We start from the raw sequence: 144179 nt of genomic DNA, 5'->3' as shown, positions 1-144179 counted from the left end.
TTTGTTAGTGAGATGGAGGTAAAGAGCGACTTATGGGACAGCTGTGATGTCACTAATAAAGAAAATACACTGATACTCTGCCACTGCTGCTGTGGATAACACAATGTGTGAGAATAGAAATAGCTGAACCCTCGCTTCCTCCTCATCCTTCCATTCGCATGCACACATCGTCCAGAACCCCCCACCGGGGTCACGGTAGTATTTATCCATTTAGAGAATCGGACCGCTTCCCTCACATCAGTGGATCCTTGCCTCCACTCTGGGATCTTATTTAGAAAGTTTATTCATTTCTTGTAAGTGATCTCCTGTGCGCTCTGCGCCACTGCGCTCTCTGCGGTCTGCGCGCTCTGCTGAATTATGTTGAATTTCATTTAAAACAATAATAAACAGACAAATAAATTTACATGACAATTGTTTACAGTGCGGGAGTTACACTCCAACAGAACGCATCACACTCGCGCTGTGGGTTTTTCGCGGTGTCATTGCCGCCGGTCTACGGGGAGTATGATGGAAGTTGCATGTGCGCCGGACATCAGCTCCTGTGGAAACACACGAGCAAAGCGATGATGGAAGCGACGCTGATGGGATCGGTCCCAGAATTTCCTTGTGGTTAACTCTTTAGATTTGGAAGGGTCGAACATCAAAGCAGCAAACACAAAAACCTGAAGGGAACAACCTAAACTTAACTACTGAAATTAATGGAACCAAAAGACATGTTCCTATCCTGACTCCTCTTCCAGAAACAGGAGAAAAAATGGGTTCAACTCAAATGATACCCACCCCCCGAACCTGGCTGGGACATCCTCAACAGATCTTAAGACACGTTACAAGTGTAAGGGGTCAATTCTTAATACAGTTTTCGAGTTTTGGCAGTGTTATTTTTCCCGTTTTGCTGATATTTTAATTCATCCGACAGGACAGTGATTCCTATAGGCTGCGGGGATTTGGCGACGTCTATTAAGTGACACCGTAGCGCTCCCTCTCGCCCTCTCTCTCTCTCCACTGCCGGTCCTGTGTGTGTGAGTAAGTGCAGCGTGGCCGCAGCAGGTGCGGACACAAATTGTTTGTTGCGGTGAGTTTGCTGAAAGTAACTTTAATGTCAACGGAGATCACTCAGAAAACGTTCCGCAAATATTAACCTTTATTCCGTCCCTAGAGCCAGCGTACAGCTGTGTGCGTGAGGGTGAGACTGTATCAGCGTCGGCATAAATGCGCGCTGTAATCTTCAGTCATAAGAGTAATACTTGTAAGTAATGCGCCGGAACAATTAACAGAGTCTTCACTATTGTGTGCGTGACATTAAGTTAAGTTGTCTTTTCCTGTTTTAGTAATTGCTCTCAAGACAATAAGGACGGCGTGGGTCCCTGCTTTATTTTAAATGAATTAAAGGTATGACATAATGATGTGTTTTATGTTTGTCAATGTTTTCAAACATTTTGATAAACTGGTTTAAATTGTGTGAACTAACTACAACAAGTTTGTTTTATAGGGCTGCCTTATTTGACCTTGTTTAAATTTAGTTTCTTTCTGATTTATTGTTTTGATTATTGTGCTTTTTGTTTTATTTTATTTTGTTCTATGTCTGGCGTTGTTGGCAGGATCTCACATCTAAAGGGGCAGAGACGTATTTTACTTAATGTTCTATAATTGTGTTTAACTATTTATTGATGGGTGTCCTCTCATAGTTTGAGTGTTGTGTATTCAGTGTTAAAGCCAGAACAGCAGTGTTTTAGTCTGAGTTCATTCCACGTGCCATTTTGTCAGGCCTCGGTGCAGCTTTACTTCATCATGGAGGAAGAGATGCAACAGCTTAGGGAAACCGTGTTACAGCTTAAGGCAGACAACGAACAACTTCGCCAGGCGCGTGCTGCATCTCCGTTGGACCCCGGTGGGGCTGTTTTCTTTCCCTCTGCTGCAGCGAGTCAGGCACCGACTGCAAACATAGCCGCCGCTGTCACAGAGCGACTGGTTGTGGTTCCTAGAGACCGTAAGTGTCCCATGTTCAATGGCAGGGCAGGCTTAAGAATAACTGAGTGGATAGAGGAGATACAGGCATGTGTGCGTTCTCGCCATCTTCTTGATGCTGACCAGGCCCTTTTTATGTTTGATCATTTAGAGGGAGAGGCAAAGGAGGAAATTAATTTTCGCCCTAGTGCGGAGCGGCGAGACCCAGTACAGGTGCTTGCTATATTAAAGGAGCTATATGGCTGCGCTCAGTCGTATGTCACGTTACAACAAGCTTTCTTTTCTCGACGCCAACTCGAAGGAGAGACGTTGCAGGAGTTTTCCTTAGCTCTCATGGCCTCAATGGCACGGGTTAAGCAGTGTGCACCTGATGGGATGCCTAATTCTGATATCCTCCTCAGGGATCAGTTTGTGGAGCATGTTTTTGATAGCTCCCTTCGCCGTGAACTCAAGCAACTGGTCAGACGTCAGCCTACTGGCACCTTGTTGGAGCTTCGTGGTGAGGCAATTAGGTGGGAGAGGGAAGGTCTTCCAGGAGGGGATAGGGGGCGTAGCTCCTCCTTGCCATCAGCTTATGGTCTTCAATATGGAGTGCAGGGTCGCTTTCAAACCGCCCCTCCTGTTACTTCACCAGGGCCAGGGTTTAGTGAGTTGATGAACCTTATGAAGTGTCAACAGGAGCAGCTTAACCAACTCACCCAGGCAGTAGCCTCTCTACAGGCCCCCCGCTCCCAAGGTCAGATTTTTAGTAGTGGTCCTTTAATCTGTAGAAGGTGCCAGCAGCCTGGACACTTTGATTGGGATTGTGAGGGTGAGCGGGCTCCATTTCGACGCCTTGCTAATTCAGCAGCTGGGTCGAACCCACGCCCCACCGCACCGTCCCATTTCGCTAGGCGATCGGAAAACTGAAACCCACTGAGCTGCGGAGTCACAGCACAGTTGGGGAGCCCACAGACTCACAGGAAAGTGTAGGTGCTGACTTAATTTCTGCATGTCCAAATATTAATGTGTTGATTGGAGGAGTCACTGCTTTATGCTTGGTGGACACTGGTTCCATGGTGTCCACCGTTACTGAAAGCTTCTTTCTGGAGCAGTTTGCATCTTGGGGCCACGAGCGCCTTCAGTCTTGTCACTGGCTACAGCTCCGAGCTGTTTAGCAATTCCATATATAGGCTACTTGGAGCTTGATGTGGAATATGTGGCAAGGTCATGCCCCGTTGTGGGATTCTTGTTGTCAAAAACCCCTCTGGTTTTGCGTCTTCTGTCCCTGGTATCTTGGGAATGAACGTGATACGCAAATGCTATCGAGAGCTTTTCGGCGCATTCGGGCCTTCTCTTTTTGATTCACTTTCAGTGTCACAGGCACCTGGTCCCGTTATTGCGGCCTTGCAGCAGTGCCATCAGTCTGCCGCCCAGACCCCAGGGGGCCACATTGGCATTGTGAGAGTCCGAGGCAAACAAGCGGTGCGTATACCTGGAGGAGTGATGAAACTAGTTGCTGGTACCTGTCCAGAACAGTTCACTAGACAAAGTGCTCTGTTTGAGCAACCTGAGTCAGGTTTACCAGCCGGGTTGCTAGTGTCACCCTGCCTTATTCAGGTTGTCCGGGGTACAGTGTATGTCCCAGTTGTCAACGTTGGGACAACTGAAATTCTACTTTACCCACGGACTAGTTTGGGCGTCTTAAACGCTGCCCAGGTTGTCAGCCTGCCTCCAGGGGTAACTGAGGAGAGGTCAACCTTAGTAACTGTCTCTTCCCATACAGTTGCCCCCTCAGTGTCAGATAGGTTAGAGTCATTAGATCTGTCTGAATTGTCTGAGCATGAGCAAGCCAATGTAAACTCCCTAATAGGCAAATATCAATCTGTCTTTTCAACCCATGAAGGTGATTTGGGCTGCACCAACCTTCTCTCCCATGACATACCTCTGCTCGATGAGGTTCCTGTTCGTCAGAGGTACCGGCGTATCCCTCCCTCAGAATACGAAGAAGTGAAGGCTCACATTAATCAACTGTTGGAGTCTCAGGTCATTAGGGAGAGCTGTAGTCCATATGCATCACCCATAGTATTAGTCAGGAAAAAGGATGGGAACCTGCGCTTATGCGTGGACTATCGCCTCCTTAACAGTAAGACCAGAAAGGATGCATTCCCTCTGCCTCGCATCGAGGAGAGCTTGGATGCACTATCTGGGGCTTGCTGGTTTTCCACCATCGATCTGGCCAGCGGTTATAATCAGGTCCCTATGACGGAACAAGACCGACCCAAAACTGCATTTTGTACACCATTTGGCCTTTTCGAGTTTAATCGCATGCCTTTTGGTTTGTGTAATGCCCCAAGCACCTTCCAGCGTCTGATGCAGAGAATGTTTGGTAAAGAGCAAGGTCAGTCCTTGTTACTGTATCTGGATGACATTATTGTCTTCTCATCCTCTGTGGAACAACATTTGCAGAGGCTGGAAATAGTGCTTGATCGGCTCCAAAAGGAAGGTCTTAAAGCGAAACTCGAAAAGTGTGTATTCTTTAGACGGGAGGTCGGTTACTTGGGGCATGTTATCACAAGCCAGGGAGTGTCCACCGATCCCAAGAAAATCAAGGCTGTGTCTAAGTGGCAGCGCCCCCGCCACATATCAGAACTACGCTCATTTTTGGGTTTCGCTAGCTATTACCGTCGCTTCGTAGAGGGCTTTGCAAAATTGGCCGGCCCTCTGCATAAACTTGTGGCCGAGCTGGCAGGTACCAAATCCAAGAAGGGGCCAGGCCTAACTTTAGGTGCTGCGTGGACACCTCAGTGTGAGGCGAGCTTTGAGGCCTTAAAGGCAAAGTTGGTCTCGTCCCCAGTGTTAGTATAGGCCGACTTCACAAAGCCTTTCATTTTAGAAATTGATGCCAGCTATAGTGGTCTTGGGGCTGTACTCTCACAGGAGACTGACAATTGCGTGAAACCCGTAGCCTATGCTAGCAGAGGCCTTCGACCCCCTGAGCGCAACATGACAAACTATAGTTCCATGAAGTTGGAATTCTTGGCACTCAAGTGGGCTATGACGGAGAAGTTCCGGGAGTATCTGTTGGGGCATACGTGCATTGTCTATACCAACAACAACCCGTTGAGCTACCTCCAGTCAGCAAAATTGGGGGCCACAGAGCAACGATGGGCCGCTCAATTGGCCGACTTTGACTTTACCATTAAGTATCGTTCAGGTCGCAGCAACAGAAACGCTGATGCGCTTTCACGGCAGTATGTTTCTGGCACCAATTTAGTTGATCATGTCTTGCCTGGCACTACGGTCCCCCTAGCCTTTCAGCAAGTGCTACTAACAGATCCGGGGTTGTCCGCCACTCAGTCCCTAGTCTCAGTTCTCCCATCACACTCTGCACCTGATCTCCGCTCCTTACAGGAAGATGATCCATTTCTAAAAAGCGTGTTTGTGTTTTGGCGACGTAAAGCGCCGCCCACCTCGGCTGAACGGCAACATTTGCCCAAGCCAGTCATGGCAATTCTGCGCCAATGGGACCGCTTGGTGGAGAAAGACAGGGTTCTGCTCCGCCGAGTCTTCCGCTCAGACGGGGGAGAGGAGGCTCTCCAGTTAATATTACCTGCAGTTCTCAAGCAGGAGACCTTGAACCAGCTTCACCAAGAGCACGGCCACCAGGGCATCGAGCGAACTACAGAATTGGTCAGACAACGCTGTTATTGGCCAGGAATGTCTTCGGACATTAAGAATTGGGTTCAAGAGTGTGAGCGCTGCCAAGTCGCTAAGGACTCAGGGCATGTGCCACATAGTTTTATGGGCCACCTGCTTGCCTCCCGACCCAATGAGATCGTGGCCATCGATTTCACACTATTGGAACCTTCCCGGAACGGTTTAGAAAATGTCTTAGTAATGACAGACGTGTTTAGTAAATTTACTGTCGCCATCCCTACACGGGATCAACGAGCCTCCACTGTGGCTCAGGTCTTAGTTCAGGAGTGGTTTTATAAGTTTGTGGCAAGACAAGGAAAGGCAGAGACGCAGGTACTGTTTACTGTGGTTTATTCAGAACTCCACATGTTCCCCATACGGGAAGTGTATATATAGCTAAAGCCTCTAACATTACCCATCAACCCACTGGGTGAGAGGACACACCCCTGAGTGCACGCCACACAGCCCCCCCCCCGAACACCCAGAGGGAGAAAAAAAAATGAGACAAAAGTCAGTACCTCTCAGGGGTTTTAACGAGGCGACCATAACGGCTACGCCGACCCCCGTCCGCAAACGCAGGGGTGGAACAGGCAGAAGGGACATCATTTACAACAGGCACAGGGATCTTAGAAGGGGGGCGACCACGACGGGGAACCCGGGCCGGTAGCACCTCTTCGCCGGCCAACAGATGAGCTGGCTTAAGCCTGTCTAACGAAACGCGCTCCCTTCGCCCGCCCATGTCCAGAATGAAACTTTTAGAACCCGCCTCTAACACTCTAAACGGGCCGTCATACGGGGGCTGGAGGGGAAACCGGTGAGCATCGTGACGCACGAAAACAAACCGAGTGGTCGCGAGATCCGTTGGCACGAAAGACCGAGGAGAAAAATGATGCACGGGCACCGGTGCACAAGCGGCCTGTGACGCAGGACGCGCAACAGGAAATGGAAAGGGGGCCGAGCTCTGAGGCAGAAACTCCCCTGGGACGCGGAGCGGCTGACCGAGCACCAACTCCGCAGGCGAGGCATCCAGTTCAGCCTTAGGAGCCGAGCGCAACCCGAGCATCACCCACGGCAACCGATCCAACCAGTTCGCGTCTGAGAGCGCAGCCCGCAATGACGCCTTAAGCGACCGGTGAAAACGTTCACACAAGCCGTTAGCCTGGGGGTGGTAGGCAGTGGTACGGTGAACCTGTGTGCCCAGAGACTTTGCTAGCGCCGACCAGAGATCCGAAATGAACTGCGGGCCTCTGTCAGAGGTGATATCAGACGGTGCACCAAAACGTGAGACCCAAGCTGAAAGAAAAGCGCGTGCCACGTCCGCAGATGTCGTGGAAGACAGAGGAACCGCCTCTGGCCACCTAGTGGTCCGATCTACCATGGTAAGGAGATGTGTAAAACCCTGGGAAGGGGGAAGAGGCCCCACCAGGTCGATATGCACATGATCAAAACGCTTGGCCGGAATCAAAAACGGCTCGAGGGGCGCCCTAGTGTGCTGGTGAACTTTTGCGCGCTGACACGCCACACATGTGGCCGCCCACTCTTTGACCTCTTTGCGAAGGCCAGGCCACACAAACTTCGAAGACACCAACTTCACCGACGCCCGGACACCCGGATGAGAAAGAGAGTGCACCATATCAAAGACCCGACGGCGCCAAGCAACCGGCACCACCGGGCGGGGGCGGCCCGTGGAGACGTCGCAAAGGAGGGCAGGCCCACCATTTTGCACCACTGCCTCCTCCAGCTCCAGACCGGTACTCGCAGCTCTTAGTGCAGCGATACCCGGGTCCCCAGGTTGATCGGCAGCCAGTGCTGAAAAATCAACCCCAAGATGCACAGGGCACACCAGCACCCGCGACAGGCAGTCTGCCACCGGGTTCGCTTTACCCGCCACATGTTGGATGTCCGTTGTGAATTCGGAAATCGCCGCTAGATGGCGCTGCTGGCGAGCAGACCATGGCTCTGTCACCTTCGCCATAGCAAACGTCAATGGTTTGTGGTCAACATAGGCTGTGAAAGGGCGGCCTTCCAGCAGGAAACGGAAATGACGCGTAGCCAGGTACAACGCTAACAGTTCCCGGTCAAACACGCTGTATTTTCGCTCACTGTCTCGCAAACCGCGGCTAAAAAATGCAAGGGGCTGCCACGCACCCGCAACACGCTGTTCAACAACTGCACCGACAGCCACATCCGAAGAATCGGTCGTGAGGGCGATGGGCGCCCGAGACGCGGGGTGCGCCAGAAGCGCCGCGTTAGCCAGGGCAGCCTTAGCCCCCTCAAAAGCCTGGATCCTCACAGGGGTCCAGTCAACCTGGTCCTTGGCTTTCTTAAGCTTCAAAGCACCATACAATGGTTGCAGGAGTTGGGCCGCACGAGGCAAGAAACGATTGTAAAAGTTTACCATGCCCAAAAACTCCTGTAGCGACCTGACCGAGACCGGACGGGGAAAATCCGCAACTGCATGCACCTTCGAGGGCAAAGGAACCGCACCCTGCGACGAAATGCGATGGCCCAAAAAGTCTATGACAGACAGCCCAAACTGGCACTTGGCTGTGTTGACAATGAGACCATGTCCATCAAGGCGCTGGAAAACCTGCCTAAGGTGCGACAAATGCTCATCAACCGACGGGCTGGCCACCAAGATGTCGTCCAAATAGACGAAAACAAACGCAAGGTCACGTAACACCGAGTCCATCAAGCGCTGAAACGTCTGCGCTGTGCCTTTAAGGCCGAACGGCATTCGCAGGAACTCGAAAAGCCCAAACGGTGTAATGACTGCAGTCTTGGGCACGTCCTCTGCCCGCACAGGCACCTGATGATAACCTCGCACCAAATCGATTTTAGAAAAAATTGTCATGCCCGCCAAACGAATCGAAAAATCCTGAACATGCGGAATGGGATAACGGTCATGGGCCGTAATGTTATTTAAACGGCGGAAGTCACCGCACGGCCGCCAAGACCCGTCCGCCTTGGGCACCATGTGGAGCGGCGAAGCCCACGGGCTGTTGGACCGCCTAACGATCCCCAAACGCTCCATGGTAGCAAACTCCTCCTTCGCGGTGGCTAACTTCACGGTGTCGAGTCGACGCGAACGTGCGAAAACGGGCGTACCCGCAGTGGGAATGAAATGTTCCACGCCGTGTTTAGTAACCGCGGCAGAAAATGCGGGCGTTGTCAGCGAAGGAAATTCCGCCAGTAAGCGCTGGAAGACATCCTTTGACGCCGCGAAATTAGCGTGTGTTAACGGCCCGGGTCCCCCTGTCTGACACGGAAAAGACGAAAAAGACACAGCATCAATGAGCCTGCGATTAGCTACATCCACTAACAACCCATTAGTGCACAGAAAATCTGCTCCGATAATAGGAACCGTAATGGAAGCTACCACAAAGTCACACAGAAATTTGCGTCCATTGAAACACACAGTCACAGACTTTGTACCAAACGTCTCTATAGCCGAACCGTTAGCCGCTGTCAGACGCGGACCACTGCCACAGGCCGAGAGGTCCGTAGCTGCAGGAGGGAGAAGGCTCTTCTGCGAGCCGGAGTCCACCAGGAACTGATTACCTGATATGGAGTCATGAACGAACAGCAGCTCCTCTTGCTCGCCAGCGCCCACGGCTGCTACCGAGCGCCGGCTCTTCCGTTTCCCGGTGCCTCGAACGCGCACGGAGGAACGCAGCGGCGCGCCTTGCTGCCGAAGCGCTGATGGAAGAAACACAGCTGGCCGCGCTGTCTGCGGGTGGAAACTGCAGCCGTCAATGCCGGAACCTCGTCCTCCAACGTCGGCTGCAAGGACTCCACGGCCACACTCTGCACGGAGACGTTCCTTGAAGTCAGCAGGATCCGGTCCGCCTGCTCAGCCAATCCACGGAAGTCGCCGGCCGCCAAACAAGAAGAGTTGGCGAGGGCTGCGCGCACCTGCAGCGGGAGCTGATGCAGAAAGATGTGCGGGAAAAGGAAACCATCATCCTCGGAGCCCAGCAACGACAGCATCTCGTCCATAAGGTCCACTGCCGAACCATCGCCCAAACTCGGAAGCGACAGTAGCTTGTCCGCTCTCTCCGCGGCTGACAAGCTGTAGCGCCGGAGGAGAAGCTGCTTGAGGGTGGCGTACTTTCCGCGCAGCGGCGGGGCTCGCAGGAGCTGCATCACGCGCCGGGTGGATTGCTGGTCCAAAGCCGCGACCACCAAAAAATACCTGGAGTCGTCTGCCGTTACTCCTCGCAGATGGAAAAGAGCCTCGACGTGCAGAAACCACGGCGCGGGGTCGTTCTGCCAAAACTCCGGCAGTTTAACGTGCTCCGCGGAGCTGGTCGGTCGCGGAAGCTGCGGCGCCATGGTCGTTGTGGAGACACGGTCCACGGGCGCCGGGGAAGAAAATACGTCTTCCCCCGATGAGGAAGGGACACTATCCTCCATGTCCACTTCCATGTCCACTTCCATGTCGAACATGTCCAAAAAACAGGGTCACCAATGTGGCAAGACAAGGAAAGGCAGAGACGCAGGTACTGTTTACTGGTTTATTCAGAACTCCACATGTTCCCCATACGGGAAGTATATATAGCTAAAGCCTCTAACATTACCCATCAACCCACTGGGTGAGAGGACACACCCCTGAGTGCACGCCACAAGTTCGGTGTTCCAGGCCGCCTCCACTCGGACCAAGGAAGGAACTTTGAGAGTTCTTTGATTCACCAGCTCTGCTCTTTGTACGGGGTCACCAAATCCCGTACTACCCCATACCACCCTGCGGGTAACGGCCAATGCGAGCGGTTTAATAGAACTCTTCATAACCTCCTTCGTACCCTACCAGTTTCACGAAAACGGGACTGGGCCTCCTGTCTGTCCCAGGTGCTGTTTTGTTATAACACCACACCTCATCAGGGCACTGGTGAGTCGCCGTTCCTTCTAATGTTTGGGCAGGAACCTTGGCTTCCTGTGGACTTCCTTCTGGGTCGAGTTCAAGACCCAGTTCCTGGCGGGGTGCAGGACTGGGTGGTCGAACACCAAGCTCGACTCAGAGTTGCTTTCGAGGGTGCTCGTGAACGGTTGTTGGCTGCTACTAGTAAAAGAAAATCGCGGCATGATCAGCGGGTCCGAGACCTACCTTTCACAGTAGGCCAATTAGTGTACCTGAGGGACCACAGCGTTAGAGGGCGACATAAAATCCAAGACCTTTGGAATGCCCAGGTCCATCAGGTTGTGAAGGCTCCCTGCGGTGATGGAGCAGTGTACACGGTTACCCCTGTAAATGACCCGCAGAAGGTCAAACGCGTACATCGGGACATGGTCAAGGCCGTGGTCCCGCATGAGGTTGCAAATTCCCCATCTAACATGCCCTCTCCGCCGTCCTTGGCCGTACGGGATGATGAGTCCTCTAATGCCGGAGACTTGTGGGTTTTGGTTCAGGAAACCCTTTGTCCACAGTCTGCGGTGGTTCCATGTACCAGGCCTTTGGAAAGCCCTCCTGTCCTGATCCCATTGGAGAACAGGCCCAGTATCTCAATACCTGTTGCTTGTTTGCCTTCTTCCTTACCAGCTCCCCTAGGGTTCCTACCCGAGCAGCTAGATCACGGTCAGTTGGCCCTGCGCCGATCTGCTCGGTCCACGGCAGGGCACCACTCAAATGTCCACCATCTTCCTTGCCCTGTTGAGCTACAACCTCAGGAAAACAATACACCCCTAGGCCCGATGTCCAATGCCCAGTTGGCCATTTTTAGGCCTTGGTGTTAATTTGATTTTTCTGGCCATCGTCGGGCCGACGATGCAAAAGGGGGGGGGATAAATGTGGCCAGATGCGGGTGCCCTCCCTGCCACTTGGGGCGCTGTGCCTGCATGCGCCCTCCCCGTCAATCTATACTCCACGCTACGCCTTCACGGCACGTGGAGGGAACAGGTGCAGGGGGACGCCCATATTTTATAGTTACATTTAACTCAGCTCTATTGAGTTTGTATGTGTTATTTTGTTGTTTGTTTGTTTAAACGTGTTTTAAACCTTGACTTGTTTTAATAATATTTTTGTTGTGGTCAGGTGCTGTGGCCCGGAGGCGGCGACCCAATTCCTGGTGGAGGGAGTTTTCTTCACAACTTGTTTTGTTTGGTGTGCCGTGTCACAGGTGGTTTGTTTTATTAGCCCCTTCCCCCTTTTGTTTGGTTCTCGCCGCTGCGGTAAGTCACAGCCCTGTCCAGTTAGTTACTCATTTTTAACTCGAGTGTTAGGTTTGTTTTGTGTTTAGATTATGTGTATTTGTGTTTATTAAAGTTGGTTTATTATTGATTTAAACACGTCTCTTGCCCCGAGCTTTTCGGCGCATTCGGGCCTTCTCTTTTTGATTCACTTTCAGTGTCACAGGCACCTGGTCCCGTTATTGCGGCCTTGCAGCAGTGCCATCAGTCTGCCGCCCAGACCCCAGGGGGCCACATTGGCATTGTGAGAGTCCGAGGCAAACAAGCGGTGCGTATACCTGGAGGAGTGATGAAACTAGTTGCTGGTACCTGTCCAGAACAGTTCACTAGACAAAGTGCTCTGTTTGAGCAACCTGAGTCAGGTTTACCAGCCGGGTTGTTAGTGTCACCCTGCCTTATTCAGGTTGTCCGGGGTACAGTGTATGTCCCAGTTGTCAACGTTGGGACAACTGAAATTCTACTTTACCCACGGACTAGTTTGGGCGTCTTAAACGCTGCCCAGGTTGTCAGCCTGCCTCCAGGGGTAACTGAGGAGAGGTCAACCTTAGTAACTGTCTCTTCCCATACAGTTGCCCCCTCAGTGTCAGATCGGTTAGAGTCATTAGATCTGTCTGAATTGTCTGAGCATGAGCAAGCCAATGTAAACTCCCTAATAGGCAAATATCAATCTGTCTTTTCAACCCATGAAGGTGATTTGGGCTGCACCAACCTTCTCTCCCATGACATACCTCTGCTCGATGAGGTTCCTGTTCGTCAGAGGTACCGGCGTATCCCTCCCTCAGAATACGAAGAAGTGAAGGCTCACATTAATAAACTGTTGGAGTCTCAGGTCATTAGGGAGAGCTGTAGTCCATATGCATCACCCATAGTATTAGTCAGGAAAAAGGATGGGAACCTGCGCTTATGCGTGGACTATCGCCTCCTTAACAGTAAGACCAGAAAGGATGCATTCCCTCTGCCTCGCATCGAGGAGAGCTTGGATGCACTATCTGGGGCTTGCTGGTTTTCCACCATCGATCTGGCCAGCGGTTATAATCAGGTCCCTATGACGGAACAAGACCGACCCAAAACTGCATTTTGTACACCATTTGGCCTTTTCGAGTTTAATCGCATGCCTTTTGGTTTGTGTAATGCCCCAAGCACCTTCCAGCGTCTGATGCAGAGAATGTTTGGTAAAGAGCAAGGTCAGTCCTTGTTACTGTATCTGGATGACATTATTGTCTTCTCATCCTCTGTGGAACAACATTTGCAGAGGCTGGAAATAGTGCTTGATCGGCTCCAAAAGGAAGGTCTTAAAGCGAAACTCGAAAAGTGTGTATTCTTTAGACGGGAGGTCGGTTACTTGGGGCATGTTATCACAAGCCAGGGAGTGTCCACCGATCCCAAGAAAATCGAGGCTGTGTCTAAGTGGCAGCGCCCCCGCCACATATCAGAACTACGCTCATTTTTGGGTTTCGCTAGCTATTACCGTCGCTTCGTAGAGGGCTTTGCAAAATTGGCCGGCCCTCTGCATAAACTTTTGGCCGAGCTGGCAGGTACCAAATCCAAGAAGGGGCCAGGCCTAACTTTAGGTGCTGCGTGGACACCTCAGTGTGAGGCGAGCTTTGAGGCCTTAAAGGCAAAGTTGGTCTCGTCCCCAGTGTTAGTATATGCCGACTTCAGAAAGCCTTTCATTTTAGAAATTGATGCCAGCTATAGTGGTCTTGGGGCTGTACTCTCACAGGAGACTGACAATTGCGTGAAACCCATGGCCTATGCTAGCAGAGGCCTTCGACCCCCTGAGCGCAACATGACAAACTATAGTTCCATGAAGTTGGAATTCTTGGCACTCAAGTGGGCTATGACGGAGAAGTTCCGGGAGTATCTGTTGGGGCATACGTGCATTGTCTATACCGACAACAACCCGTTGAGCTACCTCCAGTCAGCAAAATTGGGGGCCACAGAGCAACGATGGGCCGCTCAATTGGCCGACTTTGACTTTACCATTAAGTATCGTTCAGGTCGCAGCAACAGAAACGCTGATGCGCTTTCACGGCAGTATGTTTCTGGCACCAATTTAGTTGATCATGTCTTGCCTGGCACTACGGTCCCCCTAGCCTTTCAGCAAGTGCTACTAACAGATCCGGGGTTGTCCGCCACTCAGTCCCTAGTCTCAGTTCTCCCATCACACTCTGCACCTGATCTCCGCTCCTTACAGGAAGATGATCCATTTCTAAAAAGCGTGTTTGTGTTTTGGCGACGTAAAGCGCCGCCCACCTCGGCTGAACGGCAACATTTGCCCAAGCCAGTCATGGCAATTCTGCGCCAATGGGACCGCTTGGTGGAGAAAGACGGGGTTCTGCTCCGCCGAGTCTTCCGCTCAGACGGGGGAGAGGAGGCTCTCCAGTTAATATTACCTGCAGTTCTCAAGCAGGAGACCTTGAACCAGCTTCACCAAGAGCACGGCCACCAGGGCATCGAGCGAACTACAGAATTGGTCAGACAACGCTGTTATTGGCCAGGAATGTCTTCGGACATTAAGAATTGGGTTCAAGAGTGTGAGCGCTGCCAAGTCGCTAAGGACTCAGGGCATGTGCCACATAGTTTTATGGGCCACCTGCTTGCCTCCCGACCCAATGAGATTGTGGCCATCGATTTCACACTATTGGAACCTTCCCGGAACGGTTTAGAAAATGTCTTAGTAATGACAGACGTGTTTAGTAAATTTACTGTCGCCATCCCTACACGGGATCAACGAGCCTCCACTGTGGCTCAGGTCTTAGTTCAGGAGTGGTTTTATAAGTTCGGTGTTCCAGGCCGCCTCCACTCGGACCAAGGAAGGAACTTTGAGAGTTCTTTGATTCACCAGCTCTGCTCTTTGTACGGGGTCACCAAATCCCGTACTACCCCATACCACCCTGCGGGTAACGGCCAATGCGAGCGGTTTAATAGAACTCTTCATAACCTCCTTCGTACCCTACCAGTTTCACGAAAACGGGACTGGGCCTCCTGTCTGTCCCAGGTGCTGTTTTGTTATAACACCACACCTCATCAGGGCACTGGTGAGTCGCCGTTCCTTCTAATGTTTGGGCAGGAACCTCGGCTTCCTGTGGACTTCCTTCTGGGTCGAGTTCAAGACCCAGTACCTGGCGGGGTGCAGGACTGGGTGGTCGAACACCAAGCTCGACTCAGAGTTGCTTTCGAGGGTGCTCGTGAACGGTTGTTGGCTGCTACTAGTAAAAGAAAATCGCGGCATGATCAGCGGGTCCGAGACCTACCTTTCACAGTAGGCCAATTAGTGTACCTGAGGGACCACAGCGTTAGAGGGCGACATAAAATCCAAGACCTTTGGAATGCCCAGGTCCATCAGGTTGTGAAGGCTCCCTGCGGTGATGGAGCAGTGTACACGGTTACCCCTGTAAATGACCCGCAGAAGGTCAAACGCGTACATCGGGACATGGTCAAGGCCGTGGTCCCGCATGAGGTTGCAAATTCCCCATCTAACATGCCCTCTCCGCCGTCCTTGGCCGTACGGGATGATGAGTCCTCTAATGCCGGAGACTTGTGGGTTTTGGTTCAGGAAACCCTTTGTCCTCAGTCTGCGGTGGTTCCATGTACCAGGCCTTTGGAAAGCCCTCCTGTCCTGATCCCATTGGAGAACAGGCCCAGTATCTCAATACCTGTTGCTTGTTTGCCTTCTTCCTTACCAGCTCCCCTAGGGTTCCTACCCGAGCAGCTAGATCACGGTCAGTTGGCCCTGCGCCGATCTGCTCGGTCCACGGCAGGGCACCACTCAAATGTCCACCATCTTCCTTGCCCTGTTGAGCTACAACCTCAGGAAAACAATACACCCCTAGGCCCGATGTCCAATGCCCAGTTGGCCATTTTTAGGCCTTGGTGTTAATTTGATTTTTCTGGCCATCGTCGGGCCGACGATGCAAAAGGGGGGGGGATAAATGTGGCCAGATGCGGGTGCCCTCCCTGCCACTTGGGGCGCTGTGCCTGCATGCGCCCTCCCCGTCAAGGGGGGCGCTGTCGGCACCTATTTAAGGCAGCAGCCCACTCTTACTTGCGGTATCCCTGGTGCTGTTGTTTCGTTCCGGGACCTTGGTCGGACAGCAGGATAGCGTGGCTGTGGGTGCCTCTTGACTTAGACACCTTGTCGCATGGCCGGACTGGCTTACAGCGCGGAGTCGCTCCACCAGGGAAGACGAGTGCGGTAGCGCGCCAGCGGGGTGAGTAACGTTTTCTGCCGCCCTTGATTCTACCATGCCATAGCTGACACTGATTCCACCTTACAGCTAATGCTACAGGACTCGGCGGCGGCTAAAAACACTCCCTCCCTCCGGGTTACGGAGACACTGCCTTGGCCTGACACGGCAGGTGAGGTCCTGCCCCCCTCATCGCCGTCCAGCAGCCCCGTGTACACAGATCTGGAACCTGCTGTTCTGGCACCCCTGGAGTTTGGGGTCCACTTACTGAAACTCCGGTTTTATATTGTTGATTTTAATATCACAAGAACTATTAGATGAACTGACCAGCTCCGTGTCCTTATTAACCAACACCCTTGATCTATACTCCACGCTACGCCTTCACGGCACGTGGAGGGAACAGGTGCAGGGGGACGCCCATATTTTATAGTTACATTTAACTCAGCTCTATTGTGTTTGTATGTGTTATTTTGTTGTTTGTTTGTTTAAACGTGTTTTAAACCTTGACTTGTTTTAATAATATTTTTGTTGTGGTCAGGTGCTGTGGCCCGGAGGCGGCGACCCAATTCCTGGTGGAGGGAGTTTTCTTCACAACTTGTTTTGTTTGGTGTGCCGTGTCACAGGTGGTTTGTTTTATTAGCCCCTTCCCCCTTTTGTTTGGTTCTCGCCGCTGCGGTAAGTCACAGCCCTGTCCAGTTAGTTACTCATTTTTAACTCGAGTGTTAGGTTTGTTTTGTGTTTAGATTATGTGTATTTGTGTTTATTAAAGTTGGTTTATTATTGATTTAAACACGTCTCTTGCCCCGAGTGATTTAAACGAACCTGTGCTGTTGCACACATTATCAATAGTTATATTCCTGAGGTGAAACTCCTCAGGTGGCGTTGTGGGCAACCTTTCATTTACCGCTTTGCTACATATGGCAATGTGCAATATGGTTGACTGGTACGTATTAAATAAATTGTATATTTCTGAAATCACAGCCTCTTCTGCTGATGTTTTAATGTTCCTGACAGGACGGTGATTCTTATAGGCTGCAGGGAGTCGGCGAAGTCTATTTAGGGACCCCGTAACTCTTCCCTTCTCCCCCTCTCTCTCTCCCCCCACTGCCGGTCCTGTGTGTGTGAGGAAGTGTAGCGTGGGCCGAGCAGGGATGGATTTATAAAAGAGTGCGTAGGATTCTTACTAAAAGTGTGCTTACGCCAAAAAAAGCAGGAAATGGCGTAAGCCAAAGCTAATTCCGATTTATAAAACCGTGCGCACGCAAAACCTGAACTCCAAATCCGCTCTCCACACGCCCAATTTCTACTATGAATGGTCAATGCAAAGCACGTCACGAATATTACATTATGAAGCTGACCAATGGTTTTCCACCGCGAGTCCTGACGGAGGCACGGCATCAAGCGATGTGAAGAGGAAGTAAAACTTTCAGACACTGACATCGAGGTGTTTGTTAGTGAGATGGAGGTAAAGAGCTACTTATGGGACAGCTGTGATGTCACTAATAAAGAAAATACACTGATACTCTGCTGCTGCTGCTGTGGATAACACAATGTGTGAGAATAGAAATCGCTGAACCCTCGCTTCCTCCTCATCCTTCCATTCGCATGCACACATCGTCCAGAACCCCCCACCGGGGTCACGGTAGTATTTATCCATTTAGAGAATCGGACCGCTTCCCTCACATCAGTGGATCCTTGCCTCCACTCTGGGATCTTATTTGGAAAGTTTATTCATTTCTTGTAAGTGATCTCCTGTGCGCTCTGCCCGCTCTCTGTGCGCTCTGCGCCACTGCGCTCTCTGCGGTCTGCGCGCTCTGCGCGCTCTGCTGAATTATGTTGAATTTCATTTAAAACAATAATAAACAGACAAATAAATTTACATGAAAATTGTTTACAGTGCGGGAGTTACACTCCAACAGAACACATCACACTCGCGCTGTGGGTTTTACGCGGTGTCATTGCCGCCGGTCTACGGGGAGTATGACGGAAGTTGCATGTGCGCAGGACATCAGCTCCTGTGGAAACACACGAGCAAAGCGATGACGGAAGCGACGCTGATGGGATCGGTCCCAGAATTTCCTTGTGGTTAACTCTTTAGATTTGGAAGGGTCGAACATCAAAGCAGCAAACACAAAAACCTGAAGGGAACAACCTAAACTTAACTACAGAAATTAATGGAACCAAAAGACATGTTCCTATCCTGACTCCTCTTCCAGAAACAGGAGAAAAAATGGGTTCAACTCAAATGATACCCACCCCCCGAACCTGGCTGGGACGTCCTCAACAGATCTTAAGACACGTTACAAGTGTAAGGGGTCAATTCTTAATACAGTTTTCGAGTTTTGGCAGTGTTATTTTTCCCGTTTTGCCGATATTTTAATTCATCCGACAGGACAGTGATTCCTATAGGCTGCAGGGATTTGGCGACGTCTATTAAGGGACACCGTAGCGCTCCCTCTCGCCCTCTCTCTCTCTCCACTGCCGGTCCTGTGTGTGTGAGTAAGTGCAGCGTGGCCGCAGCAGGTGCGGACACAAATTGTTTGTTGCGGTGAGTTTGCTGAAAGTAACTTTAATGTCAACGGAGATCACTCAGAAAACGTTCCGCAAATATTAACCTTTATTCCGTCCCTAGAGCCAGCGTACAGCTGTGTGCGTGAGGGTGAGACTGTATCAGCGTCGGCATAAATGCGCGCTGTAATCTTCAGTCATAAGAGTAATACTTGTAAGTAATGCGCCGGAACAATTAACAGAGTCTTCACTATTGTGTGCGTGACATTAAGTTAAGTTGTCTTTTCCTGTTTTAGTAATTGCTCTCAAGACAATAAGGACGGCGTGGATCCCTGCTTTATTTTAAATGAATTAAAGGTATGACATAATGATGTGTTTTATGATTGTCAATGTTTTCAAACATTTTGATAAACTGGTTTAAATTGTGTGAACTAACTACAACAAGTTTGTTTTATAGGGCTGCCTTATTTGACCTTATTTGAATTTAGTTTCTTTCTGATTTATTGGTTTGATTATTGTGCTTTTTGTTTTATTTTATTTTGTTCTATGGGAATGTGCGATATGGTTGACTGGTACGTATTAAATAAATTGTATATTTCTGAAATCACAGCCTCTTCTGCTGATGTTTTAATGTTCCTGACAGGACGGTGATTCTTATAGGCTGCAGGGAGTCGGCGAAGTCTATTTAGGGACCCCCTAACTCTTCCCTTCTCCCCCTCTCTCTCTCCCCCCACTGCCGGTCCTGTGTGTGTGAGGAAGTGTTGCGTGGGCCGAGCAGGGATGGATTTATAAAAGAGTGCGTAGGATTCTTACTAAAAGTGTGCTTATGCCCAAAAGCAGGAAATGGCGTAAGCCAAAGCTAATTCCGATTTATAAAACCGTGCGCACGCAAAACCTGAACTCCAAATCCGCTCTCCACATGCTCAATTTCTACTATAAATGGTCAATGCATAGCACGTCACGAATATTAAATTATGAAGCTGACCAATGGTTTTCCACCGCGAGTCCTGACGGAGGCACGGCATCAAGCGATGTGAAGAGGAAGTAAAACTTTCAGACACTGACATCGAGGTGTTTGTTAGTGAGATGGAGGTGAAGAGCGACTTATGGGACAGCTGTGATGTCACTAATAAAGGAAATACACTGATACTCTGCCGCTGCTGCTGTGGATAACACAATGTGTGAGAATAGAAATCGCTGAACCCTCGCTTCCTCCTCATCCTTCCATTCGCATGCACACATCGTCCAGAACCCCCCACCGGGGTCACGGTAGTATTTATCCATTTAGAGAATCGGACCGCTTCCCTCACATCAGTGGATCCTTTCCTCCACTCTGGGATCTTATTTGGAAAGTTTATTCATTTCTTGTAAGTGATCTCCTGTGCGCTCTGCCCGATCTCTGTGCGCTCTGCGCCACTGCGCTCTCTGCGGTCTGCGCGCTCTGCTGAATTATGTTGAATTTCATTTAAAACAATAATAAACAGACAAATAAATTTACATGAAAATTGTTTACAGTGCGGGAGTTACACTCCAACAGAACGCATCACACTCGCGCTGTGGGTTTTACGCGGTGTCATTGCCGCCGGTCTACGGGGAGTATGACGGAAGTTGCATGTGCGCAAGACATCAGCTCCTGTGGAAACACACGAGCAAAGCGATGACGGAAGCGACGCTGATGGGATCGGTCCCAGAATTTCCTTGTGGTTAACTCTTTAGATTTGGAAGGGTCGAACATCAAAGCAGCAAACACAAAAACCTGAAGGGAACAACCTAAACTTAACTACAGAAATTAATGGAACCAAAAGACATGTTCCTATCCTGACTCCTCTTCCAGAAACAGGAGAAAAAATGGGTTCAACTCAAATGATACCCACCCCCCGAACCTGGCTGGGACGTCCTCAACAGATCTTAAGACACGTTACAAGTGTAAGGGGTCAATTCTTAATACAGTTTTCGAGTTTTGGCAGTGTTATTTTTCCCGTTTTGCCGATATTTTAATTCATCCGACAGGACAGTGATTCCTATAGGCTGCAGGGATTTGGCGACGTCTATTAAGGGACACCGTAGCGCTCCCTCTCGCCCTCTCTCTCTCTCCACTGCCGGTCCTGTGTGTGTGAGTAAGTGCAGCGTGGCCGCAGCAGGTGCGGACACAAATTGTTTGTTGCGGTGAGTTTGCTGAAAGTAACTTTAATGTCAACGGAGATCACTCAGAAAACGTTCCGCAAATATTAACCTTTATTCCGTCCCTAGAGCCAGCGTACAGCTGTGTGCGTGAGGGTGAGACTGTATCAGCGTCGGCATAAATGCGCGCTGTAATCTTCAGTCATAAGAGTAATACTTGTAAGTAATGCGCCGGAACAATTAACAGAGTCTTCACTATTGTGTGCGTGACATTAAGTTAAGTTGTCTTTTCCTGTTTTAGTAATTGCTCTCAAGACAATAAGGACGGCGTGGATCCCTGCTTTATTTTAAATGAATTAAAGGTATGACATAATGATGTGTTTTATGATTGTCAATGTTTTCAAACATTTTGATAAACTGGTTTAAATTGTGTGAACTAACTACAACAAGTTTGTTTTATAGGGCTGCCTTATTTGACCTTATTTGAATTTAGTTTCTTTCTGATTTATTGGTTTGATTATTGTGCTTTTTGTTTTATTTTATTTTGTTCTATGGGAATGTGCGATATGGTTGACTGGTACGTATTAAATAAATTGTATATTTCTGAAATCACAGCCTCTTCTGCTGATGTTTTAATGTTCCTGACAGGACGGTGATTCTTATAGGCTGCAGGGAGTCGGCGAAGTCTATTTAGGGACCCCCTAACTCTTCCCTTCTCCCCCTCTCTCTCTCCCCCCACTGCCGGTCCTGTGTGTGTGAGGAAGTGTTGCGTGGGCCGAGCAGGGATGGATTTATAAAAGAGTGCGTAGGATTCTTACTAAAAGTGTGCTTATGCCCAAAAGCAGGAAATGGCGTAAGCCAAAGCTAATTCCGATTTATAAAACCGTGCGCACGCAAAACCTGAACTCCAAATCCGCTCTCCACATGCTCAATTTCTACTATAAATGGTCAATGCATAGCACGTCACGAATATTAAATTATGAAGCTGACCAATGGTTTTCCACCGCGAGTCCTGACGGAGGCACGGCATCAAGCGATGTGAAGAGGAAGTAAAACTTTCAGACACTGACATCGAGGTGTTTGTTAGTGAGATGGAGGTGAAGAGCGACTTATGGGACAGCTGTGATGTCACTAATAAAGGAAATACACTGATACTCTGCCGCTGCTGCTGTGGATAACACAATGTGTGAGAATAGAAATCGCTGAACCCTCGCTTCCTCCTCATCCTTCCATTCGCATGCACACATCGTCCAGAACCCCCCACCGGGGTCACGGTAGTATTTATCCATTTAGAGAATCGGACCGCTTCCCTCACATCAGTGGATCCTTTCCTCCACTCTGGGATCTTATTTGGAAAGTTTATTCATTTCTTGTAAGTGATCTCCTGTGCGCTCTGCCCGATCTCTGTGCGCTCTGCGCCACTGCGCTCTCTGCGGTCTGCGCGCTCTGCTGAATTATGTTGAATTTCATTTAAAACAATAATAAACAGACAAATAAATTTACATGACAATTGTTTACAGTGCGGGAGTTACACTCCAACAGAACGCATCACACTCGCGCTGTGGGTTTTACGCGGTGTCATTGCCGCCGGTCTACGGGGAGTATGACGGAAGTTGCATGTGCGCAGGACATCAGCTCCTGTGGAAACACACGAGCAAAGCGATGACGGAAGCGACGCTGATGGGATCGGTCCCAGAATTTCCTTGTGGTTAACTCTTTAGATTTGGAAGGGTCGAACATCAAAGCAGCAAACACAAAAACCTGAAGGGAACAACCTAAACTTAACTACTGAAATTAATGGAACCAAAAGACATGTTCCTATCCTGACTCCTCTTCCAGAAACAGGAGAAAAAATGGGTTCAACTCAAATGATACCCACCCCCCGAACCTGGCTGGGACATCCTCAACAGATCTTAAGACACGTTACAAGTGTAAGGGGTCAATTCTTAATACAGTTTTCGAGTTTTGGCAGTGTTATTTTTCCCGTTTTGCTGATATTTTAATTCATCCGACAGGACAGTGATTCCTATAGGCTGCGGGGATTTGGCGACGTCTATTAAGGGACACCGTAGCGCTCCCTCTCGCCCTCTCTCTCTCTCCACTGCCGGTCCTGTGTGTGTGAGTAAGTGCAGCGTGGCCGCAGCAGGTGCGGACACAAACTGTTTGTTGCGGTGAGTTTGCTGAAAGTAACTTTAATGTCAACCGAGATCACTCAAAAAACGTTCCGCAAATATTAACCTTTATTCCGTCCCTAGAGCCAGCGTACAGCTGTGTGTGTGTGCGTGAGGGTGAGACTGTATCAGCGTCGGCATAAATGCGCGCTGTAATCTTCAGTCATAAGAGTAATACTTGTAAGTAACGCGCCAGAACAATTACCAGAGTCTTCACTATTGTGTCCGTGACATTAAGTTAAGTTGTCTTTTCCTGTTTTAGTAATTGCTCTCAAGACAATAAAGACGGCGTGGGTCCCTGCTTTATTTTAAATGAATTAAAGGTATGACATAATGATGAGTTTTATGTTTGTCAATGTTTTCAAACATTTTGATAAACTGGTTTAAATTGTGTGAACTAACTACAACAAGTTTGTTTTATAGGGCTGCCTTATTTGACCTTATTTAAATTTAGTTTCTTTCTGATTTATTGGTTTGATTATTGTGCTTTTTGTTTTATTTTATTTTGTTCTATGGCAATGTGCAATATGGTTGACTGGTACGTATTAAATAAATTGTATATTTCTGAAATCACAGCCTCTTCTGCTGATGTTTTAATGTTCCTGACAGGACGGTGATTCTTATAGGCTGCAGGGAGTCGGCGAAGTCTATTTAGGGACCCCGTAACTCTTCCCTTCTCCCCCTCTCTCTCTCCCCCCACTGCCGGTCCTGTGTGTGTGAGGAAGTGTAGCGTGGGCCGAGCAGGGATGGATTTATAAAAGAGTGCGTAGGATTCTTACTAAAAGTGTGCTTACGCCAAAAAAAGCAGGAAATGGCGTAAGCCAAAGCTAATTCCGATTTATAAAACCGTGCGCACGCAAAACCTGAACTCCAAATCCGCTCTCCACACGCCCAATTTCTACTATGAATGGTCAATGCAAAGCACGTCACGAATATTAAATTATGAAGCTGACCAATGGTTTTCCACCGCGAGTCCTGACGGAGGCACGGCATCAAGCGATGTGAAGAGGAAGTAAAACTTTCAGACACTGACATCGAGGTGTTTGTTAGTGAGATGGAGGTAAAGAGCTACTTATGGGACAGCTGTGATGTCACTAATAAAGAAAATACACTGATACTCTGCCGCTGCTGCTGTGGATAACACAATGTGTGAGAATAGAAATCGCTGAACCCTCGCTTCCTCCTCATCCTTCCATTCGCATGCACACATCGTCCAGAACCCCCCACCGGGGTCACGGTAGTATTTATCCATTTAAAGAATCGGACCGCTTCCCTCACATCAGTGGATCCTTGCCTCCACTCTGGGATCTTATTTGGAAAGTTTATACATTTCTTGTAAGTGATCTCCTGTGCGCTCTGCCCGCTCTCTGTGCGCTCTGCGCCACTGCGCTCTCTGCGGTCTGCGCGCTCTGCTGAATTATGTTGAATTTCATTTAAAACAATAATAAACAGACAAATAAATTTACATGACAATTGTTTACAGTGCGGGAGTTACACTCCAACAGAACGCATCACACTCGCGCTGTGGGTTTTACGCGGTGTCATTGCCGCCGGTCTATGGGGAGTATGACGGAAGTTGCATGTGCGCAGGACATCAGCTCCTGTGGAAACACACGAGCAAAGCGATGACGGAAGCGACGCTGATGGGATCGGTCCCAGAATTTCCTTGTGGTTAACTCTTTAGATTTGGAAGGGTCGAACATCAAAGCAGCAAACACAAAAACCTGAAGGGAACAACCTAAACTTAACTACTGAAATTAATGGAACCAAAAGACATGTTCCTATCCTGACTCCTTTTCCAGAAACAGGAGAAAAAATGGGTTCAACTCAAATCATACCCACCCCCCGAACCTGGCTGGGACATCCTCAACAGATCTTAAGACACGTTACAAGTGTAAGGGGTCAATTCTTAATACAGTTTTCGAGTTTTGGCAGTGTTATTTTTCCCGTTTTGCTGATATTTTAATTCATCCGACAGGACAGTGATTCCTATAGGCTGCGGGGATTTGGCGACGTCTATTGAGGGACACCGTAGCGCTCCCTCTCGCCCTCTCTCTCTCTCCACTGCCGGTCCTGTGTGTGTGAGTAAGTGCAGCGTGGCCGCAGCAGGTGCGGACACAAATTGTTTGTTGCGGTGAGTTTGCTGAAAGTAACTTTAATGTCAACGGAGATCACTCAGAAAACGTTCCGCAAATATTAACCTTTATTCCGTCCCTAGAGCCAGCGTACAGCTGTGTGCGTGAGGGTGAGACTGTATCAGCGTCGGCATAAATGCGCGCTGTAATCTTCAGTCATAAGAGTAATACTTGTAAGTAATGCGCCGGAACAATTAACAGAGTCTTCACTATTGTGTGCGTGACATTACGTTAAGTTGTCTTTTCCTGTTTTAGTAATTGCTCTCAAGACAATAAGGACGGCGTGGGTCCCTGCTTTATTTTAAATGAATTAAAGGTATGACATAATGATGTGTTTTATGTTTGTCAATGTTTTCAAACATTTTGATAAACTGGTTTAAATTGTGTGAACTAACTACAACAAGTTTGTTTTATAGGGCTGCCTTATTTGACCTTGTTTAAATGTAGTTTCTTTCTCATTTATTGGTTTGATTATTGTGCTTTTTGTTTTATTTTATTTTGTTCTATGTCTGGCGTTGTTGGCAGGATCTCACATCTAAAGGGGCAGAGACGTATTTTACTTAATGTTCTATAATTGTGTTTAACTATTTATTGATGGGTGTCCTCTCATAGTTTGAGTGTTGTGTATTCAGTGTTAAAGCCAGAACAGCAGTGTTTTAGTCTGAGTTCATTCCACGTGCCATTTTGTCAGGCCTCGGTGCAGCTTTACTTCATCATGGAGGAAGAGATGCAACAGCTTAGGGAAACCGTGTTACAGCTTAAGGCAGACAACGAACAACTTCGCCAGGCGCGTGCTGCATCTCCGTTGGACCCCGGTGGGGCTGTTTTCTTTCCCTCTGCTGCAGCGAGTCAGGCACCGACTGCAAACATAGCCGCCGCTGTCACAGAGCGACTGGTTGTGGTTCCTAGAGACCGTAAGTGTCCCATGTTCAATGGCAGGGCAGGCTTAAGAATAACTGAGTGGATAGAGGAGATACAGGCATGTGTGCGTTCTCGCCATCTTCTTGATGCTGACCAGGCCCTTTTTATGTTTGATCATTTAGAGGGAGAGGCAAAGGAGGAAATTAATTTTCGCCCTAGTGCGGAGCGGCGAGACCCAGTACAGGTGCTTGCTATATTAAAGGAGCTATATGGCTGCGCTCAGTCGTATGTCACGTTACAACAAGCTTTCTTTTCTCGACGCCAACTCGAAGGAGAGACGTTGCAGGAGTTTTCCTTAGCTCTCATGGCCTCAATGGCACGGGTTAAGCAGTGTGCACCTGATGGGATGCCTAATTCTGATATCCTCCTCAGGGATCAGTTTGTGGAGCATGTTTTTGATAGCTCCCTTCGCCGTGAACTCAAGCAACTGGTCAGACGTCAGCCTACTGGCACCTTGTTGGAGCTTCGTGGTGAGGCAATTAGGTGGGAGAGGGAAGGTCTTCCAGGAGGGGATAGGGGGCGTAGCTCCTCCTTGCCATCAGCTTATGGTCTTCAATATGGAGTGCAGGGTCGCTTTCAAACCGCCCCTCCTGTTACTTCACCAGGGCCAGGGTTTAGTGAGTTGATGAACCTTATGAAGTGTCAACAGGAGCAGCTTAACCAACTCACCCAGGCAGTAGCCTCTCTACAGGCCCCCCGCTCCCGAGGTCAGATTTTTAGTAGTGGTCCTTTAATCTGTAGAAGGTGCCAGCAGCCTGGACATTTTGCTCGGGATTGTGAGGGTGAGCGGGCTCCATTTCGACGCCTTGCTGATTCAGCAGCTGGGTCGAACCCACGCCCCACCGCACCGTCCCATTTCGCTAGGCGATCGGAAAACTGAAACCCACTGAGCTGCGGAGTCACAGCACAGTTGGGGAGCCCACAGACTCACTGGAAAGTGTAGGTGCTGACTTAATTTCTGCATGTCCAAATATTAATGTGTTGATTGGAGGAGTCACTGCTTTATGCTTGGTGGACACTGGTTCCATGGTGTCCACCGTTACTGAAAGCTTCTTTCTGGAGCAGTTTGCACCTTGGGGCCACGAGCGCCTTCAGTCTTGTCACTGGCTACAGCTCCGAGCTGTTTAGCAATTCCATATATAGGCTACTTGGAGCTTGATGTGGAATATGTGGCAAGGTCATGCCCCGTTGTGGGATTCTTGTTGTCAAAAACCCCTCTGGTTTTGCGTCTTCTGTCCCTGGTATCTTGGGAATGAACGTGATACGCAAATGCTATCGAGAGCTTTTCGGCGCATTCGGGCCTTCTCTTTTTGATTCACTTTCAGTGTCACAGGCACCTGGTCCCGTTATTGCGGCCTTGCAGCAGTGCCATCAGTCTGCCGCCCAGACCCCAGGGAGCCACATTGGCATTGTGAGAGTCCGAGGCAAACAAGCGGTGCGTATACCTGGAGGAGTGATGAAACTAGTTGCTGGTACCTGTCCAGAACAGTTCACTAGACAAAGTGCTCTGTTTGAGCAACCTGAGTCAGGTTTACCAGCCGGGTTGCTAGTGTCACCCTGCCTTATTCAGGTTGTCCGGGGTACAGTGTATGTCCCAGTTGTCAACGTTGGGACAACTGAAATTCTACTTTACCCACGGACTAGTTTGGGCGTCTTAAACGCTGCCCAGGTTGTCAGCCTGCCTCCAGGGGTAACTGAGGAGAGGTCAACCTTAGTAACTGTCTCTTCCCATACAGTTGCCCCCTCAGTGTCAGATCGGTTAGAGTCATTAGATCTGTCTGAATTGTCTGAGCATGAGCAAGCCAATGTAAACTCCCTAATAGGCAAATATCAATCTGTCTTTTTTTTTTTTTTTTTTTTTATAATAATATTTTTATTTACATTTTCTCATAACACAAAACATACAGAACTGCTCAGACACGACACAAAAGGAAAAAAAAAAAATGTGTGTATGTGGGTACAGTAGATAGAAAATAATTAAGAAAATAAAAATAAATGACATTGGGCACATTTCCCAACCCGCCCCCCCCCCCCTCCCCTCCACATCAAGATAAGGCAATACAGAACATACAAACATAGCAAGGCCACAAGGTGCACATAACCACTCAAGACAAAGTCACAGAGACAGGCTAGGCTGATCTGGGAAACCCACGAAGCAAGGAAGATGACAGTGTGGGCCCAATATGCTGCAAATAAGGGTCCCAGACCTTATAGAAGGAATCTATCTTTGAATGAAGCATGCATGTGATGTATTCACTGGGAATGCAGTCCATCACAATGTTGTGCCATGACTTTTTTGTTGGAACAACATTCTTATTCCAGAAGAGTAGAATATTCTTTCTAGCAGCAAAAGACAGTATATTAAAAAGTCTCCTGTGTTTACTGTCAGTGACCCTACCCTCTGGGAGACCAAGTATCAGGCACATAGGGTCCATCCGTATTGGGACACCAAAGATAACAGTCAGTTCAATCACAATACTAGACCAGTAGCTTTGTAATTTCACACATGACCAGAGGCAGTGGGCATAACTACCAGTCTCAGATCTGCATTTCCAGCAGAGCGGGGAGATATTAGAATCCATTTTGTTCTTGACAACAGGTGTTATATGCGTGCGATGCACAATTCTGAACTGTATGGATTTGGTGCGGTTACACACAGAAATGTTCATGGCCTGAGACCAGACTTCCCGCCAGTCAGCATCATCTATGGCAACGCCTAAATCTTTCTCCCAGGCTTGCTTGGTGGCTTGTGAGGTAAGAGGAGAACTAGAGTTCAGAGCTCTGTAAAAAACAGAAATACATTTCTTACTAATCTGCAGAGTCAAGGTCTTCTCCACACACGAAGTGGTGTTATTAGTCATTAATGTGGTGCCTTTAACTATGAAATCTCTAATTTGTAAATATCTGTAAAAGTCACCCTGATTGGATAAACTAAATTTTTGTTGCAACTGCTGAAAGGATAATAAAGTCTGACCCTTAAATAGATCACCCATTTTCTTCAGCCCTTGGGTGCTCCACACTTTAAAGCCCTGATCGCCACAGCCTGGCAGGAAGTCCGGGTTGTCAAGAATGGGAATGAGAGGAGACGAAAATTGAGCCCGACCTTCTATAGAGCGAATGGATCTCCAGGCTCTGATGGTACTAAGAGTGACAGGGTTAGAACAGTATTTTTTAACAGATTCAGGATATTTCACAAACAATAGATTAAACAGGGGACACTTTGACTGAGAGGATTCAATATCGTGCCAAATCGAGGCTGGATCACAATTGTGCCAGCTTGCAATCACCCGCAGGTGTGATGCCAGTTGGTAAAATCTAAGATTTGGCACATCTAACCCTCCATCACAACCTGCCATTTGAAGTTTCATCATCTTGAGACGGGGCTTCCTCTTGCTCCAAATGAAGGAGTTTAGCCAGCCTTCAAGCACCTTGATAACCTTGTTGGATAATAAGATAGGGATCATTCGCAGTGGGTACAGCAATCTAGGCAGGATATTCATTTTTATAAGAGCAACCCTACCCAGCCAGGAAAGAGGGAGAGGAGCCCAGCGGTCCAAGTCCGCCCTTATAGCATCCAATAGGGGGGGGAAATTGGACTTAAACATTTGACCAAAAGTGGGTGTTATATGCACTCCTAAGTAAACAAAACCGGTGGGAGACCAGCGGAACGGGAAGGGCTCAGCCATATCTGGAACACATGTTAATGACCCCAGCGGCATGGCCTCGGATTTTGCAAAGTTAATTTTATATCCCGAAAAGGCGCTGAATGACGAGATGACCTCAATCAAGCAGGGAAGAGAAGTTTGGGGCCGTGACAAATGTATCAAAATGTCATCCGCATATAAAGTAATTTTGAGTTCCTTATCACCAACGAAAATACCAGAAATTAAAATGTTTTGCCTTACTGCTTGGGCCAGCGGCTCGATAGCAATATCAAAGAGCAGGGGGCTGAGGGGGTCACCCTGCCTATTCCCGCGGTGGAGGGGGAAGTTATCGGATCTCAGCCCATTAGTCAAAACCGCTGCCGTCGGGGTGTTATATAGAACCCTAATCCAATTCACAAAATTGCCGCCTAGGCCAAATTCCTCCAGAGCGTAGAATAAATACGACCACTCGACCCGATCAAATGCCTTTTCGGCGTCGAGAGACAACACGAGGGCCGGGTCCTTGCAGTTCTGAGTTAGTTGAATAATGTTAAGGAGCCTCCTCACATTATCACAGGAGTTCCGGCCCTTGACAAAACCTGTTTGGTCTTCCTTGACAATATGGGGCAGAACCTTCTCCAAGCGCAAGGCCAAAATTTTGGAGAGCAATTTTTGGTCAGAGTTAAGTAAGGCTATCGGCCTGTAAGATGCACAGCTGTCCGGATTTTTCCCTTTTTTAAGGATGAGAGAGATGTTGGCCTCCCTAAGGGATTGAGGCAGAATCCCATTCTTAAATGAGTGATTGAGCATAGACAACAGAGGGTCTAAAAGAATACCACTAAACTCTTTATAAAACTCGCAGCCAAACCCATCTGGCCCTGGGGCCTTACCGGACGGCATAAATTTCAAAGCAAGTAGCGCCTCCTCTCTGGTGATTGGGGCATTTAGTTGTAATTTTTGATCATCCGTAGCTTTGGGCAGTCTTAAATCCGCAAAAAACTGACGCATAAGGGACAACGCATTGTCAGGCTGTTCAGAACCATATAGGTCGGAGTAAAATGATGCAAAGTTTTTATTAATAGTTCTAGTATCAAATGATCTAACACCATTAGAGTCAATAATAGAGACAATATTTTGAGAATCTGCCCTCTTCTTGGCAAGATTAGCAAGATATCTACCAGGTTTGTCCCCAAACTCATATAGTTTCTGCTTGGCAAATTTAAGGGACTGTTCAGAGTCCTGAATGAGAAAAGTATTCAGTGCAGTACGCGCGTGTAACAGCTCTTCAAGCAAATCAGGACTCGGACTAGATATATGATTTTTCTCCAGCTCAGCTAATCGAGATTCGAGAAGTCTACGCTGTTCATTCTTCCCACGTCTCTTGGATGCAACAAAAGACATAATCAGTCCACGAGAGTATATCTTACATGTCTCCCAGAGGATAGAAGGATTATCTGTGGACGGTGAGTTGATAGAATAAAAAATCTTAAATTCTGAAGTAAAATAGGAGATAAACTTGTTGTCTTTGAGAAGGTATGGTTGAAATCTCCAGCACCGTGAAAATGCCCTGTCCTCAGCGAGAGAATACACCAAATAAAGGGGGGCGTGATCCGATAACACAATATTGCCTATAGAACATGATAAAGCAAGAGACATTTTTGAGGAGGGGATAAAAATGTAATCAATTCTGGTGTAGCTTTTATGTGGGGCCGAAAAAAAAGTGAACTCTGAATCAGTAGGGTGAAGCTGCCTCCACACATCACAATATTCAATATCAACACATATATTAGTGAGCACCCTTGCTCGCTTAGAAGGGGGGGAAATGTCAGATGGAAGTTTGTCAAGAGAGGGATTAAGGTGACAATTGAAATCTCCTCCCACAAAAGAGTCACCTGAGGCCCGCTCCATAAAAACTGCAAAAGCCTTCGAAAGAAAATCAGGGGAGTAAGCTGGGGGACAATATAGATTCATGAATGTTGTCTCTTTCCCTGCGAGTATTCCCTTAACAATTACATACCGGCCCTGGCTGTCCACGACACACTCAAGAGACCTAAATGCCAGCTTTTTACTAATCAAAATGGCAACGCCCCTACTGAAAGAGGAGTATGAGGTGGCAAAAACGTGCCCCACCCAGCCCCTCAGCAATCTAGCATTATCCTTGTCCTCCAGGTGAGTCTCCTGGAGGAATGCAATAGAAACACTTTCCTTTTTCAAAAATGATAATACTGCCGTCCTCTTGGCAGGTTTTTGGAGGCCACGGACGTTCCATGAACAGATCTTTATATTAAATAAATCAGACATGGCCATAAGACACTATTTGACACCAGGGCAGAATAAGAGAGTCAGAGCGGGTTAAGCCCACATTCATCCTGTCAGGAATAGAAACACACTGATACCCCCACAAAAATATTATATACATGTCATGTCCTGAGCTTAACACATGAACTACACTAAACAAACATAACAAATGTACAACAAAGAAGAACAAACTGAGGGTCGTTCCCCAAATAAACAGGGGCTGTTCACCATACAAACAGCTTTCAAACTCACCGATAGCGAACTGACAGCATATGATGAAAAGCATGCAAAAAAAAAGAAAAAAGTCCTCCACACGGGGGAGAACGAAATAAGGTCGAAACGCGATATTCACGTTACGAGCAGCCGCGCCACTCGGTTAGGAAACGTTCATTTTGTTCACAATATTCAGAGTGCTCAAGAAAAAGCGACATCTAGGGAAAAAAAAAAAAATAAAATGAGAGGAGCATGATCTGCCAGCCAGGGTTGAAGAGCTACGGCCGTTCGCAGAGTTGTCATCCAGGCAGAGATTCAACGAAAGCACGAGCCTCCTCCGGGGTGGAAAACCTCTTTTTGGAACCTCCGTGTGTTACCTGGAGAGTAGCCGGGAACAGCATAGCATACAGCATCCCTCGCTCTCGAAGCCGCTGTTTCACTGCATCGAATGCCTTACGTTTCTTCATCACCGTCGAGGAAAAATCGCTGTAAAAAGAGACCTTGGATCCGTCGTAGGTTAAGCCGCCGTCCTGACTCGCCTGGCGCGCCGCCTCCATGACTCTCTGCTTGTCTCTAAACGCGTGGAATCGCAGCAGCAGCGACCTTGGTCTCCTGTTCGGATCCGGCTTCGGTGCGAGGGAGCGTTGGGCTCTCTCCAGCTTTATGCGGCCGGCCTTCGTGGACATCTTTAGGACGCGGGGTAGCCAAGACTCGAAAAACTCCACCGGCTGCCCAGTCTCCGCACCTTCCGCCAAGCCGACGACTCGGATGTTTAGACGCCTGCTGTAGTTCTCGGCCATGTCCAAACTCTCCGTGAGGGCGCTGACCTGCTTCTCCAGCTCCACGATCCTTGGCTCTTGTGCTGCGGAGGTGTTTTCAACTGCTAATAGCCTAGCCTCTGCTTCATCTAGCCGCTCATTAGCTGTCTGGATCTCCGTAGCATGTTTGCGGATAGTCTCGGCCAAAGGACCGAGTTTTTCATCAATAACTTTAATAATGTTGGAGGTCATTACGTTCAGAGCTTTAGCAAGGGCAGGGTCAAGTCCATCCGCGGAATCAGGCTCGGCTGGGTCGCCATCATGTGTGTCGTCGCCGGGCTCGGACAGGGCGTCTTTTTTATCCTTATTTCCTCTGGTTCTTCCCATCTCGTCGAAAGACTGTGGCCAAAAGTTTTCTAAGGACATAGCCTATAACGCTCATAACAAAAATGTCTTGTAGCACCTGGATGTTGTCAGGATAATGGGAAAATTAGCACCGAGTGGCACGGAGCTCCGGGAAAAACGTCTGCTCAGCTCGCCGCCATCACGTGACCCCCATCAATCTGTCTTTTCAACCCATGAAGGTGATTTGGGCTGCACCAACCTTCTCTCCCATGCCATACCTCTGCTCGATGAGGTTCCTGTTCGTCAGAGGTACCGGCGTATCCCTCCCTCAGAATACGAAGAAGTGAAGGCTCACATTAATCAACTGTTGGAGTCTCAGGTCATTAGGGAGAGCTGTAGTCCATATGCATCACCCATAGTATTAGTCAGGAAAAAGGATGGGAACCTGCGCTTATGCGTGGACTATCGCCTCCTTAACAGTAAGACCAGAAAGGATGCATTCCCTCTGCCTCGCATCGAGGAGAGCTTGGATGCACTATCTGGGGCTTGCTGGTTTTCCACCATCGATCTGGCCAGCAGTTATAATCAGGTCCCTATGACGGAACAAGACCGACCCAAAACTGCATTTTGTACACCATTTGGCCTTTTCGAGTTTAATCGCATGCCTTTTGGTTTGTGTAATGCCCCAAGCACCTTCCAGCGTCTGATGCAGAGAATGTTTGGTAAAGAGCAAGGTCAGTCCTTGTTACTGTATCTGGATGACATTATTGTCTTCTCATCCTCTGTGGAACAACATTTGCAGAGGCTGGAAATAGTGCTTGATCGGCTCCAAAAGGAAGGTCTTAAAGCGAAACTCGAAAAGTGTGTATTCTTTAGACGGGAGGTCGGTTACTTGGGGCATGTTATCACAAGCCAGGGAGTGTCCACCGATCCCAAGAAAATCGAGGCTGTGTCTAAGTGGCAGCGCCCCCGCCACATATCAGAACTACGCTCATTTTTGGGTTTCGCTAGCTATTACCGTCGCTTCGTAGAGGGCTTTGCAAAATTGGCCGGCCCTCTGCATAAACTTGTGGCCGAGCTGGCAGGTACCAAATCCAAGAAGGGGCCAGGCCTAACTTTAGGTGCTGCGTGGACAGCTCAGTGTGAGGCGAGCTTTGAGGCCTTAAAGGCAAAGTTGGTCTCGTCCCCAGTGTTAGTATATGCCGACTTCAGAAAGCCTTTCATTTTAGAAATTGATGCCAGCTATAGTGGTCTTGGGGCTGTACTCTCACAGGAGACTGACAATTGCGTGAAACCCATGGCCTATGCTCGCAGAGGCCTTCGACCCCCTAAGCGCAACATGACAAACTATAGTTCCATGAAGTTGGAATTCTTGGCACTCAAGTGGGCTATGACGGAGAAGTTCCGGGAGTATCTGTTGGGGCATACGTGCATTGTCTATACCGACAACAACCCGTTGAGCTACCTCCAGTCAGCAAAATTGGGGGCCACAGAGCAACGATGGGCCGCTCAATTGGCCGACTTTGACTTTACCATTAAGTATCGTTCAGGTCGCAGCAACAGAAACGCTGATGCGCTTTCACGGCAGTATGTTTCTGGCACCAATTTAGTTGATCATGTCTTGCCTGGCACTACGGTCCCCCTAGCCTTTCAGCAAGTGCTACTAACAGATCCGGGGTTGTCCGCCACTCAGTCCCTAGTCTCAGTTCTCCCATCACACTCTGCACCTGATCTCCGCTCCTTACAGGAAGATGATCCATTTCTAAAAAGCGTGTTTGTGTTTTGGCGACGTAAAGCGCCGCCCACCTCGGCTGAACGGCAACATTTGCCCAAGCCAGTCATGGCAATTCTGCGCCAATGGGACCGCTTGGTGGAGAAAGACGGGGTTCTGCTCCGCCGAGTCTTCCGCTCAGACGGGGGAGAGGAGGCTCTCCAGTTAATATTACCTGCAGTTCTCAAGCAGGAGACCTTGAACCAGCTTCACCAAGAGCACGGCCACCAGGGCATCGAGCGAACTACAGAATTGGTCAGACAACGCTGTTATTGGCCAGGAATGTCTTCGGACATTAAGAATTGGGTTCAAGAGTGTGAGCGCTGCAAAGTCGCTAAGGACTCAGGGCATGTGCCACATAGTTTTATGGGCCACCTGCTTGCCTCCCGACCCAATGAGATTGTGGCCATCGATTTCACACTATTGGAACCTTCCCGTAACGGTTTAGAAAATGTCTTAGTAATGACAGACGTGTTTAGTAAATTTACTGTCGCCATCCCTACACGGGATCAACGAGCCTCCACTGTGGCTCAGGTCTTAGTTCAGGAGTGGTTTTATAAGTTCGGTGTTCCAGGCCGCCTCCACTCGGACCAAGGAAGGAACTTTGAGAGTTCTTTGATTCACCAGCTCTGCTCTTTGTACGGGGTCACCAAATCCCGTACTACCCCATACCACCCTGCGGGTAACGGCCAATGCGAGCGGTTTAATAGAACTCTTCATAACCTCCTTCGTACCCTACCAGTTTCACGAAAACGGGACTGGGCCTCCTGTCTGTCCCAGGTGCTGTTTTGTTATAACACCACACCTCATCAGGGCACTGGTGAGTCGCCGTTCCTTCTAATGTTTGGGCAGGAACCTCGGCTTCCTGTGGACTTCCTTCTGGGTCGAGTTCAAGACCCAGTACCTGGCGGGGTGCAGGACTGGGTGGTCGAACACCAAGCTCGACTCAGAGTTGCTTTCGAGGGTGCTCGTGAACGGTTGTTGGCTGCTACTAGTAAAAGAAAATCGCGGCATGATCAGCGGGTCCGAGACCTACCTTTCACAGTAGGCCAATTAGTGTACCTGAGGGACCACAGCGTTAGAGGGCGACATAAAATCCAAGACCTTTGGAATGCCCAGGTCCATCAGGTTGTGAAGGCTCCCTGCGGTGATGGAGCAGTGTACACGGTTACCCCTGTAAATGACCCGCAGAAGGTCAAACGCGTACATCGGGACATGGTCAAGGCCGTGGTCCCGCATGAGGTTGCAAATTCCCCATCTAACATGCCCTCTCCGCCGTCCTTGGCCGTACGGGATGATGAGTCCTCTAATGCCGGAGACTTGTGGGTTTTGGTTCAGGAAACCCTTTGTCCACAGTCTGCGGTGGTTCCATGTACCAGGCCTTTGGAAAGCCCTCCTGTCCTGATCCCATTGGAGAACAGGCCCAGTATCTCAATACCTGTTGCTTGTTTGCCTTCTTCCTTACCAGCTCCCCTAGGGTTCCTACCCGAGCAGCTAGATCACGGTCAGTTGGCCCTGCGCCGATCTGCTCGGTCCACGGCAGGGCACCACTCAAATGTCCACCATCTTCCTTGCCCTGTTGAGCTACAACCTCAGGAAAACAATACACCCCTAGGCCCGATGTCCAATACCCAGTTGGCCATTTTTAGGCCTTGGTGTTAATTTGATTTTTCTGGCCATCGTCGGGCCGACGATGCAAAAGGGGGGGGGATAAATGTGGCCAGATGCGGGTGCCCTCCCTGCCACTTGGGGCGCTGTGCCTGCATGCGCCCTCCCCGTCAATCTATACTCCACGCTACGCCTTCACGGCACGTGGAGGGAACAGGTGCAGGGGGACGCCCATATTTTATATTTACATTTAACTCAGCTCTATTGTGTTTGTATGTGTTATTTTGTTGTTTGTTTGTTTAAACGTGTTTTAAACCTTGACTTGTTTTAATAATATTTTTGTTGTGGTCAGGTGCTGTGGCCCGGAGGCGGCGACCCATTTCCTGGTGGAGGGAGTTTTCTTCACAACTTGTTTTGTTTGGTGTGCCGTGTCACAGGTGGTTTGTTTTATTAGCCCCTTCCCCCTTTTGTTTGGTTCTCGCCGCTGCGGTAAGTCACAGCCCTGTCCAGTTAGTTACTCATTTTTAACTCGAGTGTTAGGTTTGTTTTGTGTTTAGATTATGTGTATTTGTGTTTATTAAAGTTGGTTTATTATTGATTTAAACACGTCTCTTGCCCCGAGCTTTTCGGCGCATTCGGGCCTTCTCTTTTTGATTCACTTTCAGTGTCACAGGCACCTGGTCCCGTTATTGCGGCCTTGCAGCAGTGCCATCAGTCTGCCGCCCAGACCCCAGGGGGCCACATTGGCATTGTGAGAGTCCGAGGCAAACAAGCGGTGCGTATACCTGGAGGAGTGATGAAACTAGTTGCTGGTACCTGTCCAGAACAGTTCACTAGACAAAGTGCTCTGTTTGAGCAACCTGAGTCAGGTTTACCAGCCGGGTTGTTAGTGTCACCCTGCCTTATTCAGGTTGTCCGGGGTACAGTGTATGTCCCAGTTGTCAACGTTGGGACAACTGAAATTCTACTTTACCCACGGACTAGTTTGGGCGTCTTAAACGCTGCCCAGGTTGTCAGCCTGCCTCCAGGGGTAACTGAGGAGAGGTCAACCTTAGTAACTGTCTCTTCCCATACAGTTGCCCCCTCAGTGTCAGATCGGTTAGAGTCATTAGATCTGTCTGAATTGTCTGAGCATGAGCAAGCCAATGTAAACTCCCTAATAGGCAAATATCAATCTGTCTTTTCAACCCATGAAGGTGATTTGGGCTGCACCAACCTTCTCTCCCATGACATACCTCTGCTCGATGAGGTTCCTGTTCGTCAGAGGTACCGGCGTATCCCTCCCTCAGAATACGAAGAAGTGAAGGCTCACATTAATAAACTGTTGGAGTCTCAGGTCATTAGGGAGAGCTGTAGTCCATATGCATCACCCATAGTATTAGTCAGGAAAAAGGATGGGAACCTGCGCTTATGCGTGGACTATCGCCTCCTTAACAGTAAGACCAGAAAGGATGCATTCCCTCTGCCTCGCATCGAGGAGAGCTTGGATGCACTATCTGGGGCTTGCTGGTTTTCCACCATCGATCTGGCCAGCGGTTATAATCAGGTCCCTATGACGGAACAAGACCGACCCAAAACTGCATTTTGTACACCATTTGGCCTTTTCGAGTTTAATCGCATGCCTTTTGGTTTGTGTAATGCCCCAAGCACCTTCCAGCGTCTGATGCAGAGAATGTTTGGTAAAGAGCAAGGTCAGTCCTTGTTACTGTATCTGGATGACATTATTGTCTTCTCATCCTCTGTGGAACAACATTTGCAGAGGCTGGAAATAGTGCTTGATCGGCTCCAAAAGGAAGGTCTTAAAGCGAAACTCGAAAAGTGTGTATTCTTTAGACGGGAGGTTGGTTACTTGGGGCATGTTATCACAAGCCAGGGAGTGTCCACCGATCCCAAGAAAATCGAGGCTGTGTCTAAGTGGCAGCGCCCCCGCCACATATCAGAACTACGCTCATTTTTGGGTTTCGCTAGCTATTACCGTCGCTTCGTAGAGGGCTTTGCAAAATTGGCCGGCCCTCTGCATAAACTTGTGGCCGAGCTGGCAGGTACCAAATCCAAGAAGGGGCCAGGCCTAACTTTAGGTGCTGCGTGGACACCTCAGTGTGAGGCGAGCTTTGAGGCCTTAAAGGCAAAGTTGGTCTCGTCCCCAGTGTTAGTATATGCCGACTTCAGAAAGCCTTTCATTTTAGAAATTGATGCCAGCTATAGTGGTCTTGGGGCTGTACTCTCACAGGAGACTGACAATTGCGTGAAACCCATGGCCTATGCTAGCAGAGGCCTTCGACCCCCTAAGCGCAACATGACAAACTATAGTTCCATGAAGTTGGAATTCTTGGCACTCAAGTGGGCTATGACGGAGAAGTTCTGGGAGTATCTGTTGGGGCATACGTGCATTGTCTATACCGACAACAACCCGTTGAGCTACCTCCAGTCAGCAAAATTGGGGGCCACAGAGCAACGATGGGCCGCTCAATTGGCCGACTTTGACTTTACCATTAAGTATCGTTCAGGTCGCAGCAACAGAAACGCTGATGCGCTTTCACGGCAGTATGTTTCTGGCACCAATTTAGTTGATCATGTCTTGCCTGGCACTACGGTCCCCCTAGCCTTTCAGCAAGTGCTACTAACAGATCCGGGGTTGTCCGCCACTCAGTCCCTAGTCTCAGTTCTCCCATCACACTCTGCACCTGATCTCCGCTCCTTACAGGAAGATGATCCATTTCTAAAAAGCGTGTTTGTGTTTTGGCGACGTAAAGCGCCGCCCACCTCGGCTGAACGGCAACATTTGCCCAAGCCAGTCATGGCAATTCTGCGCCAATGGGACCGCTTGGTGGAGAAAGACGGGGTTCTGCTCCGCCGAGTCTTCCGCTCAGACGGGGGAGAGGAGGCTCTCCAGTTAATATTACCTGCAGTTCTCAAGCAGGAGACCTTGAACCAGCTTCACCAAGAGCACGGCCACCAGGGCATCGAGCGAACTACAGAATTGGTCAGACAACGCTGTTATTGGCCAGGAATGTCTTCGGACATTAAGAATTGGGTTCAAGAGTGTGAGCGCTGCCAAGTCGCTAAGGACTCAGGGCATGTGCCACATAGTTTTATGGGCCACCTGCTTGCCTCCCGACCCAATGAGATTGTGGCCATCGATTTCACACTATTGGAACCTTCCCGTAACGGTTTAGAAAATGTCTTAGTAATGACAGACGTGTTTAGTAAATTTACTGTCGCCATCCCTACACGGGATCAACGAGCCTCCACTGTGGCTCAGGTCTTAGTTCAGGAGTGGTTTTATAAGTTCGGTGTTCCAGGCCGCCTCCACTCGGACCAAGGAAGGAACTTTGAGAGTTCTTTGATTCACCAGCTCTGCTCTTTGTACGGGGTCACCAAATCCCGTACTACCCCATACCACCCTGCGGGTAACGGCCAATGCGAGCGGTTTAATAGAACTCTTCATAACCTCCTTCGTACCCTACCAGTTTCACGAAAACGGGACTGGGCCTCCTGTCTGTCCCAGGTGCTGTTTTGTTATAACACCACACCTCATCAGGGCACTGGTGAGTCGCCGTTCCTTCTAATGTTTGGGCAGGAACCTCGGCTTCCTGTGGACTTCCTTCTGGGTCGAGTTCAAGACCCAGTACCTGGCGGGGTGCAGGACTGGGTGGTCGAACACCAAGCTCGACTCAGAGTTGCTTTCGAGGGTGCTCGTGAACGGTTGTTGGCTGCTACTAGTAAAAGAAAATCGCGGCATGATCAGCGGGTCCGAGACCTACCTTTCACAGTAGGCCAATTAGTGTACCTGAGGGACCACAGCGTTAGAGGGCGACATAAAATCCAAGACCTTTGGAATGCCCAGGTCCATCAGGTTGTGAAGGCTCCCTGCGGTGATGGAGCAGTGTACACGGTTACCCCTGTAAATGACCCGCAGAAGGTCAAACGCGTACATCGGGACATGGTCAAGGCCGTGGTCCCGCATGAGGTTGCAAATTCCCCATCTAACATGCCCTCTCCGCCGTCCTTGGCCGTACGGGATGATGAGTCCTCTAATGCCGGAGACTTGTGGGTTTTGGTTCAGGAAACCCTTTGTCCACAGTCTGCGGTGGTTCCATGTACCAGGCCTTTGGAAAGCCCTCCTGTCCTGATCCCATTGGAGAACAGGCCCAGTATCTCAATACCTGTTGCTTGTTTGCCTTCTTCCTTACCAGCTCCCCTAGGGTTCCTACCCGAGCAGCTAGATCACGGTCAGTTGGCCCTGCGCCGATCTGCTCGGTCCACGGCAGGGCACCACTCAAATGTCCACCATCTTCCTTGCCCTGTTGAGCTACAACCTCAGGAAAACAATACACCCCTAGGCCCGATGTCCAATGCCCAGTTGGCCATTTTTAGGCCTTGGTGTTAATTTGATTTTTCTGGCCATCGTCGGGCCGACGATGCAAAAGGGGGGGGATAAATGTGGCCAGATGCGGGTGCCCTCCCTGCCACTTGGGGCGCTGTGCCTGCATGCGCCCTCCCCGTCAAGGGGGGCGCTGTCGGCACCTATTTAAGGCAGCAGCCCACTCTTACTTGCGGTATCCCTGGTGCTGTTGTTTCGTTCCGGGACCTTGGTCGGACAGCAGGATAGCGTGGCTGTGGGTGCCTCTTGACTTAGACACCTTGTCGCATGGCCGGACTGGCTTACAGCGCGGAGTCGCTCCACCAGGGAAGACGAGTGCGGTAGCGCGCCAGCGGGGTGAGTAACGTTGTCTGCCGCCCTTGATTCTACCATGCCATAGCTGACACTGATTCCACCTTACAGCTAATGCTACAGGACTCGGCGGCGGCTAAAAACACTCCCTCCCTCCGGGTTACGGAGACACTGCCTTGGCCTGACACGGCAGGTGAGGTCCTGCCCCCCTCATCGCCGTCCAGCAGCCCCGTGTACACAGATCTGGAACCTGCTGTTCTGGCACCCCTGGAGTTTGGGGTCCACTTACTGAAACTCCGGTTTTATATTGTTGATTTTAATATCACAAGAACTATTAGATGAACTGACCAGCTCCGTGTCCTTATTAACCAACACCCTTGATCTATACTCCACGCTACGCCTTCACGGCACGTGGAGGGAACAGGTGCAGGGGGACGCCCATATTTTATAGTTACATTTAACTCACCTCTATTGTGTTTGTATGTGTTATTTTGTTGTTTGTTTGTTTAAACGTGTTTTAAACCTTGACTTGTTTTAATAATATTTTTGTTGTGGTCAGGTGCTGTGGCCCGGAGGCGGCGACCCAATTCCTGGTGGAGGGAGTTTTCTTCACAACTTGTTTTGTTTGGTGTGCCGTGTCACAGGTGGTTTGTTTTATTAGCCCCTTCCCCCTTTTGTTTGGTTCTCGCCGCTGCGGTAAGTCACAGCCCTGTCCAGTTAGTTACTCATTTTTAACTCGAGTGTTAGGTTTGTTTTGTGTTTAGATTATGTGTATTTGTGTTTATTAAAGTTGGTTTATTATTGATTTAAACACGTCTCTTGCCCCGAGTGATTTAAACGAACCTGTGCTGTTGCACACATTATCAATAGTTGTATTCCTGAGGTGAAACTCCTCAGGTGGCGTTGTGGGCAACCTTTCATTTACCGCTTTGCTACATATGGCAATGTGCAATATGGTTGACTGGTACGTATTAAATAAATTGTATATTTCTGAAATCACAGCCTCTTCTGCTGATGTTTTAATGTTCCTGACAGGACGGTGATTCTTATAGGCTGCAGGGAGTCGGCGAAGTCTATTTAGGGACCCCCTAACTCTTCCCTTCTCCCCCTCTCTCTCTCCCCCCACTGCCGGTCCTGTGTGTGTGAGAAAGTGTAGCGTGGGCCGAGCAGGGATGGATTTATAAAAGAGTGCGTAGGATTCTTACTAAAAGTGTGCTTATGCCCAAAAGCAGGAAATGGCGTAAGCCAAAGCTAATTCCGATTTATAAAACCGTGCGCACGCAAAACCTGAACTCCAAATCCGCTCTCCACACGCCCAATTTCTACTATAAATGGTCAATGCATAGCACGTCACGAATATTACATTATGAAGCTGACCAATGGTTTTCCACCGCGAGTCCTGACGGAGGCACGGCATCAAGCGATGTGAAGAGGAAGTAAAACTTTCACACACTGACATCGAGGTGTTTGTTAGTGAGATGGAGGTGAAGAGCGACTTATGGGACAGCTGTGATGTCACTAATAAAGGAAATACACTGATACTCTGCCGCTGCTGCTGTGGATAACACAATGTGTGAGAATAGAAATCGCTGAACCCTCGCTTCCTCCTCATCCTTCCATTCGCATGCACACATCGTCCAGAACCCCCCACCGGGGTCACGGTAGTATTTATCCATTTAGAGAATCGGACCGCTTCCCTCACATCAGTGGATCCTTGCCTCCACTCTGGGATCTTATTTGGAAAGTTTATTCATTTCTTGTAAGTGATCTCCTGTGCGCTCTGCCCGCTCTCTGTGCGCTCTGCGCCACTGCGCTCTCTGCGGTCTGCGCGCTCTGCTGAATTATGTTGAATTTCATTTAAAACAATAATAAACAGACAAATAAATTTACATGACAATTGTTTACAGTGCGGGAGTTACACTCCAACAGAACGCATCACACTCGCGCTGTGGGTTTTACGCGGTGTCATTGCCGCCGGTCTACGGGGAGTATGATGGAAGTTGCATGTGCGCAGGACATCAGCTCCTGTGGAAACACACAAGCAAAGCGATGACGGAAGCGACGCTGATGGGATCGGTCCCAGAATTTCCTTGTGGTTAACTCTTTAGATTTGGAAGGGTCGAACATCAAAGCAGCAAACACAAAAACCTGAAGGGAACAACCTAAACTTAACTACTGAAATTAATGGAACCAAAAGACATGTTCCTATCCTGACTCCTCTTCCAGAAACAGGAGAAAAAATGGGTTCAACTCAAATGATACCCACCCCCCGAACCTGGCTGGGACATCCTCAACAGATCTTAAGACACGTTACAAGTGTAAGGGGTCAATTCTTAATACAGTTTTCGAGTTTTGGCAGTGTTATTTTTCCCGTTTTGCTGATATTTTAATTCATCCGACAGGACAGTGATTCCTATAGGCTGCGGGGATTTGGCGACGTCTATTAAGTGACACCGTAGCGCTCCCTCTCGCCCTCTCTCTCTCTCCACTGCCGGTTCTGTGTGTGTGAGTAAGTGCAGCGTGGCCGCAGCAGGTGCGGGCACAAATTGTTTGTTGCGGTGAGTTTGCTGAAAGTAACTTTAATGTCAACGGAGATCACTCAGAAAACGTTCCGCAAATATTAACCTTTATTCCGTCCCTAGAGCCAGCGTACAGCTGTGTGCGTGAGGGTGAGACTGTATCAGCGTCGGCATAAATGCGCGCTGTAATCTTCAGTCATAAGAGTAATACTTGTAAGTAATGCGCCGGAACAATTAACAGAGTCTTCACTATTGTGTGCGTGACATTAAGTTAAGTTGTCTTTTCCTGTTTTAGTAATTGCTCTCAAGACAATAAGGACGGCGTGGATCCCTGCTTTATTTTAAATGAATTAAAGGTATGACATAATGATGTGTTTTATGATTGTCAATGTTTTCAAACATTTTGATAAACTGGTTTAAATTGTGTGAACTAACTACAAAAAGTTTGTTTTATAGGGCTGCCTTATTTGACCTTATTTAAATTTAGTTTCTTTCTGATTTATTGGTTTGATTATTGTGCTTTTTGTTTTATTTTATTTTGTTCTATGGGAATGTGCAATATGGTTGACTGGTACGTATTAAATAAATTGTATATTTCTGAAATCACAGCCTCTTCTGCTGATGTTTTAATGTTCCTGACAGGACGGTGATTCTTATAGGCTGCAGGGAGTCGGCGAAGTCTATTTAGGGACCCCATAACTCTTCCCTTCTCCCCCTCTCTCTCTCCCCCCACTGCCGGTCCTGTGTGTGTGAGGAAGTGTAGCGTGGGCCGAGCAGGGATGGATTTATAAAAGAGTGCGTAGGATTCTTACTAAAAGTGTGCTTACGCCAAAAAAAGCAGGAAATGGCGTAAGCCAAAGCTAATTCCGATTTATAAAACCGTGCGCACGCAAAACCTGAACTCCAAATCCGCTCTCCACACGCCCAATTTCTACTATGAATGGTCAATGCACAGCACGTCACGAATATTAAATTATGAAGCTGACCAATGGTTTTCCAACGCGAGTCCTGACGGAGGCACGGCATCAAGCGATGTGAAGAGGAAGTAAAACTTTCAGACACTGACATCGAGGTGTTTGTTAGTGAGATGGAGGTAAAGAGCTACTTATGGGACAGCTGTGATGTCACTAATAAAGAAAATACACTGATACTCTGCCGCTGCTGCTGTGGATAACACAATGTGTGAGAATAGAAATCGCTGAACTCTCGCTTCCTCCTCATCCTTCCATTCGCATGCACACATCGTCCAGAACCCCCCACCGGGGTCACGGTAGTATTTATCCATTTAGAGAATCGGACCGCTTCCCTCACATCAGTGGATCCTTGCCTCCACTCTGGGATCTTATTTGGAAAGTTTATTCATTTCTTGTAAGTGATCTCCTGTGCGCTCTGCCCGCTCTCTGTGCGCTCTGCGCCACTGCGCTCTCTGCGGTCTGCGCGCTCTGCTGAATTATGTTGAATTTCATTTAAAACAATAATAAACAGACAAATAAATTTACATGACAATTGTTTACAGTGCGGGAGTTACACTCAAACAGAACGCATCACACTCGCGCTGTGGGTTTTACGCGGTGTCATTGCCGCCGGTCTACGGGGAGTATGACGGAAGTTGCATGTGCGCAGGACATCAGCTCCTGTGGAAACACACGAGCAAAGCGATGACGGAAGCGACGCTGATGGGATCGGTCCCAGAATTTCCTTGTGGTTAACTCTTTAGATTTGGAAGGGTCGAACATCAAAGCAGCAAACACAAAAACCTGAAGGGAACAACCTAAACTTAACTACTGAAATTAATGGAACCAAAAGACATGTTCCTATCCTGACTCCTCTTCCAGAAACAGGAGAAAAAATGGGTTCAACTCAAATGATACCCACCCCCCGAACCTGGCTGGGACATCCTCAACAGATCTTAAGACACGTTACAAGTGTAAGGGGTCAATTCTTAATACAGTTTTCGAGTTTTGGCAGTGTTATTTTTCCCGTTTTGCTGATATTTTAATTCATCCGACAGGACAGTGATTCCAATAGGCTGCGGGGATTTGGCGACGTCTATTAAGTGACACCGTAGCGCTCCCTCTCGCCCTCTCTCTCTCTCCACTGCCGGTCCTGTGTGTGTGGGTATGTGCAGCGTGGCCGCAGCAGGTGCGGACACAAACTGTTTGTTGCGGTGAGTTTGCTGAAAGTAACTTTAATGTCAACGGAGATCACTCAAAAAACGTTCCGCAAATATTAACCTTTATTCCGTCCCTAGAGCCAGCGTACAGCTGTGTGTGTGTGCGTGAGGGTGAGACTGTATCAGCGTCGGCATAAATGCGCGCTGTAATCTTCAGTCATAAGAGTAATACTTGTAAGTAAAGCGCCAGAACAATTACCAGAGTCTTCACTATTGTGTCCGTGACATTAAGTTAAGTTGTCTTTTCCTGTTTTAGTAATTGCTCTCAAGACAATAAAGACGGCGTGGGTCCCTGCTTTATTTTAAATGAATTAAAGGTATGACATGATGATGTGTTTTATGTTTGTCAATGTTTTCAAACATTTTGATAAACTGGTTTAAATTGTGTGAACTAACTACAACAAGTTTGTTTTATAGGGCTGCCTTATTTGACCTTATTTAAATTTAGTTTGTTTCTGATTTATTGGTTTGATTATTGTGCTTTTTGTTTTATTTTATTTTGTTCTATGTCTGGCGTTGTTGGCAGGATCTCACATCTAAAGGGGCAGAGACGTGTTTTACTTAATGTTCTATAATTGTGTTTAACTATTTATTAATGGGTGTCCTCTCATAGTTTGAGTGTTGTGTATTCAGTGTTAAAGCCAGAACAGCAGTGTTTTAGTCTGAGTTCATTCCACGTGCCATTTTGTCAGGCCTCGTGCAGCTTTACTTCATCATGGAGGAAGAGATGCAACAGCTTAGGGAAACCGTGTTACAGCTTAACCCTTGTGTTGTCCCAGGGTCTGGTTGACCCTGCATGCGTTTGTGTGCGTGTGACAGTCTCCCGTCTTCGCGTGTGAAGCAATACAAATTATTTTATTTAAAAAGACTAAAACGTGTGCCACCGCATTTTCTTCTTCTTCTTCTTCTTCTTCTTCTTCTTATAGTTATTATTTGTATTATCACTGAGCAAGAACAGGCTCCAGCACACAACACTGGCAGCCGGGGATGCTCGCGGCCCTTGCACTCGGGTCACGGGGACCCCGAACGACAAGAGACGAGCCCTACGTCTTTGCGTGTGTCTTGTGCAGCCATACAAAAATAAAATAAAAAAGAATTCATTTTTTCTTTATTATTATTACTGAGCTGGAGTCTTCGTCTTCGTCTTCTTCTTCTTCTTCTTCTTCTTCTTCTTCTTCTTTTTCGCATCACCGAGCAAAATCAGGCTCAGGTACGGAACGCGGGCGGCCGGGCGGGCCCGACGTCGTGAGTATCAGGGTCACGGAGACCCCGAACGACAAGAGACGGGGGCCATACGTCTTCACGCGTGTCGTGTGCAGCTATACAAAAATAAAATAAAAATGAGTTTCCTTCTTGTTCGTCTCGTCTTCTTTTTCTTGTTCTTCGCACGAAGCGGGGAGCCGGGAAGGCCCCGCGTCGCGAGTCTCGGGGTCGCAGAGACCCCCATTCGGAGAGACGGCCGTCAACTCGAGGGGCAGCGCGAGCCTCCCGGCCGCGAGCCTTCGGGTCGCAGAGACCCAGGCCGAAGAGACTCCCCGACGCGGGCATCCCAGGGGTCCTACGTCACACCGACGCGCAACTTGGAGGGTGGCGTGGGGAGATGAAAAAAAAAAGTCAAACGCTTTGCCATTTGTATCGTAGTTTTTTAATTTTCAACGGCCGCCGAGCAACAACAGGCTCGAGCGCACGAAGCGGGGAGCCGGGAAGGCCCCGCGTCGCGAGTCCAAGGGTCACGGAGACCCCCATTCGGAGAGACGGCCGTCAACTCGAGGGGCAGCGCGAGCCCCCGGGCGCGAGCCTTCGGGTCGCAGAGACCCAGGCCGAAGAGACTCCCCGACGCGGGCATCCCAGGGGTCCTACGTCACACCGACGCGCAACTTGGAGGGTGGCGTGGGGAGATTGAAAAAAAAAAAAGTCAAACGCTTTGCAACTCTGTCGCAGTTTTTCCATTTTCAACGGCCGCCGAGCGACAACAGGCTCGAACGCACGAAGCGGGGAGCCCGGACCGGCCCCGCGTCGCCAGTCTCGGGGTCACGGAGACCCCCATTCGGATAGACGGCCGTCAACTAGAGCGGCAGCGCGAGCCTCCCGGCGCGAGCCTTTGGGTCGCCGAGACCCAGGCCGAAGAGACTCCCCGACGCGGGCATCCCAGGGGTCCTACGTCACACCGACGCGCAACTTGGAGGGTGGCGTGGGGAGATGAAAAAAAAAAGTCAAACGCTTTGCCATTTGTATCGTAGTTTTTTAATTTTCAACGGCCGCCGAGCAACAACAGGCTCGAGCGCACGAAGCGGGGAGCCGGGAAGGCCCCGCGTCGCGAGTCCAAGGGTCACGGAGACCCCCATTCGGAGAGACGGCCGTCAACTCGAGGGGCAGCGCGAGCCCCCGGGCGCGAGCCTTCGGGTCGCAGAGACCCAGGCCGAAGAGACTCCCCGACGCGGGCATCCCAGGGGTCCTACGTCACACCGACGCGCAACTTGGAGGGTGGCGTGGGGAGATGAAAAAAAAAGTCAAACGCTTTGCCATTTGTATCGTAGTTTTTTAATTTTCAACGGCCGCCGAGCAACAACAGGCTCGAGCGCACGAAGTGGGGAGCCCGGACCGGCCCCGCGTCGCGAGTCGCTGGGACCCCGAACTGACAAGCGACAGGGCCCACGACACACCTACCCTACGTCTTTGCGCGTGTCGTTCGGCTGTAAGAGAAATAATACAAATTAGTTTCTTTTTTTATTATTATTATTATTATTATTACTGCGCAAGAGTCTTCTTTTTCTTCTTCTTCTCCTTTTCCTTCTCCTTCTCCTTCTTCTCCTCACCGAGCAAGAACAGGCTCGGGTGCGCGACACTGGCAGCCAGGAAGGCCCCGCGTCGCGAGTCTCGGGGTCACGGAGACCCCCATTCGGATAGACGGCCGTCAACTCGAGCGGCAGCGCGAGCCTCCCGGCGCGAGCCTTCGGGTCGCCGAGACCCAGGCCGAAGAGACTCCCCGACGCGGGCATCCCAGGGGTCCTACGTCACACCGACGCGCAACTTGGAGGGTGGCGTGGGGAGATTGAAAAAAAAAAAAGTCAAACGCTTTGCAACTCTGTCGCAGTTTTTCCATTTTCAACGGCCGCCGAGCGACAACAGGCTCGAGCGCACGAAGCGGGGAGCCCGGACCGGCCCCGCGTCGCCAGTCTCGGGGTCACGGAGACCCCCATTCGGATAGACGGCCGTCAACTAGAGCGGCAGCGCGAGCCTCCCGGCGCGAGCCTTTGGGTCGCCGAGACCCAGGCCGAAGAGACTCCCCGACGCGGGCATCCCAGGGGTCCTACGTCACACCGACGCGCAACTTGGAGGGTGGCGTGGGGAGATTGAAAAAAAAAAAAGTCAAACGCTTTGCAACTCTGTCGCAGTTTTTCCATTTTCAACGGCCGCCGAGCGACAACAGGCTCGAGCGCACGAAGCGGGGAGCCCGGACCGGCCCCGCGTCGCCAGTCTCGGGGTCACGGAGACCCCCATTCGGATAGACGGCCGTCAACTAGAGCGGCAGCGCGAGCCTCCCGGCGCGAGCCTTCGGGTCGCCGAGACCCAGGCCGAAGAGACTCCCCGACGCGGGCATCCCAGGGGTCCTACGTCACACCGACGCGCAACTTGGAGGGTGGCGTGGGGAGATTGAAAAAAAAAAAAGTCAAACGCTTTGCAACTCTGTCGCAGTTTTTCCATTTTCAACGGCCGCCGAGCGACAACAGGCTCGAGCGCACGAAGCGGGGAGCCCGGACCGGCCCCGCGTCGCCAGTCTCGGGGTCACGGAGACCCCCATTCGGATAGACGGCCTTCAACTCGAGCGGCAGCGCGAAACTCCCGGCGCGAGCCTTCGGGTCGCCGAGACCCAGGCCGAAGAGACTCCCCGACGCGGGCATCCCAGGGGTCCTACGTCACACCGACGCGCAACTTGGAGGGTGGCGTGGGGAGATGAAAAAAAAAAGTCAAACGCTTTGCAACTCTGTCGCAGTTTTTCCATTTTCAACGGCCGCCGAGCAACAACAGGCGCGAGCGCACGAAGCGGGGAGCCTGGACCGGCCCCGCGTTGCGAGTCTCGGGGTCGCGGAGACCCCCATTCGGATAGACGGCCTTCAACTCGAGCGGCAGCGCGAGCCTTCGGGCCGAAGAGACTCCCCGACGCGTCACACTGTTGTTCACAGCCGGACCGGCCCGGCTTCTCAGGGTCGCGAAGGTGAGACGACCGTTACTAACGATGCGTCCGGGATACAAGTCGGTACAACGCCGCGCCGTTCTCCCTGACGAGGTCACGCGATGTCACGTCAAGAGCGTTTCACCAGAAGCCAGGTTCTCCAACAGCTGTTCTCCTGTCGACAATCCTCCGAACAGGAAGAGGGCCGAGATGAAGAGGACCGAGAAGAAGAAGAAGAAGAAGAAGAAGAAGAAGAAGAAGAAGAAGAAGAAGAAGACGAAGAAGACGTAGTAGAAGAAGAAGACGAAGAGGAAGACGAAGAAGAAGACGCCGACGACTGCGGCGACGAAGACTACGACCCGGTACGCGACGCCGCTGCTGCAGATTCCTCATCGTGCACATCTTCGGAAGAAGAACAAGAAGAAGAACAAGAAGAAGAAGAAGAACAAGAAGAAGAAGAAGAAGAACAAGAACAAGAACAAGAACAAGAAGATGATGATGATGGAGTAGGAGGAGGAGGACAAGGACTCTTGCAAAGAGAGACCTTCCTGTCCAAAAACGGAGAAATAACATGGTCCTCGACGCCGTATCACCGCGAGGGCCGCTCCGCCTCTGCCTCCACCTCCACCTCCACCTCCTCCTCCGCTACGCCCGTCGGGGTCCCTTCCCCGGGCCCCACGACGCACGCGACGTCCGGCGTCAGCGACGCGGTCTCGACGTTCGGCCTGTTTGTCACGCCGACGGTAGAGAACATCGTCCTGGAGATGACTAATCTGGAGGGTCGTCGGAAATACGGCGACGGCTGGAAAGGGATGGACGCGACCGACCTGCGGGCCTACGTGGGGCTGCTGATCTTGGCGGGCGTCTACAGGTCCCGGGGCGAGGCAGCCGCCAGCCTGTGGGACGCCGAGAGCGGCCGCGCGATATTCCGCACCACGATGCCCCTGAAGGTCTTTCACACGTACTCCAGACTGCTGCGATTCGACGACCGCGAGACGAGACGCGAGAGACGCGCCTCCGACAAATTGGCGGCCGTGCGAGAGGTCTGGGACGCTTGGGCGGCGAGGCTGCCGCTCCTCTACAACCCGGGGCCCGAAGTGACCGTGGACGAGCAACTGGTTCCGTTCAGAGGTTATTCTTTTTGTTATTCTTTTCGTCGTGTTTGTTATGTCGTGTATCGCAGCCGTGTATTTTTTCTCGTCGCGTTACGTGTCACGTGGCCTCGCGGGTTGACCGCCGGCATGCACCTGGCGACTCGGAGATTCTCTTATTTTGTCTTCTTTCCTGAAGATATTGTCGATGTTCACGTTTCGTCTCTTCTCCTCTATCCTCTCCCCCCCCCCCCCCCCCCCCCCCCAACCCTCAAACACGCACGCACGCGCACGCTCACACGCGACAGGCCGGTGTCCGTTCCGACAGTACATGCCCAGCAAGCCGGCGAAATACGGGATCAAGTCGTGGGTGGCATGCGACGCCGTCTCCAGCTACGCTTGGAAGATGCAAGTCTACACCGGAAAGCCGAGCGGCGGGCTCCCGGAGAGGAACCTGGGGCTGCGGGTCGTGCTCGACGTCACCGAGGGACTGAGCGGGCGCAACTTCACGTGCGACAATTACTTCACCTCCTACGAACTGGCGCGGCGGCTCCTGGAGAGGAACGTCACCGTCGTCGGCACGGTTCGGAAGAACAAGCCGGAGCTCCCGCTCCGGCTGCTCTCGGTCAAGGGACGAGCGGCGTTCTCCTCCGTGTTCGCCTTCACGCCCGCCGCCACTCTGGTGTCTTACGTCCCGAGGAAGAAAAACAGGAACGTGGTGCTCCTGAGCACGCGGCACTCGGAGGCGGACGTCAGCGACCGCGCGGACGGCAAACCGGTCGTCGTCCTGGACTACAACCGCAACAAAGGAGGCGTGGACAACCTGGACAAGGTGATCGGAACGTACAGCTGCAGGAGGAAGACGGCGCGCTGGCCCCTGGTCGTCTTCCACAACATCCTCGACGTCTCTTCCTACAACGCCTTTGTGATATGGCGAGAGGTCAACCCCGACTGGATGTCGGGCAAGCGGAACAAGCGGAGGGTGTTCCTCGAGCAGCTGGGAAAGGCTCTCTTGGCTCCGTAAATCGCGCGGAGGGAGCGCGTCCCTCGCACCGAGGCGTCCGCCGCGGTCGTGAAGGCCGTGAAAGCGTCCGCCGCCGCCGCCGCCGCCGAGCCGAGAGACGTTGACAGCGACCGAGAAGACACCCGGCACGAGCGTCCGGCCGCCCCTCCGGGCCTGACCCTGCAGCAACAACAGCCACGACAACAACAACCCCAGGGTCCGGCCTCCTGTGTAGCCCAGGTCGTCGCAGCCGCCGCAGCCTCCGTGGCTCCGCTCGCGGCGAGTAAGAGGAAGAGGTGTCAGATATGCCCCAGGAACAAGGACTGTAAAACTCACGCAAAGTGCCGCGGGTGTGACAGATACATCTGCAAGGGCTGTTCGCTTTTCTATTGCCCATCTTGCGCGTGCTGATGTGTGGCGGGCTGTGCGTGTACGCGTGTGCGTCTGTGGGTCTTGTTCTTCATCATCATCTTCTTCTTCTTCTTCTTCTTCTTCTTCTTCTTCTTCTTCTTCTTCTTCTTCTCATCACCGAGCAGGAGCAGGTTTCGATAACACAAACGGAGGGAGCGTGTCAGTTCAGCGTTGCGAGTCCCAGGGTCACGAGGACCCCGATCGGAGAGACGGCCCTCGACGCGAGCGGCAGCGCGGCGACCCCCCCCGGCGCGAGCCTTCGGGTCGCAGAGACCCACGCCGAAGAGACTCCCCAACGTGGGCGGTCCCAGGGGTCCTACGTCACACCGTTGGGCAACTTGGAGCGGGTGTGACAAATACATCTGCAAGGGCTGTTCGCTTTTCTGTTGCCCTTCGTGCGCGTGCTGATGTGTGGCGGGCTGTGCGTATGCACGTGTGCGCGTGCGTCTGTGTGTTTGAAGCAGGGTATCGCGACGAGTGTTTGTCAAATCGCTGCAAAAAAACGCTCACAGCAAACAGCATGGGGAAGCAGGGACAACACAAGGGTTAAATATTTTTTTTTGTAAAAATGTTTTAATATTATTTTCATTTATGTGCGCAGCAGGATATGCGCCGCAGGATGTGCGCCCCACAGAATTTGCGCCCCACAGGATGTGCAAGCACAGTTTTTTTATTAATTTGATTTAAATATTTTTTTTTGTAAAAATGTTTTAATATTATTTTGATTTATGTGCGCAGCAGGATGTGCGCCGCAGGATGTGCGCCCCACAGAATTTGCGCCCCACAGGATGTGCAAGGACAGTTTTTTTATTAATTTCATTTAAAAAAAAAATTGTAATTTGTTTTTAATATTATTTTTATTTATGTGCGCAGCAGGATGTGCGCCGCATGATGTGCAACCCAAAGAATGTGCAAGGAGAGTTTTTTTATTAATTTGATTTTAAAAAAAAAATTGTTTTTTGTTTTTATTATTATTTTTATTCATGTGAGCAGCAGGATGTGCGCCCCACAGAATTTGCACCCCACAGAATGTGCAAGCAAAGTTTTTTTATTAATTTGATTTAAATATTTTTTTTTGTAAAAATGTTTTAATATTATTTTTATTTATGTGCGCAGCAGGATGTGCGCCCCACAGAATTTGCGCCCCACAGGATGTGCAAGGACAGTTTTTTTATTAATTTGATTTAAATATTTTTTTTGTAAAAATGTTTTAATATTATTTTTATTTATGTGCGCAGCAGGATATGCGCCGCAGGATGTGCGCCCCACAGAATTTGCACCCCACAGGATGTGCAAGGACAGTTTTTTTATTAATTTGATTTAAAAAAAAAAATTGTAATTTGTTTTTAATATTATTTTTATTTATGTGCGCAGCAGGATGTGCGCCCCACAGAATTTGCGCCCCACAGGATGTACAAGCACAGTTTTTTTATTAATTTGATTTAAAAAAAAATAATTGTAAATTGTTTTTAATATTATTTTTATTAATTTGTGCAGCTGGATGTGCTCCACAGGATGTGTGCCCCACAGAATTTGCGCCCCACAGGATGTGCAAGGACAGTTTTTTTATTAATTTGATTTAAAAAAAAAAATTGTAATTTGTTTTTAATATTATTTTTATTTATGTGCGCAGCAGGATGTGCGATGCAGGATGTGCGCCCCACAGAATGTGCAAGCACAGTTTTTTTATTAATTTGATTTAAATATTTTTTTTTGTAAAAATGTTTTAACATTATTTTTATTCATATGCGCAGCAGGATGTGCGCCGCAGGATTTGCGCACCAGAGAATTTGCGCCCCACAGGATGTGCAAGCACAGTTTTTTTATTAATTTGATTTAAATATTTTTTTTTGTAAAAATGTTTTAGTATTATTTTTATTTATGTGAGCAGCAGGATGTGCGCTGCAGGATGTACGCCCCACATAATTTGCGCCCCACAGGATGTGCAAGCACAGTCTTTTTATTAATTTGATTTAAATATTTTATTTATGTGCGCAGCAGGATGTGCGCCGCAGGATGTGCGCCCCACAGAATTTTGCGCCCCACAGAATTTGCGCCCCACAGGATGTGCAAGCACAGTTTTTTTATTAATTTGATTTAAATATTTTTTTTTGTAAAAATGTTTTAATATTATTTTTATTTATGTGCGCAGCAGGATGTGCGCCGCAGGATATGCGCCCCACAGAATTTGCGCCCCACAGAATTTGCGCCCCACAGGATGTGCAAGCACAGTGTTGTATATTCAGCTTGAACATGGTTATATAAAATGATGGCATGTTACTGTTGTAAATTCAGCTAACGGAGCTTTCTAATATGTGTATATACTATGCTGACATGCTTCCTCCTAAGTTTTGAGTTTGAGGTATTCGTCCCCCTCTGGGGAATGATCTTTGACCTATCATATGTTATCTTGCCTGCTAAGGGAGGAGCAAAGATGTGGGGGTTGACTTCAAACTTACAGTAACTAAAAACATGTGCAAAGTTAGACATAGACCCTATGTGCTACGTCATTTTATCTATAGGTCTGTGGTAAACAACTCCTCTATAAAAGGGCTTGCCTGGCGGAGGCGAGCCAGATTTTCACTATCTGGCCTTTGTGAATTCTCCGGGCATACCATGGAGCCCGTCTGACCTGTGAAACTTCTGTGTAATAAATTCTGTTATGCTGCAAGTTCTGGGTCCGCGTCTCCTCTCTTCAAACACCAACTTCGACAAGACAGTGCTGCTTCAAAGATAAGACAACAGTTTTTTTATTAATTTGATTTAAATATTTTTTTTTGTAAAAATGTTTTAATATTATTTTTATTTATGTGCGCAGCAGGATGTGCGCCGCAGGATGTGCGCCCCACAGAATTTGCGCCCCACAGGATGTGCAAGCACAGTTTTTTTATTATTTTGATTTAAAAAAAAAAATTGTAAATTGTTTTTAATATTATTTTTATTTATGTGCGCAGCAGGATGTGCGCCGCAGGATGTGCGCCCCACAGGATGTGCAAGCACAGTTTTTTTATTATTTTGATTTAAAAAAAAAAATTGTAAATTGTTTTTAATATTATTTTTATTTATGTGCGCAGCAGGATGTGCGCCGCAGGATGTGCGCCCCACAGGATGTGCAAGCACAGTTTTTTTATTAATTTGATTTTAATATTTTTTTTTGTAAAAATGTTTTAATATTTTTTTATTTATGTGCACAGCAAGATGTGCGCTGGTGGATGTTGGCCCCACATAATTTGCGCCCCACAGGATGTGCAAGCACAGTTTTTTATTAATTTGATTTAAATATTTTTTTTTGTACAAATGTTTTAATATTATTTTTATTTATGTGCGCAGCAGGATGTGCGCCGCAGGATGTGCGCCCCACAAGATGTGCAAGCACAGTTTTTTTATTAATTTGATTTAAATATTTTTTTTTGTAAAAATGTTTTAATATTATTTTTATTCATGTGAGCAGCAGGATGTGCGCTGCAGGATGTACGCCCCACATAATTTGCGCCCCACAGGATGTGCAAGCACAGTCTTTTTATTAATTTGATTTAAATATTTTATTTATGTGCGCAGCAGGATGTGCGCCGCAGGATGTGCGCCCCACAGAATTTGCGCCCCACATAATTTGCGCCCCACAGGATATGCAAGCACAGTTTTTTTATTAATTTGATTTAAATATTTTTTTTGTAAAAATGTTTTAATATTATTTTTATTTATGTGCGCAGTAGGATGTGCGCCGCAGGATGTGCGCTCCACAGAATTTGCGCCCGGAAGAATGTGCAAGCACAGTTTTTTTATTAATTTGATTTAAAAAAAAAAATTGTAATTTGTTTTTAATATTATTTTTATTTATGTGCGCAGCAGGATGTGCGCCGCAGGATGTGCGCCCCACAGAATTTGCGCCCCACAGGATGTGCAAGCACAGTTTTTTATTAATTTGATTTAAATATTTTTTTTTGTAACAATGTTTTAATATTATTTTTATTTATGTGCGCAGCAGGATGTGCGCCGCATGATGTGCGCCCCACAGTATTTGCGCCCCACAGGATGTGCAAGGACAGTTTTTTTATTAATTTGATTTTTAAAAAAAAATTGTAATTTGTTTTTATTATTATTTTTATTTATGTGCGAAGCTGGATGTGCGCCCCACAGAATTTGCGCCCCACAGGATGTGCAAGCACAGTTTTTTATTAATTTGATTTAAATATTTTTTTTTGTAAAAATGTTTTAATATTATTTTTATTTATGTGCGCAGCAGGATGTGCGCCGCAGGATGTGCGCCCCACATAATTTTCGCCCCACAGGATGTGCAAGCAAATTTTTTTATTAATTTGATTTAAAAAAAAAAAATTGTAATTTGTTTTTAATATTATTTTTATTTATGTGCGCAGCAGGATGTCCGCTGCAGGATGTGCGCCCCACAGAATTTTGCGCCCCACAGAATTTGCGCCCCAGAGGATGTGCAAGCACAGTTTTTTTATTAATTTGATTTAAATATTTTTTTTTGTAAAAATGTTTTAATATTATTTTTATTAATGTGCGAAGCTGGATGTGCGCCGCAGGATGTGCGCCCCACAGAATTTGCGCCCCACAGAATGTGCAAGCACAGTTCTTTTATTAATTTGATTTTAATATTTTTTTTTGTAAAAATGTATTAATATTTTTTTATTTATGTGCGCAGCAGAGTGTGCGCTGGTGGATGTGCGCCCCACATAAATTGCGCCCCACAGGATGTGCAAGCACAGTTTTTTTATTAATTTGATTTAAATATTTTTTTTTGTAAAAATGTTTTAATATTACTTTTTATAATGTGCGCAGCAGGATGTCTGCTGCAGGATGTGCGCCCCACAGAATTTGCGCCCCACAGGATGTGCAAGCACAGTTTTTTTATTAATTTGATTTAAATATAAAAAAATTGTAATTTTTTTTTAATATTACTTTTTATAATGTGCGCAGCAGGATGTCCGCTGCAGGATGTGCGCCCCACAGAATTTGCGCCCCACAGGATGTGCAAGCACAGTTTTTTTATTAATTTGACTTAAATATTTTTTTTTGTAAAAATGTTTTAATATTATTTTTATTTATCTGCGCAGCAGGATGTGCGCAGCAGGATACGCGCCGCAGGATGTGCGCCCCACATAATTTGCGCCCCACAGGATGTGCAAGCACAGTTTTTTTTTTAATTTGATTAAAAAAATTTTTTTGTAAAAATGTTTTAATATTATTTTTATTTATGTGCGCAGCAGGATGTGCGCTGCAGGATGTGCGCCCCACATAATTTGCGCCCCACAGGATGTTCAAGCAGAGTTTTTTTAATAATTTGATTTAAATATTTTTTTTTGTAAAAATGTTTTAATATTATTTTTATTTATGTGCGCAGCAGGATGTGCGCCACAGGATGTGCGCCCCACAGAATTTGCGCCCCACAGGATGTGCAAGGACAGTTTTTTTAATAATTTGATTTAAATATTTTTTTTTGTAAAAATGTTTTAATATTATTTAAATTTATGTGCGTAGCAGGATGTGCGCCGCAGGATGTGCGCCCCACAGAAGATGCGCCCCACAGGATGTGCAAGCACAGTTTTTTTATTAATTTGATTTAAATATAAAAAAATTGTAATTTTTTTTTAATATTACTTTTTATAATGTGCGCAGCAGGATGTCCGCTGCAGGATGTGCGCCCCACAGAATTTGCGCCCCACAGGATGTGCAAGCACAGTTTTTTTATTCATTTGATTTAAATATTTTTTTTTGTAAAAATGTTTTAATATTATTCAAATTCATGTGCGTAGCAGGATGTGCGCCGCAGGATGTGCGCCCCACAGAAGATGCGCCCCACAGGATGTGCAAGCACAGTTTTTTTATTAATTTGATTAAAAAAAAAAATTGTAAATTTTTTTTTATATTATTGTGCGCAGCTGGATGTGCGCCACACGATGTGCGCCCCACAAAATTTGCAAGGACAGTTTTTATATTAATTCGATTTAAAAAAAAAATTGTAATTTGTTTTTAATATTCTTTTTATTTATGTGCGCAGCAGGATGTGCGCTGCAGGATGTGCGCCCCACAGAATTTGCGCCCCACAGGATGTGCAAGCACATTTTTTTATTAATTTGATTTAAATATTTTTTTTTGTAAAAATGTTTTAATATTATTTTTATTTATGTGCGCAGCAGGATGTGCGCCGCAGGATGTGCGCCCCAAAGAATTGCGCCCCACAGGATGTGCAAGCACAGTTTTTTTATTAATTTGATTTAAATATAAAAAAATTGTAATTTTTTTTTAATATTACTTTTTATAATGTGCGCAGCAGGATGTGCGCCGCAGGATGTGCGCCCCACAGAATTTGCGCCCCAAAGGATGTGCAAGGACAGTTTTTTTATTAATTTGATTTTTACAAAAAAATTGTAATTTGCTTTTAATATTATTTTTATTTATGTGCGCATCAGGATGTGCGCTGCAGGATGTGCGCCCCACAGAATTTGCGCCCCACAGGATGTGCAAGCACAGTTTTGTATTAATTTGATTTAAATATTTGTTTTTGTAAAAATGTTTTAATAATATTTTTATTCATGTGCGCAGCAGGATGTGCAATGCAGGATGTGCGCCCCACAGAATTTGCGCCCCACAGGATGTGCAAGGACAGTTTTTTTATTAATTTGATTTAAAAAAAATAATTGTAATTTTTTATTTTATAATTTTTTAATTAAATCAAATTAATAGGAAAATGTGCTTGCACATCTTGTGGGGCGCAAATTCTGTGGGGCGCAAATTCTGTGGGAAGCACATCCTGCGGCGCACATCCTGCTGCGCACATTAATACAAATAATATTAAAACATTTTTACAAAAAAAAATATTTAAATCAAATTAATAAAAAAACTGTGCTTGCACATCCTGTGGGGCGCAAATTCTGTGGGGCGCACATCCTGCTGCGCACATAAATAAAAATAATAGTAAAACAAATTACAATTTTTTTTTAAAATCAAATTAATAAAAAAACTGTCCTTGCACATTCTGTGGGGCGCACATCCTGCGGCGCATATCATGCTGCGCACATAAATAAAAATAATATTAAAACATTTTTACAAAAAAAAATATTTAAATATAACTAATAAAAAAACTGTGCTTGCACATCGTGTGGGGCGCAAATTATGTTGGGCGCAGATCCTGCTGTGCAAATAAATAAAAATAAAATTAAAAACAAATTACAATTTTTTTTTTAAATCAAATTAATAAAAAAACTGTCCTTGCACATCCTGTGGGGCGCAAATTCTGTGGGGCGCACATCCTGCGGCACACATCCAGCTGCGCACATTAATACAAATAATATTAAAACATTTTTACAAAAAAAATATTTAAATCAAATTAATAAAAAAACTGTCCTTGCACATCCTGTGGGGCGCAAATTCTGTGGGGCGCACATCCTGCGGCGCACATCCTGCTGCGCACATAAATAAAAATATTTAAATCAAATTAATAAAAAAACTGTGCTTGTACATCGTGGGGCGCAAATTATGTGGGGCGCACATCCTGCAGCGCACATCCTGCTGCGCACATAAATACAAATAATATTAAAAACAAATTACAATTTTTATTTTTTAAATCAAATTAATAAAAAAACTGTCCTCGCACATCCTGTGGGGCCCAAATTATGTGGGGCGCACATCCTGCTGCGCATATAAATCAAAATAATATTAAAACATTTTTACAAAAAAAAATATTTTAATCAAATTAACAAAAAAACTGTGCTTGCACATCCTGTGGGGCGCAACATCCTGCGGTGCACATCCTGCGGCGCACATCCTGCTGCGCACATAAATACAAATAATATTAAAAAAAATACCCCAAAAAAAATATTTAAATCAAATTGATAAAAAAACTGTGCTTGCACATCCTGTGGGGCGCAAATTCTTAGGGGCGCACCTCCTGCAGCGCACATCCTGCTGCGCATATAAATAAAAATAATATTAAAACATTTTTACAAAAAAAAATATTTAAATCAAATTAATAAAAAAACTGTGCTTGCACATCCTTTGGGGCGCAAATTCTGTGGGGCGCACATCCTGTGGCGCACATCCTGCTGCACATAAAAATAAAAATTATATTAACAACATTTTTCAAAAAAAAATATTTAAATCAAATTAATAAAAATACTGTGCTTGCACATCCTGTGGGGCGCACATCCTGCAGCGCACATACTGCTCCGCACATAAATAAAAATAATATAAAAAAAAAATTACAATTTTTTTTTTTTAAATCAGATTTATAAAAAAACTGTCCTTGCAAATCCTGTGGGGCGCAAATTCTGTGGGGCGCACATCCTGCTGCGCACATAAATAAAAATAATATTAAAAAAAATTTCCCAAAAAAAATACTTAAATCAAATTAATAAAAAAACTGTGCTTGCACATCCTGTGGGGCGCAAATTTTGTGGGGTGCACATCCTGCAGCGCACATCCTGCTGCGCACATAAATAAAAATATTTAAATCAAATTTATAAAAAAACTGTCCTTGCACATCCTGTGGGGCGCCAATTCTGTGGGGCGCACATCCTGTTGCGCACATAAATAAAAATAATATTAAAAAAAATTTCCCAAAAAAAATACTTAAATCAAAGTAATAAAAAAACTGTGCTTGCACATCCTGTGGGGCGCAAATTCCGTGGGGCGCACATCCTGCGGCGCAAATCCTGCTGCACACAAGAATACAAATAATATTAAAACATTTTTACAAAATAAAACATTTAAATCAAATTAATAAAAATACTGTGCTTGCACATCCTGTGGGGCGCACATCCTGCTGCGCACATAAATAAAAAAAAAAATTTAAATTAAAATTTTTTTTTAAAATCAAATTAATAAAAAAACTGTGCTTGCACATCCTGTGGGGCGCAAATTCTGTGGGGCACACATCCTGCTGCGCACATTAATAAAAAAAAAATTTAAATTAAAAATTTTTTTTTAAATCAAATTAATAAAAAAACTGTGCTTGCACATCCTGTGGGGCGCAAATTCTGTGGGGCGCACATCGTGCGGCGCACGTCCTGCTGCGCACATAAATAAAAGTAATATTAAAAAAAAATTACAATTTTTTTTTTAAAATCAAATTAATAAAAAAACTGTGCTTGCACATCCTGAGGGGCGCAAATTCTGTGGGACGCACATCCTGCGGCGCACATCCTGCTGTGCACATAAATAAAAATAATATTGAAACAAATTTATAAAAAAAAATATTTAAATCAAATTAATAAAAAAACTGTGCTTGCACATCCTGTGGGGCCAAAATTTTGTGGGGCTCACATCCTGCTGCACACATCCTGCTGCGCACATAGATAAAAATAATATTAAAAAAAATTTACAAAAAAAAAAAATTTAAATCAGATTAATAAAAAAACTGTGCTTGCACATCCTGAGGGGCGCAAATTATGTGGGAAGCACATCCTGCGGCGCAAATCCTGCTGTGCACATAAATAAAAATAATATTAATTTTTTTTTACAAAAACAAATATTTAAATCAAATTAATAAAAAAAATTGTGCTTGCACATCCTGTGGGGCGCAAATTCTGTGGAGCGCACACCCTGCAGCGCACATCCCGCTGCGCACATATATAAAAAAAATATTTAAAATTTAAAAAAAATATTTAAATCAAATTAATAAAAAAACTGTGCTTGCTCATCCTGTGGGGCGCAAATTCTGTGGGGCGCACATATTGCTGTGCACATAACTAAAAATAATATTAATTTTTTTTTACAAAAACAAATATTTAAATCAAATTAATAAAAAAAACTGTGCTTGCACATCCTGTGGGGCGCAAATTCTGTGGGGCGCACATCCTGCGGCGCATATCTTGCTGAGCACATAAATAAAAATAATATTTAAAAAAATTTACAAATAAAAATATTTAAATCAAATTAATAAAAAAACTGTGCTTGCACATCCTGTGGGGCGCACATCCTGTGGCGCACATACTGCGGCACACATAAATAAAAAAAATATTTAAAATTAAAAAAAAATATTTAAATCAAATTAATAAAAAAACTGTGCGTGCACATCCTGTGGCGCACATACTGCTGCACACATAAATAAAAAAAATATTTGAAATTAAAAAAAAATATTTAAAATCAAATTAATAAAAAAAATATGCAAACACATCCTGTGGGGCGCACATGCTGCGGCGCACATACGGCGGCGCGAATCATGCGGCGCACATAAATTTAAAAAAAAATTTAAAAAAATGTAAAAAATATCAAATAAATCAAATTAATGCGGCGCACTACGGAAAAGGATTAGGGCCACTGTGGAAAAAACAAGTAAGTTCTGAGTTTAAAGTCAGAATTCTGAGTTTAATCTCAGAATTTTGACTTTAAACTCAGAATTCTGACTTTAATATCAGAATTCTGTCGTTTTTCTCAGAATTCTGACTTTTCTCTCAGAATTCTGAGTTTAAAGACACAAGTATTGGTGCCTGTAGCGAACCAAATTCGGGGCTCAGAGCAACACAACATAGCCTACTACTTTCCCACTTTCCCGCGGACCGAAAATGTCGGACCTCAGTGAGTTTTTGCGTGCTCGAAGGTTCCCCGAGGAAGCCATTTCATTCATGGAAGAGCAGAAGGCGAGTGAAGAAGATATGTGTTGGTTTGGGGCTTGGTGTTTGCAAAAAAACGAAGAAATGGCTGCAGATATGATGTATGTTACAAGCTCGTTAACTCGTTGCATGTTTGTTATCTGAAATCATTGTGCTACTGCTACCGGACAATATCCACAAGTGATCTGCCGCTGTAAGGAACACTGCTCGCTGTCTACACCGGTTTACACCGGGCACTGGTAGGGATGTAACGATCGTGAATGCATCGGTTAAATAAAAAAATTATCACGTGACAAGGCTTAAGGAGTAGGCTACGTGGGGCGGTCGGCGGTGTTTAGGCTGCGGAGCTAATGTTTACGTTATCTTCGTCTGCTTTATAGGCAGCCCTCTCTCTCCTTCAGTTCACTCTCTGTGGGGCTGTAGGTGTGTGTTCACATGTGTTTGTTTATGTGTACGTCGGTGTGGAGCTCCGCCCTTGTCAAACAGAGAGATGCATGACAATGATGCTATATGCTGCTTTATACTATATAAATAGTGGGGGAAACACTGGCAGATGCTCCCAGCACTTTCAAATCAGCCGTATGGCGACATTTTGGATTCCCAGTTTACACAAATGCAAACGCACGAAATAGACAGACAAGACTAAAACAGAAGACATTACATGACTTTGTGTTTATGTAAATTCATGTGCAGGCATTCCACTCCCTAGGATCAATTCGCCTGTTGATTTATTGTTTGAACCATAAACAGAACAGTGCTTACAAGGGTTAGATGTATATATAATGATTTAGCCAGCTCTATTCATCCCATTCTCTCAAGTCTGACAGATGTTTAGTAGCACTAGTTTCACTTAAGTCAACGCAAAGGCTTTTCCTACAAGCATGGAAAGGGTCCAGAATACAGTAACCTAGATGATTGCAGGCAACATCTCTGGAATCTGTCTCACAGTGAGAGCATGTAATATCACTTGAACATTTTTGCATGTGCACATTGAAAAAAAAATCATTGTCTCTTATTTTATCTCCTCCTCTGTGCAGATCGACCATGATGTCATTGTACTTATGGATGATGCATCTCTGGAAAATTACATTTCTTCCTACGGTGACCGAATTGTGACCGTCTTCAATTTCTGCAGAAGTAAAAAGTCCCTCCCCAAACGAAAGCAAGGGCTTTTGGAGAGACTTCGTGAGAAAATGAGAGTCAGAAAGGAAAGCACGAAGGAGAAGACATTACATGAAGACACAAGAACAACAGACACAAAGAAGCTAAAAACTACACGAAATGTAGAGATAGGATGGATTCATGATGATGGTAAAGGAGCCAAACAGGTGAGGACAAAACAGGGCGGTGGCACTAGAAAGATACAGTTGCCAACCAATGCTGGATTAAAAGCTATTTCTTTCCTGGTGGGATCTCTCCTAAAGGACCAGTGTCTGATTTTCAGTTTGAGGTGTGGGATTTCAAACAGAGCCGCCTCACCGATGAAACTTGCCAGTCTATTGGCATTATGTACATGCCTGCAAAGCTGAGTATGTTACGCTTTTGCATTGCAACCAGGCCAAAAGAAGTTGAAGATGATGCCAGCGAGATATCTGATGTGGTTTTTGTCTCATCACACAGCAGCAATGAAACCAGTACAACACAACTAAAAGTGGGAGATGCCACAGTTGATTTTGATATCCAGTCTGCTTTAGAGATGTCTGTTGATGCTGAAATTACCTTCGGTCCCCTTCATGATGTTGTCGAAGACACAGACGACATGTTGATTTGTGAGGGTTTTCTCATACCCACTAGTCCACCTAATCAAGAGGATGTAATAACAATCGTTATACATCATGCTAACACTTTACATGACATGATCACCGCTTTCTCTGATGCAGAGATATTGAACAAAGCAGTGAATGTGAAACACATACTTCCAGACAACACTGAAGAGGCAGGAAGTGGATCCGGGGTCATGAGAGATGTTCTCAGCTGCTTCTGGCATGAATTCTACGAGCGATGCACACTTGGTATAGCAGTTAAAGTGCCCTTCATTCGGCATGATTTTCCTGCTGAAACATGGAAGGCAATTGGTAGAATCCTTTTAAAAGGTTACAAAGACTGTCAGTATCTACCAAACAAACTCGCACTCCCCTTCCTTGAGCAAGTGCTTTTTAACTGTGTGTACAGTGACATGAAAGTAAATTTTCTACAGTTTGTAAGCAGGGAAGAACGTGACATTTTCATGCAAGCAATGAGTGATTTCTCCACGTTTGACTGTGATGACCTTGTTGAAATTCTTGACAGCTATGGATGCAGGAGGAGAATCACAGCCAAGACTCTTCCTACAATTCTTGACGAAATAGCACACAAAGAGCTTGTCCAAAAACCGATGTTCGTCATTGACTGCTGGAGAGAGATTACCCATCATCATCTCTTCCTCAGTCCAGAGGCATTGATCGAGTTGTTAACTGACCTGCAACCAACCTCAAAAAAGGTCTGTCAGCTGCTGAAATTCGAAAATGATTTGACTCCAAAACAAAAGGAAGTGAGAAATCATCTGAAAAGATTCATCAGAGAGCTCGATGAAATTAAACTGCAGAAATGTCTGCGGTTCTGCACCGGATCTGATCTTGTAATAACAGACAGCATCTATGTGGAATTTATTGAAATGAGTGGGTTCAGCAGAAGACCAATTGGTCACACATGCGAAAAGATTCTGCACATAGCTGCAAGCTATGACAACTTCCCGGATTTCCGTTCAGAATTTAATGCAGTTCTTGAAAGCAATGTCTGGGTAATCGACATTGTTTAGATTCCCACAACCATTACCAGAACAATCCATACTGCAGGATTGCAGGGACCATATTGCAAAGAATGGAGACAATACAATTTTTCATTATTTATAATTTTTTTATTTTGGACCTTTAATACGTGCATGTACTTCTGCACTGTCCCTAAAACTGAGATATATACGCCAGCTGTGAAGGAGGAAGCCCAGTCTTGGCTAGAAAACCTATAGTTTTTGGTAGCCAAAACTTGTAGTTTTGCCCTGTAATATGTATTGTGTTATCCATTACTTATGCATAAGCAAAATGTTCCATTCTATGCCATTGCTTAGTTGAATTGAGTTCAGGTCTTTGGAACTTTGGATACTTTCTGGTGATTGCTAATATTTCACCTCCAAACTCATTGAAAGAATGTCTGGAGAGTATTTAGTGTTATGAAGTGTTTTTAGTAAATACTGATGCTGTTCTGATGTTTCTCAGATGCCATGTTGCCCTGATAACACACATCTTGTTAACCAACAATTTAATAATACTTCTTACAGTATCTTGTGACACCAACTTGTTGCCGACATATAGGTTGGGATTTTACCATGTTATTGGTATAACAAAGAAAAATGGTTTATTTTCATGAAAATTTATTGTGAATAAAATGTTACTTCTTCTACCACAGTTGTTGTTTTTTTCCAGATAACAAGGCTGTGACATTATGTGGCACCCTGGATAGTGCATTGGTATTATTTATGTTATTAACTGGGCCATCCCTTAATTTTTCTGATTATTATTTCATTGTTTGTGGAGACACTCACTTGATTTTGGGCTGGAGTAGTATAGTTGCTACTTTTCGCCAATAGATGGCAGTAGCCGCCTGGTAACGTGCCTTGTTGTTATGGCGACCGCTGCAGTTCTAAACTCAGAGGAGGTCCCGTCATTCCAAAAATCGCTGAAGTTTAACCTTTTACTCATGGTATTTTAGCTGTTTGTGTGTTTGCAGATAAGTTAAGTATGTTTACACAAGCGACAACATGTTTATTTATTTTCTGTTTACTCGCGGTTGTGTCCGTTGATGTTTAAGACGAAAGGCGGCTCACTTGACCGCAGTCGACCTCGGTCAAGTGAGCCGCCTTTCGTCTTCGCGTAGTCAAGCCAGCCGTCAGCACTTCTCCCCACTCAACGTGCTGTCGGACCGGGCTGTCCAGTCCAAGTAGGGGAGAGCGGGGTAATGTGGGACATTTTTTACATTTGCTACCCTCTAGGCAAGCTAAACTGATATATCAGTAAAATTTACACATTTCCCATTAATTCAGGATGTTTTCTAGCAATGGAAATGATCAGAATGTCTTCAGGACAAAGGGCAGTGAAATTACGATTGTTAAAAAAAGTGGTCTTGTGTCCCACTTAACCCCAGCTACGGGGTAAAGTGGTCCACTTACTTTTTCCACTTTAAAACTACCATAACAACACATGTAATAGTTAAAATCCCGACAGCTAGATTTACAACCAGTAATATCGGACTAGTAACAGAATCAGGGGATTGGTCAATTAGGCACATTTATGATTATTATGATTCCATCTCTTGCACACCCTAGCTTACCTGCACATTGTTTCTCTGTCCAATTGGCAGGGACAGGGATATTGTTATTCTCTGCGTATTCAAATGCCAGTTCATGGCACTTAACTGGAGCAAGGCCATGGAACTGGTCAGCTAGTTGTTTCAAGTGTTTGGCAAGCTCCTCCTCCATCTCATCTGTGAATGTTCTCTTTACCTCAGCTACTGCACCCCAGGCTACTGATTTTACTTCCCCTTTCTCTTTTTTCTTTATTAATCTTTTGAGGGTTGTCTTATCAATATTTCTATCCCTTCCAGCTTTTCTTAAGGACTTCTTCCCTTGCATGACCTCAGCGGCTGCACTCTCCATCTCTGCAAGGGGTGTTTGGCCCCAGGTTGTCTTCCTGGGGCCAAACACTAAAATGTGTTTAAGACTAAACTTAACTTGTGCTTCATGGTGGGGTAAAGTGAGACACTGTCCCAGTTTACCCCACAGCATTTGTCCCACTTTACCCCGAAGCCACAATTTTAGAAAAACAACATCTCTTATCAGTTCAGGCTAATCTTCAGTTAGCATCAATCACATGGTTTTATATGTTGGAAGTTCACCAACATGTATGATATAATTTTTTTCTTCCTGATTCAATTTGTTTTGACACAACAGTTGATTAAGTTAAAAAAAAAAAATAGTCACATGACCACAAATGTGTTTCATTGCCTAGATACAGGGGGTGTTTCACATCACCCGATGTCCCACATTACCCCGCTCTCCCCTACCTGCTTCCCCGTGTGGAGATCCAACGCCTCGTCACGCGAGTGTCACCACACATCCAGAGGGAAACCCGCTGCTATTTTGCCCTCAGCCCGGAGGTGCAGCTCCTGGCCGCGTTGCGTTTTTACGCAGTGGGGAGCTTCCTGGAGGCAGGGGTGGACTGGGACAAAAATTCAGCCCTGGCATTGTCGTCCAGACCAGCCCACTACATTATCAACGGACACCACATAGAAGTCCACAAATCTCGCGGTGTCTTCTCTCATGCATACTACTGTTACCACCTAGCTCAAAGACGGCAACAAGAAGGGAGGCCACACACAAACCTCTCAAGCCAAAAGTAAATTTATTTAACTCCAAATCAAGATAGCTCTAACTACGTAGTGGGATGTGTAAAATATGTTACGCGTCAGTGGTGTTAACAGTGTTTGGATGTGTGAAAATAAGGTGTGATGTATGTTGTAAGGTGCAGAAGCAAAGAAAAACAAAGGCTGAGGGCCCCATGCCCTGGAAGCAGCCTTTAGATCTGCAGCTGAAGCCCAGCCCAAAAGGGCAGGCCCAGGGTGACGCCCCTGTTAGCTCTACCTGTGTCTGGAAAACAACTCCTCAGGCTCTCACATGTCAAGTGGTCAACCTGAGAAGGACATGGATACATTATAATGTCTCTAATCATCACAAATTAAGTATGATTTCATAAAACATAAAAAATGATAAACTCACCAGACTAGAGGAGACTCAACAGACAAACTTTGGAACAGTGAAGGCAGAGAGTGGAGGCCGACAGAGAGCAAGTCCTCGAACATGGACAGAGGGTGAACAACTCCTCAGGCTCTCACATGTCAATTGGTCAACCTGAGAAGGACATGGATACATTATAATGTCTGAAAAATAAAGAAAATGTTTCCTCTGTCCTGCACCTAGAGTTGAGAACTTTTTTGATGTGTGTTTCTTTTAAAACCTTTTGAAAATTATTATAATTGTGAAGTATGAATTTATACATTAAAAAATACATGATAAACTTACCAAATTCTAACAGTGGTCCCAAATGTCCACATATAAAACAGAGGGAGAACGACTCCTCAAATATATCACAACAACCTGTAATAATTGATCATTTAGTGTACATGATCACACCATTAAGGATCAACACATAAGCACAATAAAACTTCTGAAAAGAATTAGCTTGATTCTGCATCTCTATTTACAGCTCAGAAAGTTTACTGTTGCTATGGCAACAGTAAATGACGTTAGCAGCTCTTAGCTAGCTTAGCTAAATCATCTGAACAATAATAACCCATAATATCACAATTCGGCATATTAAAACAAAATCAAAAACGTTTTCTACTTTGTTTTGGACATGTCTAAAAAATGTTACTTACCATGTCTGCCTCCACTCGCTCATCATGTCGAGTCCTCCTCGCTCGTCTCCCGGCGCACCTGCTGCTGCTGGGCTGGTGAACCCGGCACCAAACAGGTCCGTCAGTTTGGCACATGTAGCAGCCTCCACCCACAGAGACTTCAGCTTTTTTTCCCCGATGCTTCTCAGCTTTTTAGTCTTATTATCCATTTTAAGTTTCTGTCTCAGCAGCAGCCCGTCCCGCGACTCCCCCCACCAATGCCGTGAGGTCCCGCCCCATCCTGGTTTGTGTTGTGATTGACAGCACTGTCAGGACTCTCTGAGCCTGTCAGCCCATGATTGATTGACAATGACAAACAATAGACCAATAATATGTGTCGATGCTGGCAACACACTGCCAGCCCTCTGTAGCCAATTGGCCGGCCCAATTGGAGGGAATTTAGAGAGGAAGAAGAGAAAAAAAAACATAGCGGACCAGACCGGCCCACATTGGGTCAAAGGCCCACCGGGACGATGCCCGGTATGCCAGATGGCCAGTCCACCGCTGCCTGGAGGTGGTGGGGGAAGGCACCGGTTTCAGCAAGGCATCGGAGTGTGGCAGCCGTGACACAGATCCTCCTGCCAAAATAATAATCTAGATAAGACAAGTACTTTCACATTAAGTGACTGGGAAAAACTTCATGTTTTTATTTAGATGTCTTCCAGTTCGTCTCTTAACATGATGTACAGATCAGCCGCAGCAAGTGGATCTGCCAGAGCATCCTACCCATTCTCCTCCATCAGGAGACAACACAGTTCAAAAATGGTTTCATCACAAGGAAACTCGCCCTTGGGAGTGCACTCTTCCATACACACAGTGACCTCCTCCATGGAAACAGGTTTGAGTTTTCTGAGATTAAACACAGAATTCTGAGAAAAAATTCAGAATTCTGAGAAAAAAGTCAGAATTCTGAGTTTAAACTCAGAACTCACTTGTTTTTTCCGGAGTGGCCCTAATCCTTTTCCGTATGTAGGCACTTTACATTATAGCAAAAATGCCTAGAAATGTCCCACACGTTTTGTTAGGGAAAAATGAAATACATGGTAGAAAAATTTCTCCAGCACCAGCCAAGCCTGGGGAGCCACTCTAAAGCCCAACCCTGAGTGCTGAAAAATTCCTATAAATGTCTCACTCTTTGTGTTATGTAAAAAAATGACATGGGACACTTGTAGGCACTTTACATTATAGCAAGAATGCCTAGAAATGTCCCACCCTGAATGCTGAAAAATACTTAGAAATGTCTCACTCTTTGTGTTAGGTCAAAAAATACATGGGACACTTGTAGGCACTTTACATCATAGCAAACATGCCTAGAAATGTCACACATTTTGAAAGGGAAAAATGAAATACATGGAAGAAAAAATTCTCCAGCACCAGCCAAGCCCGGGGACCCACTCTAAAGCCCCACCCTCAGTGATTTAGAAAAACCTGGAAACGTCTCACTCTTTGTGTTAGGTTTAAAAAAAATAAAAACACATGGGACACTTGTAAGCACTTTACATTATAGTAAGAATGCCTAGAAATGTCCCAAGTGTTTTGTTAGGGAAAAATACAATACATGATAGAACAAATTCTGCAGCACCATCCAAGCCCGGGGACCTATTCTAAAGCTCCACCCTGAGTGCTGAAAAATGCTTAGAAATGTCTCACTCTTTGTGTTAGGTCAAAAAATACATGGGACACTTGTAGGCACTTTACATCATAGCAAACATGCCTAGAAATGTCCCACACGTTTTGTTAGGCAAAAAGGAAATGCTTGGGAGAAAAAATTCTCCAGCACCAGCAAAGCCTGGGGAGCCACTCTAAAGCCCAACTCTGAGTGCTGAAAAATGCGTAGAAATGTCAACTCTTTGTGTCATGTAAAAAACTGACATGGGACCCTTGTAGGCACTTTACATTATAACAAGAATGCCTAGAAATGTCCCAAATGTTTTGTTAGGGAAAAATACAATACATGGTAGAGAAAATTCTCCTGCACCAGCCAAGCCCGGGGAACGACTCTAAAGCCCCATCCTCAGTGCTGAAAAAAGCCTTGAAATTTCTCACTTTTTGTGTTAGGTCAAAAAAATTAAAATTCATGGGACTTTTGTAGGCACTTTACAGTGTAGCAAAAATGCCTCGAAATGTCCCACACGTTTTATTAGGGAAAAATAAAATACATGGGAGAAAAAATTCTCCAGCACCAGCCAAGCCCGGGGACCCACTCTGAAGCCCCATCCTGAGTGATTTAAAAAGGCCTAGAAACGTCTCACTCTTTGTGTTAGGTAAAAAAAATAAAAAATACATGGGACACTTGTAGGCTATTTACATTATAGCAAAAATGCCTGGAAATGTCCCTCACGTGTTTTTAGGGAAAAATACAATACATGGGAGAAAACATTCTCCAGCACCAGCCAAGCCCGGGGGCCCACTCTAAAGCCCAACTCCCAGTGCTTAAAGATGACGAGAAATGTCTCACTCTTTGTGTTATGTAAACAATTTAATGGGACACTTGTAGGCACTTTACATTATAGCAAAAATGCCTAGAAATGTCCCACACATTTTGCTGGGGAAAAATACAATACAAGGGAGAAAACATTCTCCAGCACCAGCCAAGCCTGGGGAGCCACTCTAAAGTCCAACCATGACTGATGAAAGATGCCTAGAAATGTCTAACTCTTTGTGTTCTGTAAAAAAATACATGGGACACTTGTAGGCACTTTACATTATAGCAAAAATGCCTAGAAATGTCCCTCGAGTTTTGTTAGGGACAAATACAATACATGGGGGAAAAAATTATCCAGCAAATGCCAAGCCCGGGAACCCACTCTGAAAGCCCACTCTGAGTGACGAAAAAAAGCTTAAAAATATCTCACTATTTGTGTTAGGAAAAAAAAAAAATACATGGGACACTTGTAGTCGCTTTACATTATAGCAAGAATGCCTAGAAATGTCCCAAATGTTTTGTTAGGGAAAAATACAATACATGGTAGAAAAAATTCTCCTGCACCACCCAAGCCCGGGGAACCACTCTAAACCCTCACTCAGAGTGCTGAAAAATGCGTAGAAATGTATCACTCTTTGTGTTGGGTAAAAAAAATTAAAATATATGGGACACTTGTAGGCACTTTACAGTGTAGCAAAAATGCCTAGAAATGTCCGAAATGTTTTGTTAGGGAAAAATACAATACATGGGAGAAAGAATTCTCCAGCACCAGCCAAGCAGGGGAACACACTCTGAAGGCCCACCCTGAGTGATGAAAAATGCCTAGAAATGTCTCACTCTTTGTGTTAGGTAAAAACAAAAAGTAAAAATACATGGGATACTTGTAGGCACTTTACATTATAGCAAAAATGACGAGAAATGTCCCACACGTTTTGTTAGGGAAAAATGAAATACATGGGAGAAAAAATTCTCCAGCACCAGCCAAGCCTGGTGAGCCACTCTAAAGCCAAAACCTGAGAGCTGAAAAATGCCTAGAAATGTCTCACTCTTTGTGTTAGGTAAAAACTAAAAAAAAAATACATGGGACACTTGTAGGCACTTTACATTATAGCAAAAATGCCTAGAAATGTCACAAACGTTTTGTTAGGGAAAAATCCAATACATGGGGGAAAGAATTCTCCAGCACCAGCCAAGCCGGGGAACACACTCTGAAGGCCCACCCTGAGTGATGAAAAATGTCAAGAAATGTCTCACTCTTTGTGTTAGGTAAAAACAAAAAGTCAAAATACATGGGACACTTGTAGGCACTTTATATTATAGCAAAAATGACTAGAAAGTGTCCCACACGTTTTGTTAGGGAAAAATGAAATACATGGGAGAAAAAATTCTCCAGCACCAGCCAAGCCTGGTGAACCACTCTAAAGCCAAAACCTGAGTGCTGAAAAATGCATAGAAATGTCTCACTCTTCGTGTTAGGTAAAAACTAAAAAAAAAATACATGGGACACTTGTAGGCACTTTATATTATGACAAGAATGCCTAGAAATGTCCCAAATGTTTTGTTAGGGAAAAATACAATACATGGTAGAAAAAATTCTCCAGCACCAGCCAAGCCCGGGGACACACTCTAAAGCCCCACCCTGAGTGCTGAAAAATGCCTAGAAATGTCTCACTCTTTGTGTTAGGTAAAAACTAAAAAAAAAATACATGGGACACTTGTAGGCACTTTACATTATAGCAAAAATGCCTAGAAATGTCCTTCACGTGTTGTTAGGGAAAAATACAATACATGGTAGAAAAAATTCTCCAGCACCAGCCAAGCCCGGGGACCCACTCTAAAGCCCCACCCTGAGTGCTGAAAAATGCCTAGAAATGTCTCACTCTTTGTGTTATCTAAAAAAATACATGGGAAACTTGTAGGCACTTTACATTATAGCAAAAATGCCTAGAAATGTCCCTCGAGTTTTGTTAGGGACAAATACAATACATGGGAGAAAAAATTATCCAGCAAATGCCAAGCCCGGGAACCCACTCTGAAAGCCCACTCTGAGTGACGAAAAAAAGCTTAGAAATATCTCACTCTTTGTGTTAGGAAAAAAAAAAAATACATGGGACACTTGTAGGCACTTTACATTATAGCAAAAATGCCTAGAAATGTCCCACAGGTTTTGTTAGGAAAAATACAATACATGGAAGAAAAAATTCTCCAGCACCAGCCAAGCCTGGTGAGCCACTCAAAAGCCAAAACCTGAGTGCTGAAAAATGCCTAGAAATGTCTCACTCTTCGTGTTATGTAAAAAAAAATTGATATGGGACACTTGAAGGCACTTTACATAATAGCAAAAATGCCTAGAAATGTCCCACACGTTTTGTTAGGGAAAAATACAATACATGGGAGAAAAAATTCTCCAGCACCAGCCAAGCCCGGGGACCCACTCTAAAGCCCCACCCTGAGTGCTGAAAAATTCCTACAAATGTCTAACTCTTTGTGTTAGGTAAAAAAAAAAAAAAATACATGGGACACTTGTAGGCACTTTACATTATAGGAAAAATGCCTAGAAATGTCAAACGTTTTGTTAGGGAAAAATACAATACATGGGAGAAAGAATTCTCCAGCACCAGCCAAGCAGGGGAACACACTCTGAAGGCCCACCCTGAGTGATGAAAAATGCCTAGAAATGTCTCACTCTTTGTGTTAGGTAAAAACAAAAAGTAAAAATACATGGGATACTTGTAGGCACTTTACATTATAGCAAAAATGACGAGAAATGTCCCACGCGTTTTGTTAGGGAAAAACGAAATATATGGGAGAAAAAATTCTCCAGCACCAGCCAAGCCTGGTGAGCCACTCTAAAGCCCAAACCTGAGTGCTGAAAATGCCTACAAAGTTCTCACTCTTTGTGTTAGGTAAAAAAAAAAAAAAATACATGGGACACTTGTAGGCAGTTTACATTATAGCAAAAATGACGAGAAAGTGTCCCACACGTTTTGTTAGGGAAAAATGAAATACATGGGAGAAAAAATTCTCCAGCACCAGCCAAGCCTGGTGAGCCACTTAAAAGCCAAAACCTGAGTGCTGAAAAATGCCTAGAAATGTCTCACTCTTCGTGTTATGTAAAAAAAAAATGATATGGGACACTTGTAGGCACTTTACATAATAGCAAAAATGCCTAGAAATGTCCCACACGTTTTGTTAGGGAAAAATACAATACATGGGAGAAAATATTCTCCAGCACCAGCCAAGCCCGGGGACCACTCTAAAGCCCCACCCTGAGTTCTGAAAAATTCCTACAAATGTCTAACTCTTTGTGTTATGTAAAAAAAACAACAAATACATGGGACACTTGTAGGCACTTTACATCATAGCAAAAATGCCTAGAAATGTCAAACGTTTTGTTAGGGAAAAATACAATACATGGTAGAAACAATTCTCCAGCACCAGCCAAGCCCGGGGACCCCCTCTAAAGCCCCACCCTGAGTGCTGAAAAATGCCTACAAATGTCTAACTCTTTGTGTTAGGTAAAAAAAAAAAAAGTACATGGGACACTTGTATGCACTTTACATTATAGCAAAAATGCCTAGAAATGTCCCTCACGTGTTGTTAGGGAAAAATACAATACATGGTAAAAAAATTCTCCAGCACCAGCCAAGCCCGGGGACCCACTCTAAAGCCCCACCATGAGTGCTGAAAAATGCCTAGAAATGTCTCACTCTTTGTGTTAGGTAAAAACTAAAAAAAAAATACATGGGACACTTGTAGGCAATTTAAATTATACCAAGAATGCCTAGAAATGTCCCAAATGTTTTGTTAGGGTAAAATACAATACATGGGAGACAAATTCTCCAGCACCAGCCAAGCCTGGGGAGCAACTCTAAAGCCCCACCCTGAGTGATGAAAAAGGCCTAGAAATGTCTCACTCTTTGTGCTATCTAAAAAAATACATGGGAAACTTGTAGGCACTTTACATTATAGCAAAAATGCCTAGAAATGTCCCATAGGTTTTGTTAGGAAAAAATGCAATACATGGAAGAAAAAATTCTCCAGCACCAGCCAAGCCTGGTGAGCCACTTAAAAGCCAAAACCTGAGTGCTGAAAAATGCCTAGAAATGTCTCACTCTTCGTGTTATGTAAGAAAACAACATGGGACACTTGTAGGCACTTTACATTATAGCAAAAATGCCTAGAAATGTCAAACGTTTTGTTAGGGAAAAATACAATACATGGGAGAAAAAATTCTCCAGCACCAGCCAAGCAGGTGAACACACTCTGAAGGCCCACCCTGAGTGATGAAAAATGCCTAGAAATGTCTCACTCTTTGTGTTATCTAAAAAAATACATGGGAAACTTGTAGGCACTTTACATTATAGCAAAAATGCCTAGAAATGTCCCTCGAGTTTTGTTAGGGACAAATACAATACATGGGAGAAAAAATTATCCAGCAAATGCCAAGCCCGGGAACCCACTCTGAAAGCCCACTCTGAGTGACGAAAAAAAGCTTAGAAATATCTCACTCTTTGTGTTAGGAAAAAAAAAAAATACATGGGACACTTGTAGGCACTTTACATTATAGCAAAAATGCCTAGAAATGTCCCACAGGTTTTGTTAGGAAAAATACAATACATGGAAGAAAAAATTCTCCAGCACCAGCCAAGCCTGGTGAGCCACTCAAAAGCCAAAACCTGAGTGCTGAAAAATGCCTAGAAATGTCTCACTCTTCGTGTTATGTAAAAAAAAATTGATATGGGACACTTGTAGGCACTTTACATAATAGCAAAAATGCTTAGAAATGTCCCACACGTTTTGTTAGGGAAAAATACAATACATGGGAGAAAAAATTCTCCAGCACCAGCCAAGCCCGGGGACCCACTCTAAAGCCCCACCCTGAGTGCTGAAAAATTCCTACAAATGTCTAACTCTTTGTGTTAGGTAAAAAAAAAAAAAAATACATGGGACACTTGTAGGCACTTTACATTATAGCAAAAATGCCTAGAAATGTCAAACGTTTTGTTAGGGAAAAATACAATACATGGGAGAAAGAATTCTCCAGCAACAGCCAAGCCGGGGAACAAACTCTGAAGGCCCACCCTGAGTGATGAAAAATGCCAAGAAATGTCTCACTCTTTGTGTTAGGTAAAAACAAAAAGTCAAAATACATGGGACACTTGTAGGCACTTTACATTATAGCAAAAATGACGAGAAAGTGTCCCATACGTTTTGTTAGGGAAAAATGAAATACATGGGAGAAAAAATTCTCCAGCACCAGCCAAACCTGGTGAGCCACTCTAAAGCCCAAACCTGAGTGCTGAAAATGCCTACAAATGTCTCACTCTTTGTGTTAGGTAAAAAAAAAAAAATATACATGGGACACTTGTAGGCACTTTACATTATAGCAAAAATGCCTAGAAATGTCCTTCACGTGTTGTTAGGGAAAAATACAATACATGGTAGAAAAAATTCTCCAGCACCAGCCAAGCCTGGTGAGCCACTCTAAAGCCAAAACCTGAGTGCTGAAAAATGCCTAGAAATGTCAAACGTTTTGTTAGGGAAAAATACAATACATGGGAGAAAGAATTCTCCAGCACCAGCCAAGCAGGTGAACACACTCTGAAGGCCCACCCTGAGTGATGAAAAATGCTTAGAAATATCTCACTCTTTGTGTTAGGAAAAAAAAAAAATACATGGGACACTTGTAGTCACTTTACATTATAGCAAGAATGCCTAGAAATGTCACAAATGTTTTGTTAGGGAAAAATACAATACATGGTAGAAAAAATTCTCCTGCACCACCCAAGCCCGGGGACCCACTCTAAACCCTCACTCTGAGTGCTGAAAAATGCGTAGAAATGTATCACTCTTTGTGTTGGGTAAAAAAAATTAAAATATATGGGACACTTGTAGGCACTTTACATTATAGCAAAAATGACGAGAAATGTCCCACACGTTTTGTTAGGGAAAAATGAAATACATGGGAGAAAAAATTCTCCAGCACCAGCCAAGCCTGGTGAGCCACTCTAAAGCCAAAACCTGAGTGCTGAAAAATGCCAAGAAATGTCTCACTCTTTGTGTTAGGTAAAAACAAAAAGTCAAAATACATGGGACACTTGTAGGCACTTTATATTATAGCAAAAATGACGAGAAAGTGTCCCACACGTTTTGTTAGGGGAAAATGAAATACATAGGAGAAAAAATTCTCCAGCACCAGCCAAGCCTGGTGAGCCACTCTAAAGCCAAAACCTGAGTGCTGAAAAATGCCTAGAAATGTCTCACTCTTCGTGTTATGTAAAAAAAAATGATATGGGACACTTGAAGGCACTTTACATAATAGCAAAAATGCCTAGAAATGTCCCACACGTTTTGTTAGGGAAAAATACAATACATGGGAGAAAAAATTCTCCAGCACCAGCCAAGCCCGGGGACCCACTCTAAAGCCCCACCCTGAGTGCTGAAAAATTCCTACAAATGTCTAACTCTTTGTGTTAGGTAAAAAAAAAAAAAAATACATGGGACACTTGGCACTTTACATTATAGGAAAAATGCCTAGAAATGTCAAACGTTTTGTTAGGGAAAAATACAATACATGGGAGAAAGAATTCTCCAGCACCAGCCAAGCAGGGGAACACACTCTGAAGGCCCACCCTGAGTGATGAAAAATGCCTAGAAATGTCTCACTCTTTGTGTTAGGTAAAAACAAAAAGTAAAAATACATGGGATACTTGTAGGCACTTTACATTATAGCAAAAATGACGAGAAATGTCCCACGCGTTTTGTTAGGGAAAAACGAAATAAATGGGAGAAAAAATTCTCCAGCACCAGCCAAGCCTGGTGAGCCACTCTAAAGCCAAAACCTGAGTGCTGAAAAATGCCTAGAAATGTCTCACTCTTCGTGTTAGGTAAAAACTAAAAAAAAAATACATGGGACACTTGTAGGCACTTTACATTATAGCAAAAATGCCTAGAAATGTCACAAACGTTTTGTTAGGGAAAAATACAATACATGGGGGAAAGAATTCTCCAGCACCAGCCAAGCCGGGGAACACACTCTGAAGGCCCACCCTGAGTGATGAAAAATGCCAAGAAATGTCTCACTCTTTGTGTTAGGTAAAAACAAAAAGTCAAAATACATGGGACACTTGTAGGCACTTTATATTATAGCAAAAATGACGAGAAAGTGTCCCACACGTTTTGTTAGGGAAAAATGAAATACATGGGAGAAAAAATTCTCCAGCACCAGCCAAGCCTGATGAGCCACTCTAAAGCCCAAACCTGAGTGCTGAAAATGCCTACAAATGTCTCACTCTTTGTGTTAGGTAAAAAAAAAAAAAAATACATGGGACACTTGTAGGCAATTTACATTATAGCAAAAATGACGAGAAAGTGTCCCACACGTTTTGTTAGGGAAAAATGAAATACATGGGAGAAAAAATTCTCCAGCACCAGCCAAGCCTGGTGAGCCACTTAAAAGCCAAAACCTGAGTGCTGAAAAATGCCTAGAAATGTCTCACTCTTCGTGTTATGTAAAAAAAAAATGATATGGGACACTTGTAGGCACTTTACATAATAGCAAAAATGCCTAGAAATGTCCCACACGTTTTGTTAGGGAAAAATACAATACATGGGAGAAAATATTCTCCAGCACCAGCCAAGCCCGGGGACCACTCTAAAGCCCCACCCTGAGTTCTGAAAAATTCCTACAAATGTCTAACTCTTTGTGTTATGTAAAAAAAACAAAAAATACATGGGACACTTGTAGGCACTTTACATCATAGCAAAAATGCCTAGAAATGTCAAACGTTTTGTTAGGGAAAAATACAATACATGGTAGAAACAATTCTCCAGCACCAGCCAAGCCCGGGGACCCCCTCTAAAGCCCCACCCTGAGTGCTGAAAAATGCCTACAAATGTCTAACTCTTTGTGTTAGGTAAAAAAAAAAAAAGTACATGGGACACTTGTATGCACTTTACATTATAGCAAAAATGCCTAGAAATGTCCCTCACGTGTTGTTAGGGAAAAATACAATACATGGTAAAAAAATTCTCCAGCACCAGCCAAGCCCGGGGACCCACTCTAAAGCCCCACCATGAGTGCTGAAAAATGCCTAGAAATGTCTCACTCTTTGTGTTAGGTAAAAACTAAAAAAAAAATACATGGGACACTTGTAGGCAATTTAAATTATACCAAGAATGCCTAGAAATGTCCCAAATGTTTTGTTAGGGTAAAATACAATACATGGGAGACAAATTCTCCAGCACCAGCCAAGCCTGGGGAGCAACTCTAAAGCCCCACCCTGAGTGATGAAAAAGGCCTAGAAATGTCTCACTCTTTGTGCTATCTAAAAAAATACATGGGAAACTTGTAGGCACTTTACATTATAGCAAAAATGCCTAGAAATGTCCCACAGGTTTTGTTAGGAAAAAATGCAATACATGGAAGAAAAAATTCTCCAGCACCAGCCAAGCCTGGTGAGCCACTTAAAAGCCAAAACCTGAGTGCTGAAAAATGCCTAGAAATGTCTCACTCTTCGTGTTATGTAAGAAAACAACATGGGACACTTGTAGGCACTTTACATTATAGCAAAAATGCCTAGAAATGTCAAACGTTTTGTTAGGGAAAAATACAATACATGGGAGAAAAAATTCTCCAGCACCAGCCAAGCAGGTGAACACACTCTGAAGGCCCACCCTGAGTGATGAAAAATGCCTAGAAATGTCTCACTCTTTGTGTTAGGTAAAAACAAAAAGTAAAAATACATGGGATACTTGTAGACACTTTACATTATAGCAAAAATGACGAGAAATGTCCCACACGTTTTTTTAGGGAAAAATGAAATACATGGGAGAAAAAATTCTCCAGCACCAGCCAAGCCTGGTGAGCAGTGATGCCGGTAACGCGCTACTTAGTAACGCGTTACTCTAATCTGACCATTTTTTTCAGTAACGAGTAATCTAACGCGTTACTATTTCCAAACCAGTAATCAGATTAAAGTTACTTGTCCAAGTCACCTTGCGTTACTATTTCGTTATTTGTGGTTAACCCGCTGGGCACGTCCTGCGGCTGGGGGAGCAGTCGCCCCGTCGCCCTCCTCACCACGCCGCCGGAGGCTCGGTGTGCGGCACGCCTCGACGTTTTTTTAGGGGGGGATGTGCTCATCCGCGGTGCGGGGGCTTTCCTTCTAGTATGCCGCGGGGCGGTGTCCGTCGGCGCTGCGGAAGGCGGGGACCGGTTGGAGGGGACCGGGTACGGCGGTCGGCGGTAGCGACTCTGGACGCGTGTCGGTCCCGTCAGATGAGGGACCTCCGGCGGTGTCTAATAAAGTTAGTGTTGGCAAAACCGGTTGTCATTTTTATGTTGAGGCGGCGGGGGTGTTGTCGGCAGCTGCTGAATGTAACTAATAAAGTAACTTGTAATCTAACTTAGTTACTTTTAAAATCAAGTAACTTGTAATCTAACTTAGTTACTTTTAAAATCAAGTAACTTGTAAAGTAACTAAGTTACTTTTTCAAAGTAACTATGGCAACACTGCTGGTGAGCCACTCTAAAGCCAAAACCTGAGTGCTGAGAAATTCCTAGAAATGGCTCATTCTTTGTGTTATGTAAGAAAACAACATGGGACACTTGTAGGCACTTTATATTATTACAAGAATGCCTAGAAATGTCACAAATGTTTTGTTAGGGAAAAATACAATACATGGTAGAAACAATTCTCCAGCACCAGCCAAGCCCGGGGACCCCCTCTAAAGCCCCACCCTGAGTGATGAAAAATGCCTAGAAGTGTCTCACTCTTTGTGTTATCTAAAAAAATACATGGGAAACTTGTAGGCACTTTACATTATAGCAAAAATGCCTAGAAATGTCCCACAGGTTTTGTTAGGAAAAAATACAATACATGGAAGAAAAAATTCTCCAGCACCAGCCAAGCCCGGGGACCCACTCTAAAGCCCCACCCTGAGTGCTGAAAAATGCCTAGAAATGTCTGACTCTTTGTGTTAGGTAAAAACAAAAAGTAAAAATACATGGGATACTTGTAGGCACTTTACATTATAGCAAAAATGACGAGAAATGTCCCACGCGTTTTGGTAGGGAAAAATGAAATACATGGGAGAAAAAATTCTCCAGCACCAGCCAAGCCTGGTGAGCCACTCTAAAGCCAAAACCTGAGTGCTGAAAAATGCCTAGAAATGTCTCACTCTTCGTGTTAGGTAAAAACTAAAAAAAAAATACATGGGACACTTGTAGGCACTTTACATTATAGCAAAAATGCCTAGAAATGTCCCACAGGTTTTGTTAGGAAAAAATACAATACATGGAAGAAAAAATTCTCCAGCACCAGCCAAGCCCGGGGACCCACTCTAAAGCCCCACCCTGAGTGCTGAAAATGCCTACAAATGTCTAACTCTTTGTGTTAGGTAAAAAAAATAAAAATATATGGGACACTTGTAGGCACTTTACATTATAGCAAAAATGCCTAGAAATGTCACAAACGTTTTGTTAGGGAAAAATACAATACATGGGGGAAAGAATTCTCCAGCACCAGCCAAGCCGGGGAACACATTCTGAAGGCCCACCCTGAGTGATGAAAAATGCCAAGAAATGTCTCACTCTTTGTGTTAGGTAAACACAAAAAGTCAAAATACATGGGACACTTGTAGGCACTTTATATTATAGCAAAAATGACGAGAAAGTGTCCCACACGTTTTGTTAGGGAAAAATGAAATACATGGGAGAAAAAATTCTCCAGCACCAGCCAAGCCTGATGAGCCACTCTAAAGCCCAAACCTGAGTGCTGAAAATGCCTACAAATGTCTCACTCTTTGTGTTAGGTAAAAAAAAAAAAAAATACATGGGACACTTGTAGGCAATTTACATTATAGCAAAAATGACGAGAAAGTGTCCCACACGTTTTGTTAGGGAAAAATGAAATACATGGGAGAAAAAATTCTCCAGCACCAGCCAAGCCTGGTGAGCCATTTAAAAGCCAAAACCTGAGTGCTGAAAAATGCCTAGAAATGTCTCACTCTTCGTGTTATGTAAAAAAAAAATGATATGGGACACTTGTAGGCACTTTACATAATAGCAAAAATGCCTAGAAATGTCCCACACGTTTTGTTAGGGAAAAATACAATACATGGGAGAAAATATTCTCCAGCACCAGCCAAGCCCGGGGACCCACTCTAAAGCCCCACCCTGAGTTCTGAAAAATTCCTACAAATGTCTAACTCTTTGTGTTATGTAAAAAAAACAAAAAATACATGGGACACTTGTAGGCACTTTACATCATAGCAAAAATGCCTAGAAATGTCAAACGTTTTGTTAGGGAAAAATACAATAGATGGTAGAAACAATTCTCCAGCACCAGCCAAGCCCGGGGACCCCCTCTAAAGCCCCACCCTGAGTGCTGAAAAATGCCTACAAATGTCTAACTCTTTGTGTTAGGTAAAAAAAAAAAAAGTACATGGGACACTTGTATGCACTTTACATTATAGCAAAAATGCCTAGAAATGTCCCTCACGTGTTGTTAGGGAAAACTACAATACATGGTAAAAAAATTCTCCAGCACCAGCCAAGCCCGGGGACCCACTCTAAAGCCCCACCCTGAGTGCTGAAAAATGCCTAGAAATGTCTCACTCTTTGTGTTAGGTAAAAACTAAAAAAAAAATACATGGGACACTTGTAGGCAATTTAAATTATACCAAGAATGCCTAGAAATGTCCCAAATGTTTTGTTAGGGTAAAATACAATACATGGGAGACAAATTCTCCAGCACCAGCCAAGCCTGGGGAGCAACTCTAAAGCCCCACCCTGAGTGATGAAAAAGGCCTAGAAATGTCTCACTCTTTGTGTTATCTAAAAAAAATACATGGGAAACTTGTAGGAACTTTACATTATAGCAAAAATGCCTAGAAATGTCCCACAGGTTTTGTTAGGAAAAAATGCAATACATGGAAGAAAAAATTCTCCAGCACCAGCCAAGCCTGGTGAGCTACTTAAAAGCCAAAACCTGAGTGCTGAAAAATGCCTAGAAATGTCTCACTCTTCGTGTTATGTAAAAAAAAAATGATATGGGACACTTGTAGGCACTTTACATAATAGAAAAAATGCCTAGAAATGTCCCACACGTTTTGTTAGGGAAAAATACAATACATGGGAGAAAATATTCTCCAGCACCAGCCAAGCCCGGGGACCCACTCTAAAGCCCCACCCTGAGTTCTGAAAAATTCCTACAAATGTCTAACTCTTTGTGTTAGGTAAAAAAAACAAAAAATACATGGGACACTTGTAGGCACTTTACATTATAGCAAAAATGCCTAGAAATGTCAAACGTTTTGTTAGGGAAAAATACAATACATGGGAGAAAAAATTCTCCAGCACCAGCCAAGCAGGTGAACACACTCTGAAGGCCCACCCTGAGTGATGAAAAATGCCTAGAAATGTCTGACTCTTTGTGTTAGGTAAAAACAAAAAGTAAAAATACATGGGATACTTGTAGGCACTTTACATTATAGCAAAAATGACGAGAAATGTCCCACGCGTTTTGTTAGGGAAAAATGAAATACATGGGAGAAAAAATTCTCCAGCACCAGCCAAGCCTGATGAGCCACTCTAAAGCCCAAACCTGAGTGCTGAAAATGCCTACAAATGTCTCACTCTTTGTGTTAGGTAAAAAAAAAAAAAAATACATGGGACACTTGTAGGCAATTTACATTATAGCAAAAATGACGAGAAAGTGTCCCACACGTTTTGTTAGGGAAAAATGAAATACATGGGAGAAAAAATTCTCCAGCACCAGCCAAGCCTGGTGAGCCATTTAAAAGCCAAAACCTGAGTGCTGAAAAATGCCTAGAAATGTCTCACTCTTCGTGTTATGTAAAAAAAAAATGATATGGGACACTTGTAGGCACTTTACATAATAGCAAAAATGCCTAGAAATGTCCCACACGTTTTGTTAGGGAAAAATACAATACATGGGAGAAAATATTCTCCAGCACCAGCCAAGCCCGGGGACCCACTCTAAAGCCCCACCCTGAGTTCTGAAAAATTCCTACAAATGTCTAACTCTTTGTGTTATGTAAAAAAAACAAAAAATACATGGGACACTTGTAGGCACTTTACATCATAGCAAAAATGCCTAGGAATGTCAAACGTTTTGTTAGGGAAAAATACAATAGATGGTAGAAACAATTCTCCAGCACCAGCCAAGCCCGGGGACCCCCTCTAAAGCCCCACCCTGAGTGCTGAAAAATGCCTACAAATGTCTAACTCTTTGTGTTAGGTAAAAAAAAAAAAAGTACATGGGACACTTGTATGCACTTTACATTATAGCAAAAATGCCTAGAAATGTCCCTCACGTGTTGTTAGGGAAAAATACAATACATGGTAAAAAAATTCTCCAGCACCAGCCAAGCCCGGGGACCCACTCTAAAGCCCCACCCTGAGTGCTGAAAAATGCCTAGAAATGTCTCACTCTTTGTGTTAGGTAAAAACTAAAAAAAAAATACATGGGACACTTGTAGGCAATTTAAATTATACCAAGAATGCCTAGAAATGTCCCAAATGTTTTGTTAGGGTAAAATACAATACATGGGAGACAAATTCTCCAGCACCAGCCAAGCCTGGGGAGCAACTCTAAAGCCCCACCCTGAGTGATGAAAAAGGCCTAGAAATGTCTCACTCTTTGTGTTATCTAAAAAAATACATGGGAAACTTGTAGGCACTTTACATTATAGCAAAAATGCCTAGAAATGTCCCACAGGTTTTGTTAGGAAAAAATGCAATACATGGAAGAAAAAATTCTCCAGCACCAGCCAAGCCTGGTGAGCTACTTAAAAGCCAAAACCTGAGTGCTGAAAAATGCCTAGAAATGTCTCACTCTTCGTGTTATGTAAAAAAAAAATGATATGGGACACTTGTAGGCACTTTACATAATAGAAAAAATGCCTAGAAATGTCCCACACGTTTTGTTAGGGAAAAATACAATACATGGGAGAAAATATTCTCCAGCACCAGCCAAGCCCGGGGACCCACTCTAAAGCCCCACCCTGAGTTCTGAAAAATTCCTATAAATGTCTAACTCTTTGTGTTAGGTAAAAAAAAACAAAAAATACATGGGACACTTGTAGGCACTTTACATTATAGCAAAAATGCCTAGAAATGTCCCACAGGTTTTGGTAGGAAAAAATACAATACATGGAAGAAAAAATTCTCCAGCACCAGCCAAGCCCGGGGACCCACTCTAAAGCCCCACCCTGAGTGCTGAAAATGCCTACAAATGTCTAACTCTTTGTGTTAGGTAAAAAAAATAAAAATATATGGGACACTTGTAGGCACTTTACATTATAGCAAAAATGCCTAGAAATGTCACAAACGTTTTGTTAGGGAAAAATACAATACATGGGGGAAAGAATTCTCCAGCACCAGCCAAGCCGGGGAACACACTCTGAAGGCCCACCCTGAGTGATGAAAAATGCCAAGAAATGTCTCACTCTTTGTGTTAGGTAAAAACAAAAAGTCAAAATACATGGGACACTTGTAGGCACTTTACATCATAGCAAAAATGCCTAGAAATGTCAAACGTTTTGTTAGGGAAAAATACAATACATGGTAGAAACAATTCTCCAGCACCAGCCAAGCCCGGGGACCCCCTCTAAAGCCCCACCCTGAGTGCTGAAAAATGCCTAGAAATGTCTCACTCTTTGTGTTAGGTAAAAACTAAAAAAAAAATACATGGGACACTTGTAGGCAATTTAAATTATACCAAGAATGCCTAGAAATGTCCCAAATGTTTTGTTAGGGTAAAATACAATACATGGGAGACAAATTCTCCAGCACCAGCCAAGCCTGGGGAGCAACTCTAAAGCCCCATCCTGAGTCATGAAAGAGGCCTAGAAATGTCTCACTCTTTGTGTTATCTAAAAAAATACATGGGAAACTTGTAGGCACTTTACATTATAGCAAAAATGCCTAGAAATGTCCCACAGGTTTTGTTAGGAAAAAATGCAATACATGGAAGAAAAAATTCTCCAGCACCAGCCAAGCCTGGTGAGCCACTTAAAAGCCAAAACCTGAGTGCTGAAAAATGCCTAGAAATGTCTCACTCTTCGTGTTATGTAAAAAAAAAATGATATGGGACACTTGTAGGCACTTTACATAGTAGCAAAAATGCCTAGAAATGTCCCACACGTTTTGTTAGGGAAAAATACAATACATGGGAGAAAATATTCTCCAGCACCAGCCAAGCCCGGGGACCCACTCTAAAGCCCCACCCTGAGTTCTGAAAAATTCCTACAAATGTCTAACTCTTTGTGTTAGGTAAAAAAAACAAAAAATACATGGGACACTTGTAGGCGCTTTACATTATAGCAAAAATGCCTAGAAATGTCAAACGTTTTGTTAGGGAAAAATACAATACATGGGAGAAAAAATTCTCCAGCACCAGCCAAGCAGGTGAACACACTCTGAAGGCCCACCCTGAGTGATGAAAAATGCCTAGAAATGTCTCACTCTTTGTGTTAGGTAAAAACAAAAAGTAAAAATACATGGGATACTTGTAGACACTTTACATTATAGCAAAAATGACGAGAAATGTCCCACACGTTTTGTTAGGGAAAAATGAAATACATGGGAGAAAAAATTCTCCAGCACCAGCCAAGCAGGTGAACACACTCTGAAGGCCCACCCTGAGTGATGAAAAATGCCTAGAAATGTCTCACTCTTTGTGTTAGGTAAAAACAAAAAGTAAAAATACATGGGATACTTGTAGACACTTTACATTATAGCAAAAATGACGAGAAATGTCCCACACGTTTTGTTAGGGAAAAATGAAATACATGGGAGAAAAAATTCTCCAGCACCAGCCAAGCCTGGTGAGCCACTCTAAAGCGAAAACCTGAGTGCTGAGAAATTCCTAGAAATGGCTCATTCTTTGTGTTATGTAAGAAAACAACATGGGACACTTGTAGGCACGTTATATTATTACAAGAATGCCTAAAAATGTCCCAAATGTTTTGTTAGGGAAAAATACAATACATGGTAGAAACAATTCTCCAGCACCAGCCAAGCCCTGGGACCCCCTCTAAAGCCCCACCCTGAGTGCTGAAAAATGCCTACAAATGTCTAACTCTTTGTGTTAGGTAAAAAAAAAAAAAGTACATGGGACACTTGTATGCACTTTACATTATAGCAAAAATGCCTAGAAATGTCCCTCACGTGTTGTAAGGGAAAAATACAATACATGGTAAAAAAATTCTCCAGCACCAGCCAAGCCCGGGGACCCACTCTAAAGCCCCACCCTGAGTGCTGAAAAATGCCTAGAAATGTCTCACTCTTTGTGTTAGGTAAAAACAAAAAGTAAAAATACATGGGATACTTGTAGGCAATTTACATTATAGCAAAAATGACGAGAAATGTCCCATGCGTTTTGTTAGGGAAAAATGAAATACATGGGAGAAAAAATTCTCCAGCACCAGCCAAGCTTGGTGAGCCACTCTAAAGCCAAAACCTGAGTGCTGAAAAATGCCTAGAAATGTCTCACTCTTCGTGTTAGGTAAAAACTAAAAAAAAAATACATGGGACACTTGTAGGCACTTTACATTATAGCAAAAATGCCTAGAAATGTCCCACAGGTTTTGTTAGGAAAAAATACAATACATGGAAGAAAAAATTCTCCAGCACCAGCCAAGCCCGGGGACCCACTCTAAAGCCCCACCCTGAGTGCTGAAAATGCCTACAAATGTCTAACTCTTTGTGTTAGGTAAAAAAAATAAAAATATATGGGACACTTGTAGGCACTTTACATTATAGCAAAAATGCCTAGAAATGTCACAAACGTTTTGTTAGGGAAAAATACAATACATGGGGGAAAGAATTCTCCAGCACCAGCCAAGCCGGGGAACACACTCTGAAGGCCCACCTTGAGTGATGAAAAATGCCAAGAAATGTCTCACTCTTTGTGTTAGGTAAAAACAAAAAGTCAAAATACATGGGACACTTGTAGGCACTTTATATTATAGCAAAAATGACGAGAAAGTGTCCCACACGTTTTGTTAGGGAAAAATGAAATACATGGGAGAAAAAATTCTCCAGCACCAGCCAAGCCTGATGAGCCACTCTAAAGCCCAAACCTGAGTGCTGAAAATGCCTACAAATGTCTCACTCTTTGTGTTAGGTAAAAAAAAAAAAAAATACATGGGACACTTGTAGGCAATTTACATTATAGCAAAAATGACGAGAAAGTGTCCCACACGTTTTGTTAGGGAAAAATGAAATACATGGGAGAAAAAATTCTCCAGCACCAGCCAAGCCTGATGAGCCACTCTAAAGCCCAAACCTGAGTGCTGAAAAATGCCTAGAAATGTCTCACTCTTCGTGTTATGTAAAAAAAAAATGATATGGGACACTTGTAGGCACTTTAAATAATAGCAAAAATGCCTAGAAATGTCCCACACGTTTTGTTAGGGAAAAATACAATACATGGGAGAAAATATTCTCCAGCACCAGCCAAGCCCGGGGACCCACTCTAAAGCCCCACCCTGAGTTCTGAAAAATTCCTACAAATGTCTAACTCTTTGTGTTATGTAAAAAAAACAAAAAATACATGGGACACTTGTAGGCACTTTACATCATAGCAAAAATGCCTAGGAATGTCAAACGTTTTGTTAGGGAAAAATACAATAGATGGTAGAAACAATTCTCCAGCACCAGCCAAGCCCGGGGACCCCCTCTAAAGCCCCACCCTGAGTGCTGAAAAATGCCTACAAATGTCTAACTCTTTGTGTTAGGTAAAAAAAAAAAAAGTACATGGGACACTTGTATGCACTTTACATTATAGCAAAAATGCCTAGAAATGTCCCTCACGTGTTGTTAGGGAAAAATACAATACATGGTAAAAAAATTCTCCAGCACCAGCCAAGCCCGGGGACCCACTCTAAAGCCCCACCCTGAGTGCTGAAAAATGCCTAGAAATGTCTCACTCTTTGTGTTAGGTAAAAACTAAAAAAAAAATACATGGGACACTTGTAGGCAATTTAAATTATACCAAGAATGCCTAGAAATGTCCCAAATGTTTTGTTAGGGTAAAATACAATACATGGGAGACAAATTCTCCAGCACCAGCCAAGCCTGGGGAGCAACTCTAAAGCCCCACCCTGAGTGATGAAAAATGCCTAGAAATGTCTCACTCTTTGTGTTATCTAAAAAAATACATGGGAAACTTGTAGGCACTTTACATTATAGCAAAAATGCCTAGAAATGTCCCACAGGTTTTGTTAGGAAAAAATACAATACATGGAAGAAAAAATTCTCCAGCACCAGCCAAGCCTGGTGAGCCACTTAAAAGCCAAAACCTGAGTGCTGAAAAATGTCTCACTCTTCGTGTTATGTAAAAAAAAAATGATATGGGACACTTGTAGGCACTTTACATAATAGCAAAAATGCCTAGAAATGTCCCACACGTTTTGTTAGGGAAAAATACAATACATGGGAGAAAATATTCTCCAGCACCAGCCAAGCCCGGGGACCCACTCTAAAGCCCCACCCTGAGTTCTGAAAAATTCCTACAAATGTCTAACTCTTTGTGTTAGGTAAAAAAAACAAAAAATACATGGGACACTTGTAGGCACTTTACATTATAGCAAAAATGCCTAGAAATGTCCCACAGGTTTTGTTAGGAAAAAATACAATACATGGAAGAAAAAATTCTACAGCACCAGCCAAGCCTGGTGAGCCACTTACAAGCCAAAACCTGAGTGATGAAAAATGCCAAGAAATGTCTCACTCTTTGTGTTAGGTAAAAACAAAAATACATGGGACACTTGTAGGCACTTTACATGATAGCAAAAATGTCTAGAAATGTCCCACACGTTTTGTTAGGGAAAAATACAATACATGGGAGAAAAAATTCTCCAGCACCAGCCAAGCCCGGGGACCCACTCTAAAGCCCCACCCTGAGTGCTGAAAAATGCCTAGAAATGTCTGACTCTTTGTGTTAGGTAAAAACAAAAAGTAAAAATATATGGGATACTTGTAGGCACTTTACATTATAGCAAAAATGCCTAGAAATGTCCCACAGGTTTTGTTAGGAAAAAATACAATACATGGAAGAAAAAATTCTCCAGCACCAGCCAAGCCCGGGGACCCACTCTAAAGCCCCACCCTGAGTGCTGAAAATGCCTACAAATGTCTAACTCTTTGTGTTAGGTAAAAAAAATAAAAATATATGGGACACTTGTAGGCACTTTACATTATAGCAAAAATGCCTAGAAATGTCACAAACGTTTTGTTAGGGAAAAATACAATACATGGGAGAAAATATTCTCCAGCACCAGCCAAGCCCGGGGACCCACTCTAAAGCCCCACCCTGAGTTCTGAAAAATTCCTACAAATGTCTAACTCTTTGTGTTAGGTAAAAAAAACAAAAAATACATGGGACACTTGTAGGCACTTTACATTATAGCAAAAATGCCTAGAAATGTCCCACAGGTTTTGTTAGGAAAAAATACAATACATGGAAGAAAAAATTCTCCAGCACCAGCCAAGCCTGGTGAGCCACTTACAAGCCAAAACCTGAGTGATGAAAAATGCCAAGAAATGTCTCACTCTTTGTGTTAGGTAAAAACAAAAATACATGGGACACTTGTAGGCACTTTACATGATAGCAAAAATGTCTAGAAATGTCCCACACGTTTTGTTAGGGAAAAATACAATACATGGGAGAAAAAATTCTCCAGCACCAGCCAAGCCCGGGGACCCACTCTAAAGCCCCACCCTGAGTGCTGAAAAATGCCTAGAAATGTCTGACTCTTTGTGTTAGGTAAAAACAAAAAGTAAAAATACATGGGACACTTGTAGGCACTTTACATCATAGCAAAAATGCCTAGAAATGTCAAACGTTTTGTTAGGGAAAAATACAATACATGGTAGAAACAATTCTCCAGCACCAGCCAAGCCCGGGGACCCCCTCTAAAGCCCCACCCTGAGTGCTGAAAAATGCCTAGAAATGTCTCACTCTTTGTGTTAGGTAAAAACTAAAAAAAAAATACATGGGACACTTGTAGGCAATTTAAATTATACCAAGAATGCCTAGAAATGTCCCAAATGTTTTGTTAGGGTAAAATACAATACATGGGAGACAAATTCTCCAGCACCAGCCAAGCCTGGGGAGCAACTCTAAAGCCCCATCCTGAGTCATGAAAAAGGCGTAGAAATGTCTCACTCTTTGTGTTATCTAAAAAAATACATGGGAAACTTGTAGGCACTTTACATTATAGCAAAAATGCCTAGAAATGTCCCACAGGTTTTGTTAGGAAAAAATGCAATACATGGAAGAAAAAATTCTCCAGCACCAGCCAAGCCTGGTGAGCCACTTAAAAGCCAAAACCTGAGTGCTGAAAAATGCCTAGAAATGTCTCACTCTTCGTGTTATGTAAAAAAAAAATGATATGGGACACTTGTAGGCACTTTACATAGTAGCAAAAATGCCTAGAAATGTCCCACACGTTTTGTTAGGGAAAAATACAATACATGGGAGAAAATATTCTCCAGCACCAGCCAAGCCCGGGGACCCACTCTAAAGCCCCACCCTGAGTTCTGAAAAATTCCTACAAATGTCTAACTCTTTGTGTTAGGTAAAAAAAACAAAAAATACATGGGACACTTGTAGGCGCTTTACATTATAGCAAAAATGCCTAGAAATGTCAAACGTTTTGTTAGGGAAAAATACAATACATGGGAGAAAAAATTCTCCAGCACCAGCCAAGCAGGTGAACACACTCTGAAGGCCCACCCTGAGTGATGAAAAATGCCTAGAAATGTCTCACTCTTTGTGTTAGGTAAAAACAAAAAGTAAAAATACATGGGATACTTGTAGACACTTTACATTATAGCAAAAATGACGAGAAATGTCCCACACGTTTTGTTAGGGAAAAATGAAATACATGGGAGAAAAAATTCTCCAGCACCAGCCAAGCAGGTGAACACACTCTGAAGGCCCACCCTGAGTGATGAAAAATGCCTAGAAATGTCTCACTCTTTGTGTTAGGTAAAAACAAAAAGTAAAAATACATGGGATACTTGTAGACACTTTACATTATAGCAAAAATGACGAGAAATGTCCCACACGTTTTGTTAGGGAAAAATGAAATACATGGGAGAAAAAATTCTCCAGCACCAGCCAAGCCTGGTGAGCCACTCTAAAGCCAAAACCTGAGTGCTGAGAAATTCCTAGAAATGGCTCATTCTTTGTGTTATGTAAGAAAACAACATGGGACACTTGTAGGCACGTTATATTATTACAAGAATGCCTAAAAATGTCCCAAATGTTTTGTTAGGGAAAAATACAATACATGGTAGAAACAATTCTCCAGCACCAGCCAAGCCCTGGGACCCCCTCTAAAGCCCCACCCTGAGTGCTGAAAAATGCCTACAAATGTCTAACTCTTTGTGTTAGGTAAAAAAAAAAAAAGTACATGGGACACTTGTATGCACTTTACATTATAGCAAAAATGCCTAGAAATGTCCCTCACGTGTTGTAAGGGAAAAATACAATACATGGTAAAAAAATTCTCCAGCACCAGCCAAGCCCGGGGACCCACTCTAAAGCCCCACCCTGAGTGCTGAAAAATGCCTAGAAATGTCTCACTCTTTGTGTTAGGTAAAAACAAAAAGTAAAAATACATGGGATACTTGTAGGCAATTTACATTATAGCAAAAATGACGAGAAATGTCCCATGCGTTTTGTTAGGGAAAAATGAAATACATGGGAGAAAAAATTCTCCAGCACCAGCCAAGCTTGGTGAGCCACTCTAAAGCCAAAACCTGAGTGCTGAAAAATGCCTAGAAATGTCTCACTCTTCGTGTTAGGTAAAAACTAAAAAAAAAATACATGGGACACTTGTAGGCACTTTACATTATAGCAAAAATGCCTAGAAATGTCCCACAGGTTTTGTTAGGAAAAAATACAATACATGGAAGAAAAAATTCTCCAGCACCAGCCAAGCCCGGGGACCCACTCTAAAGCCCCACCCTGAGTGCTGAAAATGCCTACAAATGTCTAACTCTTTGTGTTAGGTAAAAAAAATAAAAATATATGGGACACTTGTAGGCACTTTACATTATAGCAAAAATGCCTAGAAATGTCACAAACGTTTTGTTAGGGAAAAATACAATACATGGGGGAAAGAATTCTCCAGCACCAGCCAAGCCGGGGAACACACTCTGAAGGCCCACCCTGAGTGATGAAAAATGCCAAGAAATGTCTCACTCTTTGTGTTAGGTAAAAACAAAAAGTCAAAATACATGGGACACTTGTAGGCACTTTATATTATAGCAAAAATGACGAGAAAGTGTCCCACACGTTTTGTTAGGGAAAAATGAAATACATGGGAGAAAAAATTCTCCAGCACCAGCCAAGCCTGATGAGCCACTCTAAAGCCCAAACCTGAGTGCTGAAAATGCCTACAAATGTCTCACTCTTTGTGTTAGGTAAAAAAAAAAAAAAATACATGGGACACTTGTAGGCAATTTACATTATAGCAAAAATGACGAGAAAGTGTCCCACACGTTTTGTTAGGGAAAAATGAAATACATGGGAGAAAAAATTCTCCAGCACCAGCCAAGCCTGATGAGCCACTCTAAAGCCCAAACCTGAGTGCTGAAAAATGCCTAGAAATGTCTCACTCTTCGTGTTATGTAAAAAAAAAATGATATGGGACACTTGTAGGCACTTTAAATAATAGCAAAAATGCCTAGAAATGTCCCACACGTTTTGTTAGGGAAAAATACAATACATGGGAGAAAATATTCTCCAGCACCAGCCAAGCCCGGGGACCCACTCTAAAGCCCCACCCTGAGTTCTGAAAAATTCCTACAAATGTCTAACTCTTTGTGTTATGTAAAAAAAACAAAAAATACATGGGACACTTGTAGGCACTTTACATCATAGCAAAAATGCCTAGGAATGTCAAACGTTTTGTTAGGGAAAAATACAATAGATGGTAGAAACAATTCTCCAGCACCAGCCAAGCCCGGGGACCCCCTCTAAAGCCCCACCCTGAGTGCTGAAAAATGCCTACAAATGTCTAACTCTTTGTGTTAGGTAAAAAAAAAAAAAGTACATGGGACACTTGTATGCACTTTACATTATAGCAAAAATGCCTAGAAATGTCCCTCACGTGTTGTTAGGGAAAAATACAATACATGGTAAAAAAATTCTCCAGCACCAGCCAAGCCCGGGGACCCACTCTAAAGCCCCACCCTGAGTGCTGAAAAATGCCTAGAAATGTCTCACTCTTTGTGTTAGGTAAAAACTAAAAAAAAAATACATGGGACACTTGTAGGCAATTTAAATTATACCAAGAATGCCTAGAAATGTCCCAAATGTTTTGTTAGGGTAAAATACAATACATGGGAGACAAATTCTCCAGCACCAGCCAAGCCTGGGGAGCAACTCTAAAGCCCCACCCTGAGTGATGAAAAAGGCCTAGAAATGTCTCACTCTTTGTGTTATCTAAAAAAATACATGGGAAACTTGTAGGCACTTTACATTATAGCAAAAATGCCTAGAAATGTCCCACAGGTTTTGTTAGGAAAAAATGCAATACATGGAAGAAAAAATTCTCCAGCACCAGCCAAGCCTGGTGAGCTACTTAAAAGCCAAAACCTGAGTGCTGAAAAATGCCTAGAAATGTCTCACTCTTCGTGTTATGTAAAAAAAAAATGATATGGGACACTTGTAGGCACTTTACATAATAGAAAAAATGCCTAGAAATGTCCCACACGTTTTGTTAGGGAAAAATACAATACATGGGAGAAAATATTCTCCAGCACCAGCCAAGCCCGGGGACCCACTCTAAAGCCCCACCCTGAGTTCTGAAAAATTCCTATAAATGTCTAACTCTTTGTGTTAGGTAAAAAAAACAAAAAATACATGGGACACTTGTAGGCACTTTACATTATAGCAAAAATGCCTAGAAATGTCAAACGTTTTGTTAGGGAAAAATACAATACATGGGAGAAAAAATTCTCCAGCACCAGCCAAGCAGGTGAACACACTCTGAAGGCCCACCCTGAGTGATGAAAAATGCCTAGAAATGTCTGACTCTTTGTGTTAGGTAAAAACAAAAAGTAAAAATACATGGGATACTTGTAGGCACTTCACATTATAGCAAAAATGACGAGAAATGTCCCACGCGTTTTGTTAGGGAAAAATGAAATACATGGGAGAAAAAATTCTCCAGCACCAGCCAAGCCTGGTGAGCCACTCTAAAGCCAAAACCTGAGTGCTGAAAAATGCCTAGAAATGTCTCACTCTTCGTGTTAGGTAAAAACTAAAAAAAAAATACATGTGACACTTGTAGGCACTTTACATTATAGCAAAAATGCCTAGAAATGTCCCACAGGTTTTGGTAGGAAAAAATACAATACATGGAAGAAAAAATTCTCCAGCACCAGCCAAGCCCGGGGACCCACTCTAAAGCCCCACCCTGAGTGCTGAAAATGCCTACAAATGTCTAACTCTTTGTGTTAGGTAAAAAAAATAAAAATATATGGGACACTTGTAGGCACTTTACATTATAGCAAAAATGCCTAGAAATGTCACAAACGTTTTGTTAGGGAAAAATACAATACATGGGGGAAAGAATTCTCCAGCACCAGCCAAGCCGGGGAACACACTCTGAAGGCCCACCCTGAGTGATGAAAAATGCCAAGAAATGTCTCACTCTTTGTGTTAGGTAAAAACAAAAAGTCAAAATACATGGGACACTTGTAGGCACTTTACATCATAGCAAAAATGCCTAGAAATGTCAAACGTTTTGTTAGGGAAAAATACAATACATGGTAGAAACAATTCTCCAGCACCAGCCAAGCCCGGGGACCCCCTCTAAAGCCCCACCCTGAGTGCTGAAAAATGCCTAGAAATGTCTCACTCTTTGTGTTAGGTAAAAACTAAAAAAAAAATACATGGGACACTTGTAGGCAATTTAAATTATACCAAGAATGCCTAGAAATGTCCCAAATGTTTTGTTAGGGTAAAAAACAATACATGGGAGACAAATTCTCCAGCACCAGCCAAGCCTGGGGAGCAACTCTAAAGCCCCATCCTGAGTCATGAAAAAGGCCTAGAAATGTCTCACTCTTTGTGTTATCTAAAAAAATACATGGGAAACTTGTAGGCACTTTACATTATAGCAAAAATGCCTAGAAATGTCCCACAGGTTTTGTTAGGAAAAAATGCAATACATGGAAGAAAAAATTCTCCAGCACCAGCCAAGCCTGGTGAGCCACTTAAAAGCCAAAACCTGAGTGCTGAAAAATGCCTAGAAATGTCTCACTCTTCGTGTTATGTAAAAAAAAATTGATATGGGACACTTGTAGGCACTTTACATAGTAGCAAAAATGCCTAGAAATGTCCCACACGTTTTGTTAGGGAAAAATACAATACATGGGAGAAAATATTCTCCAGCACCAGCCAAGCCCGGGGACCCACTCTAAAGCCCCACCCTGAGTTCTGAAAAATTCCTACAAATGTCTAACTCTTTGTGTTAGGTAAAAAAAACAAAAAATACATGGGACACTTGTAGGCGCTTTACATTATAGCAAAAATGCCTAGAAATGTCAAACGTTTTGTTAGGGAAAAATACAATACATGGGAGAAAAAATTCTCCAGCACCAGCCAAGCAGGTGAACACACTCTGAAGGCCCACCCTGAGTGATGAAAAATGCCTAGAAATGTCTCACTCTTTGTGTTAGGTAAAAACAAAAAGTAAAAATACATGGGATACTTGTAGACACTTTACATTATAGCAAAAATGACGAGAAATGTCCCACACGTTTTGTTAGGGAAAAATGAAATACATGGGAGAAAAAATTCTCCAGCACCAGCCAAGCAGGTGAACACACTCTGAAGGCCCACCCTGAGTGATGAAAAATGCCTAGAAATGTCTCACTCTTTGTGTTAGGTAAAAACAAAAAGTAAAAATACATGGGATACTTGTAGACAGTTTACATTATAGCAAAAATGACGAGAAATGTCCCACACGTTTTGTTAGGGAAAAATGAAATACATGGGAGAAAAAATTCTCCAGCACCAGCCAAGCCTGGTGAGCCACTCTAAAGCCAAAACCTGAGTGCTGAGAAATTCCTAGAAATGGCTCATTCTTTGTGTTATGTAAGAAAACAACATGGGACACTTGTAGGCATGTTATATTATTACAAGAATGCCTAAAAATGTCCCAAATGTTTTGTTAGGGAAAAATACAATACATGGTAGAAACAATTCTCCAGCACCAGCCAAGCCCTGGGACCCCCTCTAAAGCCCCACCCTGAGTGCTGAAAAATGCCTACAAATGTCTAACTCTTTGTGTTAGGTAAAAAAAAAAAAAGTACATGGGACACTTGTATGCACTTTACATTATAGCAAAAATGCCTAGAAATGTCCCTCACGTGTTGTAAGGGAAAAATACAATACATGGTAAAAAAATTCTCCAGCACCAGCCAAGCCCGGGGACCCACTCTAAAGCCCCACCCTGAGTGCTGAAAAATGCCTAGAAATGTCTCACTCTTTGTGTTAGGTAAAAACAAAAAGTAAAAATACATGGGATACTTGTAGGCAATTTACATTATAGCAAAAATGACGAGAAATGTCCCATGCGTTTTGTTAGGGAAAAATGAAATACATGGGAGAAAAAATTCTCCAGCACCAGCCAAGCTTGGTGAGCCACTCTAAAGCCAAAACCTGAGTGCTGAAAAATGCCTAGAAATGTCTCACTCTTCGTGTTAGGTAAAAACTAAAAAAAAAATACATGGGACACTTGTAGGCACTTTACATTATAGCAAAAATGCCTAGAAATGTCCCACAGGTTTTGTTAGGAAAAAATACAATACATGGAAGAAAAAATTCTCCAGCACCAGCCAAGCCCGGGGACCCACTCTAAAGCCCCACCCTGAGTGCTGAAAATGCCTACAAATGTCTAACTCTTTGTGTTAGGTAAAAAAAATAAAAATATATGGGACACTTGTAGGCACTTTACATTATAGCAAAAATGCCTAGAAATGTCACAAACGTTTTGTTAGGGAAAAATACAATACATGGGGGAAAGAATTCTCCAGCACCAGCCAAGCCGGGGAACACACTCTGAAGGCCCACCCTGAGTGATGAAAAATGCCAAGAAATGTCTCACTCTTTGTGTTAGGTAAAAACAAAAAGTCAAAATACATGGGACACTTGTAGGCACTTTATATTATAGCAAAAATGACGAGAAAGTGTCCCACACGTTTTGTTAGGGAAAAATGAAATACATGGGAGAAAAAATTCTCCAGCACCAGCCAAGCCTGATGAGCCACTCTAAAGCCCAAACCTGAGTGCTGAAAATGCCTACAAATGTCTCACTCTTTGTGTTAGGTAAAAAAAAAAAAAAATACATGGGACACTTGTAGGCAATTTACATTATAGCAAAAATGACGAGAAAGTGTCCCACACGTTTTGTTAGGGAAAAATGAAATACATGGGAGAAAAAATTCTCCAGCACCAGCCAAGCCTGATGAGCCACTCTAAAGCCCAAACCTGAGTGCTGAAAAATGCCTAGAAATGTCTCACTCTTCGTGTTATGTAAAAAAAAAATGATATGGGACACTTGTAGGCACTTTAAATAATAGCAAAAATGCCTAGAAATGTCCCACACGTTTTGTTAGGGAAAAATACAATACATGGGAGAAAATATTCTCCAGCACCAGCCAAGCCCGGGGACCCACTCTAAAGCCCCACCCTGAGTTCTGAAAAATTCCTACAAATGTCTAACACTTTGTGTTATGTAAAAAAAACAAAAAATACATGGGACACTTGTAGGCACTTTACATCATAGCAAAAATGCCTAGAAATGTCAAACGTTTTGTTAGGGAAAAATACAATACATGGTAGAAACAATTCTCCAGCACCAGCCAAGCCCGGGGACCCCCTCTAAAGCCCCACCCTGAGTGCTGAAAAATGCCTACAAATGTCTAACTCTTTGTGTTAGGTAAAAAAAAAAAAAAGTACATGGGACACTTGTATGCACTTTACATTATAGCAAAAATGCCTAGAAATGTCCCTCACGTGTTGTTAGGGAAAAATACAATACATGGTAAAAAAAATTCTCCAGCACCAGCCAAGCCCGGGGACCCACTCTAAAGCCCCACCCTGAGTGCTGAAAAATGCCTAGAAATGTCTCACTCTTTGTGTTAGGTAAAAACTAAAAAAAAAATACATGGGACACTTGTAGGCAATTTAAATTATACCAAGAATGCCTAGAAATGTCCCAAATGTTTTGTTAGGGTAAAATACAATACATGGGAGACAAATTCTCCAGCACCAGCCAAGCCTGGGGAGCAACTCTAAAGCCCCACCCTGAGTGATGAAAAATGCCTAGAAATGTCTCACTCTTTGTGTTATCTAAAAAAATACATGGGAAACTTGTAGGCACTTTACATTATAGCAAAAATGCCTAGAAATGTCCCACAGGTTTTGTTAGGAAAAAATACAATACATGGAAGAAAAAATTCTCCAGCACCAGCCAAGCCTGGTGAGCCACTTAAAAGCCAAAACCTGAGTGCTGAAAAATGTCTCACTCTTCGTGTTATGTAAAAAAAAAATGATATGGGACACTTGTAGGCACTTTACATAATAGCAAAAATGCCTAGAAATGTCCCACACGTTTTGTTAGGGAAAAATACAATACATGGGAGAAAATATTCTCCAGCACCAGCCAAGCCCGGGGACCCACTCTAAAGCCCCACCCTGAGTTCTGAAAAATTCCTACAAATGTCTAACTCTTTGTGTTAGGTAAAAAAAACAAAAAATACATGGGACACTTGTAGGCACTTTACATTATAGCAAAAATGCCTAGAAATGTCCCACAGGTTTTGTTAGGAAAAAATACAATACATGGAAGAAAAAATTCTACAGCACCAGCCAAGCCTGGTGAGCCACTTACAAGCCAAAACCTGAGTGATGAAAAATGCCAAGAAATGTCTCACTCTTTGTGTTAGGTAAAAACAAAAATACATGGGACACTTGTAGGCACTTTACATGATAGCAAAAATGTCTAGAAATGTCCCACACGTTTTGTTAGGGAAAAATACAATACATGGGAGAAAAAATTCTCCAGCACCAGCCAAGCCCGGGGACCCACTCTAAAGCCCCACCCTGAGTGCTGAAAAATGCCTAGAAATGTCTGACTCTTTGTGTTAGGTAAAAACAAAAAGTAAAAATATATGGGATACTTGTAGGCACTTTACATTATAGCAAAAATGCCTAGAAATGTCCCACAGGTTTTGTTAGGAAAAAATACAATACATGGAAGAAAAAATTCTCCAGCACCAGCCAAGCCCGGGGACCCACTCTAAAGCCCCACCCTGAGTGCTGAAAATGCCTACAAATGTCTAACTCTTTGTGTTAGGTAAAAAAAATAAAAATATATGGGACACTTGTAGGCACTTTACATTATAGCAAAAATGCCTAGAAATGTCACAAACGTTTTGTTAGGGAAAAATACAATACATGGGAGAAAATATTCTCCAGCACCAGCCAAGCCCGGGGACCCACTCTAAAGCCCCACCCTGAGTTCTGAAAAATTCCTACAAATGTCTAACTCTTTGTGTTAGGTAAAAAAAACAAAAAATACATGGGACACTTGTAGGCACTTTACATTATAGCAAAAATGCCTAGAAATGTCCCACAGGTTTTGTTAGGAAAAAATACAATACATGGAAGAAAAAATTCTCCAGCACCAGCCAAGCCTGGTGAGCCACTTACAAGCCAAAACCTGAGTGATGAAAAATGCCAAGAAATGTCTCACTCTTTGTGTTAGGTAAAAACAAAAATACATGGGACACTTGTAGGCACTTTACATGATAGCAAAAATGTCTAGAAATGTCCCACACGTTTTGTTAGGGAAAAATACAATACATGGGAGAAAAAATTCTCCAGCACCAGCCAAGCCCGGGGACCCACTCTAAAGCCCCACCCTGAGTGCTGAAAAATGCCTAGAAATGTCTGACTCTTTGTGTTAGGTAAAAACAAAAAGTAAAAATACATGGGATACTTGTAGGCACTTTACATTATAGCAAAAATGACGAGAAATGTCCCACGCGTTTTGTTAGGGAAAAATGAAATACATGGGAGAAAAAATTCTCCAGCACCAGCCAAGCCTGGTGAGCCACTCTAAAGCCAAAACCTGAGTGCTGAAAAATGCCTAGAAATGTCTCACTCTTCGTGTTAGGTAAAAACTAAAAAAAAAATACATGGGACACTTGTAGGCACTTTACATTATAGCAAAAATGCCTAGAAATGTCCCACAGGTTTTGTTAGGAAAAAATACAATACATGGAAGAAAAAATTCTCCAGCACCAGCCAAGCCCGGGGACCCACTCTAAAGCCCCACCCTGAGTGCTGAAAATGCCTACAAATGTCTAACTCTTTGTGTTAGGTAAAAAAAATAAAAATATATGGGACACTTGTAGGCACTTTACATTATAGCAAAAATGCCTAGAAATGTCACAAACGTTTTGTTAGGGAAAAATACAATACATGGGGGAAAGAATTCTCCAGCACCAGCCAAGCCGGGGAACACATTCTGAAGGCCCACCCTGAGTGATGAAAAATGCCAAGAAATGTCTCACTATTTGTGTTAGGTAAACACAAAAAGTCAAAATACATGGGACACTTGTAGGCACTTTATATTATAGCAAAAATGACGAGAAAGTGTCCCACACGTTTTGTTAGGGAAAAATGAAATACATGGGAGAAAAAATTCTCCAGCACCAGCCAAGCCTGATGAGCCACTCTAAAGCCCAAACCTGAGTGCTGAAAATGCCTACAAATGTCTCACTCTTTGTGTTAGGTAAAAAAAAAAAAAAATACATGGGACACTTGTAGGCAATTTACATTATAGCAAAAATGACGAGAAAGTGTCCCACACGTTTTGTTAGGGAAAAATGAAATACATGGGAGAAAAAATTCTCCAGCACCAGCCAAGCCTGGTGAGCCATTTAAAAGCCAAAACCTGAGTGCTGAAAAATGCCTAGAAATGTCTCACTCTTCGTGTTATGTAAAAAAAAAATGATATGGGACACTTGTAGGCACTTTACATAATAGCAAAAATGCCTAGAAATGTCCCACACGTTTTGTTAGGGAAAAATACAATACATGGGAGAAAATATTCTACAGCACCAGCCAAGCCCGGGGACCCACTCTAAAGCCCCACCCTGAGTTCTGAAAAATTCCTACAAATGTCTAACTCTTTGTGTTATGTAAAAAAAACAAAAAATACATGGGACACTTGTAGGCACTTTACATCATAGCAAAAATGCCTAGAAATGTCAAACGTTTTGTTAGGGAAAAATACAATAGATGGTAGAAACAATTCTCCAGCACCAGCCAAGCCCGGGGACCCCCTCTAAAGCCCCACCCTGAGTGCTGAAAAATGCCTACAAATGTCTAACTCTTTGTGTTAGGTAAAAAAAAAAAAAGTACATGGGACACTTGTATGCACTTTACATTATAGCAAAAATGCCTAGAAATGTCCCTCACGTGTTGTTAGGGAAAAATACAATACATGGTAAAAAAATTCTCCAGCACCAGCCAAGCCCGGGGACCCACTCTAAAGCCCCACCCTGAGTGCTGAAAAATGCCTAGAAATGTCTCACTCTTTGTGTTAGGTAAAAACTAAAAAAAAAATACATGGGATACTTGTAGGCACTTTACATTATAGCAAAAATGACGAGAAATGTCCCACGCGTTTTGTTAGGGAAAAATGAAATACATGGGAGAAAAAATTCTCCAGCACCAGCCAAGCCTGGTGAGCCACTCTAAAGCCAAAACCTGAGTGCTGAAAAATGCCTAGAAATGTCTCACTCTTCGTGTTAGGTAAAAACTAAAAAAAAAATACATGGGACACTTGTAGGCACTTTACATTATAGCAAAAATGCCTAGAAATGTCCCACAGGTTTTGTTAGGAAAAAATACAATACATGGAAGAAAAAATTCTCCAGCACCAGCCAAGCCCGGGGACCCACTCTAAAGCCCCACCCTGAGTGCTGAAAATGCCTACAAATGTCTAACTCTTTGTGTTAGGTAAAAAAAATAAAAATATATGGGACACTTGTAGGCACTTTACATTATAGCAAAAATGCCTAGAAATGTCACAAACGTTTTGTTAGGGAAAAATACAATACATGGGGGAAAGAATTCTCCAGCACCAGCCAAGCCGGGGAACACATTCTGAAGGCCCACCCTGAGTGATGAAAAATGCCAAAAAATGTCTCACTCTTTGTGTTAGGTAAACACAAAAAGTCAAAATACATGGGACACTTGTAGGCACTTTATATTATAGCAAAAATGACGAGAAAGTGTCCCACACGTTTTGTTAGGGAAAAATGAAATACATGGGAGAAAAAATTCTCCAGCACCAGCCAAGCCTGATGAGCCACTCTAAAGCCCAAACCTGAGTGCTGAAAATGCCTACAAATGTCTCACTCTTTGTGTTAGGTAAAAAAAAAAAAAAATACATGGGACACTTGTAGGCAATTTACATTATAGCAAAAATGACGAGAAAGTGTCCCACACGTTTTGTTAGGGAAAAATGAAATACATGGGAGAAAAAATTCTCCAGCACCAGCCAAGCCTGGTGAGCCATTTAAAAGCCAAAACCTGAGTGCTGAAAAATGCCTACAAATGTCTAACTCTTTGTGTTAGGTAAAAAAAAAAAAAGTACATGGGACACTTGTATGCACTTTACATTATAGCAAAAATGCCTAGAAATGTCCCTCACGTGTTGTTAGGGAAAAATACAATACATGGTAAAAAAATTCTCCAGCACCAGCCAAGCCCGGGGACCCACTCTAAAGCCCCACCCTGAGTGCTGAAAAATGCCTAGAAATGTCTCACTCTTTGTGTTAGGTAAAAACTAAAAAAAAAATACATGGGACACTTGTAGGCAATTTAAATTATACCAAGAATGCCTAGAAATGTCCCAAATGTTTTGTTAGGGTAAAATACAATACATGGGAGACAAATTCTCCAGCACCAGCCAAGCCTGGGGAGCAACTCTAAAGCCCCATCCTGAGTGATGAAAAAGGCCTAGAAATGTCTCACTCTTTGTGTTATCTAAAAAAATACATGGGAAACTTGTAGGCACTTTACATTATAGCAAAAATGCCTAGAAATGTCCCACAGGTTTTGTTAGGAAAAAATGCAATACATGGAAGAAAAAATTAACCAGCACCAGCCAAGCCTGGTGAGCCACTTAAAAGCCAAAACCTGAGTGCTGAAAAATGCCTAGAAATGTCTCACTCTTCGTGTTATGTAAAAAAAAAATGATATGGGACACTTGTAGGCACTTTACATAGTAGCAAAAATGCCTAGAAATGTCCCACACGTTTTGTTAGGGAAAAATACAATACATGGGAGAAAATATTCTCCAGCACCAGCCAAGCAGGTGAACACACTCTGAAGGCCCACCCTGAGTGATGAAAAATGCCTAGAAATGTCTCACTCTTTGTGTTAGGTAAAAACAAAAAGTAAAAATACATGGGATACTTGTAGACACTTTACATTATAGCAAAAATGACGAGAAATGTCCCACACGTTTTGTTAGGGAAAAATGAAATACATGGGAGAAAAAATTCTCCAGCACCAGCCAAGCCTGGTGAGCCACTCTAAAGCCAAAACCTGAGTGCTGAGAAATTCCTAGAAATGGCTCATTCTTTGTGTTATGTAAGAAAACAACATGGGACACTTGTAGGCACTTTATAGTATTACAAGAATGCCTAGAAATGTCCCAAATGTTTTGTTAGGGAAAAATACAATACATGGTAGAAACAATTCTCCAGCACCAGCCAAGCCTGGGGAGCAACTCTAAAGCCCCATCCTGAGTGATGAAAAAGGCCTAGAAATGTCTCACTCTTTGTGTTATCTAAAAAAATACATGGGAAACTTGTAGGCACTTTACATTATAGCAAAAATGCCTAGAAATGTCCCACAGGTTTTGTTAGGAAAAAATACAATACATGGAAGAAAAAATTCTCCAGCACCAGCCAAGCCCGGGGACCCACTCTAAAGCCCCACCCTGAGTGCTGAAAATGCCTACAAATGTCTAACTCTTTGTGTTAGGTAAAAAAAATAAAAATATATGGGACACTTGTAGGCACTTTACATTATAGCAAAAATGACTAGAAATGTCACAAACGTTTTGTTAGGGAAAAATACAATACATGGGAGAAAATATTCTCCAGCACCAGCCAAGCCCGGGGACCCACTCTAAAGCCCCACCCTGAGTTCTGAAAAATTCCTACAAATGTCTAACTCTTTGTGTTAGGTAAAAAAAACAAAAAATACATGGGACACTTGTAGGCACTTTACATTATAGCAAAAATGCCTAGAAATGTCCCACAGGTTTTGTTAGGAAAAAATACAATACATGGAAGAAAAAATTCTCCAGCACCAGCCAAGCCCGGGGACCCACTCTAAAGCCCCACCCTGAGTGCTGAAAATGCCTACAAATGTCTAACTCTTTGTGTTAGGTAAAAAAAATAAAAATATATGGGACACTTGTAGGCACTTTACATTATAGCAAAAATGCCTAGAAATGTCACAAACGTTTTGTTAGGGAAAAATACAATACATGGGGGAAAGAATTCTCCAGCACCAGCCAAGCCGGGGAACACATTCTGAAGGCCCACCCTGAGTGATGAAAAATGCCAAGAAATGTCTCACTATTTGTGTTAGGTAAACACAAAAAGTCAAAATACATGGGACACTTGTAGGCACTTTATATTATAGCAAAAATGACGAGAAAGTGTCCCACACGTTTTGTTAGGGAAAAATGAAATACATGGGAGAAAAAATTCTCCAGCACCAGCCAAGCCTGATGAGCCACTCTAAAGCCCAAACCTGAGTGCTGAAAATGCCTACAAATGTCTCACTCTTTGTGTTAGGTAAAAAAAAAAAAAAATACATGGGACACTTGTAGGCAATTTACATTATAGCAAAAATGACGAGAAAGTGTCCCACACGTTTTGTTAGGGAAAAATGAAATACATGGGAGAAAAAATTCTCCAGCACCAGCCAAGCCTGGTGAGCCATTTAAAAGCCAAAACCTGAGTGCTGAAAAATGCCTAGAAATGTCTCACTCTTCGTGTTATGTAAAAAAAAAATGATATGGGACACTTGTAGGCACTTTACATAATAGCAAAAATGCCTAGAAATGTCCCACACGTTTTGTTAGGGAAAAATACAATACATGGGAGAAAATATTCTCCAGCACCAGCCAAGCCCGGGGACCCACTCTAAAGCCCCACCCTGAGTTCTGAAAAATTCCTACAAATGTCTAACTCTTTGTGTTATGTAAAAAAAACAAAAAATACATGGGACACTTGTAGGCACTTTACATCATAGCAAAAATGCCTAGAAATGTCAAACGTTTTGTTAGGGAAAAATACAATAGATGGTAGAAACAATTCTCCAGCACCAGCCAAGCCCGGGGACCCCCTCTAAAGCCCCACCCTGAGTGCTGAAAAATGCCTACAAATGTCTAACTCTTTGTGTTAGGTAAAAAAAAAAAAAGTACATGGGACACTTGTATGCACTTTACATTATAGCAAAAATGCCTAGAAATGTCCCTCACGTGTTGTTAGGGAAAAATACAATACATGGTAAAAAAATTCTCCAGCACCAGCCAAGCCCGGGGACCCACTCTAAAGCCCCACCCTGAGTGCTGAAAAATGCCTAGAAATGTCTCACTCTTTGTGTTAGGTAAAAACTAAAAAAAAAATACATGGGACACTTGTAGGCAATTTAAATTATACCAAGAATGCCTAGAAATGTCCCAAATGTTTTGTTAGGGTAAAATACAATACATGGGAGACAAATTCTCCAGCACCAGCCAAGCCTGGGGAGCAACTCTAAAGCCCCACCCTGAGTGATGAAAAAGGCCTAGAAATGCCTCACTCTTTGTGTTATCTAAAAAAATACATGGGAAACTTGTAGGCACTTTACATTATAGCAAAAATGCCTAGAAATGTCCCACAGGTTTTGTTAGGAAAAAATGCAATACATGGAAGAAAAAATTCTCCAGCACCAGCCAAGCCTGGTGAGCCACTTAAAAGCCAAAACCTGAGTGCTGAAAAATGCCTAGAAATGTCTCACTCTTCGTGTTATGTAAAAAAAAAATGATATGGGACACTTGTAGGCACTTTACATAATAGCAAAAATGCCTAGAAATGTCCCACACGTTTTGTTAGGGAAAAATACAATACATGGGAGAAAATATTCTCCAGCACCAGCCAAGCCCGGGGACCCACTCTAAAGCCCCACCCTGAGTTCTGAAAAATTCCTACAAATGTCTAACTCTTTGTGTTAGGTAAAAAAAACAAAAAATACATGGGACACTTGTAGGCACTTTACATTATAGCAAAAATGCCTAGAAATGTCAAACGTTTTGTTAGGGAAAAATACAATACATGGGAGAAAAAATTCTCCAGCACCAGCCAAGCAGGTGAACACACTCTGAAGGCCCACCCTGAGTGATGAAAAATGCCTAGAAATGTCTGACTCTTTGTGTTAGGTAAAAACAAAAAGTAAAAATACATGGGATACTTGTAGGCACTTTACATTATAGCAAAAATGACGAGAAATGTCCCACGCGTTTTGTTAGGGAAAAATGAAATACATGGGAGAAAAAATTCTCCAGCACCAGCCAAGCCTGGTGAGCCACTCTAAAGCCAAAACCTGAGTGCTGAAAAATGCCTAGAAATGTCTCACTCTTCGTGTTAGGTAAAAACTAAAAAAAAAATACATGTGACACTTGTAGGCACTTTACATAATAGCAAAAATGCCTAGAAATGTCCCACAGGTTTTGGTAGGAAAAAATACAATACATGGAAGAAAAAATTCTCCAGCACCAGCCAAGCCCGGGGACCCACTCTAAAGCCCCACCCTGAGTGCTGAAAATGCCTACAAATGTCTAACTCTTTGTGTTAGGTAAAAAAAATAAAAATATATGGGACACTTGTAGGCACTTTACATTATAGCAAAAATGCCTAGAAATGTCACAAACGTTTTGTTAGGGAAAAATACAATACATGGGGGAAAGAATTCTCCAGCACCAGCCAAGCCGGGGAACACACTCTGAAGGCCCACCCTGAGTGATGAAAAATGCCAAGAAATGTCTCACTCTTTGTGTTAGATAAAAACAAAAAGTCAAAATACATGGGACACTTGTAGGCACTTTACATCATAGCAAAAATGCCTAGAAATGTCAAACGTTTTGTTAGGGAAAAATACAATACATGGTAGAAACAATTCTCCAGCACCAGCCAAGCCCGGGGACCCCCTCTAAGGCCCCACCCTGAGTGCTGAAAAATGCCTACAAATGTCTAACTCTTTGTGTTAGGTAAAAAAAAAAAAAGTACATGGGACACTTGTATGCACTTTACATTATAGCAAAAATGCCTAGAAATGTCCCTCACGTGTTGTTAGGGAAAAATACAATACATGGTAAAAAAATTCTCCAGCACCAGCCAAGCCCGGGGACCCACTCTAAAGCCCCACCCTGAGTGCTGAAAAATGCCTAGAAATGTCTCACTCTTTGTGTTAGGTAAAAACTAAAAAAAAAATACATGGGACACTTGTAGGCAATTTAAATTATACCAAGAATGCCTAGAAATGTCCCAAATGTTTTGTTAGGGTAAAATACAATACATGGGAGACAAATTCTCCAGCACCAGCCAAGCCTGGGGAGCAACTCTAAAGCCCCATCCTGAGTGATGAAAAAGGCCTAGAAATGTCTCACTCTTTGTGTTATCTAAAAAAATACATGGGAAACTTGTAGGCACTTTACATTATAGCAAAAATGCCTAGAAATGTCCCACAGGTTTTGTTAGGAAAAAATGCAATACATGGAAGAAAAAATTAACCAGCACCAGCCAAGCCTGGTGAGCCACTTAAAAGCCAAAACCTGAGTGCTGAAAAATGCCTAGAAATGTCTCACTCTTCGTGTTATGTAAAAAAAAAATGATATGGGACACTTGTAGGCACTTTACATAGTAGCAAAAATGCCTAGAAATGTCCCACACGTTTTGTTAGGGAAAAATACAATACATGGGAGAAAATATTCTCCAGCACCAGCCAAGCCCGGGGACCCACTCTAAAGCCCCACCCTGAGTTCTGAAAAATTCCTACAAATGTCTAACTCTTTGTGTTAGGTAAAAAAAACAAAAAATACATGGGACACTTGTAGGCGCTTTACATTATAGCAAAAATGCCTAGAAATGTCAAACGTTTTGTTAGGGAAAAATACAATACATGGGAGAAAAAATTCTCCAGCACCAGCCAAGCAGGTGAACACACTCTGAAGGCCCACCCTGAGTGATGAAAAATGCCTAGAAATGTCTCACTCTTTGTGTTAGGTAAAAACAAAAAGTAAAAATACATGGGATACTTGTAGACACTTTACATTATAGCAAAAATGACGAGAAATGTCCCACACGTTTTGTTAGGGAAAAATGAAATACATGGGAGAAAAAATTCTCCAGCACCAGCCAAGCCTGGTGAGCCACTCTAAAGCCAAAACCTGAGTGCTGAGAAATTCCTAGAAATGGCTCATTCTTTGTGTTATGTAAGAAAACAACATGGGACACTTGTAGGCACTTTATAGTATTACAAGAATGCCTAGAAATGTCCCAAATGTTTTGTTAGGGAAAAATACAATACATGGTAGAAACAATTCTCCAGCACCAGCCAAGCCTGGGGAGCAACTCTAAAGCCCCATCCTGAGTGATGAAAAAGGCCTAGAAATGTCTCACTCTTTGTGTTATCTAAAAAAATACATGGGAAACTTGTAGGCACTTTACATTATAGCAAAAATGCCTAGAAATGTCCCACAGGTTTTGTTAGGAAAAAATGCAATACATGGAAGAAAAAATTCTCCAGCACCAGCCAAGCCTGGTGAGCCACTTAAAAGCCAAAACCTGAGTGCTGAAAAATGCCTAGAAATGTCTCACTCTTCGTGTTATGTAAAAAAAAAATGATATGGGACACTTGTAGGCACCTTACATAGTAGCAAAAATGCCTAGAAATGTCCCACACGTTTTGTTAGGGAAAAATACAATACATGGGAGAAAATATTCTCCAGCACCAGCCAAGCCCGGGGACCCACTCTAAAGCCCCACCCTGAGTTCTGAAAAATTCCTACAAATGTCTAACTCTTTGTGTTAGGTAAAAAAAACAAAAAATACATGGGACACTTGTAGGCGCTTTACATTATAGCAAAAATGCCTAGAAATGTCAAACGTTTTGTTAGGGAAAAATACAATACATGGGAGAAAAAATTCTCCAGCACCAGCCAAGCAGGTGAACACACTCTGAAGGCCCACCCTGAGTGATGAAAAATGCCTAGAAATGTCTCACTCTTTGTGTTAGGTAAAAACAAAAAGTAAAAATACATGGGATACTTGTAGACACTTTACATTATAGCAAAAATGACGAGAAATGTCCCACACGTTTTGTTAGGGAAAAATGAAATACATGGGAGAAAAAATTCTCCAGCACCAGCCAAGCCTGGTGAGCCACTCTAAAGCCAAAACCTGAGTGCTGAGAAATTCCTAGAAATGGCTCATTCTTTGTGTTATGTAAGAAAACAACATGGGACACTTGTAGGCACTTTATATTATTACAAGAATGCCTAGAAATGTCCCAAATGTTTTGTTAGGGAAAAATACAATACATGGTAGAAACAATTCTCCAGCACCAGCCAAGCCCGGGGACCCCCTCTAAAACCAGAACCTGAGTGCTGAAAAATGCCTAGAAATGTCTCACTCTTTGTGTTAGGTAAAAACTAAAAAAAAATACATGGGACACTTGTAGGAACTTTAAATTATAGGTAAAATGCCTAGAAATTTCCCACACGTTTTGTTAGGAATAAATACAATACATGGAAGAAAAAATTCTCCAGCACCAGCCAAGCCCGAGAACCCACTCTAAAGCCCCAACCTGAGTGCTGAAAAATGCCTAGAAATTTCTCACTCTTTGTATTAGGTAAAAAAAATTTAAATATATGGGACACTTGTAGGCACTTTACATTATATCAAAAATGCCTAGAAATGTCACAAACGTTTTGTTAGGGAAAAATACAATACATGGTAGAAAAAATTCTCCAGCACCAGCCAAGCCCGGGGATCCACTCTAAAGCCCCACCCTGAGTGCTGAAAAATGCCTAGAAATGTCTCACTCTTTGTGTTAGGTAAAAACTAAAAAAAAAATATATGGGACACTTGTAGGCACTTTACATTATAGCAAAAATGCCTAGAAATGTCCGACACATTTTATTAGGGAAAAATACAATACAGGGGAGAAAAAAATCTACAGCACCAGCCAGGCCTGGGGAGCCACCCCAAAGCCCAAACCTGAGTGCTAAAAAATGCCTAGAAATGTCTCACTCTTTGTGTTATGTAAAAAATTACATGGGACACTTGTAGGCACTTTACATTATAGCAAAAATGCCTAGAAATGTCCCACACATTTTGTTAGGGAAAAATACAATACATGGGAGAAAACATTCTCCAGCACCAGCCAAGCCTGGGGAGCCACTCTAAAGCCCAACATTACTGATGAAAGATGCCTAGAAATGTCTCACTCTTTGTGTTCTGTAAAAAAATACATTGGACACATGTTGGCACTTTACATTATAGCAAAAATGCCTCGATATGTCCCACACGTTTTATTAGGGAAAAATACAATACATCGGAGAAAAAATTCTCCAGCACAAGCCAAGCCCGGGACCCTCTCTGAAGGCCCACCCTGAGTGATGAAAAATGCCTAGAAATGTCTCTCTCTTTGTGTTAGGTAAATACAAAAAAAATACATGGGACACTTGTAGGCACTTTAAATTATAGCAAAAATGCCTAAAAATTTCCCACACGTTTTGTTAGGAATAAATACAATACATGGAAGAAAAAATTCTCCAGCACCAGCAAATCCCGAGAACCCACTCTAAAGCCCCAACCTGAGTGCTGAAAAATGCCTAGAAATTTCTCACTCTTTGTAGTAGGTAAAAAAAATTTAAATATATGGGACACTTGTAGGCACTTTACATTATATCAAAAATGCCTAGAAATGTCACAAACGTTTTGTTAGGGAAAAATACAATACATTGGAGAAAGACTTCTCAAGCACCAGTCAAGCCGGGGAACACACTCTGAAGGCCCACCCTGAACCCTGAGTGATGAAAAATGCCTAGAAATGTCTCACTCTTTGTTATAGGTAAAAACAAAAAGTAAAAATACATGGGATATTTGTAGGCACTTTACATTATAGCAAAAATGACGAGAAAAGTCCCACAGGTTTTGTTAGGGAAAAATGAAATACTTGGGAGAAAAATTTCTCCAGCACCAGCCAAGCCTGGTGAGCCACTCTAAAGCCAAAACCTGAGTGCTGAAAAATGCCTAGAAATGTCTCACTCTTCGTGTTATTTAAAAAAATGAAATGGGACACTTGTAGGCAATTTACATTATAGCAAAAATTCCTAGAAATGTTCCACACGTTTTGTTAGGGAAAATTTCAATACATGGGAGAAAAAATTATCCAGCACCAGCCAAGCCTGGGGACCCACTCTGAAGCCCAATCCTGAGTGATTTAAAAAAGCTTAGAAATGTCTCACTCATTGTGTTAGTTAAAAAAAATAAAAATACATGGGACACTTGTAGGCACTTTACAGTGTAGCCAAAATGCCTCGAAATGTCCCACATGTTTTATTAGGGAAAAATACAATACATGGGAAAAAAAATTCTCCAGTACCACCAAAGCCCGGGAACCCACTCTGAAGGCCAATCCTGAGTGATGAAAAAGGCCTACAAATGTCTCACTCTTTGTGTTACGTAAAAATTACATGGGACACTTGTAGGCACTTTACAGTATAGCAAAAATGCCTCAAATGTCCCACACTTTGTATTGGGGAAAAATACAATACATGGGAGAAAAAATAATGCAGCACCAGCCAAGCCCGGGGACCCACTCTGAAGCCCAATCCTGAGTGATTTAAAAAAGCTTAGAAATGTCTCACTCATTGTGTTAGTTAAAAAAAATAAAAATACATGGGACACTTGTAGGCACTTTACTGTGTAGCCAAAATGCCTCGAAATGTCCCACATGTTTTGTTAGGGAAAAATACAGTACATGGTAGAAAAAATTCTCCAGCACCAGCCAAGCTCGAGGACCAACTCTAAAGCCCCACCCTGAGTGCTGAAAAATGCCTACAGCTGTCTCACTCTTTGTGTTAGGTAAAAAAAATTAAAATAAATGGGACACTTGTAGGCACTTTACAGTATAGCAAAAATGCCTCGAAATGTCCCACACGTTGTATTGGGGAAAAATACAATACATGGGAGAAAAACTTATCCAGCACCAGCCAAGCCCGGGGACCCACTCTAAAGCCCCACCCTGAGTGCTGAAAAATAGCTAGAAATGTCTCACTCTTTGTGTTATGTAAAAAATTAAATGGGAAACTTGTAGGCACTTTACATTATAGCAAAAATGCCTAGAAATGTCCGACACATTTTGTTAGGGAAAAATACAATACATGGTAGAAAAAATTCTCCAGCACCAGCCAAGCCCTGAGACCCACTCTAAAGCCCCACCCTGAGTGCTGAAAAATGCCTACAAATGTCTAACTCTTTGTGTTAGGTAAAAAAAAAAAAAAAAACATGGGACACTTGTAGGCACTTTACATTATAGCAAAAATGCCTAGAAATGTCAAACGTTTTGTTAGGGAAAAATACAATACATGAGAGAAAGAATTCTCCAGCACCAGCCAAGCAGGGTAACACACTCTGAAGGCCCACCCTGAGTGATGAAAAATGCCTAGAAATGTCTCACTCTTTGTGTTTGGTAAAAACAAAAAGTAAAAATACATGGGATACTTGTAGGCACTTTACATTATAGCAAAAATGCCGAGAAATGTCCTTCACGTGTTGTTAGGGAAAAATGAAATACATGGGAGAAAAAATTCTCCAGCACCAGCCAATCCTGGTGAGCCACTCTAAAGCCCAAACCTGAGTGCTGAAAAATGCCTAGAAATGTCCCGCACGTTTTGTTAGGGAAAAATGAAATACATGGGAGAAAAAATTCTCCAGCACCAGCCAAGCCCGGGGACCCACTCTAAAGCCCCACCCTGAGTGCTGAAAAATGCCTACAGCTGTCTCACTCTTTGTGTTAGGTAAAAAAAAATTAAAATAAATGGGACACTTGTAGGCACTTTACAGTATAGCAAAAATGCCTCGAATGGTCCCACACGTTGTATTGGGGAAAAATACAATACATGGGAGAAAAAATTATCCAACACCAGCCAAGCCCGGGGACCCACTCTAAAGCCCCACTCTGAGTGCTGAAAGATGACTAGAAATGTCTCACTCTTTGTGTTATGTAAACATTTACATGGGACACTTGTGGGCACTTTACATTATAGCAAAAATGCTTAGAAATGTCCCACACGTTTTGTTAGGGAAAAATTCAATACATGGGAGAAAAAATTATCCAGCACCAGCCAATCCCGGGGACCCACTCTGAACCCCAATCCTGAGTGATTTAGAAAAGGCTAGAAACGTCTCACTCTTTGTGTTAGGTAAAAAAAATCAAAATAACTGCGACACTTGTAGGCACTTTACAGTATAGCAAAAATGCCTAGAAATGTCCCAAATGTTTTGTTAGGGAAAAATACAGTACATGGTAGAACAAATTCTCCAGCACCAGCCAAGCTCGGGGACCAACTCTAAAGCCCAACCCTGAGTGCTGAAAAATGCCTACAGCTGTCGTACTCTTGGTGTTAGGTAAAACATTTTTTAAATACATGGGACACTTGTAGGCACTTTACAGTATAGCAAAAATCCCTCGAAATGTCCCACACGTTTTGTTAGGGAAAAATACAATACATGGGGAAAAAAATTCTCCAGTACCACCAAAGCCCGGGAAACCACTCTGAAGGCCCACCCTGAGTGATGAAACATGCCTAGAAATGTCTCACTCTTTGTGTTATGTAAAAAAATACATGGGACACTTGTAGGCACTTTACAGTATAGCAAAAATGCCTCGAAATGTCCCACACGTTGTATTGGGGGAAAATACAATACATGGGAGAAACAATTCTCCAGCACCAGCCAAGCCCGGGAAACCACTCTAAAGCCCCACCCTGAGTGCTGAAAAATACCTAGAAATGTCTCACTCTTTGTGTTATGTAAACATTTACATGGGACACTTGTGGGCACTTTACATTATAGCAAAAATGCCTAGAAATGTCCCAAATGTTTTGTTAGGGAAAAATACAGTACATGGTAGAAAAAATTCTCCAGCACCAGCCAAGCTCGGGGACCAACTCTAAAGCCCCACCCTGAGTGCTGAAAAATGCCTACAGCTGTCGGACTCTTTGTGTTAGGTAAAACATTTTTTAAATACATGGGACACTTGTAGGCACTTTACAGTATAGCAAAAATCCCTCGAAATGTCTCACACGTTTTGTTAGGGAAAAATATAATACATGGGAGAAAAAATTCTCCATCCCCAAGCAAGCCTGGGAAGCCACTCTACAGCCCAACCCTGAGTGCTGAAAAATGCCTAGAAATGTCTCATTCTTTGTGTTATGTAAGAAAATGACATGGGACACTTGTAGGCACTTTATATCATAACAAGAATGCCTAGAAATGTCCCAAATGTTTTGTAAGGGAAAAATACAATTCATGGTAGAAACAATTCTCCAGCACCAGCCAAGCCCGGGGACCCACAGTAAAGGCCCACCCTGTGTGCTGAAAAATGCCTACAGCTGTCTCACTCTTTGTGTTAGGTAAAAAAAATTAAAATAAATGGGACACTTGTAGGCACTTTACAGTATAGAAAAAAATGCCTCGAAATGTCCCACACGTTGTATTGGGGGAAAATACAATACATGGGAGAAAAAATTCTCCAGCAGCAGCCCGGTCCGGGGAGCCACTCTAAAGCCCAAACCTGAGTGCTGAAAAATGCCTAGTAATGTCTCACTCTTCGTGTTATGTAAGAAAAAATGAAATGGGACACTTGTAGGCACTTTACATTATAGCAAAAATGTCTAGAAATGTCCCACACGTTTTGTTAGGGAAAAATTCAATACATGGGAGAAAAAATTATCCAGCACCAGCCAAGCCCGGGGACCCACTCTGAACCCCAATCCTGAGTGATTTAAAAAAGCCTAGAAATGTCTCACTCGTTGTGTTAGTTAAAAAAAATTAAAATACATGGGACACTTGTAGGCACTTTACAGTGTAGCCAAAATGCCTCGAAATGTCCCACATGTTTTACTAGGATAAAATACAATACATGGGGGAAAAAATTCTCCAGTACAACCCAAGCCCAGGAACCCACTCTGAAGGCCCACCCTGAGTGATCAAAAATGCCTAGAAATGTCTCACTCTTTGTGTTATGTAAACATTTACATGGGACACTTGTGGGCACTTTACATTATAGCAAAAATGCCTAGAGATGTCCGAAATGTTTTGTTAGGGAAAAATACAGTACATGGTAGAAAAAATTCTCCAGCACCAGCCAAGCTCGGGGACCAACTCTATAGCCCCACCCTGAGTGCTGAAAAATGCCTACAGCTGTCTCACTCTTTGTGTTAGGTAAAAAAAATTAAAATAAATGGGACACTTGTAGGCACTTTACAGTATAGAAAGAAATTCCTCGAAATGTCCCACACGTTGTATTGGGGAAAAATACAATACATGGGAGAAAAAATTCTCCAGCAGCAGCCCGTCCCGGGGAGCCACTCTAAAGCCCAAACCTGAGTGCTGAAAAATGCCTAGTAATGTCTCACTCTTCGTGTTATGTAAAAAAAAAATGAAATGGGACACTTGTAGGCACTTTATATTATAGCAAAAATGCCTAGAAATGTCCCACACGTTTTGTTAGGGGAAAATACAATACATGGGAGAAAAAATTCTCCAGCACCAGCCAAGCCCTGGGACCCACTCTGATGCCCCATCCTGAGTGATTTAAAAAAGGCCAGAAACGTCTCACTCTTTTAGTTAGGTTAAAAAAAAAAAAAATACATGGGACACTTGTAGGCACCTTACAGTGTAGCAAAAATGCCTCGATATGTCCCACACGTTTTATTAGCGAAAAATACAATACATGGGATAAAAAATTCTCCAGCACCAGCCAAGCCCGGGAACCCACTCTGACTACCCACCCTGTGTGATGAAAAAAGTTTAGAAACGTTTCACTCTTTGTGTTAGATAAAACATTTTTTTAATACATGGGACACTTGTAGGCACTTTACAGTATAGCAAAAATGCCTAGAAATGTCCCAAATGTTTTGTTAGGGAAAAATACAGTACATGGTAGAAAAAATTCTCCAGCACCAGCCAAGCTCGGGGACCAACTCTAAAGCCCCACCCTGAGTGCTGAAAAATGCCTAAAGCTGTCGTACTCTTTGTGTTAGGTATAACATTTTTTAAATACATGGGACACTTGTAGGCACTTTACAGTACAGCAAAAATCCCTCGAAATGTCCCACACGTTTTGTTAGGGAAAAATACAATACACGGGAGAAAAAAATCTCCAGCCCCAACCAAGCCTTTGGAAGCCACTCTAAAGCCCAACCCTGAGTGCTGCAAAATGCCTAGAAATGTCTTACTCGTTGTGTTATGTAAAAAATACATGGGACACTTGTAGGCATTTTACATTATATCAAAAATGCCTAGAAATGTCTAGAAACGTCTCACTCTTTGTGTTAGGTAAAAAAAATGACATGGGACACTTGTAGACACTTTACATTATAGCAAAAATGCCTAGAAATGTCCCACACGTTTTGTTAAGGAAAAAATACAATACATTGGAGAAAAATTGTCCAGCACCAGCCATGCCCGGGGACCCACTTTGAAGCCCCATTCTGAGTGATTTAAAAAAGCCTACTAACGTCTCACTCTTTGTGTTAGGTAAAAACACAATTAATGTGACACTTGTAGGCACTTTACATTGTAGCAAAAATGCCTAGAAATGTCCCAACCAATCAGAATGAGCGGACGCTTCTAGGCACTTATCATTGAGTGCCTAAATGACCTCAACAACTATGCACGGTTTGAGGCAGCCAACATCCTTCCATCCGCGAGACTGGCCGAGGACCGAGACGATGACTGCACTCTGTCCCTGAAGGTGGCTGACGTGAGGCGAGAGCTTCAAAGAGTGAAGCCTCGAAAGTCATCTGGGCCCGATGGAGTTCCAGGCCGCGTCCTCAGGGGGTGCGCCGACCAGCTAGCGGAGGTCTTCACCTCCATATTCAACCTCTCCCTACAACTGTCAACAGTCCCCACCTGCTTCAAGCAGGCCACCATCATCCCCATACCTAAGAAATCAACCATCACCTGCTTAAACGACTACCACCCTGTAGCACTGACCTCCAACATCATGAAGTGCTTCGAGCGGCTGGTCAAAACCCACATATGCTCCACCCTTCCTGACACCCTTGACCCCTTCCAATTTGCATACCGCCCCAACCGATCGACGGACAATGCCATCGCCCTGACAACACACACCACCCTCTCCCACCTGGAAAAGGCCAACACATATGTGAGGATGCTGTTCGTGGACTACAGCTCCGCGTTCAACACAATTGTGCCTGCCAAACTCTGTCCCTTAAAACCCCCCTGTGTAACTGGATCTTGAACTTCCTGACGAGCAGACCCCAGGTCGTGAGAATCGGTAACCACACCTCCTCCTCACTGACCCTGAGCACCTCATCCTTATGTTTGCAGATGACAACACCATCCTGGGTCTCATCTCCAACAACGACGAGACCGCCTACAGAGATGAGGTTAGAGGCTTGGAAACATGGTGCCAAGAGAACAACCTGTCTCTCAACGTTTGCAAGACCAAAGAGATGATCGTGGACTTCAGGAAGCTGCAGAGGGGGGGTCACGGCCCGTTACACATTGATGGAGCTGTAGTGGAGAGAGTCTCCGAATTCAAGTTCCTCGGTGTGTTCATCACGGATGACCTGACCTGGTCCAAACAAGCGGACTCTGTGGTCAAAACTTCACAAAAGCGTTCATACTTCCTGAGGAGACTCAAGAAGTTTGGCATGGCTGCAAAAACACTTACAAACTTCTACAGGTGCACCATTGAGAGCATCCTCTCAAGCTGCACTACTGCCTGGTTTGGTAGTTGCTCCGCTGCTGATCGCAAGGCCCTGCAGAGGGTGGTGAAGACAGCGGAGCGCATCATCGGCTGCCATCTCCCTTCCGTGCAACTCATCTACAATACAAGATGTCTGAGAAAAGCACGGAAGATCATCAAGGACCACATCCATCCAGGCTGTGGACTTCTCACACTGTTGCCGTCTGGCAGACGTTACCGGAGCATCCGAGCACGGACTACCAGACTCACAAACAGCTTCTACCCCCAGGCCATTAGGCTTCTGAACAATCAACACTGACCCCCTTAACAGTCATCATGTACATTCTGCTCCCACACTCATACAAATACACTTACTCAACATATATTCATTTTATTTAATATTCTCCACTTCGTCACCCTGTAAACTGCTGCTTCATTTTGACTTTTATCTGCCTATGTAATACCTATATGCATATTATTTAATTTAATTTAATATTACCCACTCCTACACCCTGTAAACTGCTGCTTCACTTGACTTTGACTTTGACTTGACTATGTTATATGTATACATATATTCATATTCATATTATTTGATTTAATATTCCATTCACCCTGTAAACTACTGCTTCACTTGACTACGTTATATGTTACGATGTGATGTTATATGTTATGTTAGATAGCATGTTGTTTTTTTTCTATCCTCTGAACAGACACCATGTACATTCTGCTCCCCGAATCATACAAATACACTTACTTCACATATACTTATCTTATTTAATATTCCCCACTTCTTCACCCTGAAAACTGTTGCTTCATTTGAATTTATCCCTAGGCGAAAAGCAGAATTAGTGTAATGGGAAATCTTATGGAAGTTACCTGATCCCCTGAAGTTAATAGGTATTCACAGCACGTCAGCACCGAGTTCTTCCGCGACAGTAACTTCAGTGAAGCGGAGAGTACGTACCGCGGGGACGGCTCTGGAGAACAAAGGGGGAGAGCAGCGGGGGGGGGGGGGGGGGGCGGAGCCGTGGAGCGAAGGTGTTATCTAATTAGCATATGATTCAGGGCCAAGCCACTGCTGAGCCTCTCTCGATTCCCCATCGGAGGAAACCAACCCGGAAAGTAACTCGTGGTTGGCTGGTAGAAGTGTTGCCATTGGTCACCCTGGGTCATTGCAGCACACACGTGGGGTAAACCCCTCCCACACAATATTAATAATAAAAATGTATTTATAAGTGTTACTAATAATATATATAATAATATTTAAAATTTATTAGTAAGCCTTTACCAAAAGCAATGCAGTTAATTAAGACATTCATTCATGTGATGCTTGATGTAATATGTGAACATATTGTACAGGGAAAAAAACATGAACGAGGTATATGTTGAGTCAAAGCTTTATTTATATACAGCACAAATATTGTACAAACACAACTGGCCTAGCCAGTGAAAAGCTAATCAGGTGAAGCTTGAAATGTCTCTTTGCAGCCTCTGGGTCATATGTTCTTTGTGGGACTCTGTCCGAATCTGACGTCTGTGGTGTGTAGCTGTGAGATCCTGTGTAGCTTCTAGTCTTATTTGAAGTGTGGCACACAGGTCGGTGAAGTCCTGGCTGTGGAAGGATGGATCGATGTCATCTGTCCCGCTTCAATCAGCTGTAGACACAAAGAGTACAATTAGCACAGTTCAATGACAACATACACCTACATGCATCTGAAAAATGATTTAATGAATCTAACCTTACCCTCTTTTTTCTCTGCCGTCTCCTGAACTCCTCAATGCTGAGGCAAGGTCCGGTTTGTTGTACTGGAAGCTCCTTCATACCGGCTCATAGTGGGTCTTAGGACGTCATAGTACAGGCAGCTGTAAAACAATATGAGTAACATGAGTTTATTATTAATAAACGGAAATAGCCTTGCTGCATCACCGTTGGAAGATCCACAGCAAAAATCCTAAACACATACTTACGTACTGCAAATGCGGACTTTCAGCGAGTCTCGGCGTAATGTGCAGTGACTGCGTCATTGTGTGCAGGAATCCGGCTGTGAAAACAAAACTATGAAATGGATCAGATAAAGTAAAGCTGGAGGATGTATTTTAAACAGCTCTTCTTTATTCATACCCTCGCTCCGCCGGCCATTTTCATCACAGCTGTGAAGAGGGAGAGTTTCCTACAAACAAACAAAAACCACGTTTATGAAAAATCTTACAGAGAACAAACTTTTCGATTTAAGTAGTTCATACATATTTAAACATGCACTAGTTCCGCTAAAGCACTCGATGCTTTATTGCACTTTTAGCCACTTTCGCGCTAATGTTCACACGTTTTTCAAATCTGAGTTAGCTTAGCAGTTAGCAATGGCTTCGCTCGTTGGCTGGGTATCACCTTTGTTCAGGGACTGTGCGTCCGTCTTCTCCGCTTCGACTCCTCCACACCGGGCCCTCAGCTTTGCTTTCCCACGCACTCATCTTCTCCTCCAGGGAAACAGCGTCGTGTCGACTTCAGCAAGTTATTAAAACCGAAAACAGAGTCACTTGTACGGAACAAACAACAGGAGCCTCGCATATCTGTGGCAGACAGACTCTGTATTCACGAGGCTGTGATTGGACATGCCGATCAGGTGATGACGCAAATGACTGACGTCCGCTTTTCAGAGTAAAGCTTCAAAACTGTCCTTTTCATCTTAAAGCAGCGGTTAAAACAGCTTTTAAATTTACATTTTATATGGTATGAGTATGTGACTGAGGACCCGTTTATGTTATCTGGTTTTAAGTTATTGTACTTACATGATTTCTGCTGTTCTGTGTTTGTACCCTCATAGTTAAATGCACATATTGTAAGTCGCTTTGGATAAAATTGTTGAGTGTTTTAATTGAATACTGAGAAAGTTTAATAAGAAGTTCAAATCATGAGGGAATTTCCAGTTTTTTGGGAGGACAGATATCTTTATGGAAAGCCAGTAGGGGACAGCGGGGTAATGTGAGACACCCAAGTATCTAGGCAATGGAACACATTTGTGGTCATTTGACCATTATGTTTTCAAGCCCCTCCCATTCCACCCTTGCCGTGAAGAAGAAGTTGGTGAAGGTGCTGTAGAAAGTATGTTTTTTCACAAAAATGTGTTTTTTGCATGTACAAGTAAATTTTCTTGCTTTGAACTTAATCAACTGTTGTGTCAAAACAAATTGAATAAGGTAGAAAAACTTATATCATACATGTTGTTGAACTTCCAACATATAAAACCATGTGATTGATGCTAGCTGAAGATTAGCCTGAATTGCTAAGAGTGTTTTCAAAAACGGTGGCTGTGGGGTAAAGTGGGACAAATGCTGTGGGGTAAAGTGAGACAGTGTCTCACTTTACCCCACCATGAAGCACAAATTAAGTTTAGTTTAAAATGCATTTTAGTGTTATATTACATTATAAATGTTTTATTTTTATTTTTTTTTTTTTTCTATTTTTGTTTTATTTTTAATGTCATAAACATTGTAGAAAAGCCATCATGCCAAGAAACTATACACCAGGAAGACAACCTGGGGCCAAACACCCCTCGCAGAGATGGAGAGTGTAGCTGCTGAGGTCATGCAATGAAAGAAGTCCTTAAGAAAAGCTGGAAGGGATAGAAATATTGACAAGAAAACCCTCAAAAGATTCATAAAGAAAAAAGAGAAAGGGAAAGTAAAATCAGTAGCCTGGGGTGCAGTAGCTGAGGTAAAGAGAATATTCACAGATGAGATGGAGGAGGAGCTTGCCAAACACTTGAAACAGCTAGCTGACCAGTTCCATGGCCTTGCTCCTGTTAAGTGCCGTGAACTGGCATTTGAATACGCAAAGAAAAACAATATCCCTGTTCCTGCCAGTTGGACAGAGATCACATGAATCATAATAATCATAAATGTGCTTAATTGACCAATCCCCTTGATTCTATTACTAGTGCGTTGTCAATCTAGCTGTAAGGATTTTAACTATTACAACATGTGTTGTTGTGGTAGTTTTAAAGTGGAAAAAGTAAGTGGACCACTTTACCCCGTAGCTGGGGTGAAGTGGGACACAAGACCACCTTTTTAAAACAATCATATTTTCAAGACATTCTGATCATTTCCATTGCTAGAAAACATCCTGAATTAATGGGAAATGTGTAAATTTTACTGATATATCATTTTAGCTCGCTTAGAGGTGAGCAAATGTAAAAAATGTCCCACATTACCTCGCTCTCCCCTAGAAATTTGGAGCTTGCAGGGCACAGACACATCATATCCTGCTTAATTTCTTCCTGTTGAGCGGATTGGTGGTAGATGTGTGGTTAACACATCCACTGTGCATTTAACCAGCACAATTGAAAAAGTGACTGTAATCATGCCACTCTGTACAGTGGTTGAGATTTAGGATTGTGTTTTGGATGATAATAAAATGCTGAAATGTGCACTGTTTAAATTTTTTTTTCATAGCATTGATTTTGCTCGTGGTATACAATGTAATTAATTATAGCACACTTACTTAACTTAAGATCAATTTACAATTTCAGGTTTTATATTTATTTTAAGCCTGGTGTACTAAGGCCAGACAGTTTAGAAAAAGGTGTTATCTGCTCCGAGGGAAACTATCCTGATTTGCGTTTGTAAAGCGCAGAGCATTGGCATTTGCATGTGAAAGCCTCCCCTAGGCCTAGGAGAAGGGGGGTCACCTCCAAACATTTTCAGGCTTGTAAAACGGCAAGACACTGATAACAAAAATTTCACCAAGAATTTCCTTCGACATTAACTGGCACAAATTCTTCTTTTCATGCAGTGTATTTGACTATGTTATATGTTATACATATATTCATATTATTTTATTTAATATTCCCCACTCCTTCACCCTGTAAACTGCTGATTCATTTAACTTTGACTTTAATTTGACTATGTTATATGTTATACATATATTCATATTACCCTAGTGTCCCACACTAGGGGTTACGGAAGTGCAATATTTGGGTCTCTCTCTGAGTAATTCAAAAGGAAACATTCCTCTGATCCTTTCCAAAGGAAACACTCCTATGCTTATCTCCAAGGGATCCTTGGTTCGCGTTCTTTCCCAGGTTTCCTATGGTTAAATCCAAAGGAATCAAAGGAAACATATGTATATCAGTTTCCTGTGTTTAGATCTCTCTCATTCTCTCTCTGTCTCTTTGTGTCTCTCACTCTCGTCCTGCATCATCACTCTGAGATCACTGTGACCCCCTTTGTTGATCCCATCTGCAGAAAGCCCCCCTGCCCCTATTAAATATACACAATTTCAAAAAAAAATTTTGGTGTGATCCAGCCTCTTGTATTTCCAGATTTCCATCACAAAAGGCATGGTGAATGAAATGGAGGCAAAAGGGGAAAAAAATGTAAATTGTTCAATTGTATTTATTAACCATTGTTCCCCTATCATGAGGCCACTTAAAGAGGACAGGTGATAGATGAATGTGCAACTCATCCTGCTGCTGCTGCTGCAGCTGCTTTTGCTGCACTTGAGCCTGAGTCAGTGAACTCCAGGTAACACCCAACCACTGGCCCACTTGCAGCACCGGCAGAGCCTGGGGACCCCGCTGGCTCTGGACTAAATGACCCTCTACGCAGAGACCCACCTCCACCACCTGCACCGGCCGGCTCTGATGGTTGGAGAGAAGCTGGGGGATCGGCTCAGGCTGCCTGGAGGTCTGGCCTGGAAGAAAGGAGGACTCAAATACCTTGGAGTCCTGAGCCCGGGGACCCACTCTTAAAGCCCCTCACCCTGAGTGCTCACCCATCGGCGTGGGTTAAAGAGCCTCGCGCCCCTGGTACTCCCTTTAAAACTTAGTCACATTTCACTGAACTGGGCTTCCACGAAAAAAGACCCAGCACCAGCACCGGCCGAGCCCGGGGACCCACTCTTAAGCCCCCCACCCTGAGTGCTCAACCATCGGCGTGGGTTAATGAGCCTCGTGCCCCTGGTACTCTCCCCCCTCACACTTAGTCACATTTCACTGAACCGGGCCTCCACGGAGAGACCAAGCACCAGCACCGGCCGAGCCCGAGGTCCCACGATAAAGCCCCAACCCTGAGTGCTGAAAATGCCTAGAAATGTCTCACTCTTTGTGTTAGGGAAAGATAGAATACTTGGGACACTTCTAGGCACTCTACATTATAGCAAAAATGCCTAGAAATGTACCACACGTTAATTGGGGAAAAATACAAAACATGGCAGAAAAAACCTCCAGATATGGTTGAGCCTGGGGCCTGAGTCAGTGAGCTCCAGGAGCCCTTACCTACCTACCACCTTCACTTTAGCCTGAGTTAGTGAGCCCCAGGAGCCCCTTCGTAACCATCACCTCCCCTTGAGCCTGAGTCAGTGAGCTCCACAAGCCCCTCTCCGGACCCCCCCATTTTCACTGTAATGCCAAAGTGTTGGTCTCATTCTAAGTAACCTTGACATTTCTTGACATTTTGCTAAAATGTTAAGTGCAAACAAGTGTCCCAAGTATTGCACATCCCTAACAACAAGAGTGGGTAATTTCTAGACATTTTGTTACAATATTAAGTGCCTAGAAGTTTCCGACTCATTCTGATTGGTCGGGACATTTCTAGGCATTTTGCTATAATTTTGAGGGCCTACAAGTGTCCCAAGTAGTGTACTTCCCTAACCACAAGTGTGGTACATTTCAAGGCGTTCTCCTACAATGATATGTGCCTACAGGTGTCCCAAGTATTTCATATCCCTGAGCCCAACTGTGGGTTATTCCTAGACATTTTGTTACAATATTAAGTGCCTAGAAGTTTCCGTCTCATTCTGATTGGTCGGGACATTTCTAGGCATTTTTCTATAATGTTAAGTGCCTACAAATGGCCCACGTATTGCCGATCCCTAACCACAAGTGTGGGACATTTCTAGGCATTTTGCTATTATGTTAAGCGCCTACAAGTGTTCCACCTATTGCACATTCCTTACCAGAAGTTTGAGACATTTACAGGCATTTTGCTATTATGTTAAGTGCCTACAAGTGTCCCACGTATTGTACTTCCCTAACCATAAGTGTGGGATATTTTGCTACAATGATAAGTGCCCACAAATGTCCCAGGTATTGTCCTTCCCTAGCCATAAGTTAGGGACATTTATAGGCATTTTGCCTCAATGAAAGTGCCTAGATGTGTCTGGCTCCGGCTCCGGCTCACTTAGAGTCGATCACGACTCTAAGTGATCGAGAAAATTGTCATGCTGATCGTTGCGATGACTGGACATTTCTAGGCATTTTGCTGCAATGATTATTGCCTAAAAGTGTCCATCTCATTCTAAGTAACCTGGACATTTCTAGTCATTTATCCTCATTGATAAGTGCCTAGAATTGTCCAGCTCATTCTAACTGATCAAGAAAATAGTCATGCTGAATGTTGCGATGTCCGGACATTTTTAGGCATTTTCACTATAATGTTAAATGCATTGAATTGTACTATTCAAGCTATTCACATCTCCATGGCAAACTGAGCTGTTGACTCTGCTGAAATTCCCTCATAATTTTAACTTCAATTGTGTTATTATACTTTCTTAGTATTCCATTAAAGCACTTTTATCCAAAGCGACATACAATAAGTTCAACTATGAGGGTACAAACACAGAACAGCAAGAATCATGTAAATACATTTACTTAACATCAGAAAGAATAAACTGATCCTCAGTCACATACTAATCCCATATAAAAGCACAATTTAAAAACTGTTACAACCACTGCTTCAAGCATGAAAAGGACATTTGTGAAGTTTTACTCTGAAAATGTCACGTCAGTCGTTAACTTAATCGCCTGAGGGCTCGCCAATCACAGCCTCGTGAATGAAGCATCTTGTCTCCCGCAGACAAAAAACTTCCGGCTCGTGTTTTTCGTGGTCCGAAGAGTGACTCTGTTTTCGGGATAAATAACTTGCTGAAGTCGACACGACACTGTTTCCCTGGAGGAGAGGATGAGTATGTTGCAAAGTAAAGCTGCGACCCCAGTGTGGAGGAGTTGAGGCGGAGAAGTTGGGCGCACAGTTCCAAAGTTATGGTAAGAGCTAAGCTACAGAGAGGAGCCATTGCTAACTGCTAAGCTAACTCTAGCTCAGGGTTGGGCAAACTTTTTGACTCGCTGCCACAATGGGTTCTTAAACTTAGACATAGGGACCGGGCCAGGAACAGTGTTTGTGTGAACTAATATAAATGACATGTAAAAATCATTACAAGAAAGGATTTGGCCTTTAACAGTTAGCAAAGCATTTATTTGCAAGGCAATTAAACAAATTTCACGATCATGAACAACACAAAAACATGTCTTAACGTGACTGATCAATCATCATGAAAACATCTGAGGCCTGCGCCCAAACCAATTACCTCACTTGAACTTCTTTATTATCTACATCAGTGGTTCTCAAATGGGGGTTTTTTCTGTGGGGAGAGATTAGCCAACAGTGGCATTAAGCCAGCACATCTTCAACAGCTTCTCAAGACCAAACATGCAAGTCACGTTGGTAAGCCACCTGAGTTTTTTAAGAGGAGACTTTGTGAATTCAGGTCATCTCAAGAGACGATGCGGAAAGCCTCCACAATATCAGCCAAAGCCCTGGAGGCCTCTTATGCCCTCTGCACAGGGGGATTGCACCTGCTTTTCACAGGTGGATAATTTTCTCTCTAGTGAGGATGTGGACAGAGCACCAGTCAAGTCGATCATAATGGGACATTTGACCAACTTGATTCAAGATTTTTATTCCTACTTTCCTGACATGGAGGAGAAATCTGCACAGCTGGATTGGGTGAGAAAGCCATTTCTCTTTCCAAAGCAAACGGAAGCAAGCTACAGGTCACTTATCAGGAAAAACTCCTGGAAGTGTCATCTGACCGTGGCCTCCAGATGAAGTTTGCTACATCCACACTTGCACAGTTTTGGGTGTGTGTGTTTTTATGTGCACAAATCTTTATTTATCATTGAGATAATAATTTTTTTGTGAAGAAGTGTTTAGGGGAGAGCGGGGTAATGTGGGACATTTTTTACATTTGTTCCCCTCTGGCGAGCTGAAATGATACATCAGTAAAATGTACACATTTCCCATTAATTCAAGATGTTTCCTAGCAATGGAAATGATCAGAATGTCTTCAGGGCAAAGGGCAGCGAAAATATGATTGTTTTAAAAAAAGTGGTCTTGTGTCCCACTTTACCCCAGCTACGGGGTAAAGTGGTCCACTTACTTTTTCCACTTTAAAACTACCATAACAACACATGTTGTATTAGTTAAAATCCTGACAGCTAGATTGACAACCACACATTCCAAAACTAATATCGGACTAGTAACAGAATCACGGGGATTGGTCAATTAAGCACATTTATGATCATTATGATTCATGTGATCTCTTGCACACCCTAGCTTACCTGCCCATTGTTTCTCTGTCCAATTGGCAGGGACAGGGATATTGTTTTTCTCTGCGTATTCAAATGCCAGTTCACGGCACTTAACTGGAGCAAGGCCATGGAACTGGTCAGCTAGTTGTTTCAAGTGTTTGGCAAGCTCCTCCTCCATCTCATCTGTGAATATTCTCTTTACCTCAGCTACTGCACCCCAGGCTACTGATTCTACTTCCCCTTTCTCTTTTTTCTTTATGAATCTTTTAAGGGTTGTCTTATCAATATTTCTATCCCTTCCAGCTTTTCTTAAAGGGGACATATTATGCCCATTTCACCACAGTTGATATGGTTCCTTGGGGTCTTAATGAAATGTCTGTAACATTTTTTGGTAAAAATACCACAAGGATAATTTAAAACAGCACCTTTTTACTCTGTCTAAAACAGCCCTCCTCAGATCGACCTGTTTTGAGGGCCCCGCCCCCCTCTCACCCCGCCCCCATCTTACCCCACCCCCTTTCATCCCTCTCATCCCTCCCCCTTCTCACCCCTCCCCCCTCTCATGGAGGTGTAGGACATAATGTTTTTACCTCCATTAATTAGCCTGTTTGAATGTGTTCTTCAACATCTATAGGGCAGATTATGGGCCTTTATGTCTAAAAGGAATAGAGCAGTAAGTTTTTTTTTTTTTATGCATGAGATATCAGTCATTTCTGCAATAAAATTATGACTGAGGAATAAAATACATAAATTACTCTTCCCTCTGTATTACTTTGCTAACTGCTCATCTTACACGTGTCAATTGTTGACATGTTACATATCAAACATTAAAAGCACACAACTGTTTCTATAAACTTTTATTGTCAGAAAGATTGCTAGAAAGATTGCCACAGAGCTTTTTAATCAGTTATTAAATGTACTGGCTGGGACAGAGGTAATAAATACAAAAAATACCAAGTATAATAAATACTTTCATTACAAAAATACAATTTGTGCCATCAGTAGCTATACTGTAAACAAAGGAACACTTTATATTTGTGTGTCACCTTTTATTCTCTAAATACAATGTGAACTTTGCTCAGCTGTTACAGGTATTTGGCGTACAGAAGCTTTGTGAGCTGGTGTTGAGGCCACCTGGGCCGGAGAATCAGGGTGGTCCTGCCCTCCTGCTCGGTGCTCCAGATACGCAGAGTCTTCCCTGATGCTCAGGGAAGTTATATAGGGTTCAGACCTGCCCTTGATTGAAACTCGACACATAGCTGGCTATAACTTCCTGCTTGTCAGGTTTCTCATACTAGGCAGAGAGATCCTCAGGTTTTCAGATCTTCAGCACCTCATTCACATATGGGGCCGGGTCCTGAAAAACCTATTTATTATTTTCTTTTTATAATTATATTATTCTATTTATCGTGAAGACGATAAATAAATGGTCTTTAAATGGTGAAGACCATTTAAAGACAGCAGTTAATTGATATGTTATTTATGTTTCACATACTGTTTTCACATTGTTTGGCTTTTAAATAGAGCCTGTGAGAATCACGGAAGATTGCATCTGCTTTCACCGGCTTTTCTGTGCACTCGCCCTTCTTATATATTACATCTGTCCCCCGCCGACACACAGGACAAACCTCAAACAGCTCCAGGAGGCAGTTTTCATAGACAATATATGTGGGTGTCTTATGAACAGGGTTGGAAGATTCCATTCTATTAGAATGACAAAGATTTCACCAAAAAGCTGCAACAGCTAAAAGTGTAGGATGGTAATCTATGTGATTATTGAAATGTTTAGATTAAATATTGAGTCACTCACGTCACATCTTGTCCTCTCCCTCCTCCAAGCAAGGTCTCTTACAGCTGAGGTCCCAACACCGACATCAGTGCAGCACAGTTTTCTGTGTGCCTATGATAAAACAGACACAATATCCATGGAGTCACAACAAATGAGATGCTGTTACAACTTTAACACGGAGACACAATCAATGACATGAAGAAGTAACTGAGGGTAAACAAACCTGTACTTTTGTAGTGAGGTCGCAGTGTTTTCATAGAAAGCTGCGTTCCATGTGTGCGCATCTTTGGTGGGTCCGTCTGGCATGCTACGTGATGTAGCCTAGCACCGTGAAGAGATGTGCTTGCCTGAACACCAAAAGCAGCAATGTTATTCATGTTTGTACTACTGTCATGCATACAAGGGCACATTTCCCCAAACTAGGGCTGGTAATGAATAATCGTTCTATTCCCGCACATTATGACAACAACATACTCCGGTATCTTGAACGAGCGGCCATAGCAGCAGCTGCAGCTGGAAGTTAGGTTCGTGAGTGTTGTGCTCTCCGTGCTCTCCACGCTCCCCCCCCCCCCCCCCCCCCCGCCCCCCGCTCGCGTGTCCTCTCGTTAGTACTGTGCCGCTGATTTTTTTCCCAAGGCAGCACTGGGCTGGAAGTTCGCTACGGCCGACACTCGTAGCAGCTACTACAAACTTCCGTAGCTAACTTCAAGCTCCAGCAGCTACAACCGGAGCTCTTAGCAGCTGCTACAAGCATCCGTAGCTAACTTCAAGCTCCAGCAGCTACAACCGGAGCTCGTAGCAGCTACTACAAACATCCGTAGCTAACTTCAAGCTCCAGCAGCTACAACCAGAGCTCGTAGCAGCTACTACCGGGGTTCGTAGTAGCTGCTAAGGGGCTCGTAGTAGGTGCTACGGCCCCTCGAGCGGAGGGGGGGGGGGGGAGAGCGTGGAGAGCACAACACTCACGAACCTGCCATGTGATCACCGTTCACCGTGGACTAGCCAGCCGTCCTCGATTAATGAAAACTCCTGTAAAGTCTCTACCTGTCCCCCACCACTACATACTAGCCCCCAACCCCCTCACACACACGGCACAACATGCTAACGGCACTAGCCTCCACACAAAATGTCTAAAAGAAGCAAATACCAGAATTATTAAAAAAAAATACTTACATTTCCCTCGTCTTCAGTATTGCCATGGAAAGATGGCACCGACCCCTCTTTCAATAACAACCTTTTAGAGAATCCAGCGTTATATTGGCCCAGGTTGATAAAAAAGTCCGATTCAAAGTGGTGGCAGGAACGTTGCCATCATATATGAACTCAATCCATCTCAATCTTGTGTCTTCTGAATTTGGAGTCACATGAAGACATGTTTGCAGCCGACCACCGATTCATGCTGCTAGTTAGCTAATCCAAGTGTTTCCAAGGCTTGCAAGAATGAAATGGCGGACACCGGTGGACCGAGCTTCTATAAAGTGGGAGGGTCCATCTAGGGGTGGGTCGAGTGGTAGTGGGGGAGTGCATAGAGCCATGGGGGAATGTACTAAATGGGCATTTTTCGACTATGACGTCTATTTCGGGGGAAATTCCATTGGACGCACTTTAGCACATAGTTTCTGAAATAGAGGAACCACAACAAATCGCGGGAGTGATTTTTTTCCAGAGTTTTTGGGACGGTAGACATGCCAGATACCCAAACTAATATGTAGAAGCACTACAAAAGTGGAATTTTCATAATATGTCCCCTTTAAGGACTTCTTTCCTTCCATGACCTCAGCGGCTGCACTCTCCATCTCTGCGGGGAGTGTTTGGCCCAAGGTTGTCTTCCTGGTGTATAGTTTCTTGGCATGATGGCTTTTCTACAATGTTTATGACATTAAAAATAAAACATATATAATGTAAAATAACACTAAAATATGTTTAAGACTAAACTTAACATGTGCTTCACAGCATTTGTCCCACTTTACCCCACAGCCACCGTTTTAGAAAAACAATATCTCTTAGCAATTCAGGCTAATCTTCAGCTAGCATCCATCACATGGTTTTATATGTTGGAAGTTCATCAACATGTATGATATAAGTGTTTCTACCTGATTCAATTTGTTTTGACACAACAGTTGATTAAGTTCAAAGCAAGAAAATGTACTTTTACATGCAAAAAAAAACATTTTTGTGAAAAAACATACTTTCCACAGCACCAGCACCAACTTCTCCTTCATGGCAAGGGGGGAATGGGAGGGGCTTGAAAACATAATGGTAAAATGACCACAAATGTGTTCCATTGCCTAGATACAGGGGGTGTCTCACATTACCCGATGTCCCACATTACCCCGCTCTCCCCTATAATTAAGTTCATGAGTTCAGTTTGAGAACATATCTTTGTTATGATCCCGAAAGATAATAATTTGTATGTGCACACATCTCTATTTATAATTGAGATAATTATTTCTTTTTTAATAAGTCTTTGGTTATTTTTATATCTTTTTATTTCCAAATTGTTCAAGAGAGACCACTACAAATGAGCAATGTTATGCACTTTGATGAAGTTGTAATTTGAAAGTGTCTAGTTACAAAGTTTAATAAATCAGACACTAAACGGAACAGCACTGTGTTTAACATCTTTTTTTCAACCAAAGATGCTTTGCGCTGGTTAGGGGGTACTCTGCTTTTTCAAAGGGGGTAGATCACTGAAAAAAGGTTGAGAACCACTGATCTACATTAACAGAGTAGAGCAACCACGCAGGCTGTGTGTCGGAGATTTGGCTCCAACCTCGCTGCAGCAACACATCATCACTTTCAGTTTAAGTAGGAACAGTGTTTCTTTTTTGCCAGTGCATCCAAGTCTGGAGTTATTTTGACTGTGGCAATTCTAAGGATAGATGCACAGGCAAAAAAGCCAGAAACAATTGGCGAAACGTTAATTAAACCCGCTGCTGTAGCTATAAATCTGGCCATGCATGGGGATAAATTATAGGCCTGTGATCTGGAATCAGTGCCGCTTTCTAGTGCCCGGTGTATCACCGACATGGCCCAGGATGAAATGCGCCAGCTGGTGGATAGAGTTAATAAAGGGAAATATGCTTTACAGTTAGATGAATCCAGAGATATATTAAACTCTGCCCAGCTGCTTGTTTTAATCAGATACAGTTTTGACGGAAAACGTAATGCTGTTTTGCTCCACGCTCCGGAGTGGACGTGCAGAGGTGAGGACATTTTTACAAAACTAAAAGAAGAGGGAACTATCTTTGGAAAACTGTATTGGTGTGTGTCGGGACAGGGCTGGAGCAATGCTGGGGAAAGGAAAGGACTGAAAGCAAGAGTCTTACTAGTGGCGCTGCACGTAGATTCCCCACAATGTATTATCCACAGAGAATCTCTTGCAAGCAAAACACTTGAACATGAGCTTAAACATATTCTTGACATAAAAATGGTCAACTACTTAAAAACACGTCCACTCAATAGGAGACTTGCTCTTGCGGGGAAATGTGCTGAGCCGCCTGTATGAACTGCGGGACGAGGTGCACCTATTTGTGATAGAGCATGGATCCCAGCTCGCTGACTACCTCACTGACCCTGACTGGTTAACAAGGCTGGCGTACTTGTGCGAAGAGACTTTCTCAGCCCTGACATACTTAAAAAATAAATACAGATCGCAGTTAAACGTGGAGAATGATCTCCGAGTTGCCGTCTCCAAAATAAAGCCGAGAATGGAATTGCTCTGCTCCAAGCATTTTGCCCACCTATCTCATTAGTGAGTTTAAGAATAAATAACCCTACAGTTTTTGCACATGGCAGCAATAAGGTGTCAGCTGCTCGTTATGTACACAGACACGCACAGACATAACCTGCGCACTTTTTTATACTTACAGCATTTGCTCACTCAGACCTTTTTTGGGGGTCACAGGCTTAAAAGTTTGGGAGCCCCTGCTCTATCGCACACTTTACAACTGAAAAGTAGAACGGAAGTGGCGCTCCAGCAACCATGTTGAAAACCTCATAGACTGGAAGAATAGTGCTAAAGAATATAAAAAGGCTCTCCACAAAGCAAGAGCCGCCTACTATTCAAAACTAATAGAAGAGAATAAAAACAACCCCAGGTTTCTCTTCAGCACTGTAGCCAGGCTGACAGAGACTCACACCTCCACCGAACCCAGTATTCCTCGATCCCTAAATAGCAATATCTTTATGACCTTTTTTAATGATAAAATTCTAACTATTAGAAATAAAATCAACCATCTCCTACCCTCAATTGGCACTAATACCCTGCCAACAAAAGAGATCTCAGAAACGGCTGAGAATCCTACCCATTACTTAGACAGCTTCTCTCTCATCACCTGTGATCAGCTTACCAAAATAATCTCAGGTTCTAAACCAACAACCTGTATTTTAGATCCCATTCCTACAAAATTACTTAAAGAAATTCTGCCCCTAATTGATAGTTCGTTACTTAATACAATCAATCTGTCATTATCATCAGGTTATGTACCACAGTCTTTTAAAATAGCAGTAATCAAACCCCTTCTCAAAAAACCCACTCTAGACCCAGAGGTTTTAGCCAATTAGAGACCAATATCTAATCTCCCCTTCATGTCTGAAATCTTAGAAAAGTGGTAGCCAATCAGCTGTGTGAGTTTCTCCAGGAAAATAATATATTTGAAAACTTTCAGTCGGGGTTTAGAGCCAATCACAGTACAGAGACAGCCTTGGCAAAAGTCACTAATGACCTTTTAATAGCCTCAGATCAGGGACTTGTGTCTGTCCTCATTCTGTTAGATCTCAGTGCAGCATTCGACACAATTGACCATCAAATTCTATTACAAAGACTCAAACAGTTAATTAACATTAATGGAACCGCCCTTAACTGGTTTAAATCGTACTTTTCTGATCGCTCCCAATTCGTGCAAATTAATGATGAGTCATCTGTGCGCACCAAAGTAAACCATGGTGTTCCCCAGGGCTCTGTGCTCGGCCCAATTTTATTCTCATTATATATGCTTCCACTAGGAAACATTATCAGGACACACTCTGTAAATTTCCACTGCTATGCGGATGACACCCAGTTATACTTATCAATAAAACCTGAACAAAGTAATATCGTATATTCTATGTAGCCGAGAGGTCGATGATGTTGTAGAAGTTGTTGATGATGAAGAAAGGACTCTGAGGACCTAGTACCTTCAGTATAACAAAGTTTATTACACAGAAGTTTCACAGGTCAGGACGGGCATCTAGAAACCCGGAGACATCACACAGCCAAATGGTGAAAATCTGACTTGCAGGGGTCTTACACACAGTTATATAGGAACATTGGTTCCGCCTTTGACTTCAGGTAAATGACGTCCCCTTATGGGATGTTTGACTAAATAAGGGCACGTTTTTGTGTCCGAACATGAAGACACATTGGTCAAAAAGATTCCATCCACCAGCTGGTCAAGACAACTCCCTAGGTCAAAGGTCATCCCAAAAGGTAGAGTGCAAATAAGATAAACATCTGGAGGACTCTCTGAGAATGTCTGAGTGTCCAGAGGGCAAGCACCATAAGTGCAAGCCTATCATTATGTTTTAAGCACATGTCAACATGTTTTACTCTAACGAATGCACGACATAACCCCCTTCGAGACTAAACGAAGTCTCGAAACAATCAAAAGAATAAAACATACAGGTATATGATCATGACAAAAATAACAAATCGTCTACAGCATAATTCTAACAACATAGCAACAGTTATGGAGTGAGAGTGAAAAACCTGTCAGGCAGCTATCTTTCCTTAAATATCCATCAAACAAACTAGACAGGAAAATTCTCTCACGACCCCTCTGCCCAGGCGGTCATACATCGTACTCCTATACCACTGAAATTAGAAATTTTTACAAATGTTGTAAATTTTGTAAGGTAATTACTTTAAGCAAATACATATGGAACTCTCAGCAAATAAAAACAAAATAATGTCCAAAGTCAGCCTGGTCGTCCCATTGGAGCTTCCAATGGACCTTTCCCTGCCTAACACCACTATCCTTAAAGATCACGGAAAAGAAAACATCTGAGGTCCCAGTATATTTACTCAATAACAGAAAACATCATTTTCTAAGTAATTAACACACAAATAATATAGTTCACTTTTAATATCACTTCTACATTATATAAGAGAAAACACAACAATATAGAACACTACAGTTTCTCAGCAGCATTGACTCTCAGTTGTAGTATCGATGACATGTTGAATCTGGATATTTTATCTTTGTTCAGAGTCCTTCAGTCCATCCGTATTTTTCATCTTTGAAGTGTCTGAGTCCCTGAACATCAATCACCCTCTCAGTGATCTTCCCCCATTATGTTCTAGAATGAAAGAAAAGAAAACCAGTATCTTTGCATACAAAACAGATACAAATTAAAACAAATGTAGATTTGGAACAGACGAAGCACACTGTTGTACTGCGACGTTGACAAGCTAGAAATCTTGGATGAATCACAAATCATGTCATCCTCTGTTCTTTCTTTCGCTGATGTTTCTTCAGTATTCTCCTCCTCAATATTCTATCCAGCTGTTGCACTCACAGGCAAACTGTCCACATTGTCAACAATTATAACATTCTTGTGAATGCTGTTCAAAATTTGGATCGAACCTTCCTCTCAAGGTCTGCGCTTGATCAAATTCTGACTCTTGGTAGGAGAAGACTGGAACCACCGATGGTGGCTGGAACGATTGGAGCTGAACCTGGTTCAGCTGTGATTGTAGTAGTGATTGTTCTAGTGGAGCCTGATTCTGTGTAACCAGAGCTTGCTTCTTAATTGTCTTATTATCCACCAGTTGTATTTGATTGAGTTTTCTAAGAACATCCTTGTCATGTTCCTTCTGGTCATGTTCCTTTTTCCTATACAGCAACACATGATGGGCTATATGATCTGTATAAACACCTTTTTCCATGCTTCCAAGGCCAACCACCTCTGCCAGTTTGCTCCTCACTATTAGGGGCAACCCCTTCTGTATTTTGGCTCTCAAAATTGACTGCTCCATTTGATTCAAATCAGGATCATTTCCTGTGACATTTCTCCAAACTTGATGAGCTCTGGACACATAGGCCCTCGGGTTTTCTTACTGTCCTAGTGGTTCAATAAGAATGTTGTCAGGATGTACATTTGTCGGAAACGTCTCTTTCAGCGCTCTATACACTCGACCTCTATTTGCACAAAACAGCTCTGAATCATTCACAGCAGTTCCCACATATTGATTAAGTTCAGCTTTCTGTAGAATATCTCACATTGCATGAATTCCAAGGAGATTAGCCAAGAGTCTCTTAATATCTCCCATGGCAAGTTGTTCTCCCACCATAATCTCTTCCAACTTCGAAATCCAAAAATGTGCTCCATCTTGGAGAGTAGGTAACTTCTCAATCATGCTTGACATATCTGTAGCCTGCCAAGGCCTATACTCCAAATTCTGTCCTCGGACGACCACAGGAAGCATCTTCTTGTGTGTCAACTGTTTTCTTGAGCGCAAAGTATTTTCCATGCACAGTAATTGGATGCGTTTTTTCTGCAGCCCTTCTCTCTGTGTCTGCAACTCCTCTACCTGGTTCTTCAGGGTTATTTGTCTTTCTGTTTGTCCCTCTTTTTCTACGTCCCTATCTCTCTTATCGTTTGCAGCTTTGATCAGTTTCTGTCCCTCATTTTCAAAGAACTGGAGAATGCCAAGCTCCACCTGTTTCTTTTCCTTGCGTTTCTCACCCTTCTTACCTCTCTTTTGCTCAGCCTTGTACGTTGACACAAGAACTCGTATTATTCTGATAACATCTGGGTTCATAGTTCCCTCTACCGGCCATGGTCGTTCAATATTAGCCCAGCGTTCATGCCATTTTTCCGATATTTTTGCAATGCCTTTAACTAAAGGATTATTCTTCTGTACTACATCAACAGGAGTAATTACTTTTGGACTTTTAGTCTCCTTTTTACCCATAGTAGCAGCTACCTTTTGCTCCCTTATTGTAAATTTAAAAAGTAATAGCTAAGATTTAAAGCAGCTTAAAGCTTTTTAGATTACTCCTCCCCCCTTTTAGGAATTGATTAATCAACAAATCAATCAAGGACTCAACAGCTCAACAAATTAATCGATTCATAAATCATATAGTAAAACCACTAATTTACCACAGCAAATTCAAATGAAATTGACTTCCCAACTGCAAAAGGAATCAAAAAACAGCACAACCCAAAAGTCCCCTTATAATATTTGACAGAAAGATGACGCGCTCCCAAAAGTGACTGACTGTCACCAAATGTGCTCTTAATTGCAGCAAACAATCACCCAATATTCCTCTCAAATCATCAAAAAGTAACATTAGTGTATATCCAACACAGCTCAGATCAGAATAAACCACGCTCAAACAGTGAAACTCACATTTGCAACTCTCAGCAGAGTTTAAATCAAATAATCCTATTCCATTAATTAATTAAATGCATTAACTGGTCAGTCCGTTGTCAATCCTCATATTTGACTGACTACAGCATGTAGTTTTTCATGTGTATGTAAGCAGATGAATGTGCTCTATCAATCTCCTATAATAGCGTATAAATGAAAGCAGGTTGAAATGGTTTTCAGCAATAATAACTATAAATAAGAACAAATACAAATATGTAAGATGCAGGTGTTTGCTAAAGAGTTTGTGGATAGATTGTACCCGCCTTGATCAAACTGGAGACTGAAGCTGCACACACTGAGGTCAGCAAGCCTAAGGCCGAGACCTGTAACGGCCAGCTGTCTTTTCGGCTCTCCACCTCAATTCTCACCCATCGTAAGGGAAAGAAAAAGACAATGATTTAGTATCTTAGAACCCATCAGGTCCTTTTAACAGCAGCACAATCTATTCAGTATGATTTGCACACATTTGCACCCTTTATTTGCCAGCATCTAGGTCAACAGATGTTTTTTCTTCTTTAAACACCCATCATAATTTCTTACAATGCATCATCAATGTATACCTTAGTTTATTTCAGTCTAATAATATCTTTAAAGTTCTCAATAGTTTATTATTTATTCACGGCTGTATTAAAACTCAACAGTCCTTTCGTAAACAAATATATATTTATGATTCTCCGTCTGTGCATCGCACATTTGTCACACCCAGTGAGGAAAAACAGATATGTTACTCTTATTTTATATCAGCCCATAGTGTAGATGTTGACACACTTGATAAAAGCATATTTGCACTCTCTAGTAAATGCAAACAATCTTTTCACGTTATCACCTTAAAACAAAATTCTGACTATCTCTCCTTCTATCAAAATTATCATTATCCAGCATTTAAAGCCCAAAAATTTCAAATTAAACCCAATTTTTTCCCAAAGTGAACCCTTAACTAAGTATTGTCGAGTTTAATGAAAACCAAATGAAACAAGAAAGTTCAAACAGTGAAAGATTTTGTTTAGAACTACAGACGTATCCAATCTAGTTGAATCAAACAAACAACTTTATTTCCTAATATTGTCTGCACAATTTCGCTATACCAAAAACAAACAAAGAAACAAATTGCCCTTTTTAGCTTTAACTAAAACCCCATTAACGAATTGGTTTTAAAACACTTTATGACTCTGTCCCTGTGACTCACAGAAGGTTTGTTAATTACAGTGCAAATCCCCCTCACGTTTCTACACGCAGAGTCATGTTCATGCACGAGAGACACACAGACACACACACACACCAGAAAGGTGGGGGCTGTGAAGACAAGGGAAGACAGACTAATGCAATAGTTCCCTGAAAGGGCCTGTTTGCTTTCTCTAATACAGAGATCAAAATATCTGTCCTTATAAGTTATCAAATTTCCCGTTCGCAACCACAACATATATATATTTAATCAATCATAAAACCTTTTTTGTTATTAACTGTAGATCACACAAACCAGCACCTGCTGCATTTGTCTCACACAGCTTGAACAGAGCAATGTCCACATTTATCACACACTCACACCAGCACATGGGAAAAATGTTTATCAGTGGAAGGAATCAAAGATGTGGTTATATTAATTAAGTCCTCCTAAGGAGATTCATTATTTCATTACGTCTACTTTATAAGAGCAGCTCATAGTTTCAAGTCCCCTTAAATAGGAGCTCATTGTGTAATTACAAGGCTCATATTTTATCAGTCCTCTCATATATTTATCTCAGTTATATTGATTCAATCCCCGACCGGGAGACAACAAAATACACACACAAACAGCACTTATCTAAAAAACAACTTAACAATCACACAGCATATCCCTTCTGCATTTTTGTCTCACACACACACACACAAACCACTATTTGAGAAGGGGGGGGCTGTTCCTGTTACACACAGCCCCACGACGCCCTGTACACAGACGCACACACCTTCTCTCAGCCAAGGCTCTCATTCACACCCGAGCATGCTATTAGCCGCTATTTCTCTCTAATTCTATTAAAATTTGTGCTACCTTTATGAGATGTAAATCATCCAATGAGAGGCTGTATCAGACACTGTTCGTCAACAAATGTCAGAGTGGGAACATCAATCGAATTTTTTATTTTACAATCTCCAGTTATTAAACTGACCTGTGGTGAGGTTTTTACGGCCCATACTAACGCTCCTTCACTGAGGGCTTCCACTATCCAAATTTGCGGCTCTTCCTATGATCATTTCCTTACTCTTATTTTTCTCTTTTATTACTCTGCCTCTTATCACTTTACATTTATTTATTTAATCAAATTGACCTGGGCCCAGGTAATCCCCAATTTTTCTCTTAAACTCAATTCTTGGCTATGCCTTAGCAAATTGTAACGCAGTGATTAATACACACATGTCTTACCGTTAAAAAGTTGAGGTACCGTCTTTTATAATCTTGCACAATGTCATTTAACCACCTTATCATTACAATTAAGCTATTCTAAACTATGTCCTGTACGTTTAGTACTTTTCTTCCTTTTTTCACACTTATATCTGTTTTATATTATTCCCCCTTTTTTAATTGCGATGGCCACTTCGCAAATAAAATCAAATTTAGCACGGAGCTTCACATCACATCAAACAACACAACATGCCCATAAAAACAGGTTATTTAACGGTGTGCATACACAGACACACACAACAGCCACAATGGACTACCAGCGTCCAGTCAAAATGAGAAATGCTCACCCCGTTGAAGCTGTTGTAGGTTCTGTAGGACACAACACGCCCAGAATTCGTGACGCCAAGTTCTATCGTATATTCTATGTAGCCGAGAGGTCGATGATGTTGTAGAAGTTGTTGATGATGAAGAAAGGACTCCGAGGACCTAGTACCTTCAGTATAACAAAGTTTATTACACAGAAGTTTCACAGGTCAGGACGGGCATCTAGAAACCCGGAGACATCACACAGCCAAATGGTGAAAATCTGACTTGCAGGGGTCTTACACACAGTTATATAGGAACATTGGTTCCGCCTTTGACTTCAGGTAAATGACGTCCCCTTATGGGATGTTTGACTAAATAAGGGCACGTTTTTGTGTCCGAACATGAATTGGTCAAAAAGATTCCATCCACCAGCTGGTCAAGACAACTCCCTAGGTCAAAGGTCATCCCAAAAGGTAGAGTGCAAATAAGATAAACATCTGGAGGACTCTCTGAGAATGTCTGAGTGTCCAGAGGGCAAGCACCATAAGTGCAAGCCTATCATTATGTTTTAAGCACATGTCAACATGTTTTACTCTAACGAATACACGACAGTAATCAATTAACTAAACTTCGAGCATGTCTCAAGGACATACAAACCTGGATGACCCGCAATTTTCTCTTATTAAACTCAGACAAAACAGAGGTTATAATACTTGGCCCCAAACACCTTAGAGATACATTATCTAATGATATAGCTGTGCTAGACGACATTGCCCTTGCTTCCAACCAAAAAGTCAGGAACTTGGGAGTGATCTTCGATCCTGATTTATCCTTTAATAGTCACTTAAAACAAATTTCTAGAACCGCCTTTTTCCACTTGCGTAATATCTCAGAAATCAGACATGTCCTTTCGCAAAAAGATGCAGAAAAACTAGTCCACGCCTTTGTTACATCGAGACTGGACTATTGTAATTCATTATTATCAGGCTCCAGCAGTAAGTCGTTAAAGACTCTACAGCTTGTCCAAAATGACGCAGCACGTGTCCTGACGAGAACAAAGAAAAGAGAGCACATTTCTCCAGTATGAGCATCACTACACTGGCTTCCAGTTAAATCTAGAATAGAATTTAAAATTCTCCTCCTCACCTTCAAGGCCCTTAATAATGTAGCACCTTTTTACCTTAAAGAGCTGTTAGTACCTTATAAACCCACTAGAGCACTCCGCTCCCAGAATTTAGGCCTACTTGTCGTCCCTAAAGTCTCTAAAAGTAGAGTAGGAACCAGAGCTTTTAGCCATCAAGCTCCTCTGCTGTGGAATAAACTACCACTTTCAGTTCGGGAGGCAGACACCATCTGTTCGTTTAAGAGTAGGCTCAAAACCTTCCTTTTGATAAAGCTTATAGTTAGAGCTAATAAGTGCGGCAGAACTTTACTTGTTCTATTTTATGACACATGATACACGGAGCTTCTTTTTCCAGCTTCTCCTTCCTCTTCTCCATCCCTATCCCCCTTCCCCGGAATCCCTTTGCTTTATCACCTGCAGATCCAGGGCCTCTGTGGCCGCACCATGGATTGCGGTTTGTTGATCGCGCACCGGGAGTCGTGGTGGTGGACCCAGTGTGGCGGATTCTGTGTCGTGTGGGCTGATCGTGGTGGTGGTGGCGGACCCTGTGTCGCGTTGGCATCGGGTACGGGCATTGGACCAGGACCGCGGCGGCGGCTCGTGGTGGGTGGAGG

The 144179-nt window shown here is 43.7% G+C and overlaps 1 long non-coding RNA gene and 1 pseudogene across 2 annotated transcripts; one reads left to right on the top strand and one right to left on the bottom strand.

Moving 5' to 3' along the window:
• Window positions 1-40452: 40452 nt before the first annotated feature.
• Window positions 40453-121069, top strand: LOC128442311 (uncharacterized; annotated as a pseudogene).
• A 508-nt stretch (window positions 121070-121577) lies between these two features.
• On the bottom strand, window positions 121578-122798 carry LOC128442881 (uncharacterized). Of its 2 annotated transcripts, XR_008338906.1 has the most exons (5): window positions 122576-122798; window positions 122312-122360; window positions 122158-122245; window positions 121934-122052; window positions 121579-121844 (listed from the first exon to the last, which is right to left on the bottom strand). It is a non-coding gene; the product is annotated as an uncharacterized LOC128442881 (long non-coding RNA). The 2 variants fall into 2 exon arrangements; XR_008338905.1 differs by lacking the exons at window positions 122312-122360; window positions 122576-122798 and having other exon boundaries at window positions 121578-121844; window positions 122158-122303.
• Between the last annotated feature and the right edge of the window lie 21381 nt (window positions 122799-144179).

This window comes from Pleuronectes platessa, chromosome 6, assembly GCF_947347685.1.
Source record: "Pleuronectes platessa chromosome 6, fPlePla1.1, whole genome shotgun sequence".
NCBI lineage: Eukaryota > Metazoa > Chordata > Actinopteri > Pleuronectiformes > Pleuronectidae > Pleuronectes > Pleuronectes platessa.
This window is presented reverse-complemented; position numbering and strand designations above follow the sequence as displayed.